Source organism: Tachypleus tridentatus, chromosome 12, assembly GCF_004210375.1.
Source record: "Tachypleus tridentatus isolate NWPU-2018 chromosome 12, ASM421037v1, whole genome shotgun sequence".
NCBI lineage: Eukaryota > Metazoa > Arthropoda > Merostomata > Xiphosura > Limulidae > Tachypleus > Tachypleus tridentatus.
The window spans coordinates 38701798-38818977 of record NC_134836.1 but is presented as its reverse complement, the minus strand read 5'-3'; the positions used below and the strand labels follow the sequence as shown (position 1 = coordinate 38818977).

At 33.1% G+C, this 117180-nt stretch overlaps 5 protein-coding genes and 2 long non-coding RNA genes across 10 annotated transcripts; 3 read left to right on the top strand and 4 right to left on the bottom strand.

The window, feature by feature from the left end:
* Nucleotides 1-3358: 3358 nt before the first annotated feature.
* LOC143233072 (uncharacterized) lies at nucleotides 3359-14369 on the bottom strand. Its single transcript, XR_013017950.1, has 2 exons — nucleotides 10268-14369; nucleotides 3359-6028 (listed from the first exon to the last, which is right to left on the bottom strand). It is a non-coding gene; the product is annotated as an uncharacterized LOC143233072 (long non-coding RNA).
* Nucleotides 14370-22678: 8309 nt separating this feature from the next.
* Nucleotides 22679-26926, bottom strand: LOC143233071 (uncharacterized). The gene is made up of 3 exons (XR_013017949.1): nucleotides 26620-26926; nucleotides 23549-23722; nucleotides 22679-22931 (listed from the first exon to the last, which is right to left on the bottom strand). It is a non-coding gene; the product is annotated as an uncharacterized LOC143233071 (long non-coding RNA).
* Nucleotides 26927-35058: 8132 nt separating this feature from the next.
* On the bottom strand, nucleotides 35059-36630 carry LOC143234957 (uncharacterized). Its single transcript, XM_076472652.1, has 3 exons — nucleotides 36567-36630; nucleotides 35831-36233; nucleotides 35059-35429 (listed from the first exon to the last, which is right to left on the bottom strand). The coding sequence occupies exons 1-2, from the start codon at nucleotides 36576-36578 to the stop codon at nucleotides 35850-35852; spliced, it is 396 nt and encodes a 131-aa protein (XP_076328767.1). The 5' UTR covers nucleotides 36579-36630; the 3' UTR covers nucleotides 35059-35429; nucleotides 35831-35849.
* A 36618-nt stretch (nucleotides 36631-73248) lies between these two features.
* Nucleotides 73249-89749, top strand: LOC143233067 (rho guanine nucleotide exchange factor 11-like). The gene is made up of 6 exons (XM_076468947.1): nucleotides 73249-73358; nucleotides 81029-81087; nucleotides 81205-81282; nucleotides 82245-82501; nucleotides 85864-86091; nucleotides 88798-89749. The coding sequence occupies exons 1-5, from the start codon at nucleotides 73278-73280 to the stop codon at nucleotides 85983-85985; spliced, it is 597 nt and encodes a 198-aa protein (XP_076325062.1). The 5' UTR covers nucleotides 73249-73277; the 3' UTR covers nucleotides 85986-86091; nucleotides 88798-89749.
* A 4101-nt stretch (nucleotides 89750-93850) lies between these two features.
* LOC143235616 (uncharacterized) lies at nucleotides 93851-95841 on the top strand. Its single transcript, XM_076473850.1, has 2 exons — nucleotides 93851-94193; nucleotides 95731-95841. Exons 1-2 carry the CDS (start codon nucleotides 93851-93853, stop codon nucleotides 95778-95780), a joined length of 393 nt encoding a protein of 130 aa, XP_076329965.1. The 3' UTR covers nucleotides 95781-95841.
* Nucleotides 95842-96432: 591 nt separating this feature from the next.
* LOC143233069 (uncharacterized) lies at nucleotides 96433-101610 on the top strand. 4 transcript variants are annotated; one of them, XR_013017947.1, is made up of 6 exons: nucleotides 96466-96746; nucleotides 97566-97629; nucleotides 97905-97982; nucleotides 98719-98855; nucleotides 99728-99956; nucleotides 100097-101579. XR_013017947.1 is itself a non-coding variant. In XM_076468949.1 (5 exons), the coding sequence occupies exons 1-5, from the start codon at nucleotides 96630-96632 to the stop codon at nucleotides 99761-99763; spliced, it is 432 nt and encodes a 143-aa protein (XP_076325064.1). In that variant the 5' UTR covers nucleotides 96466-96629; the 3' UTR covers nucleotides 99764-100090. The 4 variants fall into 4 exon arrangements, 2 of the variants coding, with proteins under 2 accessions (XP_076325064.1, XP_076325063.1); XR_013017948.1 differs by lacking the exon at nucleotides 98719-98855 and having other exon boundaries at nucleotides 96433-96746; nucleotides 100097-101602; XM_076468949.1 differs by lacking the exon at nucleotides 100097-101579 and having other exon boundaries at nucleotides 99728-100090.
* A 7507-nt stretch (nucleotides 101611-109117) lies between these two features.
* LOC143234948 (uncharacterized) lies at nucleotides 109118-111492 on the bottom strand. The gene is made up of 3 exons (XM_076472646.1): nucleotides 111358-111492; nucleotides 110066-110489; nucleotides 109118-109713 (listed from the first exon to the last, which is right to left on the bottom strand). The coding sequence occupies exons 1-2, from the start codon at nucleotides 111367-111369 to the stop codon at nucleotides 110085-110087; spliced, it is 417 nt and encodes a 138-aa protein (XP_076328761.1). The 5' UTR covers nucleotides 111370-111492; the 3' UTR covers nucleotides 109118-109713; nucleotides 110066-110084.
* Between the last annotated feature and the right edge of the window lie 5688 nt (nucleotides 111493-117180).

Here is a 117180-nt window from a genome sequence, read left to right as displayed (position 1 = left end):
CCGCGCTTTTCGAAAACATTTACTTTTGACAACAACTGAAGTAAATCATGTTAAGAATAATAAAACAGACAGCTTTAATTCAGCATAACTGTTCCCCTTTTATTTATCTAAGTATATGAAAGTTTGGTTGTCCTTAGTTTCCAAAAACTTTATATAAGCTTTTAGTCTGCCTTTTAAGCTAAGAACCATTGTGAGTTTATATGAAGTTGCAAAAAATAAAAAGGTTTCAAATAACTACCGATTTTATGAAGCTCTTCCAAAAACAAAAGTGAGATTTACTGAAAAGATTTCTAAGATGGCATCTATCACTGAAGAAGTGGTCCAAAAATTTTACCTGTATTTGTCTCAAATGACGGTAGTATTCTTCAGATTCTGTGGCGAGAAAATGCTTTAATGTATTTTGGTTTCTTTGTGCGATTAAAATCAGTTACATATAAACTTTAAATAGTTTTGTTTGCCCAAAACATATCCATGGATAGCCATCATAAAAAGCCTAGCCTATTTGTTTTCACATTTTGTGTATCTAGAATATTTATACATATAAATTACATGAGTGTATGTGTGTCATCCCGTTATCTAACTACTCCTAGATCGTTGGGCCAATCTCAACCAAACTTTGAGGAATGGCAGTATGAAACATAATGCATGTTAATGGTAGGTTCATCCTTCACCCACCCATTATTGCTGTTATTGAGCATATGTCGAGATTTAAGTAAGTTAACTTTAATTACATACATAGATGGCGCTACGTCCTCACACCAAAAACCCATTATTAATATTTTTGTAACACAACCTGCACACAGTGTTGAGGGAGAGAACGCAAACGTCTTATATATCTTAGTGCTGTAGCATTCTCTATACAGAAAGGAATGAAAAACTACTATTGAATAATACATAAACTCAAACAAAGTTTCTACTCCAACAGCTACAATAAAGTTTAAATGAAGAGCCATTTCTCGAGTTATACTCATGATCTACTTTAAAACTTCTGCAGCCAATAGCCATCACTTAATTAATAACGTAAGACACTGTAGAATGACAATAAGAGCTGGATGCTGAAAGTGGATGACAGAAACCAACCCCACTTCTTCGCTACCTCTTTATACAGAGTCACCCTGGCCATCGCACAGAAAGTACCACGTTTTAAGTATATGCATATTTAGTTCGTAAAGTTCATAAAAACCTTTGGTGAGGTAATAATGAATACCACTGTAATATGTTATGTTAAAAACAAAGCGTGTGACAGGATGTTTGTGTTATTTATCATAGCAACCACCCTCACATTTTCTTAAGTTTCTAACCTGAACAAAGGACGGGTTCCTCAGCTTGTTGTCTATATTTCTTGAAAAAATTATTATTCATTTCGTGATAGCAAATCCAGTTGTTAACACTGGCATGATTCTAACTATTTGAAATATTGTATAAATTATTTCTTGATTTAATGGTGCTGGTTTCATAGTTTCTCTTGAAGTTCTCTAGCCTGGTTAATATTTCTTCTAAAATTCCTACTATGACCATAAGAACAAGGTGTAAGTGTTTTCTTATAGCAAAGCCACATAGGGCTATCTGCTGAGTCCACTGAATGGAATCGAACTCCTGATTTTAGCGTTGTAAATCCGTAGACTTAACGCTGTACCAGCAGGATACCTACAAGAACAAAATGAGACTTAATAAGGATTCATTGATCATTTCACACACAAAAACTGGAATTTCAAATCAGCTCAGTATCTGGAATCTACAGAAGAAAATGCTATCGAATTGTTTACAAATATTCATCATTAACACAGAAACATGTCCTATTGAGTTAAGCGAGTATATGGAAAATAATTTTAAATATAATAAATACAAGATAATGTATGTCCGTTCTTTTTCCTAAATCTCTCGGCATGACCAGGTGGTTAGGGCACTTGACTCGTAATCTGAGGATCGCATGGAGGCTTTATATCGATACGGTTAATCCTACTATTCGATGGTAAAAGAGTAGCCCAAAAGTTGGCGGTGAAGGGTGATGAGTAGCTGCCTTTCCCTCTAGTTTTTCACTGTTAAATTAGAGATGACCCTCGTGAAGCTTTGCGTGAAATTGAAACCAAAACCAATCCCTGAACATTCTTATTAAAACGTTTAAGTTTCCATTCACAAACTACTTCAGCAGGTCAAAAACCCCTTGGACCACCTTCCAGTCTTACTCGACCCGTTTTCTTTTATCATAGAAAAACAAAAAAGTCCTCAAAATTAATATAAGTAATGATTATGGCAGCGTGTATATGGAAGAAAAAAAAAAAAGGCTGATTTTCTTCTTAACTGGGGCCTGGCATGGCCAAGCGCGTAAGGCGTGCGACTCGTAATCCGAGGGTCGCGGGTTCGCGCCCGCGTCGCGCTAAACATGCTCGCCCTTCCAGCCGTGGGGGCGTATAATGTGACGGTCAATCCCACTATTCGTTGGTAAAAGAGTAGCCCAAGAGTTGGCGGTGGGTGGTGATGACTAGCTGCCTTCCCTCTAGTCTTATACTGTTAAATTAGGGACGGCTAGCACAGATAGCCCTCGAGTAGCTTTGTGCGAAATTCCAAAACAAACTTCTTAACTGACAAGGTTTGTTTGTATGTAAAAAAGCGTTTAGTAACACAAAAAATCCTGCTACAATGTGAGTTCACAATAAATACTTAACACAAGTAAGCATTTATGAGCATTACAATGTAATAAATTTTACTAACCTTCAAGTAAAACCATACATTAATGATTCAGTACTTTATAATAAATATCATTGTCAAAAGTACTGAGTCAATAAACTTAACTAAACTGGAACTGTTCACCTGTTGTAAAACCTTTGATAATGAAAAAATTAAACAAAAAAAAAGTTCACATAGCATTCACATAGGCTCTAGAGAAAGGGGTAAATAAATAATAAATTGAATTATTGATACAGCCAATATTAACTGTTTTTATCTAACCATCCTTTGCTGTATACAACTTTGTATATTCAAAGCACTTTGCTATAAATCACTGTTTTTAGGAACATATTTCTATTTCTACAAAGAAAATGTCTGAGAAACATGTTAATATTTTTAGAACACATAATGACAACCTAACACAGTATAAACTAAACCTAGCCATGCATTCAGACAAACTATAGTAATATGTTATTGATAAAAGCATTAAACTGTGTTCATTAGTGATAACAGGGCAACACGTGATGCAAAAGCCAATTGAAAACTTAGAGCTCTCTTACAGGCTCTTCGCAGAGACAAGTGTTCAAGGTTTTCCAGAACGTTGTCTCTAATATTTCTTCCATGACACTATCGTTTTGAAATCAACCTAACAGGTTGTTGAAAATAAGAGATCCAATAAATAACATCCAAGTTTTCAAGTTTGCCAAATTGGTATTTATTCTCTCTTCATAATTACATATTTTAAATTTCCTTTCGATACCTCAATATTATAAAAACATAACCATAAATATCAGAAGGCCACTAATGAAATAACATCAAGGCAGTTTCTTGAACACAAATCGTTCATACTTAAATATAAACTTCTTAGTTATTCCAAGTTTTAAACATTTCATGATCAGTGTGCATTTTTATGTTCAACACAAGTAGAAGTTTGACATTAAACTAATAAAGCTATAAGCCAAAGAATAAAATATAGTCCCCAATAAGTATCTCCAGACTGAGCAAATCTTAATAACAATACATGTCAGTACAATGGAGAAACTTCGGGAATCCTTACTTTTATTATATGTAGCAGGGGCTTTTAACAAAATTCAGTTGACTTACGTTAAGACTTACGTTGAGTACTGCAAAAGTACTCAAGAAAGATCTGAGTACTATGTTAGAAGTAACAATGATGGTATGGCCCAAGAGATTTATAACTTACTTAAACAATTGTTTTTTTTTATACACGTCTTGTAAAACAATAGTATTTACAACTGTTTTGGAATCTAGCAGGACATAAAAATTGTTTGAATGCAAGTAAAATAAAAAAGCACTAATAAATCATCAGTTTAGTGCTATACCTTATACTATGTACTTAATCAATGTAGACTATTCTCCTCATTATAACACACATTATTCCATATGTTTAATCATCTTAACAATAAACTTGTTGCATTCAAAGTTCCATTAATCAATATGTTTTTTAGTGCTAGCAAATACAATAACACTGAAAACTTCTTTCACTTCTTTGTTGTTTTGTATCCATTTATATTTAGCACTTCATTACTAGAAATAAGCCAAAACTGGAATGAATTTATTATTAAGAGTGTAATTAATTTTCAAAGACAAAAAAAAAAAAAAGAGGCCTATAAGAACTTTATCTATCATCTGCATTAAATATAATAAATTATGACATCCTTTCATGTTCTATTACGTGATTACAAAGTAACTAATCACAAGAATATCTTTACCATATAAACATGAAGTATCATATATTTGCACATAGGCCTACTGACATATTTAGTTCTTACAACAAATAAACTGCAGGTCAAAAGTTTGGAAACAACAAGTGATATACAGAGGCAAATAGGGGAAGAGTACATTGTTATTCATTGTATCTCAAGGCAACTGGTATGGATATCACCACTTTTACTAATAAAGCAAAGAACAATGTTTTGACCTTCTTAGGTCATCTTCAGGTTAATAAAGAAGATGATCTAAGAAGGTCGAAACACTGTTCATTCTTGTAGTATCTTATTCTTTGACATATACAAACAGGTAACTGTCCTCTTTAAAGGGATACCACAAACACTGATGAAAAAGTTGTCTCATAAATATAGTGCAAACCTAGTATGTCAACCTTTTACTCCAAGTTAATATATCAATCAATAAACATCCTTCCAGTTATGAAGATTTCCTACTAAAAAGACACACTGATCTGCCAGTAAACTTATGAAACAACTTCTTCATCAACGTCTGTAATTTTGTGTTTAAAAGACACTTGGCTGTTCAGAAAATAAATACTATACTAGTCTTGGAATTAGTGACAAAAAATAACAATATACCCGGTCATAAAGTGGTCCAAATACTTCATAGCAAAACATCACTGTTTTGAAGTGAAGGAATCTTTTCCTTATGATAAAAGGAATGAAAATGCTATTAATATAAACCTAAGATTATGTTAATGCTGTTGAAAACAGATAAACCTATCTTTACAGGAAAACATATTTTTAAAAATCTTAAATTGTAAAACAAGTTAGAAATCTGAGTAAATGTGTAATAAAAAAGAACTTTAAACAACATAATGAATTTCTGATATTTATTGTATGAAAATAACACATGAACTTTGTTTAGAAAGTGACTCACTAATGGTAATCTTTAATTAAACATAAATAGCAATTTGCTTTATTAAAAAAAACTACTGAACAAAACATTACCATACAGTTAAACTATTGTCTTATACACTGAAACTATAAAATCAGTATAATTTTATGTCACAGTGATATGTGTAATGATAAATCCATAACTTCATGCAGGTAGGTATGATTAAGACATTCTTAAAAACAACAAACCATGTGCAAATATGCAGTAAGGAAATCAGAAGTGGATTAATCTAATATACTGAGTGTTTGAAAAGTCACTTCTACGACTCAGATGACTGTATTTAAACATCCAGGGACACATGTTGTGAAAGTCCATGAAGACCAATTTGACCATGCACAATATAGACCAAAGTGATTTGTTTAAAACTGTTTAAATGTGATGTCTGATAGTTCTTTTCATTCCCACAAATACCAAGGGTGATCATGATGTTGTTTCAACACACCAAATGGTTTTACATGACTTTTGAAACACCCAATATATTTCTATTATATAGTGAAAAACAATTCAGGAAAAAAATTCTTTTGACCATTAGTTATAAAGCTAATAATGAAAATGTTTATAATTTCTAATAAAAAATTTTGTTTTATTGATAACATCCATATTTTTGTGATGTTACAGTTCTGGCATTAAATTGTAGTTCTTTTTGCCATCATGATAAAAGCTGAAGGTTTCTTGGTGGTACTGCAACTGTTTCTACCAACAGCAGCTACATCAACTAAAGAAAGTAAACTTTAAATATTTTTGGTTCTGTTGAGCACTAAATATTATGCCAATTGAAATATTTATGAAAAATATCTGTTATTAATACAGTAAGGATTCCAACAAAACATTTAAAACACATTCTAAGCAGGTAAATACTTACCCTTCTACTAGAAGATTTTCAAATGAAAATTGAGCCTTAATTAAAGACAAAACAATATCATTTTAAACTAATAACTTTTATTCACTATTGTTATAACTCCCCTATAAGAAAGTAATAAATCTCAAAGGAATTTTCCTCATTTAAGATTTATTTAAAATACTATGAAAGCATCCACAGTTAAAAGCATAAGGTTGCTAATATTAATTGAAATCTGCAAACTAAACACATGTAAAATTACAAGTCACTAGGTTACGTAACATCATACACATAAACTTTCAAACCACAATCAATATAAAATTTCATTTTGTGTAAAAACAGTCTTAAGTCAGGTTTTGAAGTCATGAATTCAAATGATTGGTGAATATAATATTGTTTGCTGTATAAGTTGACATTGCCTAAATGTAACAGCCAACCACTGCTGTGAGAGAACACAGATTATGAGGTGATGCTGTTGATTGCACTAAAACACTAAGCTCACCTGTTCAATTCAGGCAGACTTTCTTGGTCCAGTTTGAAATGTAGGGTTCCACAAATATTTCAAGGTCAACATTTTTAATTCAAATGAAATATATCTCAAGAACAAGAAAATGTGTATAGAGTTAATTACAATGGAGTAGTAACAACAGCTGTTTTTTTTTTCATTTGCAAGTACACCTGCACTTTCTGAACTCTTTCTGTTCAAGTTTCTTCCTTCAAAACATTGCCTACAAGCAGATTAAAAAGTGAATAACATTGTGTAACAAATTTTTTTTTCTTGTTCCTGGGTAGAAAGTGTTATTTTCCAATTACTTATGCCTAAAGTAAATGGAAAAGACCTATTTTTCTCTTCAAACTTTGCTTTTGTGACTTAGATAATGAAATTTTTAATTTAGCCATTTTCTAGAACATTCCAGGTAGATTCAGTGCTCAGTAGCTGATAGGAAATTTCTTGAACTTACAAGAATTTTCTAGAATGTTACAGAACTTCACTCATCAAGAGACTCTGCTTCTTCCACAATGTATTTGGTCTGTGCAAAGCAACTGGAATTGCCTGTAACCCAAATGAGTGGCACCTCTTCATTGATAGTTCCTCCAGATCCTCAAAGCTGTGCTGCTCAATAACAGAAACAAGTATCTATCTCTTCCCCTGGCTCATTCAGTGCACCTCAAAGAGAAATACAACAGCATCAAGACCTTGCTAGAAGCCTTGAAGTATGAGGAGTATGGCTTGGAAGTTATCGGAGACTTCAAAATGGTGGCATTTCTGATGGATCTCTAAGGAGGCTTCACCAAGTTTCCCTGTTATCTTTGCCTTTAAGACAGCAGGAACACTGAGGAACAGTACAACAGGAAGCACTGGCCACAATGGACCAAGTTCTCTGTTGGGAGGCACAATGTCAAGAGTGAGCCATTAGCAGACCTCCAGATGGCACTGTTCCCACCATTGCACATAAAATTGAGTCTCATGAAACTATCAGATCCAGGATTTCCGTTTTTGCTTAATTTCTGCAATCTTAAAAAATCCTGCTCTCCCACACCCTTTGAATTGTCTGAGTGCATCAGAAAAAGCTAGTTGTAATGCACAACTAGTACTTTTAGAATTGTAAAAAAAATTCTTTCATAATTTCCTCTTGAGTTTGTGAATTAGTCTCTTCTAAATTAAAATCACTATTTTGTATGCAGTCCAAATAAAGTTTATTCTGAAGTTTTGTTTTGCTTTTTACTGTGAACTGTACTTTTAGAGTTTATTTTATTTACCATAACATCCATGTTCTTTCCAAACCCTGGTGATGTTGAAGAAGAATTGAATGTCTTATCATAATCATCAGTTATCCAATACAAATGCTCAACAACTGTTTGTTCTTCTAATTTAATAACAGAGGTACTAGTAGTTGGAAAATCACTTGACTGGCATGGATTCAATAATGGAGTATGGGAGTCTCCTTTCAACCCACTGGTTTTCCACTTCTTGACCACTTAATACCTTTGGGAACAAGTTATGGAGTGTCACAATATTGGAAGTCACTGCCTAATGTGTTCATACATCTTGGAAAACATAAGTAATCTGATTTAATAGAAAACTTTTTATAGCAGTCTCAAAGTACAGCTAGTTCTGGAAATACTGTATATAAAATGATTGTTGGCCTAGCAAGCTGAAATTTTCCAATCCTGATTAGGATGAAAATGGTATAAGATCCTCTCTCAAATCACAGGCTAGTCACTAGTATATCTAAACCTATATCAGAAATGTTGGTTTTTAAATTAGTCATTTCTTTCAACTTTTCTTCTCCTTGATCAATACTACTACCAACTGGAAACTGCATATTCTAGTGAAAATTATCCACATTTTCTGCATTCTCAGTAGAATATGTATTACTAGATAGTACTATTTTGTATGAATGTACTTGTTTCTCTACAATTCCAAGAGGTGATGCTTGTTCTAACGAGGTATCTAATAAGAATGAACTTCTCTGGGCATCTATTAAACCCAAGGAAATTTTGTCTTCTACAGATCCACGTGCAATATATTTCCCTTCTGTGAAAATGCATTTCCAGAAATCATCTCTGCTTCTACCATATTATTATTTATTAGACTGTTTTTCCAAGTCTTTTTAATTGTATTTTCAGTATCAGAGGATAAAGTATGCAACTGATTTTTACCTTCATTCAGAATAAATGAATGGTAAGATATGGTATTATTCTTCCATTTGTCAAGTTTAACATTTTGCCTATCCATATATATCAGTGCACACAAAATCCCTTTTATTTATGTAGGTTTTGAAACACACTATATCTGACTTTTAAAAAATCTCATATTGTTCAGAACAACAGCTTAGTCATCACACAGGGCCCAGCATGGCCAAGTGGGTTACAGCATTTAACTCATAATCCAAGGGTCGCAGGTTCGAATCCTCGTCGCACCAAACATGCTTGCCCTTTCAGCCATAGGGGCCTTATAATGTGATGGTCAATCCCACTATTCATTGGTAAAAGAGTAGCCCAAGAATTGGCAGTGGGTGGTGATGACTAGCTGCCTTCCCTCTAGTCTTATACTGCTAAATTAGGGACAGCTAGCACAGATAGCTCTCGAGTAGCTTTGCAGAAAATTCAAAAACGAAAAAAGAAAGGAAGTTATCACACTTCAACAGAGTGAAATGAGCAAAATTTATGACTTCTTCCCACAAGTTATTTATAATCAACTGTTAGATTTATGTAACAGGACACTGCTCTTTCTTCTGGTGGTAAACACTTAGTCAAAAGAAATAGGTGCAACTAGACAAGAGGTTTCAAAGAATGCAGTAGTGAGAGGAGCCATTCCACTAGATCGACTAAATATATTAACATTTCACTAAATCAAATAGGTGGAAAGTTCTTGTTTTATATTCTATCTTTCCTATATCCAAAATTATAGTTTTTAATTTGCTAACCACATGTACACACATTGTATGGTATGAAACATAAAAATTGATATTTAAAATTTTTCTTTACTCTTCCTTTTAAACTAAGAAGTTGAAAGATGTATAATATTAGAATTTGAATTAACAACTAAGATTTTATGTCAATTTCATATAAGTTATTTAACAAAATTTTGAAAATAGCTCTCTAAAAGGTGCTCTTTAACCTGCCCTCAGTAAAAAGGTTAAAAAATATTTCTGATGCTTTTATGGCATGTAAATGCCATTCAAGTAAAAACAGAATGTGAAAACAAAACACACACACATACAAATAATTAATAGCTTGTATTATTCTCCAACCAGCAAACAAAATAATATAATGATTACAATTCACCTTCGCCATTTAAAACCCAGAGTAAAATAGTAATGAGAATCACTTGTGAAAATAAAATGCTTGTTTATGACCATTACACTCCTGTAAGTCTCATTCTCACCTGTAACAGCATGTAATTAGCATGTAATAAACAGTTGAAAATCCATGGTCAAAAGTCTCATTACATGACTTGTTTTCAAAGTATGTGCTTCAGCAATGTAAAAATATTTTAAATATTCAAAATATTATGACTTTTGCTCTTTCATATTTCAGGTAAGAAATACAGCATTTACAATCTATAACATTCATCCTCCGCTGCCCAGATTTTTAACATTAGATTCTCACCATCAGCACAGAATGGAATCATGTCTTGAAGAGCATTTTGTTTTGCATTCTTTTTTCCCAAATGTTGATACAAGGAACTGATGCATCTATCCTTTAAAAGTGTAAAAGTGTTAAGATGTTTCATTCCTACCTGTGAAAAATGATGAAACATAAAATAAATTATTAACTGTATTTTGTAATCTCATATATCCTCTTAAATTTACTTTCAGCAGTTTTCTTCCCCTTATACAAAAGTTCAAAATAGTAATTTCTAGTACTGTGTTACCTAATCTTTATCTTATTAATAACAATTCCGACTTGGCCGATGGAACTTCCAATACAAAAAGAAACCTTACGTAGGTATAATGAATCTTTCTGTGTACATGAATTACATGCTATCCTAACTGATCAACATGTAAAAACTTCATAACTTTTATATATGAGTATAACATCAGTAGCACTTGTACTTAGTAATCACATGAGAAACCATTGAAACACAAATTAACATCAGAAATACTAAATATTCAACACATTAAGCATTATCTTTACAGCTTCCTGTACACAAGGTGCCTCAGATATCCAGATCTATAGGACAAAGTACACAATTTATTCTTAATTTTTTATTCAAAATGGATGACATTAACAGCCACACACATATCAATCCTTACTATACTGTGCCATCATGGTATTTTCTTTCCTGAAATATGTATAACTGACATTAGAAATGTATTTAACATTAAGAATATAATGTATATTTTCCATAGGTTTCCAGCCTTCTGGAACACCCTGTATACCACTCTTCACAAGCCTTTCCTTGTTTTCATTCTACCACATTTAGTAAAGAATGAATAGCATGTCATTATCAAAACAGTCTTGTTATAAAGTTAGCACTAACACACTTAGGGGTTTGTAATCCATATCTTATAATTTGAAACATTCTATAACATTTAAATTATAACAGCCCATAACACACAAAAATTTACTTCTTTATGTTTCAGGACAACATGGAACCTGTTGATCCATCTCGGCTAATCCATGCTCTAAACTACCTTAAAAACAAAACCTAAAAGCCAATCCTTATCTTATAATTATATCTTATAATTCGAAACATTCTATAACATTTAAATTATAACAGCCCATAACACACAAAAATTTACTTCATAATGTTTCAGGACAACATGGAACCTGTTGATCCATCTTGGCTAATCCATGCTCTAAACTACCTTAAAAACAAAACCTAAAAGCCAATCCTTATCGTTCTTATCAATCTTTCAAAAAACTCATTTAAATTTATTACCTCTAAAACATGTGAAGGCAACCTATTCCAAAGACCAACCACACTGTTAGAAACATAAAACTGTCTTAGCTGAAGATGACCCATACCTTACCAACATTTATACTTGTGTCTCCTAGTCCTACTATTCTCACTGTTAAATATGTAGAAAAGATGCATCAATAGTACAAACTTCCTTAAACACCTCAATCAGATCCCCCGTAACTCTTCCTTTTTTAGGGAAAAACAACTTGAGAAACTTCAGCCTCTCCTTAAATGACAACCACTCCATTATAGGCACCATTCTAGTAACCCTTCTCTGAACCCTTTCCAAAAATTTGATGTTTTTCCTAATGTTACAAGCCCAAGACTGAACACAATATTCTAAATCTAGCTTAACCAGTGACTCATACAATGACATAACTTCTTTAGACTTGCATTCAATATTTCTGCAGATACAACCTAATATCTTATGTGTTCTACCACTAGCAACAGCACATTGTTTCAATGGCTTTAGAAGCTGATTGTCTATTACACCAAGAACCCTTTGCTTCAGAGCATTGTTAAAGTTATTCCCATCCAAATTATATTTATCATTACAATTATGATAACCCACATGCATTTTCTTGCATTTATTATAAATAAAACCCATCTGCCATTTATTTGCCCAACTCACGAAATGTAACCTTCTGTAAGTCAGCAGCATCCTTTACACAGCTAGCAACTCTCAAGTCTATAACATCCGCAAATTTAAGTAACTTATTGACTATTTCTTCATCTTTGTCATTGATGTAAATCCAAGAAAGCAAAGGTCCTAGGATCACACCTTGAGGTACCCCACTTGTAACAATAATCCAGTGTGACTGAACTCCATTTGTAACAACCCTTTTTTTTCCATCCAGCCACTCTTCTATCTAATTTGTTAATTCATCTGCCACACCCACAGAGGTATTTTTTTTATAAGCCATTTATATGGCACCTTGTCATATGCTTTCTAAAAATCCAAATACACCAAATATATACCATAACTTCATCTATCTAAGCTGTAACCTTTTCAAAGAACATCAAAATACTTGAAAGGCAAGATTTTTCCTTTGTAGAAACATGTTGACTATATAGCCAGATTTTAAACTTTGTTAAATGACTTTGCAAAGCATCTTTTATCAGACTTTCCAAAACTTTTCCAATAACCAATGTAAGAATAATGGGTTTGTAATTAATAGGACAATTTTTATCACCTTCCTTTAAAAAAGGAGTTGCATTACCTAACTTCAATCCTCTAGTACCTGCCCACAGTTCAAGAACTGACAAAAAAATAGAAGTAAATGACTCACATATATAATTTTTAACCTCCATCAAAACCCTTGGAGAAATATTATTCGGCCCAGGAGACTTGTGTTTTTTTAAACTTGCCCATTTGTTTATCCAGTTCAGATTTAATGCAGTCATCTTGTTTAATTTTGTTTCCACGTATCAACTGTTCAAGATATGGAATATTGCTTCAATCATTGTTAATAAACCCCCCCAAAAAAACAAAATGTGATAACACAGTCACCCCCTGATAATCAGATATTAGCCTTCTTCTATCATCCCTCAAGAGTTCTATCCCCATTTTAACATTTTTTTTATTCTTAATATATTTAAAGAAATCCTTACTGTTAATGTTTACATTTTTACCTTTTCTCATACAGCATTTTCTAATGTTCTAATTTCCTGTTTCACCAACTTTCTTAAAATTTAATAATTTTCTAAGTCTCCAGTTGTACCAGTCAAAGTAAATATTAGATTGTAATGAAAAACACAAGATAAATTATGAAATTATAAGTTAATACACATATGTACACATAAATGTATATATATATGCACACACACACACACACATTTACACAGTATACCTTTATACTTTGAGGCTATATATGCACACACACACACACAATATTGTAATTCATAAGCTTATTCACACACACATAAAGTTCTGAACTAAAACTTTTATAAACCTAGTACATTTCATAACTGTGTCTTCTTACAGTACTACATTTAGGAATAACTTACAAAAGTCTCCATGTAATTTTTCAACTTTCATCTAAATACAATAAAGACTATACAAACTGTTTCAACCTAACATCAGTAAGAACCAAAGAATGAAATTTTTTTAACTTGTTTTAACTCAATACAACCAAAAGTATTTTATTTGGAATTTATCTCATTATTGCTTACAAGAAAGTCTCATAGATACTGTTCACTGTACTATATGTTCCATGTTCCTCGATGTGTTTATGCAGCATTCTGATAATTTCCATACTGTTGTTAAGTGCCATTGAAAACTGATTCTCATTTTTAACTACTTTCTGTTAGACATAATAACCATACAGCTAAAATGGATATGTTTCATTCTATCAAATCTAACAATTTGGCATGTAAAAAAGGCATAAAATACAATTCAGTCTTAATTTTACCTTTAGTAAAGTATATTTATTTGTACACAGAAATATGTTATTTCATCATTATAAATTGCTGACACCTTAGATTGGAAATCAGTCTAAAAATGAGATCATGGAGATGGTGAAAAAAATGTTTCAAACTAGTGATGTTACAGCAACATAAAAAGACAACTTTGTATGTAATGGAGAAAAAGGACAGAGACCAACATTATTACCCACAACTGCTTTGCCAATAAAATGCAATGCTTATATAATGGTCCACGAGATCAAAATAAAAACAGCAATATGAACTACAGGCAGTGCAATATTAATTGCTATTGTCAGGTTTTGTATAAGCTTGTGGATTCTTTACAGTAGGTGTCTGCAACTTGTTAACAATAATGTTCAACAATAAACAGACAGCACACAATCCACTTGTTTTAAAGTAATACATCTTCAAAACAAGTCAAACATAAGTACACAAATTTGTTGCATTACTGTTTAACACATTTGAATCTAGAGCTTTAATAAATGAATATATTTTTTATCAAAAGTCCCCATAACCTGGTAGTTACTTTAGAACACAACTAAAAGGGAAAAAAAATTATTCTTTCATATTTTATCACCAACAGAGATAAATTCATTTACATTATCCCACAGGTTACCACAGTTGTATCTAGAGTTATAACCCTATCACAATGGGTCACAGGTCAAAAGTGATGTCATCAACTTTGTTGAACTTGCATTCAAAATTTTATGAGACTACTACTTTATGAATTTATGTCAATAAATTTGGCATAAAATTGTAGATTATGATACAAATGTTAATATTATATATTAGTTAGCTTCTTATTTTAAAAGTAAACATTAGAAGAATACACCAAAATATTAATTTGTGTGTGTTACATGGTAGGTTGAATGGAGTATTGATTCAAATTATATGTTTGTGATGTTCAAATACAAAGTCTGTTGTTTTATATGAACTAAGAACTCAAATTACTGATATTTAAAAGCTAGAATATAAAATAAAAACCTCATATCTTTGCTATTTGTTGAAATCTGGTTTATGTACTGAATCAAATACAGTAGTCCCTTATATACCCTTACTTCAATATATAACATGTGAATAACCAAACAAAAGGTTAAAATAAAGGCTTTATCAGCCATTTTAAAGTATTAGAAAGTTACCCCATTCTTTCAAACCAAGATTTCAAGTGGGTAGGTTATATCTTTAACCTATTCAGTGCTGTAGACGAGATAACTTGTCCATGCCAATCGGTAACACAGTGCCACGGACGAGTTAATTCGTTCTCTGTAATACCTAACTTCAACGCTAGATGTCAGCACCATACATGCATTTAACCTACTTACATATTGTTTCACTTTCACCAAAATGGCATCATGAAAAAGGTTACAAAATGAAGAAGCATTGGAGTTGTATTTTGAACTTGGTTCGGAGTTGCCGTAGCAGCTGAAATACTTAGCAGTCAACAGGTTAATCTGTTCAAAATTACATATTTTTTTAGATAAAAAAAAACGGCTTAGTTACTGAGCTTGATAAATTATAACAAAATTCTATGGTATCAGTACACCGATTTATGATTTGTTGGTTATTTCAAATTTACGTATAAAACATAGAAAAATTATTTTGTTTCACATCCAAAATTTCAAAAGACTTAGTGATCTATGGCAAGCAGTAAATAAGTACAAATTTCATTGTAACTAGAAGACATAATTGGTTGCTATATTTATTTATTTACTATTGTATGTTTTAAGAAAAATAATAAGTTTAAGAACTCATTTGTAAAGAGTAATAATGTATGTACATATATAATGTATAATACTTGAAATGTGACTGTATTTTACAAAATACTAGTTCATTAAACCACAGCTAAGACAGATCACTTTGTTAAGGCTAAAGAGCAGTTTCATATTATTGGATATAGTAACATAAGTACAAATGTGCCACATCAGTGCAACTTCTATAATGTTAGCTGGGCACAATTGGAAAGTTAATGTAATAAAAATAATAAATATATATAAATGCATAATGTTATGAGATACAGACTGCGCTTTTATGTTTTCATCTTATAATTTGTAGTCATTCTAGAATGAAAAAGCACAATTTATAGTTCCTAATTGTTTTTAATCATGGTTACAACTTCACTCAAATTGACAGATCTCATAGAGTTAGAGTGAAGAAAATAACAGACAAAATATAAAGTTTTTACTGAAAACAAATAAATTTAATAGGTTTTAAGAGATTAAACAAATAATATTTGAGATTTTGAGGAAGAATAATAGTTCTTTTAATCACATCATTAAAAATCACTTTGCACTCGAACTAGGAAAGAAACAGATTCGATATTTTCAAAAACAAATCTTTAGCAAACATACTTCATTAAAATACCTGATTTTTACATGCAAAAGACTTAAAACATTTACTAAAAGTCTACCAAATTTTTTGAAGGTATACATACTGTATCAAAAGTTACTGTATAAATACTTATCTTGCATATATCATACTAAGTCCATCACAAAAGGGTTAAAGTCTAGTTTTTATCAATGTCCACACATCCTTTCACAAGACAAATTCTTCTTCTTTACCTCTGTTGTTACAATACTGCTGTAAAACTCACTCCTACAATTGCCCATTATGGCTAAACAAACAACCATATAGTCTAGCTCCATATTCACCAACTGAATGTTTTTAACTTCCTTCACCTTGCTGTATCCACTCATAACACACGAGAGAAAAATAATTAACAACCTAGCCCTCTAGTAGCAAAAATATTACACATAACAATAAAAACTCAGAAGCTGGGTATAAAATAATGTCAACAATACTACAAAAGCCTAGTATAACAATTAAACTACATATCCAATGTACAAATTGTATTAAGTTCCAGAACGAACTTCTCATAGCTATTGCTTTTAAAATGATTAACTTATAGCACTATTGTTATGAAAACTAAATAATCATTGAATACTAAATCAACTAAATAACAACTCTTTAACTAACAGTCTTGTATATTCAATAGCAAGCAATGATCCTATATGTTCTGCTTAATCACATGATTAATTTAGAGAGGCAAATTTTTGGTTTTGATTTCTCCCATGTAAAACTGTCATACATTTATCCTATCTAAGAGATGACAAACAGTTTAAACTGGACTCATGAAAACACACATACTTACAAACATTGTGTAGTTTAATATAGTGTGAGGGCTAGCAGGAGTAAGACTGCTTTAGAATAGGTTATGAAAAGTCAACTTTGCTTGAAGGATTTTACTAGTCTATCAGACCAAAGGTGTATGGGCAACTTGTGGTTAATCATTACATTTACTGTTCAAGTATTCTAGGCTTAGAATATTTATCCATACATGTCAAGTCAACACGTTTCAGCTTAATCTGCTAAGGAGGAGTCAGTGTTTATTTGATTTGCAGTGTTCAAAAATGTGTGTTTTTTGTGTTCTTTGAAATTGGTTTCCATTTTTCTGTTTGTTTCTCCAATATATAAGTAATGGCAGTTGTTGCATTGTTTTTATAAATAATGTTAGTTTTGTGTTTGACAGTGTAGTTTTTACATAGTATGAACTTTATTTTTGTACCTGGATTATGAATAAATTTGGTGGTTGCTGGAATGTTGTGTTTTGTTATAAGTTTCCTTCACACGTTTTTTTTTTTTTTTGCTGATGTCAGGAATATATGGTATGCAGCAGAGTAAGGTTTTGTAATTTGTTGTATCTTGGGATTTATTATTGTTTGTTTGTTGTTGACTGTGTTGTTGCTCTAGGTGTGTGCATATAATTTTTTTTTCTTAACATTACATAACCATGAAAAACACCCAGACACTAAGTAGAGGAACAAATATAAACAAAAGCAAAATCAAGGAATCCCTCATTATACAACAACTAAAACCAATGTAAAGGAGCACCTTTATACCTATACTAATTAATGATCTAACATGTAACTGCAATGCTCCCTACAAACCTGTACCTGTTGACACTTTTGTCCCTAAGATGTGCCCAGCAACAGTCAGTTGCAAACTCTCTCTCTGTTAACCTGAAGATGGCCTAAGAAGGTTGAAACGTTGTTCTCTGCTTTATTTTGGTAAAAGTGTTAATACCCATACCAGTTGTCCTGAGATACAATACCAATACATTGTAGATGAAAAAGAAACATGTCTGGAGGATGCCACATTATTTTTGGAACAGGTATGCTTTTCACCCAAAAAGAAGGAAATGAATCCAAAATGAGCAGAAAATAGTTACTTGCACAAACAGAATATGGTTTGATAGGTGCAAGCCATAGTAACATAGAAATGGAATGAGGTATATACATTCAACCTCAACTGGGCAGATGAGACTCAATAACTCTTCTTCAGCATAAGGAGGTTGAAAATGAAAAAAACACACTCTAATAGCAATATTTGTGCTATGGCACATGGTAAGGTTAACAAGACTTTCTGATATTTAGATAAGAACAAAGGGGACAAACCTTTGCCTCACAACTGGGTGAAGAATAGAGAAAGATGAGGAATGAAAGGGTAGGAAGAACAGAAACCACAGCACAGAAACCAACGTTAAAAGGTATACTATCAGCCATGGTAAATGAGCATGGAAGAAGTTCTTATAGATCAAAAAAGATTCAACATACAGAGTTATTCCCTGGGCTGTGACAATAGATTTGACAAAAATAAATACAGAGTGGTAATATCTACGAAAGAAGCGACCACTCCATGATGATGAGAGAAGATAAACGATTCACCATCAGATAAGGAAGCCAGGAAAAAATGAAACTAAAACCACAATGTGGTGACTGTGAGACCAGAAAGGAGATCTACAATTTAAAATCACAGAGACCTGGAACAGGTATCCCCTGGCTCAGTGACATAATCAGCCATATAGGAGATGTCAGAATGTATCATAACCACCACCTCCCATATGAGAGAAAAGGAAGTTAGACAAAGTTTGACAAACTACAAAAGGTTTGAGAAGAATGATATGGAGTAAAGACTTCTTGACTGATCTCAGAATAGAAACCTCCCTAAAGTCAAGATAAAAAACAATTTTTTAAATATGAGGAAATGAACAGGTATAAATCTGGAGAAAGTGAAGCAAGCAGCATCTCCAACATGGTCTGAACTTTGTCTAACTATTAAACCAGGGATTCAAGGAAACGTTCCACTGATCAAGGAGTATTGACCAAACGGAGAACATGTGAGCTTGATTCATAGTAATAAGAGCTTCCAAGGAAGCCCATATCCCTTAATATTAATAGAACATCTCAAGCAATAAAAGAAAGTGATGGAGGTTTCAACTGCTTTTTCCAAAGACAAAGAAACAGTTGGACTTGACTTGAGGTTGCAAAATGAAAGACCTGCAACTAAATGAATTGGACATAAGAGGAGGAAAGTAAGAATGATCATCCCCACTGTCAACAGGAATCCTGTTTTATATCCTGTAGGAGCAGAGAAGTGTGGTCTTTGGACTGTAAACAGAAAGAAGCAAGCAGGAACCAGTCATCGACAGAAGGAAAGTTAAATTTTATCGTTTTATTGCTCTTTGAACCATGTTTAACTGCTACTATTCTCACCATTTTAAACTGAAATCACTTGGGCATATGTAGTTCACATTATGCTATCAAATTACAATACAATCAAGCTACGACAAGCTCTAATTTGTATATACCCCAGGAAACATTTTTATCATATAATTGTATTTTACCTAATTTAATCTTAACTAACCAAAAAAATATCCATATGTTTACCTTTAATAAAGAATAAAGTACTTATCTATTTTTTTTTCTTTCTGTCGATTGTTGAAGACACTTAAGCCAATTTTCTTATAGTAGTAATGTACATATTTTTACTTAATTAAGTATAGTACCAAAGAATGTAGGCACATAACATGCAACAAAACAATTTCATCTAATAATCACAATTTTTCTGACCCTTTAACTATGCAACAGGAGCCATAACAAGTTCATCAAAGCAAGCCATTGTGATTACCAGGAGAATCATAGTTGTTGTGTAAGTAAAATTAATGCTTAACTAAGTACAATACAATGTAGTGAGTCATTTGACAGGGAAAAAACTTGACTTTCTACAGGTTATATGTGATATATAATTAAATGTAAGAGAGAACTAAAAACAAATTCTTGAAAAGGGGAAGTGACAGATGGATGTAGCAGGAATGTCTGATTTTCTATTTAATAATTCTTTAACCAAAAAGAACTGAAGGTTATAAATTTTATGGTTTATCTGAGCAATGAAGATTTTTGTAGCAAGTAATTTAAATTTAAAGTAATTTAAAGCATGTTACTATTCTGTGTTCTTCTGTGCATTATTTGATTATAAAAAAACATTATCTAGTAAAGTAGTACCATTAGTATAAAAATGTATTAAGTTTCATTGACAGTCAACAGAAAAACAAAAGAATCCACATAAGAACAGTATTTATTTTTTCATGTCTATTCTTTATTTATTATTATAAAAGTAATTAAAATATAAAACTTAGAAACTCATTAAGTTTAATAAGTTTAGATTATGTACAATAATATTTTTTCTTAAAGTATGCTCACAAGTAGCCTTTGTCTTAAGTAATTAAATAATGTAATGTGCATTACATGATTGTCAAGTGATTTACAACTTGTGTGGTGGAAGTACCATCCAAATATAGTTCAAAAGGCAATAAAATAATAAAGCTTACATATGAACGTACATATAATGTTACATGCTTTAACTGTTTTAGTTAAAGATAAGAAGTGAAATTATTTCTTTAGGTTTTACATCACATTTGAATAACCAAAAACTCATATATTACCAAACTGTATTTGTATCTATCAAAAATCAGAAATCTCCAACAGACTAAAGACTCAACTTTTGAGCATGAAGGTTTGTCCCAATAGAAAGAGAGGATACCATTATACTTGAAAATGGCTAATAAAATTAGATGGTTATTGACATGTTATATATGGAAATAAGTGAATATGAGGGTCTATTTTCAAAAATGGAAAAAAGGCAAGAAGAAGCCACTGTGTTTGATTCATTAAATATAGTGATGGGTCAGCAAACAGAAAAAATACAAGGTTTTATTTCATATTCTACCTTGTCAATATCAATAATTTGAGTTCCTAATTCATACATAACTAAAGACTTTGTATTTTACCTTTATAAACATCTAATTTGAACCAATGGTCCATTCAGCATACCACATGACACACAAAAATTGGTGTTTAGGTGCATTTGTTTAATATTTACTTTTAAATTAAGAAATTAAATAATGTATAATATGAAAATTTGAATGATAACCTACATTGTGGTAACTTGTGATATTTACTGAAAGCTTGCCAAATTTCATGAAGATACACTAAACATATTAAAAGTCACAGAGTGAAAACTCTAATTAATGTGTGGTTATGAAGTCAGTCACAATAACTAAACTCTTATCAAGAAAATGAAGGAATGAACCTGAGTTAACTGACATCAACAGAGTTTAAAGCTGACAGACACAGAAAAACAACTGTTATTTAACACTACAGATATGAACTCTGTCTAAACGACTAAGCTTATAACCATGGAGTACTCATTACAATTTCCACACTACAACTTTTAATTCAGTATATGCATCTCAACAAAATTTTGCAGTCTTTCAGTAAAGATTACAAGTGTTTTGTGCACAAAAAATGACATTTCTTTAATGAAGTACTTTTACTTAGATTCATATTCAAATATACCAGTATTTTTTTAACTAGTCCAAATGCAAAGTGATTTCCAAGTTATTATTAAAAATAATTTTCTTCATTTCATTTGCATAATCTCTGAAACTTCCTAAACACATTTAAAATGCTTTTCTAACAAAGCCTTGTATTTCAACTTTTGTTATATCTTCCCTAATTGTATAAAAGATTGGTCTAATATGACTGACTTCATAACGTGAACAAAAATTTCTAAAATGGCTTTAAATTGTGACCTCAAACTACTTTTATTATAAATACCTTTAAACTCATAACAATATACATCTGTTTATACTTAATTATATTATTTTATTGCCCTTTTAACCATGTTTAAGTAATACTCACACCACGTAAAAAAACAGACAATGTTCTGTAACTTTCACAATTTTTCTAACTTTATAACTATGCAATAAGAGCCATTAAAAATTTGTCTAAGCTTGCCAATGTGACTCATGTTGGAATAAAGCTGGAATTGGAAGTAAAATGTGTAATTATTTGTACAGGAAACAGTGTTTGATAGATTGAATTCTTGGATTTTCATTGGTTACAAATAATGTAACATTAAATGTCAATGACAACCACTGAGAGTTTATGAAATACAGGATGAGACAGGTGAGCATGGCAAGTGCAGTCTGATTTTCTATTTTATGGCTCTGCAACCAAATAAGATTGAAGGCTCTGAAAATTATGCTTTGTCTGAGCAATTAAAACATTATAATAAGTAATTTATGTTAAACTTTGCACTTTTTTGAGGTAAATAAAAGGTAGATGCCTAAAATATTACAATTTTCCTACTAGGGGAATTTCAGATTTTCTTTTAATGTTGCCTTGTAAAAACTAAGAATTTAAGCTACATGCTAATAAAACTTGGATTATCATCTATATATTTATGACAAACTTAAACATATACTGTAATAAAAAGTATTTTAACCAAATTTTAATGGTAACTCACTAAAATTTTGTGACATGCAGAGAAAAAAAGATGCTCATGAAAAGAGGTTTAATCAAAGTTGAAGAAGTTTATTATAGCACCTTAACTGAAAACAGCTCTCAGATAAAAACAGTGTTAAATATGTCCAAGACATAAAAATACACACCATTATGCACATGAAACAAACACACTTTTTTACAATGTAGATTCTACCCATATGACAGTCTCTTTTCTCATTGTCAAAGACGAGACACCGTATTCTTGGTCTTGTTGTTTTTCATCACATTTTCTTTATCCAATTTCTTCAATAAATAAGACAACCTAATAACAAACCAAACTGAACTTAAAACATATGCACATTAATGGAATTGGTATTAAGGAAAAGCAAATCAATAAACATTAAAATACTAAGTTTTATTATAATCAGAACAAGAAAATCAGCCAAACACCTAATAAGCATAATGCAGCAAAATTTCCAAGTTGATACATTTTGTAAATGGCACAAAATGAAAATGTACACTCCACATATTTTTACTTATTAAATACACCTGCCAACTGCTAAACAAATAAAAAACACTATTCATTAATTCCTGAACTTGCAAAAAAAAAAAAACCTAAAATGTAATGTGTGTACCTCAATTTTCTGAATACAGAAAAACTGCATAGTAAAAACTGTGGCTGTAATAAAACATCATTGTCTTTAACTAATTTGTATCCTTCATTAAAATACAATAAAATAACTACTGCAAATCTACAAAACACAATTTACTCTCTCTCTACAATTTGTAAAATAATGTAATGAAATAACATGTTAAGTCTAACTCATGAAATACATCATTTAAAGAATATTTTCATGTCAAATAAACAGATATAAAAAGTAAATAACAGTGTTATGCCCTTCACTTTCTGGGATGGATTAAATTTAAATATTTTCTCACTTGAATGATTTATCTCTTCTAAAAGCAGCCCATCTGAGGAGAAACAGAACAGACAATGTCATCATCGTTCCAGTCTTCAAGATTCTCACTGGAGTTTCTTGTTTTCCTTACTTTTCTCAATACATTCTCTAGGTGATACTTTTTGGCTACTTTAATATCAGTATAGTCTTCAACCTATTCAACAATAATAGCTATGTTACACATTCCTAGCTTAGTAGCCCAATTTTACAAAAATTTTGGAAGTAACTTACTATCAGAATGTAGACATTTTTAAAATGACCAAATATGAAAGCATGAGACAATATAATAATTTTTTTCAAACCATATGCGAAAAGTATACCCCTAAATGTACATTGACTATGTGATTTACAAAATGTAAGCCTACAGCTGAAAGTTTTCTATCACAGAATTTTAGGAATGAGATGCAATTTAAAAAAATAATAATAATTCTTTATTTAACACCATTTAATCAAAGAAAGTAAAAACAAAAAAGATATTGCAAAAGTCTATCAGAAACTACAATAGCACTACTTAATATTTGTAGTCCAATCCCTGATTTTTAAAACTTCCTTAATCTTCCCAGATATGAATGCCATGAAATGCTGAAGGGTAAAGTTATTCTTTAAATTCCTCCATAGAGCCTTTGAATGTGGCACCAATCAGCAATCACAGGAAAGCACACGAAGTGCAATACCCACCTAATGGCAGAAGTTCAATGTAGACACACCCTAGGGAAACTAATCTTGTCTTGATCAAGGTATACTCTTCATCCAATACATAATGGAAGAGAGGCAAATAAGCCACAAGTGTCACAAAGATTAGCAAAATAAGAACACTCAACCAAGCACTTGTACAGAAGTTAATGGCAAGCTGGTATGTGTATTGTACTTGGAACACAGCCAGACTGTACAGTGTGTACTCACCTCAACTCTATTGAACAGGCATTAGCTGCTGGAGAATGATGCAATATTTTTCTTACACTTCTAATGGGTACCCCTGGGCTACACAGACAGAGTCACCACCTCTCCACTTTTCACCAAGTTTCACTAAGCCCAACCAGTGAGAATTCTCCATGGCCCACTAACTGAGCAGCTAGCAACTGATAAGTGGCAAAGGTATCTTGTGATTCTCTCAAAGAAAAGGAAAGGTAGAATTTATGTTGTGTAGACTTCACAGAAGTGCCTAGATCTCCAACAAACCATGAGCCAGAAAGGTCTTTCACTACAAACAGTGCAATGGATTCCCAGAAATTCCTATTTTTAAAAGCCAACAAAAATGAGCCAAAGAAATGAGCAGTCACTTCTTTCCCCAATAGTCCATGGAAGTAGTAAGGTCTGTATCAAACAATTCAAAAAACTTTTACACCACAAGGACACCTACAGTGGTCTTGTGAAACAGACAATTTCACAGTTTGTGCTGTTAGACAGAAGGTAAATAATTTGAGTGCTTTCCATTATCCTAACTTGATGCAGATTTTGAGAATAAGCAAACAAGTCAACACCAGTCACCATTTCAAAAATGGTTAATACACAGAAATATGGCAATTGGTGCAAGTCAAAACCATGCAGGAGACAAAACAACCAGACAATGAAGGGAAGGAGCAAGGAGCATGTGGGTTTCATCTATATGCACACTTGCAAGATCTTATTCTAGGGCTAGCAAAGATGGAAAGCAAAATAATATAAAAGATGATGAACCAAATGAAAAGAAATGTGAAATAGCCTGCAAGCATCAACATTCAGAGATAAATATACCAACTGAAACAAAATCAACAGTCTCATTCAGTAAGGACAGAAGGAGAGAGATCCCTGGATAAAGAGGAGACCTAGAGTAGGAACAAATCATGACAAGGACTGCAAAAAGAAGTCATCTGCAGTAAACAGCATCAAACAGTCCAAACACAACACAGGAGCCAATCTGGGTCTCAAGGAACATAAAGCTGAGAAACTGAAGGAAAGGCGACAGAAGATAAAGGACAATTAACCTCCCAAGTGGCAGATTCAAAAAAGGAAAATACTGGTCTGGGCAGAATAATATGTAAGTGCAGTGGAAAAAAGTGTAAGAAGCATCAGTAGTATACACAATGAAATGACAACAACAACAGGCAAGAAGGAGGAAACAAGATGTAATAGAATGATGATACAGTAAGAAACCAATAGCTAAAACAGGGTTTGCTTGAGAGCATGCTAACCACATAGGAACTTGGCAGACACAGATGTCAGACAAGCAGAATATTGATGGAAGGAAGGAGTTAAAGAAAAAACATCCTGTGATACAAATAAAAAACAAACTGCAATAGACAACACCAACAAATATCCAACAATGTTAGAGTGAAATAATCTCATAACACACCCAAACAGCCATTCCAAAAAAAAAAAAGAAACAGAAATATGGAGCACACTAGGGCAGTGGGGACAAAAGGATTGCCAGATGGACCAATGATGAAAGACTGTTACTGTTATTAATAGATCAACAAAGTGAAAGGAGCATCTCATATCAAGACATGGATTTAAGAAAGCAGTGGAAAAAAGCAAAATGTATAGACACATAGAAAAATGGTGAGATCTGCCCTGACTGAAAGCTTTGACAGCCAAAGAAATATAGTACCAAAAGAGAGGAATACTGTAGTTAAAAGGGATGCCAATACAGTTATACTTGTGATGTAATAAAACATCACAGAAATGATAAGTACATTTCTATCTCTAATAAAGTGAAATGTTGTAAAGCAAATCCAAACAGGCTTAATTCTGTCAAGAAATTTAGACTTCCAATGTTTAACTGCAAGCTGATATGCATGAATATGGGCAGGAGAGTTCACAGTTTAAACTGTTGCTGCTGAACATGTGTCTAAATAGATCTACATTGCACAGAAGACTGTGTTTCTTTCATTTTCAAAGCATTTGTAAGCACAGCTTGGGTGGCTTACGAGACTGATTGACTATTACACCAAGATACCTTTCTTTCATGATGCTATAAAGATTATTCTCATCAAAGTTATACACATAATTCAGTTATGTCCCACATGCATTTATTATAAATAAATCATTATGGTATTTATTTGTTCAACTCACCAAATAATCCAAATCCTTTAATGGAGTAGTAACAGTACTCTCACATCCATAACACCCAAATCCTTAATATCATTAAGAAATTTAAACAATTTGTTGATAACTCCTTCATCTGCATCATTAACATAAATCTAAAAGAGAAAAGGTCCTAATGCTAATTCTTGAGGTACCCCACTTGTAATTTTAAACCAATTTGACTGAACTCAATTCATAACAACCTTTTTCTTGTTTTCTTCTATTAAATGAGCCAGCCTATCCCTTAGGCTTACAAAGATAATTCATTTTAACAAATGTTTTAAGTGGCAACTTTTTGAATTCTTTCTTAAAATTCAGATATACCAAATATACACTTGTACCCTCTTCAAAGAATCTCAAGAGATTAATAAGGCAAAATTTTCCCATTGCTAAAGCTTACTTACGATGGAACAAAATTTTAAATTGTTAAATGACTTTGTAAAGCTTCTTTTATCAGACTGTGAAAACTTTTTTTCACAAATGATGCAAGACAATTAGCTCTATAAGTACTAGTATAATTTTTGTCACCTTATATGTCCAATCCTTAACCATTTTCTAAACCTTTGGGTAAATATTATCTAACTCAAGTTTCTTTATCATTCTTCAAACTTCCCAATTTTTCTCAACAATCTCAGAATTAGTGACTGTCTTGTTCAACTCTGTTCCATCTAGCAATCACTTATGGCAAGGAATGTGCCTAGGTGCTATAGCGAAGTTGAGTCCTTTGTTAAGTAGATGTATCTCGTACCTAGGCACATTCCAACCATAGAAATCAAAACATGTTTAGAAGACCTAGCCAGGAGACTTGTGATACTTTCTACAGAGAACAAAAAACAAGGAAACAACTAAAACAACCAACAGAAAGAAGACAACTTAGATAATTTTATTGACATCCAACAGCCAACCTTCCCAGGTAAAATTACAAATTTATATTTTCCAGAAACACCTAAAAACATCTTAAACGATTTTTTCAAAGAATTTTCTCACAAAACCATCAACATAATTTCACAAAACAGAAAACTGAAAACAACCTTACAAAATAGACATTAATTGCATAAAAAACCTAAAACAAGACAAAACATAAAAATTCTAAAAGCAGATAAAGGTAACGCTATAGTCATAATGAACACGAATGAATACATCCAAAAATGAATAACATCCTATCAGACACGAACAAATTTAAACCTATACACACAAATCCAACAAAGACACACGAGACGCAACTGAACAAATTACTACTACAAATGAAAAAGCCAACACAATTTCACAAACACTTTATTCCTACCTACGTAAAACCGACTCACGCACACCACAAATATACGGCATCCCCAAACCTCATAAACCAGATTGTCCATTACGACCAATAATGTCCACATATGAATCGTTTAATTACAACCTTGGTAAATACATAGCATGGGCATTCTCCAAATATGTAACATCAGCCAGCTCATTTATCAAAGACTCTTTTAATTTCAAGTCTAATCTAAATCAACTTAATCATAAAGCCTTAATGGCCAGTTTCGATGTTATATCCCTCTTTACAGAAGTTCCAACCACTGAAGCCTGCAAGATAGCCTTAGAACTCTATATCCGAGACCCTAACCCAACTATAGAAATTCCCAGTAACCAGTTAGTAACCCTCATAGAATTCACCACGATAAAGACAAACTTCATGTTCAACAACCAAAACTATATACAAACAAACGGCCTAAGCATGGGCAACCCAGTATCACCAGTTCTAGCCAATATTTTTATGACACAAGTTGAAACACAAGCAATTAACACAGCATTACATCCACCACTATACTGGTATAGATATGTAGATGACACGGTTGCGGGATTCAAATCTACAGAACACATACTTAATTTTTTCAATCACATTAACTCTATACATCCCAACATCAACTTCACATGTGAACAGGAAGAAAACAATCAAATATCATTTCTTAACCTCAAAATTACAAGAACTGATACACAATTTCAAACAGAAATCCACCGAAAAATCACCCATACTGGACTATACATTCCTTGGGACTCAGCACATGAAACAAAACAAAACTCAACATACTAAGAAACCAAATAAACACAGCCATAAAACTATGCTCACCAGATAAAATTAACGATGAATTAGACAAAATAAAACAATACTTCACCAACATCAATAAGTTTCCTCCACAAACCGTAGAAAACATTATACGCACACACCTAGACAGAAAGCAAAATCAACCAACTAAAGTAAATACAGCTCACGAATCAAAAAAACCACGAAACCATATACTGCTGTATACCATATATTCCCGACATCAGCAAACAAATAACCAACATTTGGCAAAATTAGTAACAAAATATGACATTCCAATTAATACCAAATTTATTCAAAACCCGGCACAAAACTGAGGTCTATACTATGTAAAACTACACTGACAAACACCACACCAACATTATTTATAAAATACAATGTGATAACTGCCACGACTTCTATATTGGAGAAACAAGTAGAAAAATGGAAACCAGATTCAAAGAACATAAAAAGTCACCTTCACACGTTTTCGAACACTGCAAGTCAAATAAACACAACATAACCATAGAAAACACTCAAATACTAAATAAAGAAACAAACATAAACAAACGTAAAATTAAAGAAGCCTTACTTATACAACAACTTAAACCCAAAATAAACCAATATAAAGGAACGCCTTTATACCTATATTAATATAATAAATAAAATTATATATTCAAACATCTAATACCGCCCTCTACATGTCGACACACAGTTACACAACCCCTTTCAAACATGTGGTCAGCTTCCGGTCAGTTACCTCTTTCTTTGTGAACCTGACGATGACCGAAGAAGGTCGAAACGTTGTTCGCTCTTTTATGTAAAGTGTTTTCTCAGCCCAAACGAGCCGTTTTTGCATATAAATTTCTCAACAAGTGGGTTTCTCGTCATCACTGAATAAAAAGTTCTGTTATAACTACCTGGAGCTTAAAGTCGTTTACTCTCATCTTGTTATCAAAATGCGTAAATTCCTCCAATATGCACTGCAAGTTTTGAAATAGGAAATAACAAAAAAATTCAAAATAGAATATAAAGTAGTAATGAAAAACTCGCCAAACTGAAATAAATCAACAGCCTTTCCTCTTGTTTCCTGTGAAAGTGAAACTGTTAATAATACAACGATTAGGTTGAAAGAACAAGTAACACGCGTCTCAAAGAACCTGTTCTTAAGCTACAAATGAGATAAGAACAGAAACATAAAAAATCGGCATAAAAATTGTATAAATATAGAAAAAAGCCTAAAAAATAAAAATAAAAGTAGAACATGAATACAAGCAGCAATATTAGGAAATAAATGTGCATGTGCGTCGAATAATATTGTTTAAAGAGATACAGCAACAAAAGGTACATGAACATGAATTTAATAGGAGCGAAGAACGACTGTGAAAAAAAGATTAATATAAAGGTGTTTGTGTGTTTTGTTAAAGCAAAGCCACATCCAGCTATCTGCTGAGTTTACCGAAATGAATCGAACCCCCCGATTTTAGCGTTGTAAATCCGTAGACTTACCGCTGCACTCATATAAAAGTAACAAAAGAGGATGACTAAAAGTGAATTAGCTAAAGAGAGAAAAAATAATGTAAATCTTAAACAAAAATGTAGTAGACACCTTATCAGGGTAAGAAAGTGTAGGACGGGAAAATGGAAGGATAAAGTTAAAGAAAAGAGAATTCTTCTTTCATTTGAAAGGGGTCGGGAGTGCCTAATCTAAAAAAAAGTTAAACTTTTTTAAAGGCTTTCTCTTTGTTTTATAGTGGATGGAGCGAATGTGTTTAAAAATATGGATATATCAGACATGCAGTGTGAAGTGTTATTAAAGTGTTAGGGTGTTGGTTTTGTAAAGTCATTACTCCATTACTCCTGATGCAAGACAGATGTTTATGTGAACGATCCCCTAAGCTAAGAACCATTTAACCAATGTATAACATGCTTTATTTTTCACCGCCCACACAGTGTATTCTATAGGTCTGATGATAGTCTAAGAATACTATTGGTACTAGTACCACAAGCACTAGGAAAAACTGTAAGATACTATTAACTGAACTCTAGATATGTTACTAACTAACATACGTATCTTAAGTAAATAAAAGAAAGATAACACAAATGATTTTGACATCCGATTTATTCCTTGTGTTATATTGTGCAAATTAATACACTAATATTAGTATAATACTAACTACTATTAATCCTAATAAATACAACAAAACCAAAACTATCTCACAGTCCTGTGAGTTTACCCAATCGCATAATAAATAAAAACAGTGATGACTGTAGGAAGGAATTCCTCCTGTGTAATAAAATTTCTAAACTCCCTCCCTAGCAACATTTTGACGACTTCAGTTTTTACTATTACTTCATCGAGCGCTTGGACCCAACGATTATACAAACAGAATAACGCAAAATGTAGGTAACTTCTTCCAAAAATGCGTGTTTGGTCTTGACAGGTAGTCAATATGTATCACGAGAAGGGAAAGCTTGTGTCAAAAAATCCAGAATTACACTAGATTGTATTATCTGAACATGGAGCTGCTACCCAACATTCTTCAAATATCTTGAAGTATGTAGACACTATGTCAGATATGTGGACGTTTCTAGAAAATATTTGTTTAGTAGTTTCTACATCATTTGGTTCTTTTGTGAGTTATTTTATATTATAATTAAACTGTGTGGTTGAACTTTTCTGTGTTGAATTATGTCACAAATATCAGTTCTAGTGTTTGTTACAGAGAAACCTAGACTACAAGTTGTGAATAGTGTTGTTGTGTTAATAATGAAGCTTTGGCTCCAACAGAAGTTAAACAGCCGAGTCTTGGAACTAATGATGTTGATTCGTCAGCCTCTGCTGCTGTATCTTCCTCATCCTCGAAATCGACTTTGGTTAAATACCAAAAGAGATGGGAAGAAAGAGACGTTATGTTAGTATTACCGATAATTTTTGGTAAACGATAGAACAGGTGGTGTTTTAATAACAACTCCGTTTACCAATTTTCGAAAAGCAACTGGGAATGCTGGGAAACATGCTCAAGTCATGCATAAGCTCCGTGAATACCTGCTCATAGTTTGCTTGTTTAACATTCGACTGAGGAATGTTGTCGCGATAGAGAATCAATGTCTGATTTTGTGAAAAGTGCATACTTCTTAAGAAAAGAAGAAATTCCTCATACTACGAAGTATGAACATTTGATTTCTCATATTCGTATGCTGCAAGACGACACCATGAAGTAAATGGGTGGGAAAATACAATAACCGTTCAACATATGTAAGTAAAGCTATAATCTGCAATCTGCTGACCTGCATTGCCAAAGTTTTAGATAATTGTGACAACTTTGAAGTGAATGACGAATATTACTCTATAATGGCTGACGAAAAGCCAGATATAAACAATGTGAACCAGTGAACAAATTTGATTCGCTATATGACTGACTGAAGTAAAGTAAAAGAAAAATTTCTGATCTAGCCAGTGCTGATTCAGAGCTGATAATCCTGGATTACAAAAAAAAAAATGTGCTTTCGATGGTGCAAAAGCTTTTTCAGGAAATTTGTGTTATGCATAAGCAATTTTCAGAGAGAAGTAGTAAGAGAAATTTCGTATTAACATTGTAAGGCCTGTCTTTTATCCTTAGCCTTAACAAGTGCTAGAAATAAAATTCTATGTGCTAAATGGGTTCTTCATGTTATCAAAAACATATATTGACTATTCTACAAGTCAACAGAACGTGAACGTTTACTGCACGAAGTTCAAAGGTTATTGGAAGAACCTGAACTATAAGTTTTAGAATCAGTCGAAATGTGCTAGCTCAGTAATTACAAACCTGTTCAAGTCATTTTAATTTGATATTGCTTAATTGTAGTAGCCTATAAGCATATACACAAAGATGCTGTACGTAAAGCTTCATCCAAAATTGATACAGTAACAAGAAAACTAAATGTCTTTATTTAGAGGAAGATACGTCCTGCTGAAACTTTATGTACAGCATTTAATCTCAGAACAGTTTTGCAAAAATAAAATCTAAATTTGTTGTAAATTCCTCAGCTTGTGGCCTCGACGACAGCACGTTGATCTGAAAATGAAGGCTTATTGTGTGTGTCGATTCTTAAAAATGAGCCAGAAAGTCAAACGTTAAAAATGTTAAACAACTTTTTGTCACTATGATTTAACAAATCGATTCAGTTTTCAAGCGGTTACCGTCATCAACATGTGTACTTCCTTCCAATGATCAGTCAGTGTGCACTTTGACATGTAATGATGTGAAGAGAGGATGTAATTTCTTTGATGAACTGAATGTTCTTGCCATGTGTGTTGACTTGAGCCCCTTCAAATACGTTGTACGTTGCAAGGAAACAAAAAGGTCAAGATAAAAATATTTTGCATTACTTGTAAAAAGTGAGCATTGGTTACGACAATCTTAAATATCAACCAAATGCCTGATGATGGTGCGGTTTCTACTGCTGAATTGAGTGTTTCATCAGTGGCATGAACCAAATTTTAAAAAAGACTGAGAAAACATATTGCACAAGACATGCTTCAAGGCTTCAGAAAGATTAACATCGATAGGCTTAATATCCTTTCAAATACATTGTTTTCAAGGGTTATGAACTTCTATATATGCAACAAAAAAACAACTAAGACGCGTTCGTTTTCTCCAGGAGTAGCTACAGTGAACCGTCTTTACGTATTTTTGGTAATGTGATTCTTTCTTTTTGTTGTTATTGCAAATCTGTAAAACTTACATTTAAGTATCATAACCAATAATAATAAAGTATATCATTGCAAACCTGTGGATTCGAGTATAATAATTAAATTATAATATTTTCCATGATGTCACATTTTAACTTGAATTCATCCCCTTTCCCAGCTACACACATGCACACACAACACCTGGTGGAAAGGTTTGGGTGTCAACACTGAATGAAAACAACTGTTCAAAATCTAATTTTTTGTAAAGAAAAGAAAAGTAATATCAAGATGGATTATTTTCTCGCATTTTGGGTAGATATTTACAAGTAAATAAAATAACGTAATATAAGTTAGATTATTTTAATATACTAATTAATATTTTGTGGAGAAAGAGCTACTGGTATTCTAAACACTTGTCATGTATTGTAAAACTCTACCTGCTGTATTTTGGTAGTTATTTACAAATAAGTCATTGTACGTACTTAACTTTTAGGTTTTTGTAATGGTATTATGTAAAAGTTTAATTTGAATTTTGGCAGCTGTATAATTCTTCTTTTTGAAGTTTTCAACAGCTGTTTAAGTATATTTTGAATGTGAGTATTTTATGAATAATAAGTTCTTATCGTCTTTTTTTTGTAGTGCTGTCAGTTAATTTTTGCAGTGAATTCAAGTCTCATCAAAACTGGATTGAACATCAGCCACTAAAAGTAAACAAAAGGAACCATGTTTTAATGAGGTACAAGCTGTTGAAGGAGATAGATGCAATACACCAGCATAAAAAAGCAATAAAAATGTCATAAGGAAACCTTCATCCAATGATATGCTGAGGAAAAATAGTGACGTGGCTTCGTTGTTGTTTGATATGTACTTTCGAATCATTCCTTGGACAGTTTACGCTACGTTTTTGTTGAACAATAAATTATAATACTGACCAAGAGTTAAGTATTCATATATATTTTACTTAAATTAGCTTGTGACTATCAGAACAGTTTAATAATGGTTACAGTATCAAACATACTGATGTTAATAACTGAAAATCTTTGACATGTGAGTTCTTGACCATTAAAAACACACTTATCATTTAAATAGCACAACGCAGTCAGGCTACAATATCATCAAGGGAATTACATTTGGTCTCCTTTATAATTTTGTTGTGTTTTAAAATTTATGTTAAAAATCTAACTGTTCAGTATCCTTGTACTTTTAGTTCATAAATGTCAAAACAATTTTATCTTTTACACTAGCTGTATTAACTCAGTTTCAGTTTTGATCAGCTGTCAGTTTCTCTTACGTTGAAAATACAAGTAAATCTTTTATATTTAGTACAAGAATAACAAGCACCTAGTCTATTTTTTCGCTTCATGAAACTATTTTTTTTACCATATCTTCATTTATTTGTATATGACTTGTGCATTGAAACCCAAGCTTCATACATAGAAGCTTTTGTAGTATGCATAGGGAGATGAAATATGAAAGGTGAATTGAACAAGTAAAGATTGAATTGTGTCTTAAGAAGTTCAGCCAGTATGACGAATAAAATAATACAACTACCAGTTGTCAGTAGTAGACTAGTATGAAGTTCAGATACATTAAACAAGCAAACAAAACAGTTTGATAAAATTCTAATATATTTAATTGGTATCAGAAGAATGTTTAAGTAAAGTGTGAGAAAATATAAAAAAGGGTTAACACAATTTACATTTCGCTGAAAATGAAAAATAGGGGACAAGCCTTTGGAATAATACAGGCCAAATTATGTTTTTTCTTTTGAGAAAAGCTACTACATTAATTTATAATGAGAAAATAATTATATATATATTATTTATTGTACAAAGCAACCAAAAGGTATATGATCAAGAACAGATAAATCCATTAAAAACAATTGTTAAAAAGACAAGTTAAAAAATATCGACAGTTCTCCAACGAATTAACTGGATACTGAGAAGGTGTGTTAGTAGTTCCAACAAAGGTCGATTTTCATACAGAATTTCTTGCAAGTTGAACTACAAACGTTCAGAAGAGAAAACGATTTTTTTTTCAGGCTTCAAACCATAGTTTGTGCTGAAACAAATGATGTAAAACATAACACAGCTTTTAAAATAATGCTAAAGTTAATTCATAAAAGAGTTGTAAAAGTAATATAACACATAAAGAGTTTAAAAATATCGTTTATATTTCTTTATTTTTGTTTGTATGTGTGTATAGGCATTTGTTTACGTACGTGTACACAATATTGTTCATAAGCTTGTACAAACAAATCTTAACAAAGCTCCTTGTTGGACAAATAATAATTATTCATGTTTGAATCTAAATTGTTGTTTTTGAAGTATTTTAAGGGTCTGTGATTACAATCTTAAGTTTACATAAACATTCTGTTCATCAAATATTTGTTCTTATAAAGAACACAGTAGATTTCAAATTGCACTATTTTAGTTACAATAGTATTGACAATGAAATCTCACCTTTATAAATTTTCTTTATTCAGTGGTATCCTGCATGTCTGAATCCGTATGTTGGGTAGCTAACATGGTAGCCACTGTAAGGTGTCTTAAAATATTGGGATGCATATCCATGTCCTGGTACAAGATATCCACCGTGTCCATAACCATAATTGGGATAACCACCATATCCATACCTTCCTTGTCTATAGCCGTAACTGGGGTAGCCACCATAACCGTACCTGCCATATCCATAACCATAATTGGGATAGTAACCATATCTGCGATGACCATAACCATAAGTTGGATACCCACCATATCTGTATCTACCATAACCGTAAGCTGGATATCCACCATACCCATACCCAGGCTGTTGATAACTTACATAACCAGCAGCAGCAAGAGCGAATAGGGCAAAGAAAAGAACCTGAAAAGAAACAAATGTTTCGAGCACTTCCATTAATATAAACTTTTGTCCTGTTCTGATTATTTATGGATATGGACAATTGGGACTAAATGTGTAACAATTATATTTTATCACTCATGAAATAATTGGTAAGCGGCTTAAAATCATAGTATGTTCCCAAACGTTCAAAACATTAATCCGAAAACAATTTATTTTAACTGGGTTCGGACTCTTCATAACTTTCTCTTTTATCTTTTGGTAACCATATAATAAAACCTACGCTACTTGAATTTCACTATTAAATAGCTTAAGTGTAAAAAAAATGTGTATATGTTAGATGTAGCTAGTACTTACCACAACCTTCATTCTGAAACTGAAAAAAATTCTAATGTAAATCTATTCAAGCTGATTTGTCTTCAAATCTTTAACTAATTCCTAAGCGACTGGACCCACCTTTTATATCGTAATCAGAATTCATTATTTTTTTGGTTAAGGAAGCTAAATAGCTCCATTAGTATATTTTTGTTATTTTTCTGTTGTTGTTGTTTGTTCGGTTTTTACATAGATATATCATTATTTCATAGGCGTGAAATTATTTGACAATTCTGAAGTCAGTGGCCCGAAATAAATTAAAGTGGAACGCAAAGTCAAAGCGAAAAAGCGAACTTGACAATCGATGAGAAAAATCTTGTACCTGTTTATAGGTGGCACTTTATTTTTAATCTAGAACAATGCATTAGTTATTAATTCATGTCAGTATGCTGTGTATTAAGTTGCGGTCTGTTTGTCTCAAAAATAAAGCAAGGAATAAACAAATAATGAAATTTTTTTCAATTTTTATGATAAAATTTTCATACTTACAGTTTAAAATGTATTATTCATAATTAATTTACTACCCAAGTACTGTTTACAAGAATTTCAGATTTTAAAATATATATAATTGAGATATTTTTTACAGTTATTGAAATGAACTATATTTTAAAACGTAAAACTAAGCTTAAACTTCTTAAAATTTCTTCGAAAAAATGATAAGAAAAAGCCAGGCATGTTAAGGCGTTCGACTCGTAATCCGAGGGTCGCGAGTTCGAATCCCGGTCGCACCAAATATGCTTCCCCTCCCAGCCGTGGGGGCGTTGTAATGTGACGGTCAATCCCACTATTCGTTGGTAAAAAAGTAGCCCAAAGTTGGCGGTGGGTGGTGATGACTAGTAGCCTTCCCTCTGGTCTTACACTGTTAAATTAGGGACGGCTAGCGCAGACAGCCCTCGAGTAGCTTTGCGTGAAATTAAAAAAAAAACAAATACAAGCCTAACGAGATGTGGCTAATAAATACAAAATTTAACAGAAGTTGTGTAAACGACTAGTAAAATCTTGTATTGAAAAACGTTCTTTCGTTTTATCAGTTCGGTCTTTCTGAGAATAATGTATACCAACAAAGAATTAAGACACTCCTTAAAATGTTGTTTTATTTATTTATAAAGTTTAGCTTTTGTCAATTAAAATAATGAAATTTAATTTATTGTAGATTAATAATGAAATAAAAAATTCATCTGATTTCATGTTTTTGTTTGTATGTTTATAGAGCAAAACTACTAATGTCTCCGTGCTATTTCTACTGTGGAAATCAGACTCTGGTTTTTAGGGTTATAATTAAGACTTATCTCTGAGCTACTAAAGTAACTTTTAGTGACAATAGGCAACAATGTTTCAATGGTCCAGAAAATTTACAAGAATACCAAAAACTTTTACATGCATTTAAAATAGTGTATAAGAGATATGCCTTGTGTGTACTTTGTTAAACCTTCGTTTATAGGAACTTAAGGCTCGATTCAACTAATTGAATTGATTTTAATTTCGTGCAAAGTAACACAAAGTCAATCTGTGCAATTATAAAGTAGCGAAAAGACAATCAACCAACAAAACATATCGTCAACTCTTCAGTTACAACTTTATCGACGAACAGAGAAATTGACTGTTACATTATAACACCCATACGACTGAAAGAGTGAGTATATTCGCTTATGGCATTTCGAACCCGCAGTTTATGAGTTCAGTGCCTGCCAGGTCATTCAAAAATTCCTTTTTTATTATTTGTGTAGTTACAATATTAGGGTTCGAAGATGCCACGAACCTAAATCTTGTACGTGCTTGCGAGATGAAAGAAATAAATTAATTTTCCTTTAACCTAATGCACACAACATTAATTCGTTGACTTGCCAGTTGCTATTGATGTGTGTAATTAACATTACTCGACAAATCTTAAACAAGCAGTACTTTTTTGGTGAAAGTTATTTATTTATTTAAAATTGTATATAAACCGGTTTAAAAACTCCCTTTCCCTTATGTGTAAACTATCAGCAAACAAAATGCGTATATTTTACTTCATGATAAAATGATATTTGGGTTAAGAGTTTTGTTCACTTCACAGCACAGCAAATGTATTTTTAAATTAATATCAACATTTCAATTTTGCAAAGTTGTATTTTTACTGTTTTATATTTAGAAAATTATTTGGCCCTTTAAAACGTTTCTCTCCTTAATGGCCTGGCATGGCCAAGCGCGTAAGGCCGTGGGGACGTTATAATGTTACGGTCAATCCCACTATTCGTTGGTAAAAGAGTAGCCCAAGAGATGGCGGTGGGTGGTGATGACTAGCTGCCTTTCCTCTAGTCTTACACTGCTAAATTATGGACGGCTAGCACAGATAGCCTTCGAGTAGCTTTGTGCGAAATTCAAAAAACAAACAAAACAAACAAACTCTCCTTAATAAATATGTAAATCTGACTCACTTGCTAAATGGTTATTTACTTTGTCTTTGAAAGATTCGAATGGCGTAAAGGCATTGTAGTGACGAACTACCCAGGAACGTCATATCAAATTATTACAATACTGGCAGATATCCGTTGAAATAATTTAAAGGTAAACTTCCTACACATACTGATGAATAAATAAATACGTCTTGAATCATAGCAAAGGAGCCTGAATGTAATGTTCCCAAAAATATTTGAGTTTCGACACAAAGGATGCATCTAGCACAATAGAACTCTTAGCTTCTCTCAGTGGTCACAGGATTTTTATCTATGCAGCCACCATTCCACTTCATTTTAATAAGCGCAAGAACAGACTGCTGCCAAAGGGAGCGCTTTTTTGATAGTTGTCATTTCTGTAAGAATTGTCAATGGGAATAATTCAATTAAATTTAAATAAAAATACTTAATAATGTAGAAAATCTTACGCATGTTTATAATATTAACATAAAAAAATAGAGAAATATAAACCGAAGAACAACAAATACATATACACAATCATGTTCCTCTCTATGTGTTTTTTATTACATGTTTCTCTCTTCGAAATATTTCTTTCAGTCAGTCGACAGTGGAATTCTTCAGCACGAAAAAAAAAATTGTTCTTAATTTCCTTTGTCTCAGATTATCCATTCCACATGTGAAGACTGAACTATCGATGCTTACATCACTATGACATTTTACAAATATTAATAATACATAATAATTTTCTTGTAATGAACTCTTAAAAAGAAATGCTTGATACATATTTTTTCTTTAGTTAAGCCTTTACCATATACAGAGTGTGACAGACAAACAAACTTTTGGCTATCATATATGTATATATATTTTTATGTGTATTATATCTAGTTTTGTAGAGCTAAACAGAAAGGATAAAAGGTGAGTCTACTGTTTTTGGCTACAATATCTCTTTCTATTTAGAGTCAATTTTTCTTAAACAAATTAACTCAAAACTAAAGAAAAATGGTTTATAGAAACGAAAACTTAAAATTAACCTATATCAAGTTTACATGTTATGACTTCTACATTCTTATATCCAGTTTGAGTTTGAATTTAGTTTACTACAGACAGCTTAAAGCATCAATTGGTATTCAGTTTCAGGAAATCATCGTATGGCTAATATGTTTTTTACTGTGAATACTGTATTGTGAAAGAGTGATAAAAAACAGTTTTAGTACATTTTATGCTCAAGCCTAAGGTAGATGTTTGTTTTAAATCAAATATTGTTTAGTTTCATTCCCTTTGTTCTTCCTTCGTAATAGCGTCAGTCTACAGACTGTAGGGAGTATAATAAAAGAACAAGTGTAGATAGCTATGTTGAATATATTGTAAATCCATAGCAACAGAATAAGATAGCTGCGCTATGTTCATCATGGTTTTGAACCTGCAAGCCCATGCATGATAAAATTTATCATAATATTTCACTATTATTTTCCCGTCGTAACGGAACCCACACAGCCAGGTGATTAGGGCGATCGACTCCTACCCTGAGGGTCGGGTGTTCGAATCGCCGTTACAAAAAATATGCTTCACCTTTCAGCATTTAAAAGTGTGCGTTATAAAGTGACGGTCAATTCCACTATTCGTTGGTAAAAGAGTAGCCCAAGAGTTGGCGGTTGGTAGTGATGACTAGCTACCTTCCTTCTAGTCTTACACTGCTAAATGAAGGATGGTCACTGCGAATAACCCTCATGTAGCTTTTCGCGAGATTAAAAAAACAAAAAAACTTATCGTAATAAATGTTACAACAAGTGGTAGTGAATGATATATAAACAAATCGATAATTTCAAAGATAAACGTTTCCTAAAATCATATAAATGTGTAATTGTATGTTTGAATTATGTATTTTAATAGTTCACAAAATTATTTCTTTTTCTTAAATAGTAATATTTTTAAAATCTTGCCGAAGCATCTTAAAAGCTTGTGAACGAATAAAAATAAATCCTTTTTATAAAATCATATAACTCATTCGAAAAACAGATAGGTCGTAGCTCAATGACTAGCATACCTTGCGGTGGACTGAAGGTCCTGCTTCGCGTTCCGATGCTGTTGGACATTGATTTAAGTTTACTGTAATCAGCAATTTAAAACAACAAATACAATTATTTGAAACAAGGTTTGCTGGCATGGTCGTTTATATAAGATGCCATTTAGGTTGGAAATGCTAATACTTAAAAAGATTGCAGCAGAACCTGTATATGTGAGTGACATGTTTGTATTGTACTGACTGAATTCACGTCTGTGATAGCTGTGTTCAATATCTTATCAGATATTAGTTTGGTTAGTAAAAAACAGAAAAAAGAAATTAAACATTAGACTGTAACTTTACTGATTCACAAAAATAATACATATATATATAGTGATATTTCTGTGCATGTATATGTATGATATTTGAAATATTAAATTAAATAAAACCATTAGCTTCTGCAGTTGTTTAAAAATATATATCCAATATTTTACAGGGCAGTTAACTAAAATTAGTTCAAAAATTAGTGGGATAGTTTGTTTGTGAATAAGCACAAAGATTCACAAGGAGTTATCTATCCCCCGCCCACTACGGGTATCGAAACCCATTTTTTTAGCGTTGTAAGTCTGCAGACATACCTCTGGAACACTTATAAGCAAATAATAAGAAAATGTGTAAGTGTCACTGTCGTAGTGAAAGACGGTTGAACCACTTCGGCAACAGTGCAAAATATTAAAAAAAAAGTGATATAGGACAAGTGTCAACTTTTTGGATTGTGCTTTGCATAATCAACAAAGAAAATGTGCTTCCGGGATCCAAGATCCAGTGAACTGTAGCATGCTTACATGTACTATTTTAGTTACTGTCGTTAAAATTACAGTAAAAATTATATGATTATGGCCCCACACTTTTGCTTGTTTATTGTTAAACACTAAGCTTCAAAATGGGCTATCTGTACCGTACCTAACACGGATAATGAAACCTAGTTTTCAATTTTATAATTAATGCTAAGCTACTGTAAGGTTAATCGAAAGCATTCTTGTCACTAATGCCACAGAATGAGCAAATACCGTTCATTCAGCCGCTTCTTAAACGGTAGTCTATCTTATTATCACAATATTTTCTAAAGTACCTTCAATTGTCCTTTCAGATATGTTATTGTTAAACTCAGGACAAATGGGACACTTGACATAAATCGGCATTTCCATACCTAGGTTATTAAAACGTCTCCTAAACTTATATTTTGATGATTATTACTTTGTTAACAAATATAACTTATGCACCAATAATCCAGAATAGAAACACATTCAATTAGTCATATTTCCAGATAATATATTTTGTACTACTAGCGCTGATGAAGCTACGTTTATTAGGTTTTTATTACTATTCTATTAGCACTAATGAAACCACAACAGTGAAATATTGAATGAAATAAAATGTTTTTGTCATTATTATTTTATTATTAAGAATTTTTTTCATAGCTTTATTACCAAAGCATATCACATCAATTATGCACATATTAACTAATAATGAAACCCCTGAACATAATCTCCTTGATGTGAGAAGCTAAAAATTTAGTTAACAACCAAAAAGCTAGTATTTGCGAACTGTCTTGTTGTTTATGCGAATGTGTGAAGTTAAAAATATATATGTATGTTTTGCGAATTATGAAGAGTGAGCGAAAACATTTAATAGTTATAAAACAATTCTTCGTATCACTCAGAGAAAAATGGTGTCACTCTAAGTTGGTATACATAATTAGATAATATATCTTGAATACAATTTAAAACATTGTAAATGGTTATAAGAGCTACTTTCAACCATTTAATGGAGAGTTACATTGTTTAAAAACTGAATTCTATGTCAGGCTTTCATTTATGGATAGAAATAATTATATGTTGAGAAATAAAAGTAAAACTATTCGCAAGTTTCGGCGTATGCAGTTTTAAACTCAATATTCAGAATGAAAAAAAAAAATCCAGCTAAATGATGGTATTAATAACCATAAGTGTTCTTCCGATGTGTACTTAGTGTGATATCATAGAAAATTAATCGCTTTTGGGAAAAATACGTAACGGCCCTTTTCAAAGCTAAATAATTATACATTAAGATCATAAAACGTATTTCAATTGTACATTTATAATTACTAAGACGAGAATATTACTGGTACTAAATTTCTTTGAGAAACAAAGGGATATGGAGCAACTTAGTGTTTCAGAACAAACAAAGGGATATGGAGCAACTTAGTGTTTCAGAACAAACAAAGGGATATGGAGCAACTTAGTGTTTCAGAACAAACAAAGGGATATGGAGCAACTTAGTGTTTCAGAACAAACAAAGGGATATGGAGCAACTTAGTGTTTCAGAACAAACAGAAGGATATGTAGCAACTTAGTGTTTCAGAACAAACAAAGGGATATGGAGCAACTTAGTGTTTCAGAACAAACAAAGGGATATGGAGCAACTTAGTGTTTCAGAACAAACAAAGGGATATGGAGCAACTTAGTGTTTCAGAACAAACAAAGGGATATGGAGCAACTTAGTGTTTCAGAACAAACAGAAGGATATGTAGCAACTTAGTGTTTCAGAACAAACAAAGGGATATAGTGTTTCAGAACAAACAAAGGGATATGGAGCAACTTAGTGTTTCAGAACAAACAAAGGGATATGGAGCAACTTAATGTTTCAGGACAAACAGAAGGATATGTAGCAACTTAGTGTTTCAGAACAAACAAAGGGATATGGAACAACTTAGTGTTTCAGAACAAACAAAGGGATATGGAGCAACTTAATGTTTCAGGACAAACAGAAGGATATGTAGCAACTTAGTGTTTCAGAACAAACAGAAGAATATGTAGCAATAGTGTTTCAGAACAAACAAAGGGATATGGAGCAACTTAGTGTTTCAGAACAAACAAAGGGATATGGAGCAACTTAATGTTTCAGAACAAACAGAAGGATATGTAGCAACTTAGTGTTTCAGAACAAACAAAGGAATATGGAGAGTGTTTCAGAACAAACAAAGGGATATGGAGCAACTTAGTGTTTCAGAACAAACAAAGGGATATGGAGCAACTTAATGTTTCAGGACAAACAGAAGGATATGTAGCAACTTAGTGTTTCAGAACAAACAGAAGGATATGTAGCAACTTAGTGTTTCAGAACAAACAAAGGGATATGGAGCAACTTAGTGTTTCAGAACAAACAAAGGGATATGGAGCAACTTAATGTTTCAGAACAAACAGAAGGATATGTAGCAACTTAGTGTTTCAGAACAAACAAAGGAATATGGAGCAACTTAATGTTTCAGGACAAACAAAGGGATATGGAGCAACTTAGTGTTTCAGAACAAACAAAGGGATATGGAGCAACTTAGTGTTTCAGAACAAACAAAGGAATATGGAGCAACTTAATGTTTCAGGACAAACAAAGGGATATGGAGCAACTTAGTGTTTCAGAACAAACAAAGGGATATGGAGCAACTTAGTGTTTCAGAACAAACAGAAGGATATGTAGCAACTTAGTGTTTCAGAACAAACAAAGGGATATGGAGCAACTTAGTGTTTCAGAACAAACAAAGGGATATGGAGCAACTTAGTGTTTCAGAACAAACAAAGGGATATGGAGCAACTTAGTGTTTCAGAACAAACAAAGGAATATGGAGCAACTTAGTGTTTCAGAACAAACAAAGGGATATGGAGCAACTTAGTGTTTCAGAACAAACAAAGGGATATGGAGCAACTTAGTGTTTCAGAACAAACAGAAGGATATGTAGCAACTTAGTGTTTCAGAACAAACAAAGGGATATGGAGCAGCTTAGTGTTTCAGAACAAACAGAAGGATGTGTAGCAACTAAGTGTTTCAGAACAAACAAAAGGATATGTAGTAACTTAGCGTTTCACAACAAACAGAAGGATATGTAGCAACTTAGTGTTTCAGAACAAACAGAAGGATATGTAGCAACTTAGTGTTTCAGAACAAACAAAAGGATATGGAACAACTTAGTGTTTCAGAACAAACAAAAGGATATGTAGCAACTTAGCGTTTAACAACAAACAAAAGGATATGTAGCAACTTCGTGTTTCAGAACTATCTTCAAAACATCTTGAATCAGTAAAATCATTATCAGGCTTATTTAGAATTGTTTAAAATCTCTTTTTTTCGATTAAAGGATTGTTCGCAGATTTCCTTTTAAGTATTTAATAAAACAGTTTATGAAATATTCTATCGCTCTCAGAGTCATTCAATATTTTTCAAAAACTTCTTAATTCAGTGGGTCATTTTTAAGATTTCTTAAACGTCCTTGAAAAAGAAACACCACTTTAATCAGCGAACTACTCTTAGGCACTCGAAACTCCTTAAAAATATATACGTTTATTCCAATTGTCATTTTCGAGGCGGTTCGTTATCAATAATAAATTTGTGCAGGAAATCCAAATGCTCATAAATTATTAGAGCAGGTTCATTGTTTACTTATAGTTACAAGACCATACTTTTAACAAGCGATAGTTCGTATTGCTACTTTTACGTAAAATTACAGTTTTGTAGCCACATTTCCTACTTTTTTACTTGCGCCTAAAGTTACCAGTTAAAGTTTTAAAGTTATGAATACGATTGTAAATTTTCGGTCTTTTATATTTATACATAAATTTACCAATTACAGAATTAAAAGTTACATTTTCTCCTCAGCAATATTTCACATTTTCTACTTGTGACTAATATTAGCACTTATGGGTAAAACATTACATATTTTGTTAACAGTGTTTTATTTTTCTGACTAGTTACAGTTTCAGTGGAAATATTTTCTCTCTTCATTTTTTTATGTAATAAAATTAAACTCTCGTTCTTACATAAATTCGCAACACAAGACATTTCACAAATTAAACGAACCTCTTAGCTGCTTTATCTGCGGAAGTAATTATATTCTTATTAATATTATGCAAATAATAATTTCCGATCACAATAGGTTATGCACTTAAAGCGTAACTAAATAAAATTCAACTAAACGTTTGTAACGATTTTCCCGTATGTGAGTAAGACCGAGTTAGAAGTAAAGGTAACCCTTCTCAAGGCTGTCGCTTTTCAAATAATCGACATTTCTCTCATTTACACGTCGGTCACATAATAAAGAGCACAAACATAAAACAAACAACTGTATAGCACAAAACAGTTTATTACGATTCTACAAAAAATATAATAATTACTTTTACGTACGTTTCTTATTAATGTTTGGACCTTCAATCATTACAGTCGTAAATCTTAGTTTGTGACGTCATCAAGATTATAGGTGTAAGCACGTGGTCAATGGGATGTAAATGTAAGTGACTGAATTATATTTTCATTTATCTGATAAAATGCTGTATAATTCTTCAGTAGTTATCTATTATTCTTCTAATTAAAGACGTTACTACCAATAGCTTTACTGTGAAATAGTTAACGCTAAAAACCTGGTTTCGATACCCGTGTTTGGCAGAACACAGTTAGCCCATTGTGTAGTGTTATGCTTAATTTCAAACAAATAAACCTAATTTAATTTTTCCGAAAGAGGGCGAAACCGCTGGGTTTTCCTGCTTTACTCTCTATGCATGAGTGTGTTGTTTGTCTGTCAGTCAGTTAACACTAAAATTACGTCACATGAGGGACGCTTAATGTTGTAATTTGTATTGTAGTGAACAGGTGAAACGTACGCATGCCATGGATCACGAGACAAATTTTGAAATAAATAGGCTACAACACAAAATGATACATGAAATTGACAAGCAATAAATACAAAATGCTTGTTTCTCTTAATTTTGGTTTTATTTACTTTTCAAACACAACACTTTCGGGATCCCTGCAGAAGTACATTTAGTTAGTTCTATACGTCTGTAAATAAATATACGCATAAGGCACACTTTAGCTTCATACTTACTAGTTGTCGTTATAGGTGTAACTTGCGACAGGCCCGGCAAGCTCAGATAGTTAAAGCGAGTCGCAGGTTCGAATCACCGTCACACCAAACATACTCCCCCTTTCAGCCGTAGGGAGAAAAATGTGTATTATTAAAAATTGCCAGCCTTGATAAACATTACCATAAATATATATCGTAACTAACGTTTTCATCCTCCCTATCCTCGAATTTAACGTGTAAATCGTTTAAATTTTCATTATTTATAAATTCTGTTGGCTGTATGCAAAAATCTGTAAGTATGACCTCGAAAGTTGTTAGAGGATTTGTTATTTTGGATTTCGGGCAAAGCTACTCAAGGGCTATCTACGCTAGCCGTCCCTAATTTAGTAGTGTAAGTCTATAGGGAAGGCAGTTAGTCATCACCACCCACCGCCAACTCTTTTACCAACGAATAGTGGGATTGACCGTAACTTTATAACGCCCCATGGATCACGAGACAAATTTTGAAATAAATAGGCTACAACACAAAATGATACATGAAAATGACAAGCAATAAATACAACATGCTTGTTTCTCTTAATTTTATTTACTCTTGAAAACAGAACTCTTCGCAGAAGTACATATAGTTACTCTATATGTTTCATGCAACCGAGATTCGAATCCCCGACCGTTGGATTACGTGTCGAACGCCTTAACCAACCTGGCCATGTCGGGCCTGTTAGAGGAAACTTAAGTTCTTCTTTTTGCTAAAAGATAACATTGTAATGACGAGAGTTCTCTTGACGTAAAAATGTATATTAAAGACGGCTACTATGGTGATTAAAAGTTTTATTAAAATAAAGCACGGCACAACATTTCAACCTTCCTAGATCATCTTCACGTTTTTTTGATAACCTAAAGATGATCTAAGGAGGTCGAAATGTTGATCCGTACTTTGTTTTAATAAAAGTTCAAATACCCATAACATCCGTCTTTAAAATACTAGATAACAGATGTCGCCACTCGTAATACATCATTTCTCTCTGTTAGCTTCTTTTCCACTGCGCTTTATTCGGTCACAAAGGGCAGTAAAAACATCCTTGTCGTTGTAGCACTGTAGCAAAAACAAGCAGTCCAGACAGCCAACGGAATGTTAGCAAACTTGACGTGAAATCGACGTCTCACACACAAAATAGAAGGCGTGGCACATGCACACTTTCCTCAGCTGAGAATCGGAAGACATCAGACAAATTTGATCAGTTAGTTAAGATTCAGCAGTAAAAACAGTATCAGCCGAGTAGTGAAAACATAAATCACCTACAGTTCTTTAATAAAATTTGAAAACTTTTTTCCAAGATACAATCAATAAATTATTTCACATCTAATTGATTTTATTTCGCCAGGTCCCAGTCAATCATACGGAGAGTAATGAAATACATTCACGAACAAAATAAGCAGTACAAAAGAAGAATCCTCAATAGCCGCGGCACTTACAATTATTTTATACAGGGTTAGAGTGAAATAACACATTATACCTTAACCCCATTTATTCACCAGCAATGCCAAACGTGGGGCGCGTGCATACTATATCATATTTTATTACTCATCAGGATCTCTATCATCTACCCTTAAACTGAAATTTTTTCAGGTCAAATGGATTAATCAAAACGGTCTGATCTCTTGAGTCCAAAACTATGATCATATCCCATATCGCTGAAGAGATGATGGAGCTCCAAGCTAAAGAAAATTGTACTTGAGAAAAAACAAACTTAAAAGTATTTTAAGAATCGATAAACTCCGGCTAACGAATGAAATGTATACTGCATAACATATATAAATAATGCTCGCCCTGTGTATAAACAAGACCTTACTACAGCAAATGCAATAACAAATAATTTTTCAATATGCGTATTAATGAGATGTTTGAAAGTGTGATACAAAAGATCACCTACAAACATATCTATAAAATGTGTTACCATTTATATTATTTTCTGGATTACTTCATAAGAAGATCGGCATGACCACGTGGTTAGGGTGCTCCACTCCTAATCTGAGGTTCGCGGGTTCAAATCCTCGTCACATTAAACATGCTCGACTTTTCACCGTGGGGAAGTTATAAATGACAATCAATCCTTTTATTCATTGGTAAAAGAGTAGCCCAAGAGATGGCGGGGTATTATGACTAGCTTGTCTTACGCTGCTAGATTAAATACGGCTAACGCAGGTAGACCTTGTGTAGTTTTGTGCGAAATTCATCAAACAAACAAACAATACTTCATTGGTCGCTTAGAGGAATTGTATCACTACCTCAGAAAGAAACGACGCAATCGAGAAATAAAAATTATTTTCAACTTTAATGTTTCAACAAAGACTTATAAGCACAATAAATTTACATATTACAAAGTGATTCCCAATGGTTCAACGTTAAGTCTAAAGGCTTATAAAGTCATAAAACAGGTCCTGAAACTCTCACTCTGCAGCCCGACACACTAACACCAAGGTGAAGTCCGCCCGCTCCTTTAAATGAGAGGAGTTATATATTAATAAAACTTCCCACTCTATCCTGGCAAACTTCCCAGACTTTGCTGTTTAGTTTCATGTAACTACTGCGATCGAACTTCCAATGCTCAAACGAACATTTCCATGACTGCTAATGGGAGAAGAAATCGTGTCTGTCCACTCAATGCTTGTGATATCAACATAAATTCCAAAGCATTTCACACGTCAAATAAAGTACAATTTATATTGAATTATCCACCATGTGGGCCTATACCTCACATTTACAGGACCACTACAATACATATTTAAGTTTTTAAATGAAGATAAGAACAGTGATTCATAGGTATTCTTGCTTACGTGCTCTGAAGTAAATTAAAGCCACATTTGAGGCCCACTTTTGGGGAGTTTCCTTTGAAATGATTCGTGAAATACTCGAGTTCCCTAAAATGTGGGGTGAAGTTTTTTTATTTTTTTTTACAAACCTCAAGACTTAAACGTTTCGTTTCGCACCATTTAGAAATTGATGAGCCAAGAAGAACAGGAAAAGAGGTTTTCCGGGAAACCCAGTGTTCCCCAAAAGTTTAGGCAGAATTTTTTTACCTTTTTCAAATCTCACGACCGAAACAATTTGTTTATTACAACTTGGTAAAAGTTGGTGTAATCAGCGATTTATATTTCTGAAAAGTAAGAGATTTGATATCTTGTACAATTTGTATTCTTAATACTCAAAATAAAGTTTATGAATTTCGATAAAATCGTTGAAATTGATCAAACGATTTGTCAGTGAAAACGTAAGTTAAAATTTCGTCTATTCTTGTTATTCAGCCCAAATATCTACTGTTTAAGGTACTCAGTCACACTCACGACGTGACTTACGTTGCGTATGTGGTATATATTATCTATATCTCATTTTCTTCATTTACATAGACTAAAATAAATTCTAGCCTTTCTGAATATCAAAAAGTATTAAATGAAATAGGTCAAACGTTACAATGATTTTATAACAAGGTACAGCGTTTCCTTTTCTGAAACGTTTATGTTTTTGTTTTATATTTGAGAAGTTTCTAAAGTTTATATTCCTTTTAAATAAAAGGAAACTTAGGTACCTTGACCCGTATGTGTTTGTACTGTTTGACAATTTTACAATTATTAAAATCTGAAACTCTGTGCTAAACACCATTCTCTTTACGTTTAACATTAATTATGGATCTCACCTTTACAATGTATACACTTGTTAACTGAATTTCCTGCGTGTGTAACACGTTAGGTGTGACTGAAGGAAAATTGAATGTTGTAGTTTTATTATCTGACCTCGTCACACGAAAATTCAAACGGCTAAAATTAATGCAAACAGTGAAAAGAGCTTCACTGTCTTGGTTTGTCAGTTTAGAATTACATATATCAGGATTATATATGTTAAAACCAGCTCTCTTTTGGTAACGCTTCGTCCATCTGTGCCATTAGTAACAAAACTATAACATACTGTTGTCCTTAAGTGTGTATATAATTATTCGATATTCACGAGAACAAGTTTCAAACCTACTTCTTTTACATCGTTTTACATGTTTATTAATGCATATATTGAACTATAAGTACCAAGGTATTTCAAAATCCTGTAATTTAGGTCTTTTTCGAAAGGTTATTTATTGAAGAACAATATTTACAATTACAGGAAGAATATTTATATCTATATAAAGAAGTGAACTGAAAGATTTGTCTTATATTATAAGTGGCTATTTAGTTAATGTTAAGTCAGCCGTGTTTTGTCAATTACTTAGATTAAAATTAATATTTTAAGACATAAATACAAGCAGCATTATTAGGAAAAAAATTAACATGTGCGTCGGGTAATGTTGTTTAAAGGGATACAACAACAATAGGTACACGAACATAAGCGAAGAACGACTGTGAGAAAAGATTAATACAAAGGTGTTTGTGTGTTTTGTTGTAGTAGAGCCACATCGGACTATCAGCTGAGTCCACCACGGGAAATCGAACCCCTAATTTTAGCGTTGTAAATCCGTAGACTTACCGCTGTAATAATATAAAAATAACAAAAAGGGTGACTAAAAGTGAATTGCCTAACAAGAAAAAAAAAAGGTAAACCTTGACAAAAATGTTGTAGGCAAATTATCAGGGTGAGAAAGAGTAGGACGGAAAAATGGAAGAATAAGGTTAAAGGAAAGAAAATTATTTAATTCCAAAGGAGTCGGAAGTGCCTAATCTTAAAAAACAAAATCAAACATTTTTCAGGCTTTCTCTATGTTTTTCAGTGCATGGAGCAAATGTGTTATATCAGACAGGCAGTGTGAAGTGTAATTAAAATGTCAGCCTGTGGGTTTTGTAGAGTCATTATTCCTGATGTAAGAAAGATGTTCATGTGAACGATACCCAAAGTGAAGAACCGTTTAACCAACGTATAACATGCTTTACTTTCTACCGCCCACACAGTGTATTCTATAAGTCTGATGACAGTCTAAGACCAGTACTGGTACTAGAACCACGAGCACTACGTGAAATTGTAAGATACTATTAACTGAACTCCAGAGATGTTACTAAATAAAATATGTATTTTAAGTAAGTAAAAGAAAGCTACAACGAATGATTTCGACATCCAACTAATTCCTTGTTCAAAATAATATACTAATATTATTGTATAATACGAACTAATATTAATCCTAATAAATACAACTAAACCAAGGCTATCTCACAGTCATGTGAGTTTAACCAATTATATGATAAATAAAACAGTGATGACTGTAGGAAGGCGCGCCCGCGTCACGCTAAACATGCTCGCCCTCCCAACCGTGGGGGCGTTATAATGTGACGGTCAATCCCACTATTCGTTGGTAAAAGAGTAGCCCAAGAGTTGGCGGTGGGTGGTGATGGCTAGCTGCCTTCCCTCTAGTCTTACACTGCTAAATTAGGGACGGCTAGCACAGATAGCCCTCGAGTAGCTTTGTGCGAAATTCCAAAAAAACAAAAACAAACCCTACAAATATTTTGACGACTTCAGTTTTTACTATTACTTCATCGAGCGCCTGGACCCAACGATTATACAAACAGAATGACGCAAAATTCAGGTAACTTCTTCCAAAAATGCGTGTTTGGTCTTAACAGGTAGTCAATATGTATCACGAGAAGGGGAAGCTTGTGTCAAAGAATCCAGAATTAGACGTAGATTGTATTATCTAAACACGGAGTTGTTACCAAACGTTTTTCAAATTCATTAAGAATGTAGACACTATATTAGAAATGTGGATGTTTCTAGAAGATATTTGTTTAGTAGTGTTTTTACGTCATTTGGTTGTTTTGCGAGTTATTTTATATTACAATAAACTGTGTGATTTGAACTTTTTTGTGGTGAAGTATATCACGAAAATCAATTCTAGAATTTGTTACAGAGATACCTAGACTACAGGTAGTGAATAGTGGTGTTGTGTTAGTGAGTCTTTGGCTCCAACAGAAGTTAGACAGCCGAGTCTTGGAACTAATGGTGTTGATTCGTCAGCCTCTGCTGCTGCATCTTTCTCATCCTCGAAATCGACTTTGGTTAAATACCAAAAGAGATGGGAAGAAAGAGACGTTATGTAAGTATTACCGAGAAATTTTCAGAAACGATTTTTATGCATCACACAGAGCATGTGGTGTTTTAATAACAACTCCGTTTACCAAAAGCAACGTGAGATGCTGGGAAACATGCTCAAGCCATGAAAAAGTTACTACATTAAATTGTATGTATATTTATTTATTTACTGTACAAAGCAACCACAAAGTCAGTGCCGAAGAACAGGTAAATTCATTATAAACAATTGTTAAAAAAGACAAGTTAAAAAATCTTAACACACCTCGACGAACTGACTGGATACCCTCGAGAAACTGCGAAAGTAATATTGGGTAGCTAACATGGTAGCCGCTGTAAGGTGTCTTAAAATATTGGGAAACATATCCATGACCTGCATATCCATGTCCTGGTACAAGATATCCACCGTGTCCATAACCATAATTGGGATAACCACCATATCCATACCTGCCATGTCCATAACCATAATTGGGATAGTAACCATATCCGTGTCTGCGATGACCATAAACATCAGTTGGATACCCACCATATCTGTATCTACCATAATCGTAAGCTGGATATCCGCCATACCCATACCCAGGCTGATGATAACTTACATAACCAGCAGTAGCAAGAGCGAATAAAGCAAATAGAAGAATCTGAAACAAAACAAATGTTTCGAGCACTTTCATTAATATAAACTTTTGTCCTGTTCTGATTATTTATGGATATGGACAATTAGGACTAAATGTGTAACAATTATATTTTATAAATCACGAAATAATTGGTAAGGAATTTAAAAACAGAGAATGTCGCTAAAAATTGAAAATATTAATCCGAAAACAATATGTTTTGACGACTGGGTTCAGATCCTTTAAAATTTCCTCTTTGATCTTTTAGGTAATTATGTAATAAAACCTCTACTCTTTGAATTTTGCTATTAAAGTGCTTAAGTGTAAACATATATATATATTTATGATAAATATATTTAGTACTTACCACAATCTTCATTCTGAAACTAAGAAAAATTTCTTAAGAAAATCTATTCAAGCTGATTTGTCTTCAAATCTTTAACTAATTCCCAAACGACTTCAACCACCTTTTATATTGTAATCAGAGTTCATTATTTTTCCGGTGTAAAGAAGCTAACGAGCTCCATTAGTACAATTTTTGTTCTTCTGTTTTTGTTTTGTTTTTTACATAAATATATAATTTTTTCGTAGGCAATTCTCAAGTCAGTGGCCCGGAAAAATTAAAGTGTAACTCGAAACTGAGGCGAAAAAGCGAACTTGACAATCGATGACAAAAATCTTGTACCTGTTTGGAGGTGCCACTTTTTTTTTTAAAGCTGGATTTATTTGTTTTGAATTTCGCGCAAAGCTACTTGAGGGCTATCTGCGCTAGCCGTCCCTAATTTAGCAGTGTAGGACTAGAGGAAACGACCCTCGGATTACGAGTCGAACGACTTAACACACTTGGCCATGCCGGGCCCTTTAAAGCTGAAACAATGCATTAATTATTATTTCATGTCAGTAGTCTGTGCATTAATTTACAGTCTACCTGTCATAAAAATAAAGCAAAAATAAAAAATAATGAAATTTTGTTAATTTTTATGATCAAATTTTCACACTGACATTTTAAAAATATATTTTTAACAAGCAGTACATTTTAAGTGAAAGTTATTTATCTATTTCAAAATATGTATAAATCGTTTTAGAAACTTCCTTTCACTTATGTGTAAACTATCAGAAACAAATGCGTATCTTTAACTTCATGATAAAATGATGTTTGGGTTAAGAGCTTTGTTCACTTCATAGTACAGTAAATGTACTTTTTAATTAGTTTCAACATTTCAATTTTGTAAAGTTGTATTTTTTCCTTTTTCTTATATTTAGAATATTCTTTGGGCCTTTATCACTTTTTTCTCCAAAATAAATATCTAAATATGACTCACTTGCGAAATGGTTATTCACTTTGTCTTTGAAAGATTCGAATGGCTTAAAGGCATTGTGGTGACGAACTACCCAGGAACGTCATATCAAATTACTACAATACTGGCAGATACCCGTTGATATAATTTAAAGGTAAACTTCCTACAGATAGTGAAGAATAAATAAATATATCTTGGATTATAGCAAAGGAGACTGAATGTAATGTTCCCAAAAATAGTCGAGTTTTGACACAAAGGATGCATCTAGCACAATAGAACTCTCAGCTTCTCTCAGTGGGCACAGGATTTTTATCTCTGCAGCCACCATTCCACTTCATTTTCATAAGCGCAAGAACAGACTGCTGGTAAAGGGAGCGCTTTTTGATAGTTGTCATTTCTGTAAGAATTGTCAAAGGGAATAATTCGATTAAATTCAAATAAAATATTTAATAATGTAGAAAATCTTACGTACATATATAATACTAAGATGAAAAAAACAGAGAAACATAAACCGAACAACATCAAATATATATACACACAATCACGTTCCTCTCTATGCGTTTTTTCTCTCACGTTATTTTTCGAAATATATCTTTTAGTCAGTGGACAGTGGAATTCTTCAGCACACAAAAAAATGTTCTTAATTTCCTTTTCTCAGGTTAGTCATTCAACAAGTGAAGACTGAACTATCGATGCTTACATCACTATGACATTTTAAAAATAGTAATAGTAAGCCTTTAAGATATACAGAGTGTGACATACAAACTTTTGGCTATTGTATATGAATAGATATTTTAGTGAGTATGATATCTGGTTCTGTAGAGCAGAGCAGAAAGGATAAAAGGCGGAGTCTACTGTTTTCCGCTACAATAAATCATTCTATATAGAGACAATTTTTCTTAAACAAATTAACTTTAAACTTAAGAGAAATGGTTGACAGAAACAAAAACTTAAAACTAACCTACATGAAGCTTACGTGTTATGACTTCCACTTTCTGATATCTGAATTGAGTCTACAACAGACAGTTAGAAGCACCTTTTACTTTTGAGTTTTAAAAAATCATTGAATAGCTAGGCTGTTTTTTAGTGTAATTCTGTATTATGAATGAGTGATGAGAGAAACAGTTTTTAGTATATTTCATATTTCACACTCAAGCCTAAGGTTTGTTATAAATCAAATATTGTTTAGTTTCATTCCCTTTGTTCTTCCTTCGTAATAGCGTCAGTCTACTGACTGTAGGGTGTATAATAAAAGAACAAGTGTAGATAGCTTTCTTGAATATATTGAAAATCCATGGTTTATTTGTTGTTCAATAAGTAGTGTTTTAAACCACTTGGCCATACCGGGCTCGAATGGTATGAAAACAAATCGGTAATTTCAACATAAACCTTTCTCAAACGTAATATATGTGAAACTGTATGTTTCAATTACGTATTTTAATAGTTCGAAAATTATTTCTTTTTTAAAAAGTAATGTTTTTTTAAGTCTTGCCGAAAGCATTTTACAATTTTGTGAACGAATAAAAGTAAATCCTTTGTATAAGAACAGAAAAACGAAATTAAACAGTAGACCGTAACGTTACTGATTTACTAAAATAATGTATATATATATAGAGTGATATTTCTATCTATGTGTATGAATGATATTTGGAATATTAAATAAAATAAAGCCATTAGCTTCTATAGTTGTTTTAAACTATATACCCAATATTTTTAGTGAAGTTAAAAAAATCTTTAAAGCAATTTAAAAATTGATAGGATAGTTTGTTTGTAAATAAATACAAAGATTCACAATGAGTTATTTGTGTTCCGCCCCCCAAGTTTATTGAAACTCGATCTTTTACGTTGTAAGTCTACAGACATATGTCTGGATCACTCGGATGCAACTAGTAGGGACCTGGCATGGCCAAGCGTGTTAAGGCGTGCGACTTGTTATCTGAGGGTCGCGGGTTCGTATCCCCGTCGCGCCAAACATGCTCGGCCTTTCAGCCGTGGGGGCGTTGTAACGTGACGGTCAATCCCACTATTCGTTGTTAAAAGAGTAGCCTTACACTTCTAAGTTAGGGACGGCTAGCACAGATAGCCCTCGAGTAGCTTTGTTCGAAATTCAAAAGCAAACAAGCAACTAGTAGGAAAAATTATAAGTGTCATGTCGTAGCGAAACACGATTGAACCAATTCGGCAAGTGAGTAAAAAAAAAAGTGATATAGGACAAGTATCAACTTTTTGGATTGTGCTTTGCATAATCAACAGACAAAGTGTGCTTCCGGGACCCAAGATCCAGCGAACTGTAGCATGCTTACATGTACTATTTTAGTTACTTCGTTAAAATTACAGTAAGAATTATATGATTATGGCCCCACGCTTTTGCTTGTTTATTGTTAAACACTAAGCTTCAAAATGGGCTATCTGCACCGTACCTAACACGGATAATGAAACCTAGTTTTCAATTTTATAATTAATGCTAAGCTACTGTAAAGTTAATCGAAAACATTTTAAGCATTCTTCTCACTAATGCCACAGAATGTGCAAGTACCGTTCATTTAGCCGCTTCTTAAACGGTTGTCTATCTTATTATCACAATATGTTCTAAAAGTACCTTCAATTGTCCTTTCAGATATGTTATTGTAAAAATCTATTTCTACTTGTACGTAAAAGTTTTGTCGCCATATTTCCCATTTCATTACTTGCGCCTAAAGTTATAAGCTGAAATTTTAAACTTATGAAATATACAGTTGGAAATATTCTGTCTTTTGTATTTATACATGAAGTTACCAATTACAAGCTTAAAAGTTACATTTTCTCCCTAGCAATATTTCACCTTTTCCACTGGTGCTTGCAGCTCTAATTATCAGTTCTCACATTTTCTCCTTCTGACTGACGTTAGCAATTATGGATAAAACATTTCAGTTCCTGTTAGGCCCGGCATGACCAAACGTGTTAAGGCGTACGACTCGTGATTTGAGAGGCGCAGGTCCGCATCCCCTTCGCGCCAAACATGATCGCCTTTCACCCGTTGCGTCGTTATAATATTTTGGTCAATCCCAATAGTCGTTGGTAAAAGAGTAGCCCACGAGTTGGCGGTGGGTGGTGATGACTAGCTGCCTTACCTCTGGTCTTGCACTGCTAAATTAGGGACGGCTAGCACAGATAGCCTTCAGTAGTTTTGCGCGAAATTCAAAACAATCAAACAATACAGTTCCTGTTGGCAATGTTTTATTTCTCTGACTAGTTACAGTTTTAGTGGAAATATTTTCCTTCTTCATTTTTTTAATGTAGTAAAATTAAACTCTTGTTCTTACATAAATTCTGAATACAAGACATGAAACACATTCAAACGAACATTTTAACTGCTTTATCTGCGGAAATAATTATATTCATACTAATAATATGCAAATAATAATTTCCGATCAGAATAAGCTATGTATTTAGAGCTAAACTAAAATTAAACTAAATGTTAGTTACGATTTATTTATATGGGATTAAAGACCGAGTTAGAAGTAAAGGTAACCCTTCTCAAAGCTGTCGCGTTTTAAATCATCGACATTTCTCTCATTTATACGCGGGTCACATAGTAAAGGGCACAAACATAAAACAAACAGTTCTATAGCACAGAACAGTTTATTACGATCTTACAAAAAATGCAATGAGTATTGTTTCATGTGCTTCTTAATAATTATTCGATCTTTAATCATTGCAGTCGTAAATCTTAGTTTGTGAAGTCATCAAGATTATAGGCGTAAGCACGTGGTCAATGGGAAGTAAATGTAAGTGAATAAATTATATTTTCATTTATCTTATAAAATGCTGTATAATTCTTCAGTAGTTATCTATTATTCTTCTAATTAAAGACGTTACTACCAATAGCTTTACTGTGAAATAGTTAACGCTAAAAACCTGGTTTCGATACCCGTGTTTGGCCCATTGTGTAGTGTTATGCTTAATTTCAAACAAATAAACCTAATTCAACTTCTTCGAAAGAGGGCGAAGACCACCCGGGGTCACTTGGTGTAATCTCTTGCACCATTTTGCATTAGTGTGTTGTCTATCAGTAAGTTAACACTAAAATTACGTCCCATGAGGAACACTTAACGTTGCAATTTGTATTGACATGACATGAGTGAAACGTACGCGTGCAAGAACCACAAGAAGAATTACGTAATAAATCGGAGACAACACATCATAGTGTCTGAACTTGACAAAAAATAAAAATTGTTTGTTTCTCTTAATTTTGCTTTTATTTACTCTGGAAACAGAACACTTTCGAGATCCCTGCAGAAGTGTATATAGTTAGTTCTACATATCTGTAAATAAATGTGTGTATCAGGTAAACTTTAGCTTTATGTTTATTAATCGCCGTTATAGGTTTAAATTATGACAACTAGCAAAGAATAGCTAGTCTACATAGCTCATTGAACATGATCTTGTACGTACTTATTTATGTGCGACAGAACAAAGGCAGATAGCTTTCGCCACTTAACGTACAAACCACCGAAATCATTAATTTAATGGGCCTGGCATGGCCAAGCGCGTAAGGCGTGCGACTCGTAATCCGAGGGTCGCGGGTTCGCGCCCGCGTCGCGCTAAACATGCTCGCCCTCCCAACCGTGGGGGTGTATAATGTGACGGTCAATCCCACTATTCGTTGGTAAAAGAGTAGCCCAAGAGTTGGCGGTGGGTGGTGATGACTAGCTGCCTTCCCTCTAGTCTTACACTGCTAAATTAGGGACGGCTAGCACAGATAGCCCTCGTGTAGCTTTGTGCGAAATTCCAAAACAAACATTAATTTAATAAACCTTTTGTGGGTCTTATCGTAAAGTATCCTTCGTTTCAGCTCTGTGTTTGTTTGCTTGCACCCATGATTCCGTAGTCAACATGTCAACGATTGAGAAAAACATGGATTAATAAAAATGCCAGCCTTGATATAAATTACCGTAAAGGTAAATTGTAACTACCGTTTCTATTCTCGAAATTAATGTGTAAATCATTCATATTATACACGATGTATGAATTCTGTAGGCTGTATGCTAAAATCTGTAAAATGTGTCCTTGAAAGTTGTAAGCTTGTTTTTTAACTTCGTCCAAATCTACACGAGGATATCTGTGCTAGCCGTCCTAATTTAACAGTGTAAGACTGGAAGGAAGGCAGCTAATTATCACCACCCTCCGCCAGCTCTTGGGCTATTCTTTTACCAACGAATAGTGGGATTGACAGACACTTATAACGCGTCTACGCCTGAAAGGGCGAGCATGTTTGATGTGACGGAGGTTCCAACCCTCGATCCTCAGATTACAACACGAGTACCTCAAAACCTGGCCATGCCAGGTCTAAAAGTTGTAGAGGACGTGAAACCCACTTGAAGTAAAAATGTATGCTAAAGACGGCTACTATGGTAAATAAAACTTTGATTAAATAAAATACGAAACAATATTTCAACCTTCTTAGATCATCTTCAGGTTAACAAAAAGCCTAAAGTTGATCTAAGAAGGTCGAAATATTGTTGCGTACTTTATTTTAATTAAAGTTTTAATATCTATACCAGATGTCTTCAGAACATAGGATAACAGATGCCGCCACTTGCAATAATCCGTTTCTTTGTGTTAGGTTTAGTTCCACTGCGCCTTATTCAGTCACGAACGTCAATAAAACATCCTACTCGATAAATATAAGGTGATGTTGTAACTAGAACGACAGTTAAGGTGGCCAAAAGAACGCTAACAAACTTCACTTATCTCACGTGAGCGCCACGAGTTCGAGGGGAATTCGACGTCTGACGCACAAAAGCAGTAGGTGTGCCATTTTCAAACTTTCGTAGGTTGCGAATCGGAAGATTTTACACACCCCTAGTCAGTTATTAAAGATTCAGCAGTATGTTTGTTTGTTTTTGAATTTCGCACAAAGCTACTCGAGGGCTATCTGTGCTAGCCGTCCCTAATTTAGCAGTGTAAGACTAGAGGGAAGGCAGCTAGTCATCACCACCCACCGCCAACTCTTGGGCTACTCTTTTACCAACGAATAGTGGGATTGACTGTCACATTATAACGCCCCCACGGCTGGGAGGGCGAGCATGTTTGGCGCGATGGAGATGCGAACCCGCGACCCTCAGATTAGTAGTCGCACGCCTTAACACGCTTGGCCATGCCGGGCGCAATTCAGCAGTGAAGACAGTATAAGCCGAGCAGTGCAAACATATATTACATACAGTTCTTTAATACAATTTAATAACTCAGTTCCAAAATACGAATCAATAAATTATTTCACCTCCAATTGATTTTATTTCGACAGGTCCAAGTCAATCATACGGAGAATAATGAAGTACAATCACGAACAAAATAAGCAGTAAAAAAGGAAAATCTTAAATAGCCGAAGAACTTAAATTATTTTCTACAGGATTAGAGCGAATTAATATACGATACCTATATGTTTACACGCCAGCAATACTAAGTGCGGAGCGCGAGCATACTAGATTACATTTTATTACTCATCAGAATCACTATCATCTACACCCAAACTGAGATTATTTTAGGTCAAATTGATTAATCGAAAGGGTCTGAATCTGTTTCATTCAATATTATCATCGTTCATACCACTTTGAAAGCGCCGGTTCTCGGCGTTCAGTGAAGACGTGTTTTGTGTGAGCTTCGCATTTACAGTTCTGATTTTTTTCGAAATTTGTTTCCTTTTCGTTGAGGCTTGTTTTAAATTCTATTCTTGTGGTAATGACCTTGAGTTAGATAAGCTGTATTATTTGTTGTTAGATTTAATATTACGATTTTTGTTTTTGTGCGGTGCATTATGCCTTTCCCTGGAGGGATGGAAGGTGACATAATGAGGGGTGATGATTTGTGTGATATGAAATCGTGTATGAAGCGTTCTGTTTTTTAAGTCTTGGTAATATTGACTACGGGAATGCATTTCAGCAAATATCTGCAGAATATGATTATGCATCAATCTCGGCAATCGGTCCAAGACCCGGAGGATTAGAAATTACGTTTGTTTTGCAGAATGATGCTGGTCCAGCTATTGATGATGATGTTGTTATTTACGGTCAGGATTGTGAAGTACTTGGTGCCGCTAACAAAGTTCTAACGGTTTCATTCTTTCAGGTACAATGATACATAACGGATAATCAATTTAAGGTCAAACTAATCGAACTAGGTTGCACTCTTAAAGGCCCTATTGTGTGGAAACGTATTAATGGTATATATACAGGAATAAGGCATGCACGCATTCAGTTACTAACAGGTGTATCATCTCTACCGTATGCTATACGTCTTATAGATATAGTTGAAAAGGGTGAATTCTATCAAATAAAACACAATGGTCAGATAAAAGTCTGTAATAGATGTATGGCTGATGATCATTTGTCGGAAATGTGGAGAAATCGGACATATTGCGCGAGATTGCATTAATGCTAATAATCAACGTATTAATATCGAAAAAGAAACGCGTCCTGAATTCACCGACACCCCCATCCTGTCCAAAGTAGAAGTGGATTCGCCTGTTTTAATTACTCAAGTTCCTAACGTACAATCGTTTGTCGAGAACACGAGACAAGACGAACCGTGGGAGACTGTTCCCGCCACTGTAACAGAATCAGAAGTTATAATTTCTACCGAAAGTGGAAAAGAAAATAATATTATGGTCTACAAGAATGCAACAAGAAAAAGGATATTGATTGATAGAAATAAACAACAAGAAAATACAAAAGTAAAACAGGTTCGTCTCAAGAAGAATAGCAAGAAACGTAACCAGAAATATATTAGTAACACAACATAGTTTTCCAGTTAAAATTATGCAGTTAATGTCAACGGGTTATCTGATGTGTTTAAGCTCAAACATGTGGTCAGCTTCCGGTCAGTTACCTCTTTCTTTGTGAACCTGACGATGACCGAAGAAGGTCGAAACGTTGTTCGCTCTTCTATGTAAAGTGTTTTCTCAGCCCAAACGAGCCGTTTTTGCATATAAATTTCTCAACAAGTGGGTTTCTCGTCATCACTGAATAGTGATATTAATTATCATATTAGTGGAGTAGGTCGTAAGATAATTTTAACATTTACTTATAATGCAAACATTTTACAGTTGTTAATATTTACGCACCAAATTCTTCCGCAGAACGCTGTTCATTTTTCAATAACTTAAAATTTGATATACCTTCTGATATTTTTCGTTATAATGAGCGATTTCAATTGTATTTTAAACGAAAGGTTAGATACAAACCCATTTCATCACATTAATGACAGATCCCGAACAGTTTTACATGAAGTTTTAAATTCATTTGATATAGTTGATCTTTACCGTTATAGTTTTCCCACTAACCGCGAATTCACTTGGTCTAGAATAATCTGTGGTAATTTGTATCAGCCTCGTATAGATAAAATATTAGTATCTCAACAAAGTCTATACCGTTTTACGAAAAATTGGTCATGCTCAATTTCCTTACAGTGATCATAATATTGTGGAATGTATAGTTAGTTTTTTCTCGTGCTCCGCGAGGGCCTGGTGTATGGTTGTTTAATAATAAACTAGATAATGTGAAGTGTACTAAAAATATTGAATTACTGATTGAAAAAAGTAAACGCAGAAAAACTTAAAGACTTAGTCGCTTGGTACGATCAGTTATTTAGTGATATTTATCTTGTTACCCGTAAATATGCAAAATTAGAAGCTCAAAACCGTAAGTATAAGCTTGTACGACTAAAGTCAAAGTTACGTAGAGATTACAATTGTCGAAAGACGTTCAACGTGAACCGAAGTACGCCTATTACTTGGAAGAAGAAATAAACGATATACAGCTAGCCAGTACAGAAGGGGCCCTAGTTTGGGCAAGTGTTAAATGGTCTGAAGAGGGAGAAAGGAGTACACGGTACTTTTTTCGTATAGAAAATAATAGAGTGAAAAATGCAATCGGAAATTGTGTGATGAAAATATTGTGCCTTGTACAGCTATAACAGGTATTTTAAACTGTGAATATTCTTATTACTGGAACTTGTATGAGTGCAGCGATATTGACAGAAACTTTGTTTACATTCGTGTCTAAATTAAATAAAAAGTTGTTTTCCGTCGATCGAGAACTTTGCTAAACTCCCATTCCATCGGAAGAAGTGTTAAATACATTGAAAGGAATGAAGAATGATAAATCTCCTGGTCTCGATGACTTCATCACAGAATTTTCACAGATTTCTATGCCTCTTATTGTGGACGATTGTGTTAAGTTGTTAAATCATATGTACTCACCAAATCAGCTACTACCAATTATGAGAAAAGGGTTAATAGTTTTGCTCCCTAAGGGAGGTGACAATACTAGATTACAAAACTGGAGACCCATAACTTTATCTCTGTCGTACAAAATTCTATCCACATGTTCTGGCTTTGTTTGTCAAGTGTTATTCCTAATGTCGTTTCTATAGATCAAACATGTGTTTGATAGGTAGGGATATCATTACCATTCCACTGACGTTACGTTCCATAATGGAATATTTGAATTTGGAGGGTGGGATTCTAGTCTCTGTTGATCAAATGCAAGTATTTGATAGAGTTGATCATTCATACATGTTTGCAGTTCTTCTCGAATGGGATTCGATACCAATTATTCCAATTAGATAAGATTATGTTATACCAACATCACTGGTCTCGTCAAATGTAATAGATATCTGACAAAGGAATTTACTATTTCTAGAGGGATAAGACAGGGGTGCCTTTCATCTGCATTACTGTATGTTCTCTGTACAGAACCTTTCAGAGAAGCCTTGGTATATAACCCACAAATTCGAGATATTTCTCTCAAATACAATAACATCTGTTCGACTTCACTGGTATATATGCATGCTGATGATACTCAGATAACAGTGTTTGACGTTGACTCTCTTATTGCCACACAAGAATCGTGTAACGAATATGAACGGGCATCTGGTAACAAAGTAAACTGGGAAAAAAGTAAAGGTATGTGGTTGGGCTCATTAGCTGATAACCAAGAATTAAAAATATGGGTAAATTGGCTATTGGAAATGGCCCTTTAAGAATTCTGGGTATTCAGTTCCATACAAATGCGTTTAGGTTAAAATGGTTCTTCAGATTATAACACATTTTCATCCCAGTTTATCCTCTTTGCTCATCTTTTAGGCATGTATGGTGATTTAAATCTTAGGCATGATATAGGGTATTGACAATCTTCCACGACACATGATGAATTTTCCTACATATTTTTGTAAAGTATTAGAGTCATGTAAAACGCTCGTTGAGTATCGTCGAATCTTCCAAAATAACACCGAAATTGTTTTCCGGCAACCGCTGTTTCTCAATGTTTTTTTGTTTGTTTGTTTTTCCCATTATGGGATTATTCGCGCGGTACTAATTCGCTTAAGGGATTTCACTTACGAATTTGTCCCTCGTTGGCTTCCCTTAAAAACAATTATCGAATGTATCTGAAAGTGTGATACCTGTTCAAGTCAGACAGTATTACGAAATGTTATATGATGCTATTCCAGAAGAATATAAAGACTTGGTTGAAAGAGAGATTCCCCCAGTTAAAAGAACGACACAATTTATTTTTGGGGTGTTCGATTCAAATGGCGAAAATGTTATTCGCTTGAATAATCTTCATGTTAAAAAAAACTAAGTTATTATACCAGAACTCCATGCCCGCTACCGAATAAATTACTGCTTGGAATGATATTTTAATAGATACAAACTGGAAAAAAATACATAAATATACTTATCACCCATTAAAAGGTTTTGTCTTTGTTGATGTGATTATTTATTTTATCACAATGCTTTAATGACGAACGATAAACATGGCACTGGTTTATGTACACTTTGCGGTAAAGACACTAAAACAGTGGGCCCGGCAGGGCCAAGCGTGTTAAGGCGTGCGACTTGTAATCTGAGGGTCGCGGGTTCGCATCCCCATCGCGTGAAACATGCTCGCCTTTTCAGCCGTGGGGGCGTTGTAAAGTTACGGTCAATCCCACTATTCGTTGGTAAAAGAGTTACACTAGTCTTACACTGCTAAATTAGGGACGGCGAGCACAGATAGCCCTCGAGTAGCTTTGTGCGAAATTCAAAAACAAACAAACAAACAAACTGAAACAGTGAAACATTTATATCGCCTGTATCCAATGATTCAACCCTTATGGACATCAGATTTCGACACTATTTTCTTTATCACTCAAAAACCAGTACTAGTTAATCAGAAGAGGCGAAATGTTGTACAGGGCTTTCCAGACGGATTAATAAAAGATGACAGCCTACAATGTATGTGTTTGATTACTTTAGCTAAATAATGTATAATGACTGTTATGAAAATTTGGTTAGCCAAAAATGCTCCCCAGTGGCTCAGCGGTATGTCTGCGGACTTGCAACGCTAAAAACCGGGTTTCGATACCCGTGGTGGACAGAGCACAGATAGCCCATTGTGCAGCTTTGTGCTTAACTCAAAACAACATTTAGCCAAAAATATCCATTTATATCTGTTGTCATTTCACAAAGCGCAGTTAAGAAAGAAAATAAGTTTTGATTATTCCAGGTATGTTATTTGTAATGATATCGATCCTTTCTTTCAATTTTATTCTGACAACGTTACATTATTGTGTGTCCTTTGATATGAGCTATTACAGATAGTATGAGGTGCATTTAATTATACTTAACTGTCTATTTGATCTTTGTACATGTTTTGTTTGTAATATATGTGATTATGAGGCCTCTTCAAGAGGTTTGTAAATAATTAAAAAAAAAAAAAGCCGGTTCTCGTCCGATACTCAAAGCTAAGTTGCGTCGGGCCTGGTTAGTACTTGCGAGGGTGACCACCTGCGATTACCAGGAGATGAGCACATTCTTTTATGGCCCGGTGTGTTAAGGCGTTTGACTCGTAATCTGAGGGTCGCCGATTCGAATCCCCGTCGTACCAAACATGCTCGTGCTTTCAGTCGTGGGTACGTTACAATGTTAGAGTCAATCCCACTATTCATTTGTAAAAGAATAGCCCAAGATTTGGCGGTCGGTATGATGACTAGCTGCCTTTCCTCTAGTCTTACACTGCTACATTAGGGTCTCTCGGTGTGGATTTCTGTATGTGGTGAGGGGACCTCACAGGGAAGGTTCTGTTCTTTCAGGTTACCTCCTCTGGGATCTAAACATCCACCCACGTGTTTGCCGTGCGTGGCGACCCGTCAAGGGGAGGAGAGAATCCTGATGGTTGAGGGGTCCACCCCTAACACACCATTTTGGCCTTGAATTCCTGTAGACGGGCGGCCTTTAGGTGACCCCCCGTGGGTTAGTCGGCTGGTCCACTTGGGCTAGGGTCAACCAAGTACCAGTGTTGGAAGTTCTCAATGGGTGTTGTGGACATTGTGTCTGATGCTCGTGTTTGGGTATAGTGTTCACGAAATCCTGGCGTTGCTGCAGTGTCCTTGCTTGACATTGTGGTGCGATCCTCGTAGAGCTCCATGGAGGGTGAGGTCAATGGGCACCGAAATTTTCCTTTCTTTATTATGGATACTTCAATTAAAAATCTTAATAAAATAGTGAAAAAACAGTCTATAGACAAACGACCACATCTTGAAGATTCTGAGCAGCAATCCTCACCATCTGTACCACCTAATGTACCTCATTTTCTTATATTGCATTCACATTCAGACAAACCTTTAGAGCAAATGTCTCCCTTTTTCATTCAGAAGGGACTTGCTGACTCTCCAAACTGAGTAAAGAAGCTTTGATCTTGTGATATATTGGTGGAAACATCCACATCTCAACACAGTGAATTCCTCTTGCATTCAAAGGCAATTGGGGATATACCTATTGAGGTTACACCTCATGCTACTTTGAATTCATCACGAGGTGTTATTGTTGAGAGGAATTTGAAGAACGTCCCAGAGTCAGAGATTCTCGCTGGTTTCTCCACTGAAGGAGGTTCTGCAGTGAGGCGCATCTCCACTCGCAAAAATGGAGTTACACTGCCGACAAATATCCTCGTTTTGATATTTACATCATCACGTGCACCTTCCATCATCAAGGCAGGTTATGTAAATTCCAAGGTACGGCCGTACATTCCAAACTCTCTCCGATGTTTCCAATGTCAGAGGTTCAGTCACTCAGAGACGTCATGTCGTGGTTCCCTGATATGTGCCTCGTTGTGGTGGCAAGGACCACGATGCCTATGAGTGTGAAACAGACCCAAATTGTGTTAACTACAATGGTTTTCACCCTTCCTACTTTCCTTTTTGCCCTAAATGGTTGGAGGAAAAAGAGGTGCAGCATTTGAAAATGACTCATAACATTACTTATCCTGAGGCTCGGAAATTGCTGTCCACCACTTCATCACGGACATATGCTGCTGCACTTCGTTCTACAACTATGGTGGGAGTGCAGACAGATCTCTCTGTGCCTCCAAGAGAATCGTTCTCGAAACAAATGAAAATCCTTTTGACTTCCATGGTTAAAAAAGTTAATCAACTTCTACACACATCTTTGTTTCTCCCACACATTCCAACAAACCCCAAGCTACTCATCCTTTGGTTCCAGGTACAGGAATTTCTTTGGATACATCTTTTTCTCCCACCCTAAGATGCAAACCGCTCATTCGTTCGCGTCCTCAGTCACTGGAATCCCCTTCCAACAACAAAGACATGCCCAATCGACCCAGAGCAAGTTTCATGGAGGTCGAGAGACCTCCCCCGAATAGGGACAGAGAGGAAAAAAGACGTGGTCGTAAACAGAAGGGTTCTCCAGGCAATTCGCCTACACGTCATTAAAATAGGCCACCTTGATACAATGGAACTGTCGAGGTTTGCGTTCTATTTTGGATTACATCAAAACACTGATTGCTTCCTACCATCCTGTATGTCTTTCCTTACAAGAAACATTTCTGAAACCTGCCGATACAGTCACCTTTCGGGAGTTTTCTCTGTACAGAAATGACAGGCTGTGTGATAGACAAGTACATGGAGGGGTGGCACTGTTGGTTGATCAGCATGTGCCCACCCTGTCTATGTCACTCAACACACCCTTGGAGGCTATAGCCATCACTGTTTGTTCTCTCTACCTGTCACCTGGAGAGACATATGATTAATCAGACCTTGATGCCCTCATTGAACAGTTGCCGTCTCCCTTTCTAATCCTGGAGGACTTAATGGACATCATCCCCTCTGGAGAAGTGATAGGAGGGGTCGCTCTGTAGAGCGTATGCTCTCTGATCACAACCTTTTTCATTCAATACTAGTTCTTCCACTTATTTTCACGCACCTAGTCAGTCTTTTAGTGATATTGATCTCTCAATTTGCTCCTCTTCATTATTCTCCCATTTTTCATGGAAGGCATTTCTCATCCACGAAGCAGTGATCATTTTACTATACTTTTGAGAGAGACTGGCCGTGGTCGATGCCACCAAACCCGCATGCCCTGGTGGAAGCTGGATCAGGCAGACTGGTCCACTTTCACTGCTCTCGCAGAACTTGATCCTGCCATCGTCTGTCAGCCATCAATAGACGACAGTGTGGCAGCAGTAACTGACTGTATTTTCAAGCATCTGCTCAATGTATTCCTAACACCTCGACACGTTTTCCACTATATCCTCGTCCGTGGTGGAATCCTGCCTGTCACATGGCATGGAAGGCTCAAAAACGGGTCTGGGATATTTTCCGTAGATATCCCACACTTTCAAACCGCATCGCTTTCCAGCGGGCGCGTGCACATGCTAGGTGAGTAAGACGTCAAAGCCAGAAGGAATCTTGGATTAAGTTCACAACTGGCATATCTTCTACCACCAGTTCCAAAGTTATGTGGGACAGGGTTCGAAAGGTCAGTGGGCACTTTAATTCTGTCCTCCTCTCTATCTTACTCTCTGATGGCCAAGAAGTAGCTGATATCCGGAACATCGCCAATACTCTAAGTGAAAGCTTTTGCCTGGTATCTAGCACTTCTGCTTGTTCCTCCACCTTCTTGGTCATCAAGACTCGGGCAGCGTGTTCACCTTTTTCCTTTCGAACTGTTTCTATGACTATAATCGTCCCTTTCCACTGGTGGAGCCCCCAGCGGCTCAGCTATATGTCTGCGGACTTACAACGCAAAAAACCGGGTTTCGCTACCCATGGTTGGCAGAGTATAGATAGCCCATTGAGTAGCTTTGTGCTTAATTTAAAACAACAACAACTTTACACTGGTGGAACTGAAAAACTGGCCCTTCATCGGTCTGGCAGTACATTTGTTGGACCAGATGATGTACACTATGACATGCTGCGCCATTTATCTCCTGCTTCTCTTGATATTTTTCTAATTGGTTTTAACCGGATCTGACAGGAGAATGTTTTTCCTGATGCCTGGCGCCAGGCTCTTATCTTACCTTTCTCTAAGCCTGGGAAAGATCCCAAGATTCCTTCAAACTACCGTCCAACTGCTTTGACGAGCTGTCTCTGTAAGACCTTACAGAGGATGGTTAATGAGGGGTATTCACCCTGATCCTGAACTCTGTATCAGTGAAGTTTCGCTGCCTGTGGTCCCCGATATCAAGTTCTTGGCACTTATCTTTGACCACAAACTGACCTTTATACCACACTTTAAGTATCTACAGGTCAAATGCACAAGAGCACTCAACATCCTCCGTGTTCTCTCTACCACCAGTTGGGGAGCGGATCGATGTTCTATGTTAAAGGTATATCGTGCTCTTATTCGATTGAAACTCGACTATGGATCACTGGTCTATGGCTTTGCCAGACCCTCGGCTTTAAAGATGCTGGACACCATTCATCATCAAGAACTTCGACTCTGCACTGGGGCTTTCTGCACCTCCCCAAGTCAGAGCTTATATGTAGAATCTCATGAACCTGCTTTGCACCTTCACCATTTGCAACTGTCTTTACTATGTTCTTCGAAACCTCGTTCCTTACCAAAGCATCCCACCTGGGGTTGTGTTTTCCTTCCTCGGTGGGCCATACTCTTTCAAAACAGATGATCTGCAACTGCTCCTTTTTGCCTTTGCGTCCAGGCGCAATTGTATGAATTTGGGTTTGTCCTTGGATAACATTGCAGTGTCCCATGGTCAGCCATCCCACCATTGCTTATTACAGTCCCCAAATGTGACCTTTCTTTAAGTCATCTGAGAAAAGCAGATACTCCCAATTGGAAGTACCGTCTTTTATTTACTGAACATCTTTCGAACAATCTTTCTATTCCAATTTATACGGATGGTTCCAAATCAGGTGGGCTCTGCCATTGTTTTTTGCGGTTCGGTGGTTGCGCACAGAATCTCCTCTACAGCTTCTGTGTTCACTGCTGAACGGTACACCATTTCTCTTGCCCTGGATCATATTGAAGCTGAGCAGTACTCCAACTGCACTATTTACACTGATTCATTTAGTTCTCTACTGGCCCTGGAATCGCTTCACGTTGGTTCACACCCTGTTTTCACTGATATTCAAAACCAACTGGCCCATTGCACATTAACATTTACTTCTATCCAGTTTTTCTGGATACCAGGCCACGTTGGTATTCGCGGGAACGAGCTTACAGTCACGGCAGCTAAATCTATCTGCTCTGGCACTATCACCACTGTGCCTATTCCGTACATGGACTATGGTCCTGTATTCAAGGCTCGGCTCCATGCCAGCTGGCAGTCGACTTGGAGTGAGCAACGCGAAAACAAGCTTTTTTCAAATAAAACCCGATATTGGACTTTGGCCATCTTGCTTCTGTAAGAATCAGAAAGAGGAAGTTGTCCTAACTAGACTACACATTGGTCACGTTTATTTTGTGTTTATTCTGGTGGCTGTGAATTTTGGTCAAATTAACCACTCTTATATAGAGTTAGGGTAAAGAAAATAACATATATTGTTTTACAGAATATTTTAAATTTAGGGGATTTTGGATATTACATAGATGAAATTTGAGATTTTCAAGGAAGAAAATTTTTGTGATATTTAGCATGAAAATAACTAAGTACTAGTAGCAGTCAATACTTTGACTTCATACATTTATGAAGAAATACTTAGTGAAATCACTTACCAAAAAACTACTTTTGTCTACAGATGACTTAATGCTTACTGAAAGTTTGGGAACTTTCTTGAAGGTTCAGAGGAAGATTGGATATTTTTTTTAGTATGTAAATTAATAAAGGTGAGTTTGAGGTCTTGAGCTCGGTCTGATTGAGTTCGTAGCAACAGAGTTAACAAGAGGGTGTTTGCTAATGGTAAGACTACTCTCATTCAATTATATCTTGGAATTTTGTTGTTTTAACTGCAAATATGTGAGAATACAGCTTTACCATGATAAATAAAAAATGATGTAGAGCAATCCTGACAAAAATATTAAATTTAGTGACTTCTGCAGTTAGAAAAAGACAGGTTCAAGAAGTCTTGACAGAAATAAAATAAAATAACATTATAACCTGAAGGCTTTCAAAAAGTTCACTTTTCTGCTAAGGTGGCCATTTCTGATGACCACATTCAAAGTTGCTTAAATTTGACACACCATGACCCTTACCGTATTCAAAATTTTCATCTGAGTAAAAAATGTTTAGTAAATGGTGACAACACAATTATCCCTGTCGGTTTAATTTTTGGCTTTTCCAGATTTGGCTTGGATTCTGTTTTCTTACCAAATTAATGTAATTTCTTGTTAAATGTTGGTTTAGACATTATTCAAGTCTTGTGGGTGGAACTTGTAGAGACCTGTATTTCTGATGCAGTTAGCTGGATTTGAATAACTATAATGCTACAACACCACACCCCTATCCACCCATCACTCCTTTCCCAAACAAACACATACGCTCAACTTAAACTGTGGATGCATTATGAGAGAGTTTATCCTTTAGCATGGTGGTAAGATAAAACTGACCAGTTACCTTTCCTCTTGTCAGAAGTTTAAAATTAGGGATGGGGTAGATAACCTTAGTAGCTTTGCCAGTACAAATATTTTTTTCTTCCACAGCTGAACCTCATTTGTTATTGCAAACACACTTGCTGTAATACCGTAAATGTGTAATAGTGAAGAACTGTAGCATTGAAACCACTAACAAAAAGAAGTCATGAGTAAAAAGATGTGAATCGTTGTACTTTCAAGGGATGATAGTTTATTAGCAAAGATAAACTTACACTTTATAATTTCTTCTGTCCATCCTAAAGAAAAAGAAAGTAATGTTTATGACTCAAATTTACATAGATATGAAAGTTTCTACAAGATGACAATATAAATTCTGAAATATTTTTTTAATTAAAAGTTGCAAAAATTATTAAATTAATTTGTACCTAAGATATTTGAGATGCAGGTGCATATTTGGTAACTCAGTGGTGCTTTCCAGTTTTGTTGGAATTCATGTTCAAGAATAGTGACCATCTATCTTGAAGCATTTTGCTTAGGATTAGTATAGTTTGAAGTATCAGTAATATTCATTAACAGTATTTTTTGGTGTATAGGGTCTTCTTGAAAACCATGGTCCATTTAATGCAATGTGGAAGCTGTTGAGGCATCAGGCCCATTTAGCTGTTTTCATGTACTATCTCATTAGCAACAGTGAGCCTGCAAGTCTAGTAAGTACTATAACTTATCTATTTTGTGAGACTATGTAATTATTTTGTCCGTTTTAGTTTTACAGAAAATGTGGTATTGATATGTTAATTGTAATTCCTTAACATGTAAACATATAGCGTGAGATTTATGCATAATTTTTGTTTTGATAAAAAAGTTGTCTGGTTTTCAGTTACAAAGATCAGTATACATGATTCATCTGATATTAAACCATGAACTGTTTCCTTCAAGAAGTTTGGATTTACTCCTTTAGCTACATGTGTTCTGTTGTACCGTGCTTGTAAATCTTGATTTTTCAACTCATTCTGCAGTAGCAGATATACAAAAACTTCAGTATGTCCAAAAAACAATGTTTTGTTATGGAATCAGATTTTGACTAACAACTAGATTAACCCTATATGCATAAGGAAAGGTAAAGGTTCTCATGTCATTCATCCATTTATGTATTTGATGTCAGAGTTATCAACTTCATTTTAGGTATTTTGACTTATTCTAGAATTGTTTCCTGTATAAAAATGAAGAGATGGAAGGGATTTAATTCAAGTATTTAAGATTGTTAAATGAATTGATATTGCAAGTGTACCACATTTTATTTTTGTATGTAATGGTGAAAATGCTTGTACAAGGGAACAGAAAATAAATTATGGCAGGGTTGGAGTCAGCTTAGGCTAACAGTTTTGTTTTTCAAACAGAGTGATAGGTCTTTGGAATGGGTTACATTCATATGTGTATGTAGTTAATTTAAGGGGGGAAAGGCTTGATAAATATAAGAATGAAAAGATTAGGCATGATTTTTGCAAGTTTATGGATGGGGATTGCCTTGGTGGACCAAGAGGTTCCTTGTTAGTAAATTTTATACATGTATTGCTATTGGTTTTGAGATTAATTCTGAGTTGTATCATTTTTCTTAATGTTATGTATTTAACATAAATATATTAAATTAAACAAATATATACACTTTTTGAAAGATACTAGAAAGTAATCTGACAACTGCTACATCAGAACATCATTACTTCATGATTACAAACCAGGTTTATTTGTTGGTTGTAAGTTATTGTCCTGACTGGTGTTTGTCTGTTCAAGCTGATTTCATTTGACTATTTAGATGGTAATAAAATTGTAAAATGTATAGTTTTTTTTTACATTTGTTTTTATTCTGTATTAGCTGCTAAGTACAGTGTTTAGTTGACTTGCAATTAGAATCTTCCTATTTACTCTTTGTAATAGTTTTTTGAAAATTAGCCATATTTTACACAGTGCAGTTATTCATAGTTTGTAATAACATTTTACATTTTGTAAGTTTTCTAATTGATAACTAATACTTATCAAGAAGGAACAACAAAAGAAATGAAGAAATGAGCTTATGAGATTCATTCAAGTTTTTTAGTACCCGAAATTATCATTTCCATAATTCCGCTCGTTCTTGAATATTTTCGCTGAAAATACGTTTCTCTGTAGGCTTTAAATGCATGATTGAAACAAATTATAAAATACAAATTCAAAAATTACTCTTAACAGTACCTGCATGTATTTTAGTAAAACTTACAAATAATCAAAAGTTGTAATGGAGATGGAATTGGCTTGTAAGTTTTACTTGTAAAATAGAAGCATATTTTATTGGTAAATGCTTTTTACTGTATCGTATTGCATTAAGCTTTCTTTTTATAACATGTAAACTGTTTGCTTACCATAATTTGCTATGGCTATGTCTATTCCCAGGGTAAGAGTATACTTTGGTAAAGGTTTTGTCAAAACCTCTTTCACCAGTGATCAGCTATTTTCATATTTCGTGACGTTATTAGACTTGGAATAAATAATTATATAAGCAAAACCTAGAGCTTGCGTCACTTTTATGAAGCTGTTGATTAATTACCTGCCATGGGTCTGTCAGTACAAAACTATAATTTTGAAAGAGAACTTTGAACAGTGTGCTCAAATGTTTAATAATTCCATTTGGAATGCTCATTAAATCTGCTTTGTTTTGAAAACATTTCGGACTTCTACTGAGGGACGGTTGAGCAACGGGCTTGAAAAAACACAAACGGTTGGTCGGGAACGTCGCAAAGTGAATAAACTACCATAGTGATTTAAAGTTTATTTTCTTTAAAAGCCTAATTTCATATTATACGCGTATCTCTTACCACATGAAAGTATTTTCTAAAGCAGGAGCATCATGAAACTCAGTACTGCATGCTCTTAAATTCTGCGTTTGACATCATTTTCTAAATGAGATTATATACAACTTGCATTATCGAAGTTCACTCTGAAAGAAAGGAAAAATGAAAACAAGAATTTAATTTCTTTCTGTAATTGCATTTCATCTGGAATTAACACCAGCTACAGTACTGGTATAGCATTGTTTATGGTGTTTGTTTTGTTTTTAATATTGCGTAAAGCTACACAAAGGGGTATTTGTGCCAGCCGTCCCTCATTTCGACTGTGAGACTAGAGGGAAGGCAGTTAGTTTTCACTTCCCACCGAGAACTCTTGGGCTACACTCTTACCAACGAATATTGGGATTTCCCGTCACAAATAACGCCTCCACAGCTGAAAGGGCGAGCATGTTTGGTGTAACGGATACGAACTCGCAACCCTGAAATTACGAGTCAAGCGCCCTAACCACTTGGCCACGTCGGGCCACTCTCGTATGGAAAAGCGGTAAGAAAATAAGTAAAAAATGTTTTGCAGCTACCTTGAGAAAATTATCCAAATTATTCGTTCGTATATGAATAGTCAGCTAGCCTTGTAAAGTTTCTATTGCAGTTAGTACGGGAAAGTTTAATTTTTACAGGAAACTTGAAAAAACAAATTGTCCTACAGCTAACCAGGATTCGAACCCGCGATCTTCAGATTACGTGTTAAGCACCATAACCATCTGATTGTGCCAGAATGATTGTTAATGGAGAAAGTCGCGCGTAAACAGAAGTTCACTAAAATACGCAGCCTGCTGTTTTATCACTGTAGAACTGGCTTGTGGGGTGTAAGGAATTAGCTATACTGTCAAAGCAGAATATGGTGCAGTACAAGGAAATTTTGACTTCTCACACTGCTGTAAGCTGTCAAAGTGAATGATGTATATTACGACATAAAATAAAACTTTTCAATTTTTTTGTATTAAATCCCCAGCTCTCAGTAGCCCTCGTCATTTGTTTATTCTTAATGGTCTAGGAGGAGTCTGCTTGGGTGTCAGATCTTGTTCAGAAGGGTCTGATTTGATTGTGTGGAAGATATTACCTCCCCTCTAAAATGTTAGTGTTTCTTGAACACAAATCTTGATTGAAGTTTCTTAGCTACGGCATAACGGTTCTTTGTTTTTTTCAAGTACAACATTTTATCTCGTAGCTTTGTCATCTCTTGACTGATTTGAGATCAAATTAGAATTTTGAACTCGGGAGGTCAAACGTTTTTATTGTTGTATGTGACCGCGCCCAATGTATCGTTAATTTACTCTAATCCTGCCTAAAATAATTTCAGTTTGAGGGTAGGTTGTTGTAATGACGTTGATGAATAATAAAATCGAATCGGGTGCACGTGCACCCCACGCTAGCGCACAAAAATATAGCTAATAAAAAAAGAAGTCATGATTTAATATACTCTAATATTTCCACAAAGAATTTCAAGTTCCCACAACTATTGAGGATCTCCTCTTGTTTTCTGTGAATAGTACAACTCTCAGAAAAACTTCATAATTTATGTCGCGTAAGAGTAGTTTCAATCAGCTGTGTAACACACAATTCTGTTTTAATCCTATAACATCTGCAGAGCTTTTACATTCTGGAAACTTGATTAGATCTTGTAAACATGTACATTGATTAATTATTGTAAAATGTAGACTGCCAGATAACCAAATCAAACATTAAATACGTTGTAATATAAATTTCAACATAGCTATTTTCTTGGAAATGTAAATTTTGCCTATATTTTATCATGAAATATTAACTTTAATTCAATACAAATTGTTTAAGATAGTTTGTAGTACTTATTTACTGTAATCGTTCAGTATAAAACGTTTGTGAAAGGCTATTGTACTCGTATTAAAACTGTGATCATTCAGTATAAAATGCTTACAAAAGGCTGTTGTACTTGCAGTAAGAGAGTCCACGCAATGACGAAGTATACAGAAAATGTGTTTACGTATTACGTAAGGTTGGTCACACGTTGTAATTAAGGAACCTGTACATGTTGGTTAAATTCAAGTGAAACATGGTCTAACACATGTACATCATGTTACCAATAATGTATGACTTATAACTGTGATACACAATTCACAGCAACATGTACTCATATATAAAAATCCAGTACTTCTTGGCCACCAGATGTTTTTGCTCGTAGAACTGAGGTGAAACCTTAGCTAGCTTGACCATGTGATGAGGGAAATCCTCGTTGTCAGAACACTGCTCAGTTTAATCCAAATGCCACGTTGTTCAGTCAGTGTATAAACATAATTTATTCAAGAAATTTAAGCTTCCTGAAAACAATGACTTGGAGGACTATAGAAAATCAAGACCGGGTTAAAAAGGAAGTTAAAAGGGCAAACACTGTGAAGGAAAGAGGGTTGGCTGCGAATAAAACAATACGGAATTCTTTAGGTATGTGATGGATAAGCAATATGATAGGGTGGATTTGAGCCTCATACAAAAAAAAAAAAATGATATTTGGAAGATGGCATTGGTTATTAAATTATATTTTCTCTTCAATTTTTATGAAGTAAGGTGCAGGTACAAAGTTGTGGAATCTAAAAATTCACAAGCCTCCTGCACCAGACAGATTGTATTCTAGAATTTTAAAGGAACTTAACGACTTTATTTGTGAACTACTAGCTAATATTTTCATAGCTTGTTTTGTTGTAGAAAAGTATTAGAAGACTGAAAATTGGCTGATGTTTGTCCAGTATTTAGAGGAAGTAATAAACATTTCCCAGGCAATTATAGGTTACTTAGTCTTGCATCAGTAATTGGAAAAGTTTTGGAGAATATGATTAAAGATGCATTGCATGTTCACTTAAAGTTGTTTATTAGTATTAAGGAACCACTGTATTTTCACTAAGGGAAAGTCTTGTTTAACAAATCTTCTGACACTGAGGATGTCATTGCAAGAGTTGGTGAAAGAAATGCTGTGAGTTTGGTTTACCTTGATTTTCAGAGAACATTTGATAAGGTACCTCACAAAAAATTTGTTACAAAAAATTAATCTGTGGATGTGGGAGAAATATTATTAAATGTTATAGAAAATTGGCTGGAGAGTAGAAACTAGAAAGTTGTAACAAATGTAATTTGATATGACTGGATCACAGTTACCAGTGGTGTGCCTCAAGACTCTCCACTGGATCCTTTGCTGTTTGTGATTTATATTAATGATATTGACTCTTGAATGACTCACAAAATTATTGAAGTCTACAGATGACATTAAAATTTTGGGGTTGGTTAATTGTATAAAAGGTGCAGGAGACTTTCAAGGAGATGTAAGTCGTTTGATGTATTGGGCCAGTATGTGATAGATGATGTTTAGCTGTCCAAAATGTAAAGTGATGCATGTGGGTTTTCACAGTTCAAATTGTTGTTACAATTTACACGGGAATAAGTTCAATATTGTAGTTGAAGAAAAAGATCTTGGTGTTGTGATATAAAAATTGCTTAGGACATCTAAACAAAGTATTGTAGTTATAAATGGGGCTACTGTAATTTTGAGTAGCATTTATAAACATATTGAATACAAGATAAGGGGTATTATTGTTTCACTGTATAGATCTCTTGTAAGGGCTCATTTAGAGTATTGTATATAGTTTTGAGCTCTATTCCTTAAGAAGGACATTTAATTGTTGGAGAAAGTCCTGAGAAGAGCCACTAGGATGATACCTGATATGGTGGGATGGTCATTAGAAAAGAGACTAAAATTTCTAAACTTGTTTTCGGTGGGAAGGAGAAGGATCAGGTGGGATTTGATTGAGGTGTTTAATGGTATTTGTAATATAGATCCATCAAACGTTTTGTGTTTAGCAACGAAAACAATGGAACAAGGAGTCATTAGCTTAAATTTTGGCAGTGTAGGAGTTGTCTGCAGTTTAGACAGTATTATTTTCAAAACAGTCTTTGGGATTTGGAATGAGCTGCTTTCAATGGCAGTGGAGGCATAAAATTTAACTGAATAGAAAAGGGTGGTTTTAATTTGGAGCCAGAAGGGACATCCTTGATAGATAATAAACTCCTTTTTGGCTCTTTAGAATTTTGAATTTATGACTAGTTTAATAACATCTAATTGCTGTTAGCAGAAATGAACATTTCATAAATTTATTAGCAGGGGTATCCATACCCTGGATGGAAGTTATGTAAATTTGTGATTGATGAAAGGTTAGCTTAGGACGTGAAAAGTTATTTTCTGTATGTATTATTTAAAAACAACATATTGTCCATAAAAACACCAAAACACAAAACTTGAAACTGTAAATTTGAATGTATCTCCTCATGGACTTAACCACTTTGCTCCTATTGGTGGATCTTCAAATTTGACATAAAATTAAAAAAAAAAAAACTCCTGCAAAATGGAAATTTTGTATTTGTCCATGGACCTAATGAACCTCCATATCAGTTTTCGTGTAAATCCATCCACACCCTGTGAAGTATTTACATAGACATATAACAGACAGTTCTGTCATATTTATACTGATCTGCATGTGAAATATTTGAATGTATCTGCACCCTGAGAATGGAGAACAATAAAGCTGGCAATGGAAATGGAGGCAAATTGGTAAAATTGTAACTCCTATTGCAAATCTACATGCACACAGGGTAAAAACTTCACGAAGTTAGGACTTGCACATCATGTATTAAAAAAAAAGTTATTACAGTATTGTTCAACTAATAGTTCCATTATAGTATGATTTGTAAGGTTTGTTACTAATATCTGTTTATATATTTGTTTTTGTAGATTAATTTTTTGTGATGCTAGAATCATTATAATGCTGTTTCCTAGTTAAATGGAATTAGTGTGATAACAATATTTCAGCTTGGACATATGCTAAGTCTTTTAGTTATCTTAAACTTAGACTTACATGACTGTATAGTAAAAGTAACTAAATTTATCATGATGTAAATGTTAAGATTTTTATTTTCTACATCAGCTCTACAAGTGTTAGACTGAAATAGGTATGCAGTGGTAGAAATAAACCTAAAGTAATTACATGAAAGTATTATTTTTCTCTTGATTTTTTTTTTTTTCATATAGGCTAATATCTTTTAGGTAATACCATGTATAAATTATTAACATAGTTTTTATTGTATTTTCAGCTGCAGTATGATGTTTATAATTCCATTTATCTTTATCTTGCTCAAAAGACAGATGTATTTTCTAAACATTTAACCCAACTGCTCTTAATTATTCACATAACATGAAAATTAAATAGGGAAATATTTTAGGTGTACCTTGATTTAAAAAAAAACAAATTCAGGTTTTGTTATTTAAGAGTAATAAATGGAAAACCTGCTGGTGTAAAAATGCATATATATTGTTATCAATCAGATTTTGTACTTTTAATTTCAAGTTTCATGCCATAATAATAATGACTTTGGACTTCATTTTTAAGATTAGAACTTTTATCCATTTATGGGCTTATCTGTTTGGTAAGTCTTACAGTATGCTGACCACACTTGTTATCTTTTTGATTTTGATTTTACAGAGAAAAAGTCGAGTACCTTTAAAGATATGGAGCGACCCAAATATTCCAAGGTCAAAAAGGTTTGAAATTCTTTTATTGTTCATTTGTAGAAGTTGGAACAACATATGAAAAACAAAATTGCAGATATGCAGCTTTTTTTGCTATTTTAATGTTTTAAAATTGATTTTGTACCACAGTGATGCAGAAGTTGACGAGAAGAATGTTTCAGACCTCAACAATTCGGGAAGCTCTTCTAATTCAAGCTTATCTACAAGGTAAATATTGTGATAATCACAAACTCTTTAAATATATTAGTTTTGTTTGAGACTTTTACTGTGAGATGTTTTCTTAACAATGTGGCTTTTAAAATTATACTATTAGAAATCACAATACATGCCAAAAAAAACACGACAAAATAGTTCTAATATTGCATTGTGGGCAGCAGTACAAACTTGATTCTTTGGAGGTGACAAAAGTTTATGATGATTGTTTGAATAGTTATGGTTCTTATTTTTAAGCATTTAATTTAACAATAATTTTTAGAATTCATTGAATATAAAAGTGGTGTCAGGTATAGAATGTCATGTAACTGGTGTAGTAATATGTTCGTATAAACTGAATATGCACATAAAGAAATGAGTTAATACTGCTTTTTGGTTATTTTCACTAAGTACTGGTTATGTTTATATTAAATTTACCAAACCTCTTGATGTCATATTGTAAGATTGACTGTAATTTTAGTTATATTATCTCAATGTTTTACAGCCAGAGATTACCTTGTAGTAATGTAGGATCTTTGCTTATTATAGAACTTGAATTCTTGGGCATTGTGATTTAAGCATTGTTTTTCAATATCTTAGGTTTGGTCAAATGTTAATTGGTATGAAAATTGCAATTTACAAAAGAACTAAGGAAATAGTTTAAATACAAATCCATATTTTAAAGTGTGTGATTTTGTATAAAAAACAGTGCATTTAAATAAGTCATTCCTATTAAGTATAATATAATGGAAACAAAATTTATTATATGAATTGAGCTTTTTTTTTCCAAAAAATGTTAAATTATATTATTAGCACATTCATGACAAAATTGTAAAAGTTTAAAATTGAATTCTGTTATGGGAATAATCATAAGGCATTTGTAATGCTGTCTGAGTATCATAGTTAGTATCGTGTTAATTGTGCTATTTTGATGTTACTCGAATTACACTAAAACTGGAGGTATTCTTTCTTGGAAGTCTTGATAGTCCAAGCAACTCTCTAGAAATGGTACACAAAACTCCAGGAGGAACACCTGCTGACTCGGTCCCAGGATTCGTTCCTTCCACTGGACCATTGCCTTCTTCAGGGTCTTCTTTGTCTTCTCATGTTCACCAGTTTGATGATTCAGACTTGGAAGCAGAAAACGATCCTCCCAGATGGCAAGAAAATGTGAATATTAATGTTCTACGTTTAATGAAGCCCAAAGAAAAGAAACGTCAAGATGTGATAAATGGTAAGATGGATAACTTTAATCACTTATGTTATAGTATCAGTATGATAAATTAATGCTACAAACTGCTTACTGTATTTAAATTTTACATGATGAATAAATGTAAATTTAACATCAAACATTTGACACTTGAGTTGGTAACAGACATTTAATATTTGAACACTTTGGAATAAACATGTTTTTCATCTTTGGCAAGATATGTTAAACAAGATAAAACATGCAAACACTTTTTGAAATTCAGAAAGTTCCAACATTTCAAAAAAAAAAAGTGAAATAAGTAATAAATGTTAGGATGGGTATAGGTTGCAATATAAATATTACAGTAATAGTTTCTCTATCAGAAGGGGGTTCGAATCCCTGTAACATTAAACATGCTCGCCCTTTCAGCCGTGGGGACAGTATAATGTGATGGTCAATCCCACTATTCGTTGGTAAAAGAGTAGCCCAAGAGTTGGCAGTTGGTAGTGATGACTAGCTGCCTTCTTTCTAGTCTTACACTGCTAAATTAGGGATGGTTAGCACAGATAGTCCTTGTGTAGCTTTGTGCAAAAGACAAATCAAACCAAACTCTATCAGATTTATACAAATTATTTAGAACAAATGTAACTGGTGTTGTGTTACTATTTAGAGTTGGAAATTAATTTACAATAAGTTTTTCTATAATTAAAAGTTTTATTATTGGATGATGAAGGTGAAATGATTTTGAAATTTTTAATCAGAATGATGTGGTTGCTACTTTCAATGCATGTGCAGTTGTGGTGTCTGGAAGATGTTAAAGTTGTTTTACAGTTTGATACCCCTGTATTTCCATAGGTTTGTAGTTGTAATTGTCATGCTGTTTTGCTAGTGTGAGTGGTATCGTGTATATTTAAACACAGCATAGAAAGATAGAGAAGTAGATACTAAGTTAACATACTTGAAGGGTGTTTATATATATAAAGGGTGTTTATATATTATTTTAATTTGTGATTATTGTGTTAAAAAAACAAAAAAAAACACAAAACCACAAAAAAGTATTTTTACAAGGTTTTGTGAGTATGTTAAAGTTAAAATGGTCTTGTTAGGATCAGTGTTGCTTATATTTGTAGGAAAACTTTTATTTGTTTTAACGTTGTGAGTGTGTTGTAGAAAGGATGTAGCTCTGGTGTTAAAACTGTTAAGTAGGTGGTTGTAGTCAATCCATGATGTTATTTCTTAGCTCATTCTTTACTGATTCACATTGAATTATAGACTGTTTCTTCTGTCTGAATTTGTACCTCATTTCTTCTAAAAGGTGACATTAACGTGTGAAATAAATTTTCTCTGAGAGATGAGTTATGGTTTTGGAATAGAGAAATTTGCAGATAATTTGATAGATAATATTTAGATATTGCTTAGAAATAAATGTCCAATAATGGTATGTGGAATCTTGGGTAAATGTTTTAAAAATATTGAAGTAGCCAGTGTTACTATTTCATTGCCATTTGTAATGTTATAAACTAAGACATTTCTTTATTTTATATTTTTATCTTGTTTAATATAGCTTGCTCAAAATGGAATATGAATATTCCAAAATGTTGAAATACTAAATCACTGTTGTCATCTGAAGTGTTAAATGTTGTTTCCATTGTCTTCATACTTTTATCATTAAACTTTGGTTTCTGTATAGAGAATATGTTGTGTATGTATAAATCAGAACATTTCAACTGACAAGAAATGACTTAAATAATAACAGCTACGATAAAATTAGTTAAAAACTAACTTCATGTAACTGTTAGTCCTAGTCAGTCCAACTAGTTTGCGAAATATGGAATAATTAATAATTGGACTAATTTACTGTAACGTATTGAACTGTATGGATGGATAATTTAGTTCTATTTTGCACTCATGATCATTTAACTTTGGAACCATGGGTTTAGATTAAGAGTTCGTGTAATGTGTTTTGTAAATTATACGGAAGAATACTATAGTTTTATTATTTTATCTGTCTTAAAATACAAGGGTTGGTGAAATTTGTGATTACACTTTTTGTGGGGGTACTTAGCATTTTAATTGGTCTTCTGGGATGACTTGTAGTATCTGCAGTTAAATGTAGGTGACAGATGTTAGATCATCTAAGGACTTTATGGATTTAAACGCACAGTTCTCTTCCAGTTTTATTGTTGTTGTTAAATTTCTTGCCTTAGCATTTCACCAGCAGTTTGAAAGTTAGATGTAAAAAAGTTTTGGGTGCTGATTCTGCAGTTACTTTTTTACACGTTTGTGACTTTTGGATACTCTTTTTTTTTTTTGTTTAGAATTTGTAAACATATTTTAGAAATATTTTTTGTGTTACATGGTTTGTGTTCATTTAACCATCGAGCAGAGGTACCTACACAAGATGCAGAATGTGTTTTTTTGCCTTCATGAGAGGGTGATACCTCAATAGCTTGGGGAAGGAAGGGGGTAAATTTAAGTTTTAAATATTACAAAATAGAAAATGAATGAAATAAAAGATTTAAATAAATGCCTGAAATTAGACTCTGCTACAGTTTAAATTTTTCTTTCAAGAACTGCTGGTTTTCAGGGACTTGGATGGTTTTGAGAAGGTACCTGATGTGATAACACTAGTGTTTAGAAGTTACCAGTGAGCACTTCTTAATTTCCAAGGACCCCTGAAAGTTTCACAGAGATAATGTCAGAAAATTGGAAATATGTCTTTACAAATGGACATAGAGACATAATCTGCTTTATGGCTTAGATTACATTAGATTAATTTCATCACTGATTAGTGATGTTGATATATTTATAATTTGTATTTATTTGTGTTACACACACAACTATAATTGCCAAGTGGCATCTGGTGGGTGTAGTTATAAATGTTTGTTCTTTTTTTTAAAGTCTGATTTTACAGCATGTAACCCATTTGTTTTTTAACAATTTTTATAATATTTCTGTGTATCTTAAGGACTAGAATAAAAAGTGGTTTGTTGTGAAGCAGATAGATGTAGAAGTGTATGTGAAAACCTTAGAAGAATATAGTTAACATTTATTATAGTATTTGATTGATGTGGTTTTGTTGTAATTTGACAACAATAGAGGTATTTTGAAAAAATTCTTGGATTTAATAGATTTTTGAAACCTGTTTGATCACTTTTGTTTCATATTTATAATTTCGGATTTTGTTTATGTATCTTTCTATTAGTATTTCATAGTTTCTGTTTTCTTAGTTTTATGTGTGTACAAAGTGCATACAGTTTATTAATATTAACATTTTGTTCTTTAATAGAATAAGAAAATCATAGCTCTTAAAGTGGTTGAAAATATGAAATTCTTGTTTGCATGACATGATGGTGGAGTTAAGTTTTTAGAAATTTGAAAGTTTAAGTAAATTATTACTTCTTCAGAGCTCTTCCATACGGAACGCACCCATGTCCGGAACCTGAAAGTGTTAGATAGGCTGTTTTTCAAGCCAATGCAGCAGGAACAGCTTCTACCATCAGATCAATTATATCTTCTTTTTTCCTAACTTGGAGGAGATGCTGGAAATCCACAATAGGTTCAACAATAAAATGAAAGCCCGCAGGCGGGAACAGCCAGTGGTTGGTGATGTTGGAGACATCATGCTGGAAATGGTGAGTTTTACTGACGTAATCAAGTTGCTCTGATATCTTTTATTTATTTGAGATAGTGTCTGTTTCTAGCACAGAATCATATTTATTGAATTGGTTTCCAGATGATGTCAAGTTAATGTGATGTTGAACCTTCAGGTGATTAAGATTTTATGTAGTTGTAGGAAGCACAAAACTTCAACTTTCCTGATGCTTACAGAATTTCAGAATATGACAAGTTTCTGTCAGATAACATTTATACAGTATTTGGCATTTAGAATTCACATATCCACTGCCAGTGTTTGGGCATTTTGTTTAATTTTCAGTAGTATATAAAATCCACAAATTGTCTTGGATCTTTAATATACATCTTTGGGTTAGATCACTTTAGATATTTCATTGTTTATTAAGGTCTAGCAAAATACTTGTATTGAGAGGAAAGATAAAACTTGTAAAGGGTCTGATCTTGTTCTCACATTTGTATTGATGATAGGTCTATTCCACTTAAATTTCTGTTATTTAATTTGCCTTATTTTAAATCTGGATTTTTTAGACCTAATTTTTGTGTTTCTCTTAAATATGGAATATACATTTTGAAATTATTTTTTTTCTAACTGGGGTATTTTAAAGTTTTATATAACAAAGCTTAACAAATGTATTTACTGATTTTTTTATCAAGATTGTGCCTAGCAAATCTAATGCTTGCAAAGACTAATAAAACACTAAAACTGTTTTACTAGTTTGTATTAACTTCTGTTTAGCTTAGAGGTTTTAGACATATACAGTTCATTCTTAAAATAACTTCAGTGGAAGTAAGAATATTTACGTGAGTGTTATTTTTATTAAGAATAAGCAGAAGAAGGAACAAAAGCTGGCACAGTTCTTATCTGTAAGACTGGTGTTTTTATGTATTCATATTGTTCTCAACAAAAAAATTTATATAGTTTTATTTGTTTATCCTTAAACCTCATTTTACTTGAACATAATCCAAACCTCTCAAAATTTTGTGTTATCTTACTGTATTAAATATTATAATTGGCTGGTTCAAGGTTAAGAAACATCACAATACATCTTCCAAATTGTTAAGTTTAATTAAAACTTTTGTAAATTGTAGTTTTGTGCAATTTGATGTAGAAAATGTAAGTAGAATTCATATATGCACTCGTGTGGATTTGGAGACTTGAAAAAAATTGTGATTGTACGCTATAGTAATCTGTAAATTACGTGCCATGACATATTTTAATACACGTACAATAAAAGTCTGCAGTATTAATACAAGTAAGATTCTTGTTTGTAAATCATGTTGGAACAGTAACACTTTACTCTGTGACCTTGGAAAAGTATCATGTTACTGAGCATGTTTCAGAAAGTCAGATTTATTGTTGAGCAATGCAGTTTTGTATTATGGTAAATATTTTTATTGTATATTTGATTTACTGTAAAATGCTGAAGCAAATCATCTCTGTAGAAGGTTACAGCTAAAAGACATTATTGCTACAGGCTTTCAGAGACTAACCAAATACCCTCTTCTTTTAGAAAATATTGCAAAATATACACCACGTAACTATGAAATATTCCATCAACTGTGCTTTTGTGTGTGTGTGTGTAATATCGTAATTTTTGGATTGGAAGTACCTTAATAGCTTATAAGTTCATGTACTTTTACATCTGCCTCTTTAAACCCTGTAATATAATCTGTAGTGTATTTAAATTGTTATAATTATCTGTGACATAATAATGTATGTGTAAGCATTGTTTGTTTGTGTACCTTAATGAGCTAATAAATACTGATTTTGAAGTTTGTACTATAATTTACATACGCTTGAAAACGATTTTTTGATCTAGTGTTTCTGCACTGTTTCAACAACAAACCTTTTTAGAGCACTAAGCCAGTAACAAATAATGCTTTTATTAACCCTAACTCACCATTTAGTTTAATAGTTTCAAAAAGTTTTGAACATGATGCCGTGTTGCAAGTTCATTTAAACAAAACTGTGGTAAGTGATTCACTCTTATTGTCCAAACTTGTTGTGTTATATTTGAAAAATGGGTGGTTTTTTTAGTGTGCAGTTGTCAAGTTGTGCTTTAGTTAGAAAATTGCTCAAACAACAAAATTTGTTTTAATGACTTAACTTGTATCTTTTTTACACTAGTTTTATAAACCGTCAGTTGTGACATCCTTAAAGCTTATATAGGTAAATGATTTTGCTTCTGTGTACTAAATCTTCTAAGTAAAAAATTGTCTAAATCCTGTGCCATGTTTAATGATGTATAAATCCTGTTTCATTGCTTTCAAACATCTTTAAATGGAATATGTACAAATTATGGAGTGTATATTTGAATTTTTTAATATTCTGTTTGTTCAAGACAGGACAGAAGTACATAAACAAGTGTAATGTGATTTAATATCATATTAATATTGTAAAGATTGCTATGCAGATGCAAATGGTCATGATGATAAATATCTCACAATGAGATTTTGTAAATTTTCATTTAGTATTCATATAAGTGCTTGATATATTTTCCATCATAAAAGACAATATGGCAAAACACAATTTAAAAATATCCTAGCAGTGTGTTAGTCTAAATCTTAAAACTTCAGTTAGAAATTCTTGAGAATAAGAAGTGTTTACAACTACTAAATTTCTTATTTTTAAACACACACACACACACACACACATGTATGTATGTATGCTCCATGAACTTCTTTTACTGAATATTATTACACAGAGAATTCTGAAGAACATAGGAGGTTACTGCAGGCAGTACACTGTAGCAAACAAATCCTGGCACATGTCAATCAAGCTGTTGAAGAATCAGAGAATGAACACAGACTTGATGAACTTCAAAAGAAAATGAACAGAAGTGCCTTTGAGAAAGTTAAAGCACCTATTGTTCAAGCTTATCACGTAAGCATTTTCATGATCAAAGTATGTAGTTGTATACCTTCAAGGTAGATAAGTCATTATGCTGTTTTTTCTATGGAAGGAAGGAATACCTCAACATTACAAAATGTAGTACTCATTAAATTTGATAATAGTATGTAGACAATGCAGTTGTAATGTACTAAAATGTTTTGTTTTTCTGTGTATGTGTATAAATAGTACTTCATAAATTAGTTCTAGTTATAAAGACCCAAGTAATCAGTTAATCTGAGTGTATATGCAGTTTTGCCTGTTGTATTAAACATTTTGAGTTTTCTGTCCAATAAAATATTCAAGGAATTTGTAAGTAAGTAATAAGAAAGTGGGTCTTGTTTAAAGCTAGAATACATCTGGGAGAATTTTCAGTATATATAATATATATGTATGTATGTTGTAATAATTTACAAAAATTCCAGATATCAAAATTTGCATTCAACTTTTAAATAATTTTTTAAAATAAATTATGGAGGTTTGATTAATTAAATGCAAACACGATAGACAACTGTCATAGATAATAGTAAGAAATATGTATGCATGAAGTAATAACCAATGTTTATTCTTGGTTATTAACCGTTAAATTGAAAAACTATTTTGTTTGTGAGTTCTGTCTTTTCAGCACCTTGACTTAATGAAGCATAAGCTGATCCACGAGGGTTCATTGACCTGGAGGCTACACAAACAAAAGACTATTGAGATGCATGTGGTATTACATGAGGACTTTCTTGTGTTGCTCCAGAAACAGGATGATAAGTTGCTGTTGAAGTTCCACAACAACAATCTGATGTCAGGCCGAGAAGACACCAAAGTCACCCACAGCCCAATACTTCGTGTACAAAACCTGTTTACAAGAAACGTGGCCACAGGCAAGTTATATTTGCTGAGTGTGTTTTTTTTTATAAAATATGCAGATCATTTAGAGACAAAAATTACAAATGTAGTTAACTTGTGCTCTTAGATTTATATGAAGGGAAATAAATATTAAGAAATAAAATACATTGAGAAGATACTACAAAGAAATTAATTGTAATGAAACTGTATCAATAAGCTTCAATGCTCCAACTTTTTTTATCATGTAGTTAATATATTTAAAAATAATACTGGCTATCTTTATCTTCTGAAAAAAGTTTTCTAGTCTTCTTGAAACTGTGAGAAGAATTTTGTTAAACTCCAGTCATTGTTAGATGTACAAACAAAAACAGTCAAGTATTTGTTGGAAAAAATATGCTTTGAAAATAATGGGCTGGACAGCCAACATTTTTTTTCTTTATTGTTACAAGGAATCAGTTTTTCTTGCATTTGACTGCTAATCTTAGTGAAAGTCGTCAGTAAAATAAACTTCAAACTCAAAACAACAAAAAAAACTTGCATTTATTTAGATATTTTTATCACAGATGTGTAGAGAGTTTACTTTTTCTTATTTGACCATTTGAAAACTGTTGAAAATGTAATATGTAAGGTATAGTGATTAAAAGTAATGTTTGTAGGGAGTGGAGAATTGAGAAAGGCCCGTTATTTATCACTGGACTTGGAATGCTGAATTATTACCATTAGTTAAATATGTGACAGAAAAAAAATAAATTTAAAGAAAAGCAGTAATTATATAGCCAAATATATTATAAGGAGTTTTAAAAGTTTAATTGTAAAGTTTATATTTCTGATAGTTTTGGAGATCACAAGATCCAATTGAAATGTAACTTTTTGTTCTCTTCATGTGTTTCATGTACATATTAAGCATTCTCATGTTTTTCTAAAATTGTAACATTCAACATACGTTCCGATCTAATAATTGGTACTTGACCTTATGTAAAGTTATTGATAGTGTGTTTTTGTAAGCATTTAAAACAAAAGATATTTTACTCTCACAAATAATATTACTGTAAATCCTACAGGTTATATTTCATTTAGTATTTTATATTAATAAATATAGCATACTGTACTCTTGTATATTATCTCCTGTAAAACAATTTCATTAAAGTAGCATTTTGTATTACTGTATAATTCCTGTTTATAGCTATTATAACATACTAAAATTATTTTTGTATTTAGAAGTATATACCAAAGTATCTTTAATTCTGCTTGTATTAATAAAGGTATTTCAAGAAATGGTACTTGTAAATTGGATGGTAATATTTGATATATGAACTAGTTATAATAACTTGTCAAATTATAGATAGCAAAGGATTTTTTCTTGTTTCTACATCTGAACAACATGCCATCTATGAGTTTGTGGCCACATCAGCTTCAGAAAGAAAAATGTAAGAACTGATCTTTATTTTTTGGCATGTGCAGTGTAAGTAAAGAATATATTTAAACATAAGTTCTTTTTGTTATAACATGTTTTTACTTGATGTCTGTTATAGACTTATTATTAACCAACAAATATGTAGCTGATAGATGATTTCCCCTTGAAAGGAAACTATTAAAAAATTTTAAAGTTCTGATAAATGGTTGATGTACAGAATAATGTTGTCTACAATAAGTGTGGTTATCTTCACCTTTACAAACAAAAAACAAAACATGTAGTTGTTAATGTAAATTCATATAGTTTCACTGGCCACTATTCAGTATTTAAGGTTATTTTATGTATGTTATGCCTTTTGAAATGTTATATTAAAATTAAACATTTTTCATTTAGTTTGAAGTAATTTTTGTATCTTGAATACCAGGTAATATAGCTAAAGAATGTACAGTCCGATTTCTAAAGGTTTTAGTGATTATTTAGATGTACCATGAAAAAAAATTATTTTGTGAACTTTAAGCAAGTGTTAACATTCATCATACATGCACAGTTTCTACATTGTCTAAATATAAAATTGTCCGTTGGTTCTGTAACTGTGGCTCTCAAATATGAAAAATGTTGATGCATCAATTATCAGTTCCTTTTACAATCCTAAACACTTTGATCAAATCCCCTCTAATTTTTTTTGTTTTTCAACAAAAATAACTTTAAGGATCTTAATCTCTCCTCGTATAACAACCCCTCCATCCCAAGTACCATTTTGGTGACTCTCCTCTAAACTCTTTCCTACAGTTGAATGTCTTTCCTAAGGTAATGACCCCAAGATTGAACATAATGCTTCAAATTATGGTGTAACCAGGGACTTGTACAATGAAATGTGTATTTTGCTTGTTAAATCAGGTTGTGTTAATAAAATACTGTAGAATTTACTTAGATAAAGCTTTATGTAGTCCTTCTTTTACTTCACTGTTAATAAAATTTATTTTTAATAGGTGGTTAAAGTATATCACAGAAGCCTCTGAAGCTCACAAACTGAGACATGGCCAATCAGCCAAAGCCTAGGATTCCTCCACATTGTTGTCTGAAAGAACAGAAGATATTTCAGAAGATTCTCTGGCAAAAAACAAAGTGTAAGCTTTAAAATTAGCAGTTTGATATTATTTTTAGAACCATATGAACACCAAACTTTAAACTTTCATTATAACAGTTATTAAAGAAAACTTCTCTTTTTTTTATAAAGAGAAAGAGTAGTTGAGGTTTAAGGTAAAATTATTTACTAAATATTAATCAAACTGATTTATTTAGATTTAATTTTTAAGGATAATTTATTGATTGATTCTTCTTTTAGCAGAAAAACATAATCACTGCTGTACTTTGATTAAAATAGTTAATGTAAGTGAGTCTTGTTTTTGAAGATTAAATATCTGCTTTCTAAATAGCATGAAAACCTTTAAGAAATGAAATATTCCTGTGTACAATGCATATTTCACTTAACCCTATTGCAATGGGTATCCTTTACTGTACATGACAAAAGATTTTAGTGTCTTATATTTAAAGTTTTACTAAGCTTATTTTATTTGTGTTATACCAATTAGTATAACATTTATCAAATAAAGTATTGTATAACGTCATCAATTTTACTTAATACGCTGTTTATTCCTGTGAGAAAGTTAAAAACCAGCTTGGATGATTTTGTACCAACTCTTGTCACATAGTTAGAAAACCTGAAAAATTATAAGGGGAAATTGGCTACTTTTTGCATGTTGTTAGTCTATTTTCTTTGGTGCATTATTGAATTAAATAAAAATTATTTAGTGCATTACTACCATTGGTGTGGTGTGTGTTAAAGGGAGTGATTAATTTCATTGACAGTTGACAGCAAGAGAAAAGATGATTTGCTAACTGCTTTATATTTTGTTTTCCATGGTTATTCTTTATTTATTATTATAAAAGTAAAGTATAGAATTAAGGATCTCTCTCTTTACATTAAGTTTAGATCAGATAAAGTAAATAATAATAATTTTATAAGTTACACATGCAAACAGCTTGCAGTAACTCATTGGTAATGCAATTCAGTAGTTTAATGTGAACTGCACATTTCCAGAGTGATATGCGAGTTATAATGGTGCAGGTAGTAGTTGGGGGCTTATTTCAATTTGGCAGGGGGTTAAGAGGTCAGTCATATTGACTAACTTTATATATAGTTAGGGTAGAGAAAATAACAGATAAAATGTAAAGTTTTACTAAAAATAAACATTTGAAATGTATTTAGGAGGTTTTAGAGATTAAACAAGTGAAACTTGAAATTTTTGACATGAAAAAACTATTTTAATTTAAACATGAAAATCACTTTGCACATGGACTGTTCAAAACAAATACCCTATATATTGATGGACTATACATTGAAATCATTATTTTAATTTATTGAAAGTACTTTATTCAAAATTATTTTTTGTACATGAAAGACACATTAACTGAAAGATTGCCAACTATTTTGAAAATTAGAAGTATTAAATCTATAATGATATTAAATGATTACAAAGAGATCACATGGTTGGTTAAATTGCCCGAGCCAGTGTTGAGAGAATTAATAAGAAATTAACTTTGTCATAAACCTAGGATGCCTGTATCATTAGAATCTTCACATTCTGAAGTAAGCAATGGTGTGGAATCCACAGGAGAAACAAGTGATAGCAGCTCCCATAGTGTTCCTAACACTGAAATATCTAGTCCCAAACTCCCACCAACAGAAAATCATCCACAGAAGGGTACTTCATCAGTCACACCACAGAAAGAAGCTCCTTCACCTTGTAGCTCAGTTGAAGATAGCCAAGAACAACAGAATCTTGAAAGAGTAAAATTTTTTCATGTTCCAGTCAAACCCCAGCTAATAGAACCATTGGAGATTAAAGTCAGTGAAAGTGTGGTTCTTCAAGTTGCAGAACCTGTACTTACTCCAATAGGTAGTTACCTTGTAGATCATTTATTTCATAAATCATTTTACTGTGTGCATGATGTTTTCCCAGTTCATTTATATTTAAAAACAACAAAATCATGTGCAAACAATGAACATATAGTTTTTTGTTTTTTTTCTAAGCAGATGTATTTCTAGACGACATTTCCAATTGATAAGACACTGTAGGCAAAGTAAAGACGTGTAGTTCGGCAATCTTCACTGTTTTTTGTTTTTTTTATCAGAGTAAATCCAGTTGATTTTTCATAATGAAAACTGTGTGTGTTTATCTTACTTAGAATTCGGGTACTGTTTTCATGTTTAAACATTAACATTGTGTATTTTTATTGCTAATAGATCTCGCTGATTAACTTCATAATTGGCATTAAAAATAATTTGTTTTTGTCATATTTTAAAATAGTTCATTTTGAGCATTATAAGTTATTTAAATATTAATAAATGAATTGGAAAAATTTCCAAATGAAATTGATTTTACCCAGACTTGACTTGAATGATGTATGTACTCGTAGGCGGTTTTTAAAAGCTATGGAAGTATTAAAATATGCAGTATAAAGGAAGGGGTTATTGTTAATGTACAAACTTATGTACTTTGTTATTCATCTTGCTGGCAGCACTAGTATTAGAAGGACAGTCTTGCCACTAAGTTTTGTAAATTCGTTTTTTTTTCCATCATTTGCATGGAAAGATTCAACTTGGATCTCAGCCTAATATTAACATAAAGAATATAGTATAGATTTAAAAACTGGTTGATGAAGGCAAAGTGAAAGGCAGTACTGCCATGTACGAAGAGCAGTTTGGAATGAGAGAAAATTCTGTTATAAAATCGGCTGACATAAAAAAAAATGTATACCAACTGGCTGGTGTCTTTGAAAGTAAATGTCACATTGACTAAAGTAAATTTTTCTACTAAAATTGGAAGCTCTATTAGCTTTAACAGAATAGTGATAAAATTGGAGTTACAGGTTATTTTATTTCTTGTAGGCTTTATTAACTTAACCATGGTCATGTTTTTAGGATATTGAAGAAAAACAACAAAAAACAAACTTGCATCACAAAAACTTATACCAAAAAGTTTTAAAGTCCTCTTTTTGAAATTTAATTTTTTTCATATACAGGTGTACTTTTGAATACTAACTTTTCACCATATTATTTGTAATACTTGAGTGTATTACTTGTATCTTGTACAATAATGTTGTGCTTCTAGAGTAAACTAATTTATAAAAAAAATATATATATTCGTGCATAAGTTTCATGTCCACCTTGCTGTACTGTCAGTAGTGGTCAGGATTGGCTTGTTATTAGTTCATAAAGTTGGTCTGATCTTGTAATAATATATTCGTATGTTTTGCCAAATTGATAAGAGGATTAGAACTAATTCAGTAGCAATTAGTGTTTTTAAAAATTTTTACAAAATGTTAAAAACATTTTCAAGATACCAGCATGTACCTCTAACAGCTTAGTAAAAATCGTTAACATAATTTGAACTAAATTAATTTCAATAGTTTAACTAATCTTGTTTAATTTAGAAATGTTACGTCGCAAAGATCAACAAATTGCAGATGCTTTGGCAGAATAGCAAGAACTCATTTCCCAGATTTTTCAGATTCCAAGGAAAGAATTTCAGTATGTTGCTGAGGTATGATAGAATTCTATAATTTTTTTTCTTTTACAAATATAGAAACTTTTTTTTGGATGTGTTATGCAAATGTTAAATAACATGGTTGTTTTAGATTCCAAGAAGTTATACTAACCAATGAATCAGCACACTTGTCTAAATCAGTATTAATTACTTTAATGTTACTGTGAAAGTTTAATGTATTTTATGTACCTGTGATATTCACAATTGTAAATGTCTTTTTTCTAAAATTTATTTAATCTGTTACTAATATGAGATTTACAATGTTTTACTGAGAATGAAACATTAAACTGAATTATTTTTTTAAAGTTTGATTTTATAATGTTAATACTGATTTGCTGGGGTTTATGCTACATTAATCTGGACTTAATAGTTTTATGGAAAATATGTGCAGTATTTGGTGGTAGTTTATTTTGAATATGCTCTTTTGATGTATTTTGAAATCTTTAACATTTGTCTTTGTCACTATGTAAGTGTATAAACAAAAAACAACAGTGTTTTAGAGTAAGTCCATAACAAATCCTTACTTGTAAGAAAAAATAAAGTGAAACAATTAAAACTCTTACCCTTTGCTACCAAATTACAAAAGTAGCATACTGTAATGGGATTCTTGCTTATATGATGCTGGAAAAGCTTTATTACATGATGTATAACCCATAACTTTGTGAAATGTTTTATCCTCTGTGCATGTAGATTTGCAATAGTGGTCATGATTTTACTCATTTTGCCTTTGTTTCCCATCATGGAAAACCTTATTTTTCTCCATTCTAAGGGTGCAGATATGATGTCATGAATAACTCACATGCAGATCTAATGTACTGGTGCCATCTATATAAATATAATAACACTGTCTGTTGTATGACCACGCAAATACTTCAGGGTGTGAATGGATTTTCACCAAAACTGGTATGGAGGTTCATTAGGTCCATGGAGGGGGAATGCACAAAAATTTTCGGTTTTTTAGTTTGAGGTTTTTATGAGTGTTTTTTGTAGTTTTTTTTAAACACTATTTCTCCTCTGTTGATGGATTTTCACCAAATTTGGCATGAAGGTTTGTTGGGTCCTTGAGGAGTTGCATGCAAACTTAGTTTCACTTTTTGTGTTTTACTGTGTGTATGGGCATTTTGGGTTTTTTAAAAATTTATATATAAAGGAAACAGCTTTTCATTTCTTAAGATAACCTTTTCATCAATTGTGAATTTAAATAACTTTTGTCCAATCTGTGGGTACCTCAACTAGTAATTTTAATTTTACTTTTCTCTTTAAAAATTATAGCTCCATCATTGTTATGTAGTGCTGATTTTCTTACTTGTATACTGTTTACGCTATTTAGTGTTAGGCTATTTTTGTTATGCCTGTGTGTGTGTTTCAAAGGAAAAAGAATCATGGAGCTTTAAAGAATGCAGAAAAATGAAAGTTTAAATGATTTTTTTTTTATGTATGTGTGAACTTCACAACATAAATGTTACAAAATGACAGTCATAAGGTAAAAGTATTTTTGTATTACAATTATTAAAGGTAGAACTATTATTTTTACATAAATTTGATATGCAAGTATGCACTTGACAACTAAGAGATGTTTAAATGTCTTGGTAGCATCAAAGACTTGTGTAAATATTTTATCCAAGTGATATATTTGTTTTCATTTTTACATGCACGCACATTTGTATGTGTGTATAATATATATAATCTTTTTTTTTTTTTTCTTTTTAATGTGTATTCCAGATGGCAAGTGAACTTGAGGGTCAAAAAGATTTGAAAGAACTAGTTCTAGCATCCATTTACCAAGGTAACTTTATTTTAAGCATCTGAAAAATATTAACTTCTGTAATGACTTGTTAGATACTAATTTTGGTACTAACTTCAAACATACCATGATTTTTGGAAGTATTTGTTTTTGAAGTAGTTTTGATAAGAAAATTATTCTGTACTTTTGTTTTTGTTGTCATTTACAGTAGCACTGGAGTCTTTAATGCTGATGTAATAATATCTCGTAAAATTCAGTGTTAAAACTGTGACAAGTAATTTGTTGTTACAGGTGTAATGCATGTAATTATATTTCAGCTAATCAACTTACTTCAGTATTAAATGAAGGCCTAAGAGTGTCTGAAGATGACATGTTTAATGCCTGCAGTGGAGAAGGTGAGTACTAGCTTTGAAAAACAACTTGATAGAAGTTTGTAATGAAATAGAATCTCTTGTTAATGTCAGAATATTTCAGCATTAATAGTTAAGCAAAGAAATTTTGTGAAGGTATGACTATATAGTATTTTCTTTAGTTTAAGAAATACAAGTCTTTAATTGTGAAACGGTTTTTCACATATTCTTTTCCTGTCAAAATCATCTATTTTCATTTGAGTCGCGTGTTTTCTGATTGATCGCTATTCGATAACTGTAGCATGAGATTCTCTGTAATGAAATAAAGCAGCAAATGGACTAGATTGCTAGTATGGTTGAGCAAAAACAACAAAGGCCACTCTTACAATAAAATAACATTTGTTGAGTCTTTGAGATTATCATTTTCTTATATATTTGAAAATGTATGTTTGGGTGTTTTTGTTATTGAATTACAAAATGCTGGTATAAAACTGTTTTTGTTTCCAAAATAAAGTTGATTTATAACTTGTATTTGTTTTCATTATTACAGTTCTTTTTACACAAAAACAGGCTGGCTTAAACATTTTGTACTGTTACATTGTGAACGTAATTAAAAAGGAGAAAACAAATTGTATAATCCAACTTAAATGTTGTATTTACCTGTTTGCACAATCTGATAGTCCATTCAGATGAAGATCACTTATAAGGTTTAACATGGTTCTCTTAATATTGTAGCTTGTTTGTTACTTATTTCATGATTTAATAATTCAGCTGCTTACAGTTGTGGGGGAAGAAAGCAATAACACTCATGCAGAAACTTCAGTTGTTGCAAGGAAGACAGGCCTGTTACTTAGTTTACCTTTGCCAAAATTAATCAATATATCTTGCACTATAAATAGACATTTGACTCAACTCTTGGTAAGTTGTATATTTTATAGAATTTATCTAATCATAAAATCATCCAATTTAACAATGGTAGTAAAAGCATAGAAAGATGGGTATTGTTTGTAGAGACGTTTTTTTTAAACATTCTTGTGTGTTTAAGAGGTTGTGGATGTATTTAACCTACAACCAGATATCTGTTTTATGACTGACTATAATGTTTTATACCTGATTAAAACAATCTTCAAATAATATTTGAAGAGAGATTTTATTTTATTTAATGTGTTACTTTTTCAACAAACAAGGGAAATGGAAATCATTCGTTATAACAATTGCTGCTATTTCAAAAGATGAATTCATCATTTTCCAAAAAGAATCTGAATTTGTTCTATTGAATTATATTTATTATTTGACAAAGTATCAATTAATAAATGAATGTTTTAACTTAAAAAAACAACAAATATAATTAAATTCTCTTTAGTTTCCTTTGACAAAAATAAGCACTGTAAAAATAAATAAAAAAGGCAATTTATTAATTTCTTTTGTATATAGTTGTATAGCCAGTAAAAAAAAAACCAAAAAAAAACTCACAAAATAGATTTTAAGAACCCAAAGTATTGATCAGGTTTGTCCAGAAGTAAAATTGAAACCACAAGCTGGTCAAAAATTGTTTAAGTTAATTGAGAAAGTGAACACAATGATATAAAGAACAAGAAAAGTCTTAAACAGTTACAGTTTCAGAAAAAAGAACATTATAATTTTCTGCTTTTTGTTTCTTTTTTTGAATTTGTGTACTTGTATTTATATATTGTAAGTCATATTTTACTTCTAATTTTTTGATAAATCTATCTTTGTTTAACTAATATACTGAAGTTCATTTAACTCTTATATCTCTTCCTATCATATAGTCGTATGTCTCAGAGAGGGAAGAAGAAAGACTGTGAATGCATGACGAACTTCATACTTCAAGAGAGCAGCTTCATTTTCTTCATGAAAGTCATCGCCTTTGTCACAGATTGTGCCCTTCTCCTAGCAACTTGAATGACATTCAATCTCGACCAAATAGCTACATCTCTGTAGCTTCATCAGTATCGGAAGGACCAATAGACTTCGTAGATGAAAGTGAAGAAACAACAGGTTTTGTGATAACATTCACATTTCATAGAATGATACTTACACAGCATATGTCAGCCACTGTTTCTTATTGTATATTGATTCTTCTTTATATTATAAATCAGAATGAGACAAGGGTTTCAAAGTATAATTTTACTTCATAGCCACAGTAACAGATGAAAACCTCAAGGAGTCTGAAGATGAGGAAAATGAGTCAGAAGAAGAACATCAGGACTGTGATCTTGAAGGTGAAGTCATTGGTGAAATCGGGCAAGTTGAAGATGAGGGATACAAAGAAACTGAACACCTTTTGTATGAAAAGAAAGGAAAACAAGAATATCTTGGGACTGAAGGAAAAACCAAACTGGAATTTTCTGTTAAAAAATTATACAGAAAAAGATGTAGAACATGTTGAACCCTTTGAAGAAATTGTGCATCCTGAGGAGAAACTAGCAGAAATCTCTGAGAAAGGATTCTTAAAATTGAATAAAGATAAAATACAGCCCAGAGAAGAATTGAGCAAAGATTGTGATAAACAAGCTTTGTATAGTAAAGAATGTAATACGGAATACGAGTCAGAGATTGGTAGTAAAGCAGTAACTGAAGAAGATTTGAGCAGTGTAAAAGAAATGGAACCATACAACTTGGAGGAAGAGGAAGATAACAAAGAACAAAGATTGTGTGAAGAAGATGAAAAAAAATCAAATCTGAGACTGAAGAACTCTTGCAAATATTAAATTCTGAATAGCAAAAATTTTTTAATACAGGAAAAAAATAAAAATGTTTTTATACTTTATAAATAATCATTATAAATACTTTTGTCCAAAATATTCAAGGGCCATGTTCATAACTTGTAAGAAATTGTGATGAAAAATTTTTTCTTTGAAGTGATTCTTAAATAATTATTTTTCGTTGTTTATTGTAATATTTGAAAAGTAGTTTTGGGGTATAAATTATTAGTTATTATTGGACTGTGTTATTAAACATGTTTTTGAAGGTGGAAACAAATCTTTCATTATAGACAAGATTACCTGTTTAGCTGAGTTGAAGAAATCTTATGAAAGTGAGATCTATTTGCGCTGAAGTTTTACATTGGTATCTATAAGTGTTTCAGATTACGATGGTATAAATTCAAGCTGGGATCATAACTTGAATTGTAAATATATATTAATACAAAAATTTTTTGAAAACGAAATCATTATGCACTTAATTTAAAATGTTTCAATAAATGTAAAATTCATTTTGTTAATAACTTGGTTTGGTTTTTGTTTCCTTTTTTAAACCCGAAGCTTTCTTTAAGGTATTATGTTCATAAATAAACAAGAGAAAATTCTCAATAGCCATGACATCTTAAATTCTTTTAGGCAGGATTAAAGTAAACTAATCTTCGAGATCTTGAATGTGGTTAAATACAACAATCGAAAGAGTTTGATCTGCGAGCCCAAAACTGCAATTAGATCTCGAATCGGTCAGGAGATGAAGGAACTATGAGCTAAGTTTTTTTTGTTTTGTTTTTTTAAGTACAAACAATACCTCAGAAGCGTTCTATGAGCCGCACTCCCTAGATTAATAATAAAAGAAAAATACATGTCTTATCGTGACACACTGTTAGTGACTCAAAAACTGCCACTTAACATATGGGTTACATACAACATGCCACGTGTGTAGAAGTAAATAAATTAACCTTGGTTCTCGAATCAACAATGGTTCGTGAACAAAGTGTAAGTGTAGGAAACATTAAATTTCATGTCGTGTTCACTTTTGAACAACTGACCAAAATAAACTAAATTTTAAAGCCTTACCTTGCCGAATTCATATTAGTGCAATTAAAAATGGAAAAACTCCAATGAAATCGACTGTATCAGCAAATAAAAAAAAAATATTATATGAAGAATCCATGTTTGACTACCTTTTTACCTTGATGTATTGATTCGTTCGTTATACACTAGCGTTATATATTTTTCATACAATAATTATATTCTAGTGCATCACCATTTCTTTATATATTTGTAGTAGACAAGCATATTCATACAGTGGAAAATAATTAAAACCTTTAATTATTCTGTTTTTAAATTCTAAAGTTACACTTATTTAAACCTTCGAATTTCCAAAGGGATCTGAACGTCGTCGCCTTTCGAAACACTGTTTGTTAATTTATTTTTGTCTCTTTCTTCATATCGTTGCAATACTTTATTTTCATCCCTCAATTAAGGACTAACAACGCATAGAAAAATACGATCAATATTGCAATTAATCCTTAATTACCGATTGGGCAGCCTGTAAATTTTACATAGAAAAACAATGTAATTACTACAAACTTAACATTGATGTAGTATGTGAATTCCAACAACAAAGAACAGTATAATAAACGGATTATTTGAAGGATAGAGATTGTTTAAACTGTTATTTTAAAGCATAATTAGGGATATCGTCAATGTTGCCAACTTCAGGGATGGAGTGTCAGATTTTGGTGTTATAAAGACTTAAAGAACTCGTTCATGGAAAACTTTCACCAGAGAATATTACACTACTTCAGTTATTGATGACTAGTTCAATATTATTGATACTTTTCCTTGGTTTTTGATTAGTGGAAAGTTTGGGGACCTACAACGCTCAAACCTGGGGCTTGAATTGCGCGTGAAGGACAAAGCACATATGACTAATCCCTTATGTAACTATACACTAAACCAATTGTTCTTGGTGTTTTCGAAAAGAAAATGCTTGATTGTCGATGGTTACCGGTCAGCTGAATATTGTTTCAAGTAGTTCTGTATTACTGGTAGTTACTTGGCATAAGTTTGTAACACATTCGAAGAGATAGTGTTGAATATTTTAATTGTCCTTGTGTGTTTCCTTATTAGGCCCTAATTTTTTTTTTTGATATGACTGTTACTAACGCTACTTAGAAGTTTTTATTTTAAAGAGCTTGTGTAGGATGAAATATTGTGAAAGAGCTAGAGGTATCGTAGAGGATATCGCTTTCTTTTCTTTTTGTTTCCGCTGGGGTACCGTTCAACGGTTGAGCAGCACATGTTTGATTATGGCACGTATAAGAATCTAAAACGTTACTTCATGTTGATATCTTGATCGGTTTGACAGGAGTTGAAGTTTGATGCATGTTCTGAAGAGCTAAAATCTGTTTAATAAATACCCCAAGTGTATTCCTATGAACTGAAACATCAATTTCCCTTTATTTTTAAAGCGGTTGAATTATTAGATGGTTTACAAACACTCGGTAACGACGTGGAAGTATTGGAAGCAACGTCATTCATCATGAATATTAAAAGAGTACAGCGAAAACTTCATGCATGGATATGTGCTTTTAATTTTATTTCTCAGTATGAAAATACTAACTTTATGAACACCATAACGTTATGTCTCATAAGATTCCAAGATATGTATGTATTAGCAAACGTAAAGGGACAATCCCTGCAGGTGTATTATTGGATATTTTTTAAATTTAATTATTACTGGTTTGGTTGGTTTCTTTTTACTTGTAGCATTTTGATAATGTCTGCTGTTATCGAATGTTTGAAACTCAGACCAGCGTGTAGGTAAACGCCTGGTAGCACTCACCGCTGTCCTGGATTACGCTCATATCAATAGATGTTGTGATTGACTGTCATATAATAACGCTTTTTCGGTTGAAAGGGCAAACATCTTTTGATATATTGGTTCATTATATATTTAGATGTTGACCCGTGGTTTCATGTCTTTTAATTTTAAACAAACTGAAATTGCATATATACAGTAAAATATATCAATTTTTTAAATTTGTTTATTGATTTCTCCTGCCACCACTATTGGTTCAGTCTACAGACTCGCTACGTTAAAATGCGGGTTTCGATACCTGCGATGGACAGAGCATGGATAACTTATCGTGTAGCTTTGCCCTTAACAATAACTGAACCGAAACTGTTTAACTTCATTTAGCATGTATTCACTGTTTTCAAATTTTTAGAGTGAAATTATTGAAAAAATAAAACTCTCTCTATTAACACGGGAACTAATTTTTCACAATATTTTTATTCTGTAACTGTGTCAAAAATTATGGGATTTTAGTTAAACTAGTGGAGTGATGTAGAACATTATTCGTTATTATCCTGCCAAATATCGTCCGTGTTCATTTTTTTTTTCTAGCTTCCGTAAGGATCGAAAGGAGGAAGTTGTTTTAACTAGACTACGCATTGGTCACAGTTTTGTAACTCATTGTTTTGTTTTATCTAAAACTGATGCACCAGTGTGTAGTTTGTGTAACACTCAGGTCACTATGAGCCACATTTTACTTTCTTGCTATCGTTACGACTCTCAACGACGGTACCATTTTAATACTGCTCGGTCCCAAGGTTTGCCCATTACATTAGACACTGTTACTGGTGATTGTAATACTGTCCACCTTGATAAACTTTTTAGTTTTTAAAAGACCATTATTATTTTTAATGCCATTTAAGTTAAACCTTTTTTTTTAATGTGGTTCCCTTTTAAGAATCACAATCTCTCTAGTTCGATTTGAAATTAGAAAATGGCCGTCACATTAAATAACTCGACACCAGGACTAGAAAAGCCAACTTCAGGTGACTAACGCTGCTGTTTGAACTATCCGTTTGAATTTCCCTTTAGTCATCCTGGCAAATTATTTTTACAATTTTGCTGCATGTCTTTTAAAACTTTTATTACTTTACTTTTTGACAATGGCCATAATGACACATAACCCGGAACCAGGACTGAAATGGCCAACTTCAGGTGACTGACGGTGTTTCTTGTACTGTTAGTCTTCCTGGTAGGTTATGATCATTACCATTATGCTACACAAAGTCTTTTACAACTTCTCTTACTCTGGTTTCTCTCTTAACATTGTAGACTAGATGTCAACATTGGTTTTATGCTATTTATATTTGTAAATGCTGTTTTGTTTTACCTTCATTTCTTTTTATGAATTTTACTACATTTACTTTATTTTTAGCTTTCTACCGGACGTTTGGTGCAGATAGCCTAGCTGCTTTGTGCCATAAAACACTAAATCAACCAACCAAGTACATTAGGGACGGCTAGCGCAGATAACCTTCGTGTAGCTTTACGCGAAATTCAAAAACAACTCGTCCCAAACTATTATTATATCTCAAATAAATGAAGAGATAATGAAGCTCCGAGTTAAAAAAAAACTAACAATCCATATACCCTGGCTAAAAAATAAAACGTATATTGCGAAACATATATAAATAACATTTGCCCTATGTATAAAAAAGACCTTACTTCAGCAAATGTAAAAAGTAATAATTATTTAACATGCGTATTGATGAAGTGTTAGTAAGTGCGATCCAAGAGATGGATTACAAAAACAACTATAAAATGTGAATTACTATTTATACTATTTTCTGGATTACTTAATAAGAGGCCAAGCATGGCCAAGTGGTTAGGGCGTTCGACTCGTAATCTGAGGTTTGCGAGTTAAAATCCCTGTCACATCAAAGATGCTCAATTTTTTATCGTAGTGGCGTTATAAATAGCGGTAAATCCCATTATTCGTTAGTGAAAGAGAAAACCAAGAGATGGCGGTGGGTAGTGATGATTAGCTGCCTTCCCTCTAGTCTTGCACTGCTAAACTAAAGACGGCTAGTGCATCAAACAATTCAGAAATCCCTTAGAAGAAATGTACCACTTCCTCAGAAAGAAACGACGCAATTGAGGTATAAAAATTATTCTCAAGTTTAACATTTAAATAAAGACTTATAAGCACAATAAATTTATATATTACAATGTGATTCCCAATGGTCCAACGATAAGTCTGAAGGCTTATAATGCTAAAAACCAGGTTCTGAACTTTTCACTCTTCAGCCGAACACACTAACATCTAGATGACGTCAGCCTGCTTCTTTAAATGAGAAGAGTTATATGTATTGATAAAATTTCCCACTCTATCCTAGCAAACTTCCTAGACTTTGTTATTTAGTTTGTTGTAATTACCAGGATCGAGTCTCAAATACTCAAACAAACATTTTCATGACTGCTAATCGGAAAAGGAATCGTGTCTGTCAACTCGTTGCGTATGATATCAATATAAATTCTTAAATATTTCATACGTCAGATAAAGTACTACTAATATTGAATTATCCACCAGGTGGTTCTATGCTTCTCATTTACAGCAGCACTACAATCCAAATTTACGTTTTTAAATTAAGATAAGAGCAGTGATTAATAGCAGTACTTGTTTATTCTAATGTAAATCAACGCCACATTTGGAGTCCGCTTTTGGGGAATTTCCTTTAAAATGTTTTTGTGAAATATTCGGGTTCCCTAAAGTGTTGGGTGAAGTTTTTCTTCTTTACATACCTCAAGGCCTAAACGGTTCGTTTGGAACCATTTAGAAATTGATGAGTCAAGAATTTGAAGAGAAGAGATTTGGGGGAATTTCCAGTTTTTCTCCAAGGGCTTAGGCGATTTTATTTTATTTTTTTACGTTTTTGCAAATGTCGGAACCGAGACGATTCGTTTGGTACAGTTTAGAAGTTGATGCGATCAGTTGTTTATGGAGTTACGTTACACGAAGTCTCTTTATCTAATTATATATATTTCTGGAAAGTGGTTTGATACGTTGTAATTGTGTAAAATTCAAAATATAGTTCATGAATACAGATAAAATAGCTGATATCCATGAAACGCTTTGTCAGTGAAAAACTTGCGTTGAGATTTCGAGTATTTTTGACATTCAGCCATACTCACGACATGACTTACTTTGTGTGTGTAGGAAATATTAGCTTTGATTGCATTTTCTTCATATACATGGAATAAAATATCTTCTAGCCTTCCTGAGTATCAAAAAGTATTAAATAAAATAGGTCAAACGTTCCAGTTGTTTTATAATGAGGTGTAGTGTTTTCTATTCTGGAAATTTTTATGATTTTATTTTTATATTTGAGAAGTTTGTAACGTTTAGATTCCTCGCAAATAAAAGGAAGCGAAAGTACCTTGACCCGTATCTGTTTCCACTGTTTGGGAATTTTGCATTAATTTAAATCTAAAATTGTGCTAAACACCATTCACTTTACTTTTGGCATCAAGTGTCAATCACTCTTCACAATGTACACACTTGTTAATTGAATTTGCTACGTCTGTATCACGTTAGGCGCGACAAAAGGAAAAATGGTGAGTGAAGTAGTCGTATTATATAACTTCGTAACGCGAAAAGTCAAACAAAATAAAACAAAAATTACTCAGAATAGGTGGCAGTTGAGCAGCAAAACTATCTTTAGGTTTATTCTCTTAAGTGTGTATATAATTATTTGAACGTTCACGAGGGTTAGCTTGAAATCTACTGCTTTTAGATCATTTTACATTTTTATTTATGTCTATTCCTTGCGAGAAGTACCAAGATATTTCGAAGTACTGTAATTTAGGACTTTTTCGAAAGGTTATTTATTGTAGTACAACAACATTTCCAATTACAGAAATAATATTTATATCTGTATAAAGAAGTGAACTAAAAGATTTGTCTCAAGTGGATATTTAGCTAGTATCAAGCCGTGATTTGTTAATTATTTAGATTAAAATCAATGTTTTAAGATGAAAACAGCATGAAAAGGAGAAAAACGAAGACTGTTTTGTTATAGCAGAGTCATGTCCAGCTATCTGCTGAGTTCACCGAAATGAATCGAACCGCTGATTTTAGCGTTGTAAATCCGTAGACTTACCGCTGTACTAATATAAAGGTAACAAAAGTGTGTGGCTAAAAGTGAATTGGCAAGAAAGAAAAAAAAAGTGTAAATCTTCAAGGAAAATGTTGTAGACACCTTATTAGGGTGAGAAAGTGTAGGAGGGAAAAATGGAAGGATACAGTTAAAGAAAATATAATTCTTCTTTCATTCTATAGGGGTCGGGAGTGCCTAATCTAAAAAAAAAATCAAACTTCTTTACCGGTTCTTTCTTTGTTTTACAGTGGATAGAGCAAATGTGTTTAGAAGTATGGATATATCAGATATGCAGTGTGAAGTGTTATTAAAGTGTCAGCCTGTGGGTTTTGTAAAGTCATTATTCCTGATGTAAGAAAGATGTTCATGTGAACGATCGTTTAACCAACGAAAAACAAGCTTTACTTTTACCGTCCACTCTGTGTATTCTATAGGTACTAGCACTTGGTAAAATTGTAAGATACTATTCATTAAACTACAGAGATGTTACTAACTGAAACATGTAAATAAAAGAAAGCTACCAAGAATTATTACAACACCTAATTTATTCTTTTTTCAAATTCTACAAATTAATACACTAATATTAGCATAAAACCAAGGCTATCTCACAGTTACATGAGTTTGAGCAATTGCATGATAAATAGAAACAGTGTTTATCAGGAGAGAATTCTTTAGTAACAATTCCAAACTGTCTCCCTTGAAATATTTTGACGATTTTATCTTTGTTTTTACAGACATTATTAATATTTTTATTGCAGAGAAACGTTAGAAACCGAATGAAAGTCGTGACGTAGGAGTTAGCTTTACTATTATTCCGTCATACACCTGGACTCAAAGAATATAGAAACATAATAATCTAGTAACTTTTTCCAAAAAGGCGTGTTTCATCTTGACTTCTTTGTTTGTTTTGGAATTTCGCACAAAGCTACTCGAGGGCTATCTGTGCTAGCCGTCCCTAATTTAGCAGTGTAAGACTAGAGGGAAGGCAGCTAGTCATCACCATCCACCGCCAACTCTTGGGCTACTCTTTACCAACGAATAGTGGGATTGACCGTCACATTATACAACCCCACGGCTGGGAGGGCGAGCATGTTAAGCGCGACGCGGGCGCGAACCCGCGACCCTCGGATTACGAGTCGCACGCCTTACGCGCTCGGCCATGCCAGGCCATTCATCTTGACATCTTAACAGCTAGCCAATGTATATCACGAGAAAGGTGGGTTTGTTTCAAAGAATCCAGAATTAGACATAGATTGTATCATCTAAATATAGAATTATTACCAAACATTCGTCAAATTTCTTGAAGTATGTAAACACTATATTAGATATGTGGATGTTTCTAAAAGATTACTTGTTTCGCAGTGTTTTTACATTGTATAGTTGTTTTGTGAGTTATTTTATATTATAATTAAACTGTGTGATTTGAACTTTTCTGTGGTAAAATATATCAGAAAAATTAGATCTACAGTTTGTTACAGAGAAACCTAGACTTCAGGTAGTGAATAGTGGTGTGGTGTTAATAATGAAGCTTTGGCTCCAACAGAAGTTAAACAGCCGAGTCTTGGAACTAATGATGTTGATTCGTCAGCCTCTGCTGCTGTATCTTCCTCATCCTCGAAATCGACCTTTGTTAAATACCAGAAGAGATGGGAAGGAAGGGACGTTTTGTAAGTATTACCGAGAATTTATGAGAAACGATTTTTATTAACCACATAGAACATGTGATGTTTTCATGACAACTCTGTTTACCAATTTTCGAAAAGCGAGCTGGGATGATGGGAAAGATGCTCAAACCATGAAAAAAAAGTTGTTACATTAAATTATAACGAGAAAATAATCACATATATATTTATTTATTGTACAAAACAACCACAAAGTCAGTGCCCAAGAACAGGTAAATTCATTATAAACAACTGTTAAAAAGATCAAGTTAAAAACTCTCAACAGTTCTCCGACGAACTGGCTGAATACCCTTGAGAAAGTGTGTAAGTAATTCCAAGAGAGGTTGGTTTTCATACAGACGTTTTTGCAAGTTTAACTTCAAGCGTTCAGAAGAGACAACTCTTTTTCTTCCAAGCTTCAAACCGTAGCTTGTGCTGAAACAAGTAATATAACACATAACATAACTTTTTAAATAATGCTAAAGTAAATTCATAAAAGAGTTTTAAAAGATCGTTTATATTTCTTTGTTTTGTTTGTATGTGTGTATATGCATTTATTTAGGTATGTGTACACAATATTGTTCATTAACTTATGTAAACAAATCTTTACAAAGCTCCTTGCTGGGCAAATAGTAGGTGTTATTCATCTTCGAATCTAAATTGTTGTTTTTGAAGTAATTTAATGGTTTGTGATTACAATCTTAGGTTTACATAGACATTCTGTTCAGCAATTACTTATTCAAATTGCACTATTTTAGTTACAATAGTATTGACAATGAAATCTCACCTTTATAAATGTTCTTTATTCAGTGGTATCCTGCATGTCTGAATCCGTACGTTGGGTAGCTAACATGGTAGCCGCTGTAAGGTGTCTTAAAATATTGGGATGCATATCCATGACCTGCATATCCATGTCCTAGTGCAAGATATCCACCGTGTCCATAACCATAATTGGGATAACCACCATATCCATACCTTCCTTGTCTATAGCCGTAACTGGGGTAGCCACCATAACCGTACCTGCCATATCCATAACCATAATTGGGATAGTAACCATATCTGTATCTGCGATGACCATAACCATAAGTTGGATACCCACCATATCTGTATCTATCATAACCGTAAGCTGGATATCCACCATACCCATACCCAGGCTGATGATAACTTACATAACCAGCAGCAGCAAGAGCGAATAGGGCAAAGAAAAGAATCTGAAACAAAACAAATGTTTCGAGCACTTTCATTAATATAAACTTTTGTCCTGTTCTGATTATTTATGGATATGGACAATTTGGACTGAATGTGTAACAATTATATTTTATCAATCATGAAATAATTGAAGATGGACTTAAAAACTTAAGTACGTTCCTAAAAATTGAAAAGATTAATCCGAAAACAATTTGTTTTGACGACTGGGTTCGGATATCTTAAAACTTTCTCTTTGATATTTTTGGCGAATATACAGGGTGTTCGGAAAGAACTGTGCACTTATATATTTATTAACAGACATGTTTCAATATAGAATACAGGAGGTAAATATCAATGACAATTATGAACAATGTTGAAAGTGACCCCCGTTGGCATCAATGCAGACTTGGATCCTTCTTATTTTGTTTCTAAACACCACTACCAGTTGCTGGCTTGAAATAGACTGAATAAAATATGATTACAAAACTGCACAGTGACTTTCTGAACATCCTGTGTAATACTATTAAAGAGCTTAAGTCTGAAAATATATATAAATATCTGTTTGTTTGTTTTTGAATTTCACACAAAGCTACTCGAGGGCTATATGTGCTAGCCGTCCCTAATTTAGCAATGTAAGACTAGAGGGAAGGCAGCTAGTCATCACCACCCACCGCCAACTCTTGGGCTACTTTTTTACCACCGAATAGTGGGATTGACCGTCAAATTATGACGCCCCCGCGGCTGAAAGGGCGAGCATGTTTGGCGCGACGGGGATGCGAACCCGCGAACCTCAGATTACGAGTCGCACGCCTTAACACGCTTGGCCTTGTCGGGCCCGAAAATATATATATATATATATATATACATATGATAAATATATTTTGTACTTACCACAACCTTCATTCTGAAACTGAGAAAACTTTCTAATGAAAATCTATTCAAGCTGATTTGTCTTCAAATCTCTAACTGATTCCCAAATGACTGGAACCACCTTTTATACTGTAATCAGAATTCTTTGTTTTTCCGGTATAAAGAAGCTAACGAGCTCCATTAGCACAATTTTTTTGTTGTTCTGTTTTTGTTTTACATAGATATATCATTATTTAATCGGCGTGAAATTAACAGACAATTCTGAAGTCAGTGGCCCGGAAGAAATTAAGTGGAACGCAAAGTCAAAGCGAAAAAGCGAACTTGACAATCGATAAGAAAAATCTTGTACCTGTTTATAGGTGGCACTTTATTTTTAATCTAGAACAATGCATTAGTTATTAATTCATGTCAGTATGCTGTGTATTAATTTGCGGTCTATCTGTCGTAAAAGTAAATTAAGGAATAAAAATAATGATTTTTTTTAATATTTATGTAAAAATTTCCACACTGACACTTTAAAAATATATGATTCGTTTGAGCGTTACATTATAACACCCCACTTCTGAAAGAGTAAACATATTCGCTGATGGTGTTTCGAACCCGAAGTTTGTGAATCTAGCGCCCGTCAGGTCATTCAAACAATTTATTTCTTTTTGTTTCTATAGTTACGATATTTAGGTTCGAAGATGCTACGAAACTAAATCTTATAACGTGCGCGTGAGATAAAAAAATAAATTAACTTTCCTTTGACTTAATGTACAATTCATCAATTCGTTGACTTGCCAGTTGCTATTGATATGTGTAATTAACATTACCGATAAATCTTTAACAAGCAGTATTTTTAAGTATTTATCTATTTAAAAATACATATAAACAGTTTTAGAAACTTCCTTTCACTTATGTGTAAACTATCAGAAACAAATGCGTATCTTTAACTTCATGATAAAATGATATTTGGGTTAAGAGTTTTGTTCACTTCACAGTACAGTAAAGGTAATTTTTAATTAGTTTCAACATTTCAATTTTGTAAAGTTGTATTTTTTCCTTTTTCTTATATTTAGAAAATTCTTTGGCTCTTTATTACTTTTTTCCCCAAAATAAATATATCAATCTGACTCACTTGCTAAATGGTTATTTACTTTGTCTTTGAAAGATTCGAATGGTTTAAAGGCATTGTGGTGACGAACTACCCAGGAACGTCATACCACATTTTCACAATACTGGCAGATACCCGTTGAAACAATTTAAAGGTAAACTTCCTACACATACTGATGAATAAATAAATATGTCTTGGATCATAGCAAAGGAGCCTGAAAGCAATGTTCGAAAAAAATATTTAAGTTTTGACACAAAGGATGCATCTAGCACAATAGAACTCTTAGCTTCTCTCAGTGGGCACAGGATTTTTATCTATACAGCCACCATTCCACTTCATTTTAATAAGCGCAAGAACAGACTGCTGCCAAAGGGAGCGCTTTTTGATAGTTGTCATTTCTGTAAGAATTGTCAAAGGGAATAATTCAATTAAATTCAAATAAAATATTTAATAATGTAGAAAATCTTACGTACATATATAATACTAAGATGAAAAAACAGAGAAACATAAACCGAACAACATCAAATATATATACACACAATCACGTTCCTCTCTATGCGTTTTTTCTTTCACGTTATTTTTCGAAATATATCTTTTAGTCAGTGGACAGTGGAATTCTTCAGCACACACAAAAAATGTTCTTAATTTCCTTTGTCTCAGGTTAGTCATTCAACAAGTGAAGACTGAACTATCGATGCTTACATCACTATGACATTTTAAAAATAGTAATAGTAAGCCTTTAGGATATACAGAGTGTAACATACAAACTTTTGGCTATCATATATATATATATATTTTAATGTGTATGATATCGAGTTGCCCCCTAGTGGCTCAGAGGTAAGTCTGCGGACTTACAACGCTAAAAACCGGATTTCGATATTCATGGTGGGCAGAGCACAGATAGCCCATTCAGTAGCTTTGTGCTTAATTCAAAAGAACAACATATCTAGTTCTGTTGAGCAGAGCAGAAAGGATAAAAGGCGAGTCTACTGTTTTTGGCTACAATGTATCATTCTATTTAGAGTCATTTTTGTTTAAACAAATTAACTCTAAACTTAAGAAAAATGGTTGATAGAAACAAAAACTTACACGTAACCTACATGAAGCTTACATGTTAAGACTTCCACTTTCTGATATCTGTATTGAGTCTACAACAGACAGTTAGAAGCACCTTTTATTTTTGAGTTTTAAAAAATCATTGAATAGCTAAGCTGTTTTTTAGTGTAATTCTGTATTATGAAAGAGTGATGAGAGAAACAGTTTTTAGTATATTTCATATTTCACACTCAAGCCTAAGGTAAATGTTTGTTATAAATCAAATATTGTTTAGTTTCATTCCCTTTGTTTTCGTAATAACGTCCGTCTACTGACTGTAGGGAGTATAATAAAAGAAGTATAGATAGGATTGTTGAATATATTGTAAATCCATGGTTTATTTGTTGTTCAATACGTAACAACACAGTAAGATATCTGTGCCGTGTTCATCACTGTTTTAGACCTGCAAGCCCATGATAAAATTAATTATAATATTCCTCCATAATTTTGTTGTCGTAAAGTACGGAACAATATTTCAACCTTCTTAGAGAATCTTCAGGTTAACAAAAACTTGAAGTTCATCTAAGAAGGTTGAAATATTGTTCCGTACTTTATTTTAATTAAAGTTTTAATGCCTTTTGTCAGTCGTCTTTAGAATATAGGATAACAGATGTCGCTACTTGCAATATTTTCTGTGTTTCTGGTATACATCCACTGCGCCTTATTCAGTCACAAAGGTCAATAAAACATCCTACTCGATAAATTTATGATGACGCTGTAACGAGAATAAGCAATCCACGCGTACAAGGGAACGCAAAGAAATTGGCTTAGCTCGCGTGAACGCCACCAGTTCGAGAAGAAATCGACGTCTGACCCACAAAAACATAAGGCGTGGCACTTGCAAACTTTCCTTAGCTGAGAATCGGAAGACATTTGATCAGTTAGTTAAGATTCAGCATTAAAGACAGTATCAACCGAGTAGTGAAAACATAAATCACATACAGTTCTTTAACAAAATTTGAAAACTCAGTTCCAAAATACAAATCAATAAATTATTTCACCTCCAATTGATTTTAGTTCCACAAGTCCCAGCCAATTCTACGAAGAATACTGAAGTACAATCACGAGCAAAATAAGTACATGTTTATTCGCCAGCAATGCCAAGCTTGGGGCGCGTGCATACTACATCAGATGTGTTGTTTTGAATTAAGCACGAAGCTGCACAATGGACTATCTGTGCTCTGCCCACTACAGGTATTGAAACAAGGTTTTTAGCGTTGTAAGTCCGCAGACATACCGCTGATCCACTGGGGGGCAGATCAGATTTTATTACTCATCAGGATCTTTATCACCTACCCCCAAACTGAAATTATTTTTGAACAAATGGATCAATCGAAAGGTTTGTTTGTTTTGGAATTTCGCACAAAGCTACTCGAGGGCTATCTGTGCTAGCCGTCCCTAATTTAGCAGTGTAAGACTAGAGGGAAGGCAGCTAGTCATCACCACCCACCGCCAACTCTTGGACTTCTCTTTTACTCACGAATAGTGGGATTTACCGTCACATTATACGCCCCCCACGGCTGGGAGGGCGAGCATGTTTAGCACGACGCGGGCGCGAACCCGCGACCCTCGGATTACGAGTCGCACGCCTTACGCGCTTGGCCATGCCAGGCCAATCGAAAGGATCTGATCTCTTTATCCAAAACTATTATTATATCTCAAATCGATGAAGAAGTGATAGAGCTCCGAACTAAAAAAATTATACTTGAAAAAACAAAACAAAACGCAGAACTCTTCCAAGAATTGATATATCCCGGCTAAAAAAACTGTATATTGCATAACGTATATAAATAACCTTTACCCTATATGTAAACAAGAGTTTATTACAACAAATGCGACAAAAAATAATTTTTAACATGTGTATTGGTGAGGTGCTTGTAAGTGTGATACAAGAGATCGATTACAAAATCATTTATAAAATGTAAATTATGATTTGTATTATTTTTTGAATTACTTCATAAGAGTCCCAGCATGGCCAGGTGGATAGGGCGCTCGAATCGTAACCTGAGGTTCGAGGGTTGAAATCCCCGTCATATCAAACATGTTCTACTTTTTAGCCTTGGGAGCGTTATAAATGATGGCCAATCCCATTATTCGTTGGTAAAAGAGTAGCCCAAGAGATAGCGTGAGGGGGTGATGACTAGCTGCCTTCCCTCTAGTCTTACACTGCGAAGTTAGGAACAACTAGCGAAAATTCATCATACAAACAAATAAACAATTCAGAAATCCCTTAGAAGAAAGTTATCACTTTCTCAGAAAGAAACGACTCGATTGAGATATAAAATTTTTTCAACTTCAGTATTTCAATAACAAAATTTTTAAGCACAATAAAATTATATATTACAAAGTGATTCCCAATGTCTCAACGATAAGTCTGAAGACGTATAATGCTAAAACCAGGTTCTGAACCTTTCACTCTTCAGCCGAACACACTAACATCTAGGTGACGTCAGCCTGCTTCTTTAAGTGATAGGAGTTATATGTATTGATAAAACTTCCCACTCTATCCTGGCAAACTTCCTAGACTTTGTTGTTTAGTTTGATGTAATTACTAGGATCGAACTTCCAATACTCAGACGAACATTTCCATGACTGCTAATGAGAGAAGGAATCGTGTTTGTTCACTCAATGCTTATGATATCAATATAAATTCTAAAAAATTTTATACGTCAAATAAAGTACTATTTATCTTGAATTATCCACCGTGTGGTCCGTTGCTTCACATTTACAGGACCACTATAATGCATATTTAGTACTTGTTTATTGTAAAGTAAATCCACGCCGCATTTGGGGCCTGCTTTTTTTTTGGGGGGCAATCCCTGTGTTCCCCAGAGGCTTAGGCGGAAACTTCAAATGTTTGCAAGTCTCGGGACCGAAACGATTCATTTGGTACAATTTAGAATTTCATGCGATCAGCTACTTGACACAAAGCCTCTGAATCTAATTACATTTGTATTTTTGAAAAGTAGGTAGTTTGATACCTTGTGATTTTGTAAAATTTGTACTCTCAATTTTCAAGATAAAGTTTCTGAATTTAGATAAAATCGTTAAAATTGATCAAACGTTTTGTCAATGAGAAATTGGATTGAAAATTCCTACTATTCTTGTTGTTCAGCCCAAATTTATATTGTTTTATATATTCAGCCGTACTATTTTAGGTATTCAACCATACTTACAACGTGACTTACGTTATGCATGTGGTATATCTTAGCTTTATTACATATACATAGACTAAAATAACTTCTAGCCTTCCTGAATATCAAAAAGTATTAAATAAAATAGGTCAAACGTTCCAGTTGTTTTATAATGAGGTGTAGTGTTTTCTTTTCTGGAAATTTTAATGTTTGTATGTTTTATATTTGAGAAGTTTGTAACGTTTGGATTTCTTCCAAATGAAAGGAAGCAAAAGTACCTTGACCCGTTTATGTTTGCCATGTTTGGGAATTTTACAACTATTTAAATTTATAACTCTGTGCTAAACACCATTCAATTACCTTCAACATAAAGTATCGATCTCACCTTGATGTACACACTTGTTGATTGAATTTGCTACGTGTGTATCACGTTAGACGTAACAAAAGGAAAAGTGGTGAATGATGTAGCCCTATTACATAACTTCGTAACGCGAAAATTCAAACGGCTAAGTTTAGTGC

What these genes read in the sequence shown, in the direction of transcription:
- LOC143233067 (XM_076468947.1), top strand. Translation starts at nt 73,278, where the DNA reads ATGTGGAAGCTGTTGAGGCATCAGGCCCATTTAGCTGTTTTCATGTAC. An exon ending in AATATTCCAAGGTCAAAAAG is followed by an intron (nt 81,088 to 81,204) that starts GTTTGAAATTCT and finishes TTTGTACCACAG; the next exon opens with TGATGCAGAAGTTGACGAGA. An exon ending in AATTCAAGCTTATCTACAAG is followed by an intron (nt 81,283 to 82,244) that starts GTAAATATTGTG and finishes CTTTCTTGGAAG; the next exon opens with TCTTGATAGTCCAAGCAACT.
- LOC143235616 (XM_076473850.1), top strand. Translation starts at nt 93,851, where the DNA reads ATGCCTGTATCATTAGAATCTTCACATTCTGAAGTAAGCAATGGTGTG. An exon ending in ACCTGTACTTACTCCAATAG is followed by an intron (nt 94,194 to 95,730) that starts GTAGTTACCTTG and finishes TGTTTAATTTAG; the next exon opens with AAATGTTACGTCGCAAAGAT.
- LOC143233069 (XM_076468948.1), top strand. Translation starts at nt 100,109, where the DNA reads ATGAAAACCTCAAGGAGTCTGAAGATGAGGAAAATGAGTCAGAAGAAG.